Source organism: Bombina bombina, chromosome 9 (assembly GCF_027579735.1).
Source record: "Bombina bombina isolate aBomBom1 chromosome 9, aBomBom1.pri, whole genome shotgun sequence".
Taxonomy (NCBI): Eukaryota; Metazoa; Chordata; class Amphibia; order Anura; family Bombinatoridae; genus Bombina; species Bombina bombina.
The window spans coordinates 39838093-39979115 of NC_069507.1; the positions used below are offsets into that span (position 1 = coordinate 39838093).

Consider the following 141023-nt stretch of genomic DNA (forward strand, 5'->3'; position numbering starts at 1 on the left):
TCTGTAAGTCTTATGGATAAACTGTGATCCTGACATTTCTGCTTATGACCTACAGTTGTATTTTAGTCAAACAGCTATGTGTTGCATCTATTCGCAGAGTATTAGAAACAATACTGGAATCTATAGATAATACACTCTTTACAAATGATATTGTGCTAAAAATCTATACAAAATGATAAAAAAAAGGTGTCTAATTATCTGGTAATAAAAAGCAGGAACATAATAGGCATTTTCTATGTTGTTAAATTTAATTTGCAGCTCTGAATAATTGGACCTCTCACAAACTGTTGGACTTGGTTACATTTATTATGCTTGTCAGTGTGCATAGTGTACATCGCATATCAGCAGAAAAGCATAGTATTTACAAATGATTTACATAGAAAATAAATGGTTTAAACACATTAAAATGTTAAATTTGCATTACTTTGCAGTCCAGAGACAAACCCCTTTAAAAAGCATGTTTATTTTATCTTTTCTGCTGTGGTCAATTAAGTTCTGATATAAATTAGTTTCTGGGGCAATCATTCAATTCCTGTGTAGCATGTTTCAGGGTCATTGCTCTGAAGTATATATTATGCAGCCCAGCCCCAGATAAATGACTATAAAAAAGACAAAATTATTAATGAAAGTACACTCCAAAATGTTTTACACATATCAGCATATTATGGGAAATTACTCATTAAGATTCTGTGTTCATGTTAGGAACATCCATTCACATAAATACTGCTTCTGTCTCCCACTAGGCGTTTTACTGTATATGTTTTGTATCACAGTAAAAATTACAATATATTTCTCTTCTTTCCTCCATTACAGGTTATAGCCAACACTCTTGCCAAGTTAGTATAATGCTGAGTGCTTGTTGTGCATATGTGTTGTGTTCTGTGTTAATGTAGCATGTGTATAATGTGTTATATAGTCCCCGCATGTTACAGGGTTATGATATTTGTGTATGGACTTCTGAATTGTGATTGCCCTCTAGTGGTTATGTTGTGAATTTAATTGAAATACAATATAAAAACTGCTTTCAGTTCTCTTAAACTATCTTTGGTTTTGAGGGATAATTGCAGTTCTGACCAGTGAATATGCATGAGGGTGCCAGGTACCATATTATTTTTATGTGAAGGGACATACAATTGCAAAGGAAATGCTCTAATGTGTTAGAACATCTTAATATTGTATAATATTGCTTGCATAAAACTGTAGATAAAGTCAGCTCCACCTCAGCAATTCACTACTGGTCTGTAGCTGAATGCATCTGGCGAGTCAATGACAAGAGGCCTATGTGTGTAGCCAACAATCACTAGCTATCTCCCAGAAATCTATTATCTCTCTGAGCTGAGCTTTGCAAGGGTTAAACACCCACAGTCAAATGAAAGCAATAGTACAATATTAAAATGCTCTAACACACTAGAGCACTGTCTTTTTGCACTTGCACAATACTCACTTTTGGCCATAATTAAAAATATGTGTAAAAATGTATAATGAAAATGATGTGTCAACATCTTGATCAAATGATAATTCTGAAATGTTTAATGTAGTCACTTGTATAAAAGAAAGGCATTTTTGTAATTGAGATTTAATTTTTTTCATTTATCAATTTCAGATGTTTTCCCTTAAACTACATTAAGTGTTTCAAAGATCATTCACCTAGATTACGGGTTTTGCGTTACGTTTTAACGCTGAAAAAATGGCAATTTTAGCGTAAAAACAGTAACGCAGCCATTACGAGTCGTGTCGGTATAGCTATAATGCAAATATTTTAGCCTGTAACGCAACATCAATCCTGCACTCAAAAAAATGACGTTTTTGTGTGGGATTTCCATAGCGCCGGTATTACAGGTTGTGCGTTGAGGCTTAAATGCTTGCATTACAGCCTATACTGACACGATCCATTCCGCCATCTGAGAGCAGTACTTATGGATTTTGTGTAATTAACCCCTAATCTGACGGCCACCCACATCTCCGCCACAACTAACTAAACCTATTAACCCCTAAACCGCCAGCCCCCCACATCGCCACTAGTAAATAACCCTATTAACCCCTAAACTGCCAGCCCCCCACATCGCCACTAACAAATTAAACTATTAACCCCTAACTTTAAATTAAAATTACAATATGCCTATCTTAAAATAAATAAAAACTTACCTGTGAAATTAATAAAAAAAAATAAGTTTAAACTAACAATTAACCTAACATAACTATTATGCTAAACTATTATACAAAAATTAAAATAACTACCAATTACACATTAAAGAGACACTGAACTCAATTTTTTTCTTTCGTGATTCAGATAGAGCATGACATGTTAAGCAACTTTCTAATTTACTCATATTATCAAATTTTCTTTATTCTCTTGGTATCTTTATTTGAAATGCAAGAATGTAAGTTTCGATGCTGGCCCATTTTTGGTGAACAACCTGGGTTGTCCTTGCTGATTGGTGGATAAATGTATCCACCAATAAAAAAGTGCTGTTCAGAGTCCTGAACCAAGAAAAAAGCTTAGATGCCTTCTTTTCAAATAAAGATAGCAAGAGAACAAAGAAAAATTGATAATAGAAGAAAATTAGAAAGTTGCTTAAAATTGAATGCTCTATCTGAATCACGAAAGAAAAATTTGGGTTCAGTGTTCCTTTAAGAAAAACCTAACAATACTAAAAAAATTAAGTCTAAAATTACAAAAAATAAAAAATACTAAATTTCGAAAAATAACAAACAAAATTATCAAAAAATAAACGTAGCCTACAATAAACTACCAATTGCCCTTAAAAGGGTCTTTAGTAGGGCATTGCCCTAAAGAAATCAGCTCTTTTACCTAGAAAAAAAATAAAAAGACCCCAACAGTAAAACCCACCACCCAACTAACCCCCCAAAATAAAAAACCTAACTCTAACAAAAATCTAAGCTACCCATTGCCCTGAAAAGGGCATTTGTATGGGCATTGCCCTTAAAAGGGCATTCCGGTCTTTTACATTGCCCTGAAAAGGGCATTCAGCTCTTTTACCTAAAGCCCAAAAGCCTAATCTAAAAAAAAACCCACCCAAAAAGATTTAAAAAAAAACCTAACACTAACCCCCGAAGATCCACTCACAGTTTCTGAAGTCTGGAGATCCATCCTTATCCAAGCGGCGAGAAGTCTTCATCCAGGCGGTGAGAAGTCTTCATCCAGGTGGCGAGAAGTCTTCATCCAGCGAAGAGTCTTCTATCTTTATCCCGGCGGCGCAGAGCAGATCCATCCTTGAAGACATCCGGTCCGGAGTGTCCTCTTCATACGGTCACCGCCGTGCACTGAATCTTCAATGCAAGGGAGCCTTTTCAAAATGGCGTCCCTTGCATTCCTATTGGCTGATTTGATTCTTGAAATTCAAATCAGCCAATAGAATGAGAGCTACTGAAATCCTATTGGCTGTTCAAATCAGCCAATAGAATTTCAATAGCTCTCATCCTATTTGCTGATTTGAACTTCAAGAATCAAATCAGCCAATAGGAATGCAAGAGATGCCATTTTGAAAACGCTCCCTTGCATTGAAGATCTAGTGTACGGGGGTTACCCCATGAAGAGGCCGCTCCGCGCTGGATGTCTTCAATGATGGATCCGCTCCACGCCGCCGGGATGAAGATAGAAGACGCCGCCTGGATGAAGACTTCTTGCCGCCTGGATGAAGACTTCTCGCCGCCTGGATGAAGACTTCTTGCCGCCTGGATAAGGATGGATGTCCGGACTTCAGAAACTGTGAGTGGCGATCGTCATTTTGCACTTCAGGTGTTAGTTTTTTTCTAACACTCTCTCCCCATTGATGTTTATGGGGGAAAGTGTGCACGAGCACGTCAAAGCAGCCCTTGGATTTTGTGCAGTATGGTGCTTAACGTCACCATATCGCACACACAAGGAGGCTTTTCAGGAACTCGTAATGGCAGCGCTATGGAGGGTGAAATAATGCAACTTTTGTTGCGTTTGTTTCGCACCCTCTATAGCGCAAAACTTGTAATTTAGGTGATTGTTTCTAATAAAATTCTATGATATTCAAAGTTTGAATGTTATTGAAATAAATGTAACAGTGTAAGTATATAAGATATAATATTTGAAATAAATAAATGTAATATTTGAATGCAAAGCCTCATACAGCTTTTGATATATATCTTTGAGGCATTATTCAAATTAAGAAATTAATTAATTTCATTTATGATCATGTGCACGATCATGTGCATGTCAATGATCTCTGAAAACCGTGTGACTGCATCCAAAACCTCAAAAGAAATTCAAACTATATATCAATCAGTATGTGAGCTTTAAAGGAACATCTTTAATATATAATGCATCCAAAGCATGCAGAACAGTGTACTAAAACAATGGTACTGATCAGCTTCTTTTTTGAGCATTGCATATAAACGTTTAAGTTGCTTAGCTCTAGTAGAAAAATTCTACAAAGTTATTCTATTAATATATATGTTAAATAATGTCATACTTATAACTGTTCAAACAAACAATCCAACATAAACCATAATACAGCTATTTTACTTTATGTTTAGTTTGCAAAAATATGTCATCAATAAAACTATGAATAGGAATGGTAATAAAAAAAACAGTGGTTTTGTTCTAAATAAAAGAGTGTTTTTTTATTTATAATGTAAAACATTCAGGACAATCTTCAGTTGTTTATATGCCTTAATCTTTTATATTATATATCTTTCAATGGGTTAATGAATTTAATTAATTTTTTTTTTGCAAGAATAGAGGAGAAGCGTAGTGCTGAATTTATCTGTTAGATTGTTACATTTTCATCTGGAATATAATATACCGCATTAATAGTAAAGACTATACTTGCTTGTATGGAGTTCAAGTTTCTCTTTGATGTATTAATGTCAGTTTAAAAAATTCTTCAAGTTGGTAAAACATTGACTCATAGTTCCACTCCTATAACACCCCTATTCTTTTGTAATTAAGAAAATGCCCAGTGATTGGAGCATACACATGTATGCCTCCTTCTTATTTGCTCACTAGTTGTATCCATAGCTAGAGAAGCACAGGAGTACAACTTTGTCTGTGTATCTAGCCCTTTGAAAAGGAATTTGTCTAAAAATAAAATGCTCTAATGAATGGATCATTTTATTTTTAATTTCAAATGCCCCTTTAATATTTAAATTAGGGTTGATTAACATTATTGGCAATTATCAGATATCTGCATAAATGCTGTATGGTGAATGTATACACAATAAAAAATAACATTTTAAAACAAAAAACAAAAATTTTGTTCAAACGTATCTTCTCTTTCTTTCAAATACCTTATTGCAGTTGTCCCATTAACAGCTCAATAAATTAAACTGAACCATTTAAAAACTGGGAAAGATAGACTTAAAGTTCCATGAAACATGTTGAGATCTGTGCATATCCTAAAGGGGCTAATTAAGTATAATTAGTTTGCATAAGAAAAATTGTTTAAGAATTGCTGGCAAGTATTTTAAAATAATTTTCAAAAATAAGCAAAACTACTTAAATAGCCATGCTGTCTGGAGCAGTCTACTCCCCCCCCTTACCCCCCCCCCCCCCCTCTTTAGACACAGGCATTGTATTTCAACTGATTTCACAGCTTCTAGGCAGCTCCATCAGATAATCCCTGTTGACGTTTGCTTTCTACCAAAACAACAATAGATATAGATACAGCCATAGAAGGAAATGTGTGGGAGGAGTTAGAGCTTTACAATTCATAAACTTAAAAGAAAGGGTTAATGGCGAGGCACTGCTGTATAAATGTGCAGGTAAAGTAATTAAAGTACATATTATTATATTGTGTCTCTATCCCAACTTGTTTTATGTCCCTTTAAGTTCTAGTTGGTTAGGGTGTACTGAAAACAAGTCTATATAAACAAAGCAGATAATGTGATTATATAGCCCCATTGTCAGTACACCCTTTCTTTTTCAGTTTTTAAATGGTTCAGTTAAATGTATTGAGCTGTTGGTGGGACAACTGCAATAAGATTTAATCAGCTCCAATCCTGTTCACATAGAAAGGTTTGAAAACCAGTTTTTGAAAGAAAGAGAAGATTACATTTCAAGAAAATGTTGTTTTTTTATTTTGTTTTTTATTTTGTTTTAAACTTTTATTTTTGATTGGGTATACATCCAACATACAGCATTTACACAGATATCTGATAATTGCAATCTCCAACATCATATGGTTATTCTGAATAGCAAAACATTGATGACTGTAAACTAAGGCAATAAGCAATAAATGAAAAAATATTATAAAGATCTACTCTAGCGAATTAGCATCATGCAAATAGAATAAAACAAATCTAGCCTACAAAAATTAGAATATGTCATTAAAATACCTAATGCTTCAAACGTAAAAAGTATCACATAGGATATTAAATAATAAATGATGCAGCATATTTATAAAAGTTAAACAGTATATAAATGATTAGTCTTTAGCCCACCAAGAGTAATGCAGATGCACACAAAATGTTATTTTGATCTACAAATTTTTAATAAATAAATTAGTGGTATAAATTGGAGGTATTCTAATTCTGTAAAATAAATGTGGAACTTGTTGCATGTGTGTCCCACGGATGATGTGACTCATTCATCATCACCAGGAAGAGGTCTGCAATACATGTGCATGCTTAATAATGTGTATTGTAACTGCATGGGTTATTTTTTTCTGGTATTGTAATTTTATTTAAACCGTAGCATCAAATGACATCCCCAAATAACACACGGGCTCCACAAACTAATTCTAGATCTTTTTTTTACTTTTCAATTCACTATCACTATTTCCTCTGTTTTTCTTCTCTTCTGCACCATTCACAACTTCATTCACTACCTGTCAGCCCTGAGTATGTGGAACGATTCAACCCTAATGTTTTGAAAGACTCTGCCCTCTCCACCCACAAGCCTATTGAGGTGAAGGGTCCTGGGGGGAAGGCTACTATTGTTCACGCTCAGTATAACACCCCAATCAGCATGTATTCTCAAGATGCGATTATGGACGCTATTGCTGGCCAAGCACAAGCCAGAGGCAGCGATCTCACCGGGTAAGGCACCTCTTTCATGCATGAGCGTTAAATCTAGACTATATTTATTCACACCTATCCCAACATACTGATTTCTGTATTTCTTTGTGAATATATTCCAAATTATTTTAGAAGAATAAGACATTTTAATTATACATTCCAGCGGGTCTTGATAAATCAGTGTTGTGCAAATGTTGTCGCTCTACAAATAAAAGATAATAATAATGATAATAATCCTGAGAGTCGAGACTCACTGTTTATAACATTTTAGTTTTGGCTCCAAACATTTTGAATGATATTTATTTTAATGTACAGATTGCTTCCATAGCTCTTACAGCTCCTCAGAACTCTGGTTGGCTCCTCATATATATATACGTGTTAACCCCTGCATTAAAGGGAATCAACATAAAAAATTGTTTATAATAAACTCTTTCATTATATAAATTTGATGTAATCCTTGACTTTAGTGAAAATATAATTTTTCTGTTTGGTTTGTCTTTATTTACCAGCTTGTAATAATTATTATAACTATATATTAGTCACAGAATATAAGAGTGTTAGCATGTTTTGTTTTTTTAACTGAAACTTGTATGAAAATGAGCAAAATAAAAAAGTTCTAAGGTCCAAAAGTAGCCAAAATAAAATGTCAAAATTAGAGCAATAATAGTGTTAAATTTAACTGGTTATATCTGATGAGTCTTGCAGAAAAAGGGGACAAGTTATTTTTTTATATATATTAATACTTGTCATCTCTAGTCTTATGTGATAGTTACATATCTTGCACTACCGCTGCAGCCAGAGACATAATTTAAATTGTTTTTTGCAAGGAACCGAACATTAGAGAAATAAATTATACTACCTTATTAGAGTAAAAACAAGTATATATTCCTAGTGTGACTCAAACTATTTTTTAAAAAAAAGGTGAACTCACTAGACCAATAGTGAATGGTAATGGGCTTTTTACATATTGAAAAAACAGAATACTTTGTTAAATTCTTATAAACAGCCTTGGATAACAGAATTCATAGTAACTACTATCCTTCTGAATTAGTGATATAAAAAAACAAAATAATACTTTATTTATTTTATCGTTCTCATGATCTTCTTATCCTTAAGATATGACTCCCATTTATTTATTTATTGTATTAAAAGGTGACCTTATCTTTATTGTGTTTTTTAACTCAGACTCGGTTTTCTGTTTCTTTGGGGCCTATCTATCAAGCTCCTAATGGAGTGTCACAAAGACCGCTGCTCCATAACCTGTCCGCCTGCTCTGAGCAAGCAGACAGACATCGCAGGAAATCAACCCAATCCAGTACGATCGGGTTGATTGACACCCCCTGCTAGCGGCTGATTGGCCGTGAGTCTGCAGGGGGCGGCGTTACACCAGCAGCTCTTGTGAACTGCTGGTGCAATGCTGAATACGGAAAGCGTATTGCTCTCCGTATTCAGCGAGGTCTGGCGGACCTGATCCGCACTGTCGGATCAGGTCCGCCAGACTTTGTCAAATAGAGGCCTTTGTGTTTATTTAATAAAAATTTTGCTCTGTGAGATGAAGGGTTACATTTACATTTTCAGAAACTAAGTTCTGTTGTTTTGGGGTATTTTTTACTTCCTTTTCCATAGCATTTCAATCAGTTAGAAGTACTGTCATTATTTGGGGTTTAAATACATCTATACAGAAGCAAAACTCTGTTACAGATTTGAAGCCACAATCATAACAAGTGATAAATTAGGGTTAGCCTACATATTTATACAAGTAATTGCAATTGTAGCATAAATACGTATTCAATATTTTTATTGTGTAGAAGATTTTATTTTATGGTGTAATTATTTCTTTATCCAAATAAAATACCTTTTTTTTGCCATATTTATTAAAAAGTAGTAAAATAGTACCTTGTATCCTAAATAGTGAATTTATCTCGCAGGCATGTGAGTTAGAACAACAATGCACTGAAAGGGTTAACTGTAACATTTACATATTTTTATGAGTGGTATTTAAAGGTCAGAAACAGAACAAAACGTCTGGATCTCACATTATCTAATAGCAATGTTCTACTCTGTGGCTACAAATGAATGATATCACCATTTGAAAACGTAACTGAAATGCTCTAGAGTTCTTCCTTGTCTGCTTGTCCTCCCTCCTCTCACACGTTAGTACAATGTTACAAACACTACCCTAATAAAAAAATAAAAATGAAAAAAAAACAGAACTGGAAACTGATGCATTGATAGGATAAATCTTATTATAGCCACATATTATTTAGAAGAAAATTACAAGTAAAGTTTGAAAGGTCGTGGAAGTCAAAATTAAAATTAAACTTGCATGATTCAAATAGAAAGTACATTAAAAAAAAAGAAGCTTTTCAATATATTCTGTTCAAGAGCGTGTATGTGGTAATGGGCAACCTTTTTGGCAACACGCTGCATTCCTGACATGTACACACCTGAGCCTACCTCAGTATGCTTCTCATGGAAAAAAGATCATTTCCAACAAAGGCACATTTTATAATACAAAGTGTTTTAAATTGTACACGATACAAATCACGACAGTTTAACTTTTAATTCAACGTTGCACTAAAGCTTTATAAAATGTGTATCTTAAAATAACACCAGGGGGTAGATTTATTAGTTGTCAAGAGAATCATGTCCGCTTGACATCGCTAAATGCGTACAGAATATGCTGTCTGCATTTAACATTGCACAAGCATTTCTGGTGAAATGCTTGTGCAATGCCGCCCCCTGCTCACTAGCGGCCAATCCGACACTAGCAGGGGCTGTCAGTCAGGTGGTGGACTGGTTAAGGAGGTCTTAGCAGTTATATTACAATTCACCCTTCACAACATTTCTGATCTAATTATCTGTCCATACATCAGCCACACAACATATATAAAGACACATAATGCAACATTTTTATTTAACTGATAAATCATTTGCACATTATTTGTATCAAATCACATGACATTGGGCTAGACATATTTTATCTATGTCTGAAGTTTAATTATATTATATTAAACTGGTAGATATTTAAGGATTCTTAATCTTCTGTAAATATAGAGGCCCATTTATCAAGCTCCGTATGGCGCTTGATGCCCCGTGTTTCTGGCGAGTCTTCAGACTCGCCAGAAACAGCAGTTATGAAGCAGCGGTCTAAAGACCGCTGCTCCATAACCCTGTCCGCCTGCTCTGAGCAGACGGACAGAGATCGCCGGAATTCAACCCGATCGAGTACGATCGGGTTGATTGACACCTCCCTGCTGGCGGCCGATTGACCGCGAGTCTGCAGGGGGCGGCGTTGCATCAGCAGCTCTTGTGAGCTGCTGGTGCAATGCTGAATGCGGAGAGTGTATTGCTCTCCGCATTCAGCGAGGTATTGCGGACCTGATCCGCACTGTTGGATCAGTTCTGCAAGACCTTTGATAATTTGGCCTCATATTCATTACAAATTGTTCTAAATAATTTAAGGAGCATAATGATATTAAATACAATTCTAATTGCAGCACAGATATGTTTTTGCAGTGATATAAGGATATAGCGATATTGCTATTGAGTAGTACAGTACAGTAACCTACATAGTTTCACGAGCTAACTGATATCATGAGAGCTAAGAAAATGTGCAAGAGACGTAATGTGATAGTGAAGTAAATAGCTTAGATATAGTAAATGATTTCGCTGACTGCAATTGTATAAATAGCTGCAATTATCCTTGTGCCAGTAAAAGCTCCTGATGCTTGGTTAGTTGTGTAGTTCTAATAAAGATTCATTTAAAGGGACATGCAACCCATTTTTTTCATTCATGATTCAGATAGAGCATACATTTTTTAACAACTTTTCAATTTACTCCTCTTATCAATTTTGTTTCATTCTATTGGTATCCTTTGTTGAAGTAGTAGTAATGCACTACTGGGAGCAAGCTGAACACATTGGTAAGCCAATCACAAGAGGCATATATGCAGCCACCAATCAGCAACTAGCTCCCATCTTCTGAGCCTACCGAGGTATGCTTTTGAACAAAGGATTCCAAAAGAGCTAAGCAAATTAGATAATGGAAGTAAATTGGAAAGTTGTTTAAAATTGTATGCTCTATCTGAATTATGAAGGGAAAAAAATTGGGTTTCATGTCCCTTTAATTCCAGTATATATTTTTGTTATATGTTAAGGCAAGAGTTGTATTGCTCCTTTTTAATATGGTACAATGTTGGTTCTTGTATGTTGTATGGTTAAATTACTTAGGTGAGTTCTTTGAAATTAGTTCAATTACAGTTTTAATTAGACCTATAACCAGAACTTGAATATTGACTTCCAAATTAATAATTGTATTGCTTCATAATTTGTCAATAGGTGAAACTCTATGGTTCCCTATTACTCAAGCAGAGAATAAAAATTTTTCATGCACATTCTTTTGCAACATCCAAATATAAGAAAGCAGTTACTGGGGAAGAATAGAGGTCATGAATAAAACATGACAATGCCAAACTGGCAGATGACTTTTTATTAAAGGGATAGTAAAGTTTAAATTACAATTTCATGATTCAGGTAGAGTATGCAATTTTAAATAACGTTATAATTTACTTATTATCTAATTTGATTAATTCTCTCAGTATTGTTTGTTGAAAAGCATACCTCAGTAGGCTAAAGATAAGTAATGCACTAGGAGCTAGCTACTGATTGGTGTCTGTACATATATTTATTTATATTAGCTCACCCGATGTGTCCAGCTAGCTCACAGTAGTATATTTCTGCTCCTTCAACAAACTATACCAAAATAAGGAAGCAAATTTGATAATATAAGTAAATTGAATAGTTGTTTAAGATTGTATGCTCTATCTGATTTAAGAAATTTGGGTTTCATGTTTCCTTAATATAATTGTATATATGTTCCTATTCCCTTATTTACACATAATACTGTAAATCATATTTTTAGTTTAACTGACCATATAATTCACAGACTTACATGTTAAAAACATAAATATATGTATCACTTATAAATAAAATAGTCTGAATTAAATCTATATAAATGTTATTGACCTTAAGTATTCTTATCAAGCTAAAGAAAACAACACCAAGGATTTAATCATCAGGACACTAACTTTAGTGCCAATGTTTTTTTTATTGACGCCATTGTTTCTTCTAAAATTATGAAATGAAAAATAGGCAAGTTATATCCTTATCATAACATATTTACGGTAACTAAATCTGTGCGTTCTTGAAATAGAAATCTATGTTGAGGCAGTACTGTACCTTTAAGATCCAAATATACATTCAAGAGTAAATGATGCTGAAGCTATGTTAAGAAACTTTATTATATACTCACTTTTAAAAAATACTATCTTTATTTATTTATTTTTAAATTAAATCAGCACCTTTACATGTTCATGGTATTGATATTAGAACCTAGAAAAAGACTGGTTTATATGCACCATGTGTGCTTATGTGTGTCAATCAAGTGCATGCACAGTGCACATGCTTGGATGAGAATGTAAATGGTTTTGAACTTAAAAAAGTTCAAAGAAAATTTTATTGTGCATGTATATAACAAGGATTGTTACAATTGTATGTCAAGGAAATATCTCAGCATATTTTCCTCTAAAATGTCACTTTAATTATACTAAGAAAAATAAGTGTCAACATCCAAGAGGTTATATTATTCCTCTAACTACTTTAGCACAAAACATGGCGGCTTTGTTCATATACCGTATGCTAAAGCTACTTAAGTGTGCTCTGTAATCTTCATGTTTTCAGCTTTACGCTACATGGTTAGTACATGTGTAACAAGGGAAATTTCATCAACAAAATATTTGCTAATCTTTATTTAAATTACTGACTGCTTCTGTAGTTTTACCTAGATGTTCATAGCAGTTTAATGACCCTTTAAGAAGCTAAAACTGAACTGCTACCTACATTGGTCATACAACAGACCTACCGTATGCTGAGATGCTGAATTCCCTTGGTGGTGATCTAACTAATTTTTTTTATTTGCTTTCACCAAAATGTAAAGGGACATAACGTTAATATTGAAGTTTAGACTTTGCAATTTTGGAAAAACCTTCCAAATGATGTCTATTATCAAATGTGCTTAATTTTCTTTGTATCTTTTGAGTAAAATGATTTCCCTTCCAGGAGAGCATAATGAAATAGGCTTGTGAGCGTGCATGTGTTTTAAGCACTATACGGCTACTTCCCAATGCCATATAGTCTTAAGGACACATGTACCCTCCTGATACTACCTAGGTATTCTGTGAAGGAAAGGAGCAAATTATCCACAAGAGATACAAAGTAAAATACATGAAATTGACAATAGAAGAAAATTAGAGAGGTTTAAAACGGCACACTTTCTGTGAATTATAAAACGTTAAATTTGACTTTAATGCCCATATAATTAACAATCAAGCTATATCGGGGTTGTGGTTGATACCATACAATCAGGCTGGTATGTGTGTCGGTAATGTATTAGTCTGTATTAAACTAAGTTGGTAATGGGATACCTATTGTTCAGTAACAAATTGATGAACTTCCCTTCTCTGTGTCTTTGCACTTCCTTTAAAATCATAGAGATGATGTGTACCTTCCTTTTGCGCTCAAGAACTTTCTAAAAACCATCCATATTGATTTTTGTCTGAAAAGTGGCACCTGACAACTTGCTAATTTATTCTTGATGTTTTGTGTTTACTGCCAATGATCATGTTTTTTTTTTCTCTTCTTTTTTTTCTCTTTATTCATTCTTTTCTGATTAACGTATTTCTCATACTAACATCACATTGCTCTGTTCATCACATCTATTCAACATGGTGACAACCAAACTCAATGCATATTCTGCTGGGTTTGGTCGTATCAATCAAAGTGGTGCTGAAGCTTCAGAGGTGTAAGTAGTCCCATCTTTCTCACTAGATCAGGGTTACGTCAGTTTATTTCTTATAATCTGTGAACTCTTCTTTTAGGACTCACCACTGCATTAAATATGTTTTTTTATCCTTTACAGGATAAGGATCCAACCTTCAGTCATTCCAATTATTTATATATATAATGTAATATATTGTTTAGGTTAAACACATAAGCAATGTAAACACCCTTATAGCCTACAGAAACATTTATAGAACTCATTTGTAAATATTTTAGATATATTTATTATCTATATTTTTATGTAACTGCAGATAATGAATGTCTATAACTCTGACAATGAATGAATGATCATAAGTCTTGTTTCATCACAAGCACCAGGTGTCTATTTCTCCCTAAAGAAACAATGGACATCTAGTTATTTACCCTCTATTTAATTAGAATACAAAAAGGGGTTAAAGGCATATTAAGCTCTAAATACTTTAAGTTAAAGTGGGAACTGATTCTGAAACAATTGGGTGAATGTTTCTGCACAACCCATCTCTAAATACAGACTGACCACTGGATATTGGTGGACAGTGACATGTTCAAGAATTAAAAAAATATCATAGAAAAAAAACTGTGATACATTATAAAATGCGTGTTTTTATATGCAACAAAGAACAAGTTTTAATGTCCCTTTGTGGCCCTTCAATATATATAGAAGTGTCTCTTCTAATTATTTAGTGCTGAGCATTGACTGTAAATGTAAGCTGTGAAAAAAGGAGTAACTTTAACAATGTTCTCCTGAAGCATAACATTTTATCTTATTTATTTTTGTTAAAATTCAAACACATTCTTTTTACATAAACATCCTTATGTATGGGTGTTGAGCCTTTACTGCAGACACTTGCAGGTCTTGTGCACAAGTAACAGGGCTATTATATGTGCTTGCTATGCTGTACATTCATGTCATGTCGCATACTGTTATCTTTGGATGATGTCAAAGTCGCCATCCTTAAGTCCCTGATGTTTTGTGTGCTATATTATCAGTATACTGTATATCACAAGATGCACCTGTGTTTTCAACATATAAGCTGAAACTTAGGTTTCCTACTTTGTTCATTGAAGACTTGATTCAATGGGCAGTTTTAAGACCCAACAGAAGTAGTTTTATACAAGAATAATATACCTAAGAACACCTAATATACCTAAAAACAGTCATATTAATACCACAACTTTATGCAGTATAAAAAAATCTGATCATATGTGCCTATAACAAATTTGTATGTGGCTGTAAAATTATATGACCTATCACTGATACATTTGTTTTCAAGCATAAGGAATATTTAAATAGATTCAATCTGAATCTGCTTTTCATGAATGAGAATTCATATACATTTCTTTAAATTCATGTATATATCACTGGTTCTTAAGATTTAATATGCACCTTAGTTATTAGAGATGGTAAGTCCATGTTAAATATATTAAAGCAAGTCCTTATGTGGTTTTATTGTAGTGTTCCTTGATCAGATAGCTAATAGCTAATATATTTTATTGTTTTTAAATTACATTTTTGGCAAAATTTATATTTTACGAAAATAAATAATAAAACTTGTTTCACATTAATTTATATCACACTATATGTACATAAGTTTAACCAAAGAGCTAAGTGATCATAAATATTTTGGGTGGTGCCTCAACTCTATAGGACACATTTTGATTTTTTCATAGTAATTTACATTTAAAAAAAATCTTAAGATAAAAAGGTTAGAAGGTAAAGTGTAGTTTATATCCTCATGCCAGAATCAGGACAAACACACCTTCTACGAGTAAATTTCTTTCTCTTTTCTATTGATTTTCATTGTTAAAATATATACCAAGAACCAAGAGTTATTTCTTATATTTATAATATGTCTTGTTCGGAATGTGTTACAATTAAACCTCTTTATTAAAAAAAAACCCCAAAAAAACCCTTTAAACATATAAATGAATAAATAAATAAAATTGAACCAGTTTATCTGGTATTTTGTAAATTTTGAGATACATTAAAATTATTTAAATTTGGACATTATTTATTCTGAGTGCATTTTGTACAATCAAAATGTATAAACATTTTAAAATAAATAAGTTATCTTAAAAAAAAGAGGTTAAACTGTACTATAACATGTTTTTTAATGATAAATGATTTTAATTAATGTTCATATGTATCTCAAGTGAGATTAAACCAGTAAAGTCCTAATATATATTTTGAAATGTTTTAGCTTAATTTAGACCGTGTGATAAATAATCATTTTTACAGTAGTTCCCAAAAAAAATTTGCTTTGTGACTTTTAAAATTCATGTGCTAAATTTTTATATGAATTGAGCAGATAAATAAAATAGAAAATAATAATAAAAATAATAAAAAAATTGAATATTGTCCAGTGGATATCACAAAAATGTTATTCATAAGCCTTATATCTGAATGTAGCCATGTCATAGAATTACCACTGTATAGAAGCTGACCATAAGCCTCACTTATTATACATATGAACATTGTTTGAATCTACATGAGTATGTGTGTTTTATGTTGATGTAAATATAGTTTGTAAAAGATAATGGCATTGGGAAACCAAGATATCGCCTTTTTAAATATTATTAAGTATATTTTTGAAGATAGCAATAGCAAGTACATTTTTACTTTCCGATAAATATGGATAACTGAATAAAAAATAAAATGCCTGATCCAATTAATTGGCATCAATTTACATCCTTCAATTAGAATTGAAACAATAATGTCAATGGATGTTGTGTTCATTGACAGCTTTACAGGCAAGCTCTGTATTTATACATAAGTAGCACTGAAAAATCTTAGAATTTTTTCACATAACAGGGTTTGGTTCTCTTAAAAATGCTTAAAAGAATCCAAAAGCGAGAAAGGCACATAGTTAATAGATTTCTGTATGATAAATGTGTGTGGGAATATCAATGAATTAAAAATGGTACAATTAATATCTCACAACCAACTAATTCCTCCCAAAATAAACTAATTTGTTAGCGGAAGAGATAACCACAAATATGCACATTACTACCAGTTCATATTACTTTTTTTCTGTCATAAATTTTATTTTTTAAGAAAAGAATAACAAAATAATAATTTAATTAATATGTTCCAAATAATTATGGCCAATCATTTCAGTGAATAAAATGTTACCTATATCATTTTGTGGTAACTTGTACGAAATGCATACAATCATATTCTTATTATAATACTTATTATAATAAACTATACAATTAACCTTCATAGAAGGGCATATTCATTGTACCAGTATGATTTATATGTTTCACTGTGATATTAAATGTAATTTTTAGTAATATTCAGACCCATGTCTGTAATTAAGGGAAACAGAAAGCAAAACAAAATCTACCATGAACATTAAAAACCAGCAATTAAAAATATATTTTTTTAAGAAAAATGACACATAAAAGTTCTTTAAATTCATAAACGGTTTATTAATTTTTACGCAGAACACCATATCCATGCAGTTTGCACTTACACAGGTCTGAAAATAAACTACAAAGGTATGTTCAGAAAATGGTAACTTTGTTTAGCAAAAAGGTGACACTGTCAAAAATGTACCTTAGCCTCATATTAAATTGTCCCTTTAATGTATTAAGTCCTTAGACTTTAAATTATTTAAATAAAGATAAATAAAATTAGACAGTAGATTTCCTTGATATGTTATCTGACAGGTGATGGTGTCATCCAGCTGTGACTCACAGTTCATCTGATCTAAAATGGAAAACAAAAATTTGGTTTGGTTATTAAACAAAATGGCCTGTTATTACTGATACAATAACAATTAATTTGGACTAGATTATGTGAAGCAGCTGATTAAATCAAACTTGGTAACTAATGGCCTAGGCATAATTTTATAGTGAGTTTTCTACATTTAAAAAAAAAGTCCTCTTTAGTGATAGATCTTCCAAACTAGCGGAAAAGGCAGATACAAACACACCTCATAATAACACCTATATTAGATACAGGGCTTGCCTTCCTCCTTAATTGCTGTGACTGCCTATAAAAAAAATTCTGATTACACCATGTTTTAAGAATATCCCATCTTAAGCACAGGTGAGAGTAACTTGACCATTTTGAATTACCAGCTTTTGCTCAAACAAACATACCTCTAGTATATGAAGTTAGAAAAACAATAAACAATAAAGCCATGTAACAATGATGTCAAGATTGTGACTTCTTTTAAAGATCTTCAACTAATGATGAAGGTACTTAAATCCCATGTTTTGAAAATGTGTGTGTTGTTGACAAGATATCAGCATGAAATGATGAGTGAATGCCTTTTAAAAGCAATTTCCAACTCACCTCTTTCTGCATTGCAGTAACATGCCAGTTAAAGATCCTCTCATAGACATTGCTTCTCCAGTATATCAGGCTGTGGTTAAAAATCAGGGTAAAAATGAGAATGAGATTGAAGACTGGACACGTCGTGCAGCCAACCTCCAGTCTAAGTCTTTCCGTGTCCTTGCACAGCTGACTGGAACAGAATACAGTAAGTATATCTAACTTTTAAGCCAATATGTGTAGACCATCAAATTCCTAAATATATTTAGAAAAAAAAATATTTTTGTCATGCAAAGTGAGAATATTTATGCAAGAATAAAGTTGTCATTAACCAAGACAAAATAAGAAATGACCTAGGTGCAACAAAGTGGGATAGATTCATAAAAAGTAGAAAGGAACATTATAAAGCCTGGCCTTGTCTAATAACTAAGTTTGAGGAGACCTGAACTTTCCAGTGGGAAAATTTGGAAATCAATTAATCAATCATTCGTTAAGTAAACAAATTAATTAATAAATAAAAAGATATAAATAAAGGTAACAGATTCAGACTCTGATCCCAGTTTAGGAAAACTTCACAAACTATGGGACAATTGAGATCTCTACTTAATTCTAATTTAACTATAAAAAATGTTTTGCTGGTCTTACCACGATCAAGTGAGGCTCCTCAACTTACTTCCAGCCATTGTCTTAAAACTAATTCACAAAGCTCAACCTCATATTTTAAAACTATTTTAGGTTTTTCTTTTTGGTTATTTTTCCTTTAAATTGCTAGACTCATTGCCATATTATCAACTTTATTATGTATATAGTCTTACACTTTCTAATTCCATTTTTTTTATTTTCCACAGTGCAAGATCCTGATGAAGATGCACTAAGGAGGTCAAGGTAGGCGACTAGCAGCAGATTATGTGGCCTTCCTAATAGATGCCTAAAGCTCTGAAGCCCAATTAATAAACACAAATTAAAACACAATTTAACATAATTTGCTTTTGGCTTTAAATTTGGCAACACACAAAAGACCTAAATATTCAATAATTGTGGTTATTTTTTTAAATTAATTAATTGTATAGCTCATATTCTACAAAAAAAAAATATTCTGTACATGATGTTGTGGTATTGTTAAAGTCAAAAAAGCAATTTATTTGGATGTTGTACCATAGACATTGTAAATTATCATTATTAAGTTTAAGTTTTAGTTAATTTAGTCTATGTCTTTGTCTTGTGGACAATTCTATACCTTGTATATATATTATAACAGTAGCTAGTTACTCTATTGCATATAATTCTAAAGACGTGCCACCAAAGTGTTGGTGGATATTCTTGAGGTCATAATATTGACCACAATAATATAACAGTAGCTAGTCAAACTATTGTATATAATTCTACAGATGTGTCACTAAAAGTGTCCACTGATATTGTGAAGGTTATAACATTGACCACAATAATATAATAGTTGCAATATCTTGGGCAAGGATCACAAGTATACTGAGATCCTGCCACACATGGCGTTGCAGCTTAAGAATATTACTGATCACCACTTCATGAATGGTGAGTGGCAACATTGTGCCTAGGTTTGGATTCAAGAAGGGAGATGTTATATGTAAGAAACATTCAAATATATTAAGAGGGACAATAGCATCCTAGTGGAAATACATTTTTTAGATGTAGACCATGTATTTATTGAAGCTGGTGGATAGAAAATTCAGAAGTAATTTGACAGAAAGGAAAGTTAATTAATGTAATCGTATTTCAGTGAATATGATTCTGTAAGGTTGACTTTACTAAGGTACATGTTAATATCTGCAGATTAAATCTAATTTCTATGACATTTATGGGTATTAAACATATTTTTATTGATAAATGTCTACTAGGCATTATTTCTGGTTAAGAACTGTATGATGAGAGAACAGTATACATAGATCTTGCTGCAAATTTAAGTTTAACATTATCAATTTAACCATTAATGATACGTTACGTTTTGATCATTTGATTCCATCTTGTTAGATTTATATGTAACTTTAATTTTTTTTTTTTAGCTAGAAGTTCAAGTCAAATGTTCAGATTACTCTGAGAGCAAAAAATAGGAGAAATCATATCTGATCTGAAAATACTGTGGCAGAGTAGAATATTAATTCCTTTTTATTTTAATCTGATTAGTGTTATTTTGAATTTGGATGAATTTTCCCACAGTAAGCAATATATTATTATTCATTATAATTCTAGATATTAGCCATTGTACTTGGTTGTACTAAATTGCTTGTCAGCTCACAAGATAAGGTACCTATATTTGTGCACATATAAATTTGGCTAGTATAGGATTGTCTATCAGAAGACAAACAGGGACTACAAAAAATTAACAGAGGAGAATTATTTTGATTGAGCCGTAACTAAGAACGCCATTTTGGCGAATTCTATAACTATCCAAATAAATTGTGGTCATTTTAGGCAGGGGTGTGGACATCATATTCCCTAACCCCTTTCTTTATCCTTCCTCCCTCTCCTCTTTCTCTCTTTCTCTTTGTTTCTCCATGCCACAGGGAAAAATTTGAAACGGAACGTAACAGCCCACGCTTTGCCAAATTACGCACCTGGCATCACGATCTTTCTGCACAAATCCTTAATGTTACAAGTTAAATGCCCACGTGTAACACAATATCTATTGACAAATAACAAAGAACATTAAAATGCAATACATACTAAGCAGTTATGATTAAAAAAGATCATATACATATATAAATATATAAATAGACAACAATGGGTGTGTTCTCTTAGCGCATGTTACTACTTTGCCTCTGATGTTAGCTTTGTAAACATTCGTTGTCAATAAAATATAAAACAAAAAATAGTGCTTGTAAAGAGATTATTTTCTTTTGCTTTGTGTTATAATTCAAATGTAAAAATAAAATACAATTTTGAGATTAAAAAGCTGCTAAATCTCTTTTATGTTAAAAAAAAAAGTTAGTTTTCTTTGATGTTTGTTTAAGCTGGTGTTGTGGGGATAGGAAAGTAGAAAATGGAACATTTGAATATGAGAAATGTCTGATACTTGCCTGCTATGTAGGTCAGTTATGAAAAAGGAAGGCTTTGAAGGTTTTTTGTATTAATATTCACTTTGGGCGGCTTTATGCTTTGTAGAGTTTATATATTAGGCAATAATATGTCTAAAACAAACGTAGCAGGAACACATCTTATTAACTTCTACAATATATAAGTTTAGCTTAGATATAATTTAAATGATTTCAAATGAATTATGAATATATATTTTTCTATCAATGAAAAAAATTGAAACCAAATTCCAGTAGGCAAATTAATATTGCCTTTAAATCACACTAAAGTCCTTATTACACTTAATAAGCACTTAAAGGAACATTTGTAACCTTAAAGGGAAATGAACCCCAATTTTTTTCTTTCATGATTAAGATAGAGCAGGCAATTTTAAGCGACTTTCTAATTTACTCCTATTATCTATTTCCTTTGTTCTCCTTGTATCTTTATTTGTAAAAGCAGAAATGTAAGCTTTGGAACCGGACCATTTTTGGTTCAGCACCTTTGGTCGGCTCTAAAGCTTAGATTTCTGCTTTTTCAAATAAAAATACCAAGAGAACGATGAAAAAATGATAATAGGAGTAAATTAGAAATTTGCCTAAAATTGCATGCTCTATCTGATTCATGAAATAAAAAATGTGGGTTTCCTATCCCTTTAAATAACATTTACCTTCACTGAAATCTCCTTTGCTTCTTCTGAAAAAGACAAAGCTGCCCCAATGCATATTGCTGTCTACTAAATTTGCGCTTCTGTGCAATACTCCTGTATCAGGTCATGATTGGCTGTGGAAATACAGCTTTTCCACATCCATTACAAGAGAAATCCACACCAAAAAAAAGCATTTTTGGACAGCAATGGAAAGAGATGCATTTAGTGGTGCTTTCTGCAATCTCAGCATAAGTGAAGAGGATTTTAGGGTAGCTAAATATTATACAACATATTTATTTATTTTTGGTTTTTGAATTAACTATGGATTTCTACGTTCCTTTAAAAGACAACATATGACATATTGTAAGAGCATTTATGAAATAAAAAAGGAGAAAAAAAACATACATTAACATTTTTACTGTTCTAGAGTTTGGTTCAGATACATTTGGCTTAGTTAATCTGTGTTTTTGAGAGTGAATTGAAGTTGCACTTTATTAGCAGCTTCCGAAAATATCTGTACATTTGTATTGGCTGCTGACAGAATAGACTTTAATGGCATTGCTGGCCAGTTAGATCGATTGATATTCTTTTTTGCTTTTGGTAGGTAGTTCAGAGAGACATTTGTAAATCATCTATTAATCATAACTGTTTAAATAGAGAGACAAACAATTGTGGTCAGTTAACATAAATGATTGATACAGAAATTGAAAATATTGTTAATGTCTCCTGAATTTTATAGTTTTTAAGGAATCAGATTTACCCATTGTGTGTATCAAGTCTTTCAATGACTTTAATTAATATAGTAGGTATTTGATTTCCTGTGCATTTTTTATTTACACACTGGCTGCATATAATAGGGTGCTTTAGTAAGGAGTTAAATAGTAACTATATACAATATTGATGTTCATATGAGATGTTTTATTCGCTGTAATGTTGTGTCGCTTTGGGTTAGAACTATTCTGTACTGCTTTTGCTTATGCTTCTGTATGAATAGTGGATTTTTTTTGTTTGTGAAAATAAAATAGTTCAAATCAAAATTAATTTTGTGACTTTATTTCAACATTTTGCTATAATTGAAAGGATAAATTATTAAATGGAAAACAGGGTATTATTAGAGAGAATGTGATTAGCAAAAACTACTTTCCTTTTGGCAACTGTAACAGGACTAGTTACTTTCATGAGATAACAACTCAATTAATATTTTGAGGATAGCTAAGCTCATCCATACCAGTTATGAATCCTTAGTCAGATTAAAGTAGTGTCTATTATAGGCAATAAAACTGAGCCAGTGGTATACTTTGTTTTTGCACAGTTATCTAAACCCCTTCCTGCCGAAACACACACAAAGCAGTGATTAAGCTCTTAAGAGCAATTAATCATTCTGTCTAGAACATTTAAAGAACTGATTCCTTAACCCCTTCTGTGATTTACACAAAGTGAAGATGTTAACTTCTACCATAAGCTAAATATAGAGTAATAAATTATCCTTTATTTGAGATGCATATACAGCAGTGATACACTCAGTTAGCCATATACAGAGCTGTGGCAGACACGTATAAAACCCCACTTACCTCCTCACATGAGCAGTGTCACAGATTATATCTGGAGGTCTAGTAGGGGACATTGGTTTCTCTATGAGTCCTTTTGGTCTTCAATAACCATTTCCTACTGCCCTCTCTTTGGCAAGTGACCTGTTAGTAAATCAATGATGTCCTTTGTATCATAGGTATTATGGTAATTTGGCATGTGATGTCATTTACCAAGTATGGAAATGCATTTGCAGAGTGGACGGATAAATACTTTTTAAGATGATCACTGTGTGATTAAAACAGTTTAGTATAAACATTACAAAGTAGTAATACTGAACTGAGCAGACATAGAGGGGCTCTAAAAAAAAGCAGCTTAGTTAATTGTTCATAACTTTGCATCACTTGATTGTCTGCACAGGGCAATCTCTAATTTAATGTGGGTGTCTTTGGATGCCTCATTTACATAAGTAAAATTAATTTATACCTCGAAGAATGGTAATTTTAAAAAAGCTATTTAAACCCACTCTACTTGTTTCGTTTTGATTTGTAAAAAAAAAAAAAAAAAAATATTTGTAACTTCTGTTTATGAATACATGAAGAACACTTATGAGAGACACTGCTTAAATAGAATCTAATAAGTCACTAACATAAAGTGATTTTACCAGCACCATGTATGGAGTGATAAATCACTACATTAAACTCAGATTTTTAATTCTTTACCATTTCCTATATGGCTAATTATTTAGCTATATTTTATGTACGAGCTCTACTCTGTTCCAGCAGATATGTCTTCTCTGAGAGATTTGCCTCTTCCCAAAGAAGAATATATATTAAACTTAAGTTAAACTTATATAATGCGTTTCAAGTTAGTGCACATATAATACAATATACTGACGTGATCTTACTATTATTTTTTAAGCCTACTGTCAATACAACGTCTTTTCTAGATAATTAGTTTTCATACTTTAAATGGACAGTATACATTAATTTTCATATAACTGCATGTAATAGACACTACTATAAAGAATAAGATGCACAGATACTGATATAAAAATCCAGTATGAAACTGTTTAAAAACTTACTTAGAAGCTCTCAGTTTAGCTCTGTTGAAAAGGTAGCTGGAAAGCCCACTGCAAGTGGGAAATAAGACACTCCCCCTCCCCCTTCTTTTGCATATGAAAAGACCCTTTACACAAACAGGAGCAAGCTGGAGAAGGTAGCTGACGGTATTCTCATAAAACTTTGGGGCTTGGTTAGGAGTCTAAAAAACAGAGCAATGTTATTTAAAAATAAGCAAAACTATACATTAAAAAACAAAACAAAAAAACCTTTATGGGCTATATAAATAGATCTTCTACAAAACATTTATGAAAAGAAAAAATGAGTGTACAATGTCCCTTTAACAGGAATTTAGCTTATTTCTTAATCTTAACAAGTTAGTTTTAGTGGGTACCCTTTATATGAACAATATTTATGTGTTCTGAAGCCCTTTATAAAAGATGCTGAATTAAGCCATCTAAACAAATATGTAAGAAAAAAAATAATTAAATGGTGTCCTACACAACCTTTCCCAATCAAAAACACTTAAAGATGTGAGATTACATATGTAGGAAACAAGTCATACATCTGTGGTTTGAACATGTATATGAAAGACATTAGGTTTCTGATAATTCCTGCTTGTCAGTGCTTGTATATTGGCAGAACTACACTAAAAATGTTATGCATTGAATGAAACCAATGAAAATGTTTTTTATGTACTAAGAATATTAGTGGCAAATGAATGAAACTATGAACTTTGATAATGTAGCCAAAGATTTTTATTCAAAATTGTGAGACAGATTCAGTAGATACATTGTAGCACGTGGGCAATCTATCCACCCCCGCAAACCCAAACTGAAACAATAACCTGCAAGCTGGTGCATCAGTGAAGATGCTGGCTATCAATATACATTAAAACAAATCAAAATCGACCTTCAAGGTAAAATTGCTTGATTGGTTATGATATACAGTAGATATCATGTGGCCTGTGCCTGTTTAGTTGTACTAACCTCTTCTATTCCCTCCTCCTGCTCACAACTCCTCTGTTCCTTCCACATTTCCTGATGCCATAACACATGCAGTGGTATGGTGGGGTGTATGCATGCGGTGCATGCATAGAGAGGTCATCTGCATGATTTATATGTTAGTTCTATGCATTTACCTCTGCCCTGCCTGCATTAAACATAATCTTTTATAATAGTTTACTCAGATAATTTCTTATATAGCACAAAATCTATTTCTCTGTCTACACTAAAGATCTTGCATTGAATGTTCATAAGCCTGAGGCATGGAGATACTGTATATATTGACTTGCCAAGATCATTCACAGTTGGCATTGGGTCTTACTCTTAAGTTGTGTTGTTCCATATTAATAACATTGTGAGCTATACGTCTTAATTTTCTCTGAGTTGGCAAACAAGGCATCACTATTTAGGATATGTCTGCAAAAATATGAAGCACATCTTATTTTTAACAATAAGAGATCTAATAGCTGTGAATGCTCTAACAATGTGATGAACATAATGTTTCCAATAGTGTGTTCTTTAGAATTCCCTACCATACTAGACTCAAGGGTTTGGAATTGGCAGCATTAGGCACTATACATCATGGCTAGTAGTTAAATAAGACAACAAGACTCAGCCCTAGATAATTACTTGCGGCCTCTTTAAATTTTAAACCATAGGCTTGAGCCTAGTGGCAGATATATAATTACACAATTGTGGCTACCATTTAAAATGGAAATCTCTAGGGCAGAAGAATATTGTAAATTCTGAAAAATACATGATATAGTCCATTCTACCATATGTATAAGAATGTTATTTGTGATCTTTTGTACGATAAACTTAAAGGGACACTAAACGCAAATTTTTTCTTTAATGATTCAGATAAAGCAGCAATTTTAAGCAACTTTCTAAATTACTCCTATTATTAATTTTGGGTCATGCTTGCTTATTGGTGGGTAAATGTCAGCCTCCAATACGCAAGCACTATCCATGGTGCTGAACCTAAAATGTGCTGGCTGCTAAGATTTACATTCATTATTTTCAAATAAAGATTGCAAGAGAACAAAGAAAAATTGATAATAGGAGCAAATTAGAAAGTTGCTTAAAATTGCACGCTCTATCTGAATTGTGAAAGGAAAAAAATGGGTTCAGTGTCCCTTTAATGAGTTAAGTGTTTTAGTGAAAGGTTTTTGTTATTTGTTAATAGACAGAATTCCTCCTGTATTTATAGATATTTCCCTATCTCGTCAGTTAAAATTACAAAAATGTTCCATTCCCATGGTAATCTCAGTCACAATTTGTATTCACTCTACCTTCGCGGACAATAGGACAATATGCTTTCCTGGGTAAAACTAGGCAAATGTTTATTTGTCAAATATTGAATGCTTATCAAATATTCAATTTAACTATAACAAATGTTCGACTAAGATTTTAATATAACATTCAATTAAAGAAACATTAGTAAGAGCCTTAAATCGTGATTTTCATAGACTTCAATTTTCAATGCTTGGAATATTGGGTCTGTTTGAAAGTTTGATATAAAAATGTGACCCTTATAACACACAATACACATCCAAATACACTAGTAACTGTAATGACTACATACAAATACACTAGTCACTGTAATGACTACATACAAATACACTAGTCACTGTAATGACTACATACAAATACACTAGTCACTGTAATGACTACATACAAATACACTAGTCACTGTAATGACTACATACAAATACACTAGTCACTGTAATGACTACATACAAATACACTAGTCACTGTAATGACTATATACAAATACACTAGTCACTGTAATGACTACATACAAATACACTAGTCACTGTAATGACTACATACAAATACACTAGTCACTGTAATGACTACATACAAATACACTAGTCATTGTAATGACTACATACAAATACACTAGTCACTGTAATGACTACATACAAATACACTAGTCACTGTAATGACTACATACAAATACACTAGTCACTGTAATGACTACATACAAATACACTAGTCACTGTAATGACTACATACAAATACACTAGTCACTGTAATGACTACATACACATTGGAAAAACTTGTTGCAACTGTAGTTTTACATTTTAAGATCCCTGTTACAAACAATATACAGTATATTGCTTTGCCTAAGCCATTTGGAGGTTTGTCTTCTAGCAATATGATCTGATTGTCAGAGGCCTTTGGCGTGGGCTGCTACGTCTTTGTTTGGTGGCTGAGAAAGAGAGATGAGCACAAACAAATCCAAGTCATGAACTAAATTGGCATCTGATAACTGAATACAATAAACAGTTTCATCCATTTTTCTCCCTGTATGTGTTCCCATTAATACTGTTGTTCTAAACCTTGTATATATAAGTGGTATTAGCTCTTGACCCTTCACTTTAGTATTTTTTAAAGTAACATACTAAATTACATCTCTTGGACATTTTTGAAGTGATAGTAAATCCTAGCGCTTGTGAAACGCTAGGATTTACCAGTGCAACAAATAAAGGGAACTTTCAGCATGAAGTATAAAATATTTCATGCTGAGAGTTCTTTTATTTGTCTGCAGCGTTCGCCGCGCTGAGGAAAGAAAAGCTGATGTTAGATAAACATCTGTAATGAAGATAGATCGTTTTAAATGGAATATCAGACATAAAATTCAGCATTTTACTTCAACTAAGTCTGTTGTGCTTATCATGTTTAAAATTTAAAATCAAATTATAATATCTGGAAATATTATTTGCACATAGACATTTTTGGTATTTTTGGATAGGCTTTAGGGAGAATAATAATGTTTTTGTCTGTATTTAAAGGGACACTGAACCCAAATTTTTTCTTTCGTGATTCAGATAGAGCATGTCATTTTAAGCAACTTTCTAATTTACTCCTATTATCAATTTTTCTTTGTTCTCTTGCTATCTTTATTGAAAAAGAAGGCATCAAAGCAAAGGAGCCAGCCAATTTTTGGTTGAGAACCCTAGACAGCACTTATTTATTGGTGGGTGAATTTATCCACCAATCAGCAAGAACAACCCAGGTTGTTCACCAAAAATGGGCCAGCATCTAAACTTACTTTCTTGCTTTTCAAATAAAGATACCAAGAGAATGAAGAAAATTTTGATAATATGAGTAAATTAGAAAGTTGCTTAAAAATGCCTGCTCTGTCTGAATCACAAAAGAAAAAATTTGGGTTCAGTGTCCCTTTAAGCTCCACAATTTTGTGATCAGAGATTTTCTACTTTTAGCGCTCACTGATACACAGTAAAACTTATGTTGTGCTTTAAATTCTTGTTTTCTTGAACAATTATAAAAAAGATATCAGATGGATGCAAAATTAGAACTGGAGAATACCGTTTTTGTATATCCCTCGTGTTGGTTATTTATCAAGCCCATACTGGTTATGACAAGCCCATACTGTTTATGACAAGCCCATACTGGTTATGACAAGCCCATACAGGTTATGACAAGCCCATACTGGTTATGACAAGCCCATACTGGTTATGACAAGCCCAGGCGGACAGCTTTACAAGTTGAAAGTAAACGCGTTCGCTTGAGCACAATTGAATTTAACAGACGTCGGGTTAGGGTGACTTAAGAGCTCTGGTTAACTGTTACGTTTGACAAAAAAGTTGCACAAAATACATTGTACGTACAGTTACACTCATAATAACACTGTCTAATTAAATTATTTTAAACATATTGCATAAAAAGGTGTTAGAAAAAAGACATGCAAAGGGCTTTAACATAGAGATCCATACATACACATGTCTAAATATGTATATGTATGTATATATGTTTATATGTGTGTAGATATGTATTTATATGTTTATATGTATATATGTTTATATGTGTGTAGATATGTATTTATATGTTTATATGTATGTAGATATGTATTTATATGTGTATATATGTATTTACAGACATATATACATATAAACATATAAATACATATGTATTTACAGACATATATACACATATAAACACATAAATACATATGTATTTACAGACATATATACACATATAAACATATAAATACATACAGTATGTATTTACAGACATATATACATATAAACATATAAATACATACAGTATGTATTTACAGAAATATATACATGTAAACATATAAATACATACGGTATGTATACATATATAGACACATATAAGTGTATGGAAGCCCTTTGCAGTCAAGTAGCTGCAAACATGAAAAAAAAACATTTTTTATGCAATATTCCTATTTAATAAAGTGTTTTACTGTATATTTACTGTAAATATTGCACTTTCCAATGTTCTTCACATAGGGAATATGTTGTATGTAAATAGATATCCATATATATATATATATCTGTACCTATATATAATAATATATATATATAGAAAAGTACAAACAATTGTATGAATTAATGGTAAGAACAAATGAGCTTACTTCTTTTGCCTTTTAACCTGCTCTTTAAAAAGATGGAAACGCGTAGAGCTTAATAAACCTATGTTTTTATAAAGACAATAAGGTTTGTTTCTTGTCATATTGTGGAGTTGCTGATACTGGATTTTTGATTCAGTGACTACACTGCACTTATTTTTATTAAGTCTATACAAACACAAAATTGGAGTCCTTTCCTTTCCAAAGTCTTCTAGACTGATATTGAGTTGGTGGATTTCACATTGGAGCAAGCGCCCCCTTAAAGAAACCAAACCATATACAGTATATAGGTATAGATATATATTTTACCAAAAAAAAAGTCATATATATATATATATATATATTTATTTAAATGGATAATCTAGTTAAAATTAAGCTTTCATTATTCAGATAGAGCAGGCAATTTTAAGCAACCTTCTAATTTACTCCTATTATCAATTTTTCTTCTTTCTCATGGTATCTTTATTTGAGAAAGCAAGAATGTAAGCATAGAAGCCAGACCATTTTTGGTTCAGCACCCGGGTAGCACTTCCTGATTTGTGTCTAAATGTAGCCACCAATCAGCAAGCGCTACCCAGGTGATGAACCAAAAATGGGCCGGCTTCTAAGCTTATATTCAAACAAAGATAGCAAAAGAACAAAGAAAAATTGATAAAAGGACTAAATTAGAAAGTTGCTTAAAATTGCATGCTCTATCTGAAACATGCAAATTTAATTTTCACTAGACTATTCCTTTAAGAATAAAAAGAACATATTCTGCTATGTGAGGAACATTGGAATCTGAAATATGATTAAATGCGATCATGTTTGTGCGTGAGTATGGGTATTGTTTCCCCCACACACACACACACACTTCTCATGCTCCTTTGAAGTCTATAGGGGAATACAATAACATGTTTGCAGTGTTCAAAGTTCGGCTTCTTGCGCACATCAGGTTACCGCTTGTGCACAAACATTTTACTTTTAACTTGTAACGTGCAAAAAGCCTCTTGTGAATTTACCAACCTAAGGGCGATACAAAAACTGTATTCTACTGATCTATTTAATTTTCCAACCATTTGATATTGATTCATAATTGTTGAAGAGAATACAAATTTATAGCACAACATAAGAGTTATCAATCCCTTCCCTCTTGATCCCACATTTTGGAGAATTTAAAATGCAAGAATTTTTTTTTTACTTCACTCAATGAATTATTAACAGCCATTTGGCTTATGATTGCTATAACCATGTACAATGACTTGCTGGACCCTATAATGTTGAATGGGCTTTAAAAATAATGGCAGCAAATCAGTAATCTCCCACAGGAAGTCCAAATATAGTGAATGTGCTCTAGTAATTTAATACCCAGGTGTCCAGGGTGTAACAGAGATGTTATTAGCAGGCACCAGGGGGTTTAATTTTGTTGGTACAAATTGCAGGTCTGTCAGACATTCAGGTGGTTAATGAAAACCCTCTATTCTGCTCTTGCTTTTATGTTGGATGTTTTGTTCCCTTTTCCCCTATTCCCATCTCTCTCTCTCTCTCACTCTTGCCTCGATCAGTCACATGATTTAACAGTACCCAAACATCTGTAGGTGAATTATAAACTATAGCTGCCTAAATATCTAGAATGGTCTGGTGTGAAAACCAGATACTTAGAGGCCTAAAGCTGCTAGAAGCCTGACCCACCTGCTTATCCCTAAGCTGCTGGACACGCTAATTACTTTCTTGCTTTGAGAGTGATCTTTAACTGTTATTGCACGGTTTGTTGGTTCTTGGCATATATTTGCTTAACTATGTCTCTCACTTTTTTTTCTTCAATCCACTTCAGCTTTATCACAAACAGCAATGCAATCCATGACTCACTGTTGGCCGAGGTGGAAAATGATTATGTAACGTGCAAAAACCTTTTACGTGAAACAAATTCTGGTTGATACATTTTACTATAATTGTCTCTTATTTAGAATATAGTAGGGAATATTTAAGGAAAACATAGTAACCTTAAAGGGACATGAAACCCAATGTTTTTGCTTTAGAAAGAGCGTGTCATTTTATACAACCTTACAATTTGCTGCTTTTATCTGATTTGCTTCATTCTCTTGATATCCTTTGCTGAAAATCATATCTAAATGGGCTTAGCAGCTGCTGATTGGTAGCTGAACATACATGCCTTGTGTGATTGGCTCACCCATGTGCATTGCTATTTATTCAACAAAGAATGAAGCAAATTAAATAATAGAAGTAAATTGGAATGTTTAAAATTGTATTCTCTGGATCATTATCTGAATCATAAAGGAACATTTTCGGTTTCATGTCCCTTTAAACTAGTGTAATTATTAAGTGTTATAGGTTGTCGAGGAAGATAACATTATGTATGTGTTCTGTCTTAAAGGGACATTTAAAGTCGCTTTTTAGATATGTATTGTATATATGAGCATTTACACGCTTTTGCATGATAAACTGCTTTAAAAGGCTCTTGAATATGGTTATCTTATATTCTTTTTTCAACTACAGTAAAGAAAAAACTGGCAAAATGAATAATAAAAGTGCATTAAAAATTATTTTTACCATAAATAACAAAGTTTTATGGGGGGGTCTGAGTTTTAGATCCCTTCTAAAGGTGTGGAAACATAATTAGGTAATTATATAAGATTGCACATTCATCGTTGTCCACTCCAGCACGCCTCTGGCAGGCAACAATTCACTGCCGGAATTTAAGATTGCATGCGAGCACTTTTTTTAACTCGTGTGCAATCCTGCCCCTGCCTGTACACAGCCAATCACGCGTGGGCAGGAGCTGTCAATCTCCCTGGCTGGATGAGACAGGGGAGATTGAATTTCTCCAACTAAGAGGTGGAGAAGAGTCTAGGAAGCAGCGGTCTGATGACCGCTGCTTGATAAATACTGACTGCAGGTTCTCTAGTGTCTGATGACTGCTGCTTGATAAATACTGACTGCAGGTTCTCTTGTGTCTGATGACTGCTGCTTGATAAATACTGACTGCAGGTTCTCTAGTGTCTGATGACTGCTGCTTGATAAATACTGACTGCAGTTTCTCTAGTGTCTGATGACCGCTGCTTGATAAATACTGACTGCAGTTTCTCTTGTGTCTGATGACCGCTGCTTGATAAATACTGACTGCAGGTTCTCTTGTGTCTGATGAACGCTGCTTGATAAATACTGACTGCAGGTTCTCTTGTGTCTGATGAACGCTGCTTGATAAATACTGACTGCAGGTTCTCTTGTGTCTGATGACCGCTGCTTGATAAATACTGACTGCAGGTTCTCTTGTGTCTGATGACCGCTGCTTGATAAATACTGACTGCAGGTTCTCTTGTGTCTGATGAACGCTGCTTGATAAATACTGACTGCAGGTTCTCTTGTGTCTGATGACCGCTGCTTGACAAATACTGACTGCAGGTTCTCTTGAGTCTGATGACTGCTGCTTGATAAATACTGACTGTGGGTTCTCTTGTGTCTGATGACCGCTGCTTGATAAATACTGACTACAGGTTCTCTTGTGTCTGATGACCGCTGCTTGATAAATACTGACTACAGGTTCTCTTGTGTGTGATGACTGCTGCTTGATAAATACTGACTGCAGGTTCTCTTGTGTCTGATGAACGCTGCTTGATAAATACTGACTGCAGGTTCTCTTGTGTCTGATGACCGCTGCTTGACAAATACTGACTGCAGGTTCTCTTGAGTCTGATGACTGCTGCTTGATAAATACTGACTGCGGGTTCTCTTGTGTCTGATGACCGCTGCTTGATAAATACTGACTGCAGGTTCTCTTGTGTCTGATGACCGCTGCTTGATAAATACTGACTGCAGGTTCTCTTGTGTCTGATGACCGCTGCTTGATAAATACTGACTGCAGGTTCTCTTGTGTCTGATGACCGCTGCTTGATAAATACTGACTGCAGGTTCTCTTGTGTCTGATGACCGCTGCTTGATAAATACTGACTGCAGGTTCTCTTGTGTCTGATGACCGCTGCTTGATAAATACTGACTGCAGGTTCTCTTGTGTCTGATGACCGGCGCTTGTTAAATACTGACTGCAGGTTCTCTTGTGTCTGATGACCGCTGCTTGATAAATACTGACTGCGGGTTCTCTTGTGTCTGATGACCTCTGCCTGATAAATATTGACTGCAGGTTCTCTTGTGTCTGATGACCGCTGCTTGATAAATACTGACTGCAGGTTCTCTTGTATCTGATGACCGCTGCTTGATAAATACTGACTGCAGGTTCTCTTGTGTCTGATGACCGCTGCTTGATAAATACTGACTGCAGGTTCTCTTGTATCTGATGACCGCTGCTTGATAAATACTGACTGCAGGTTCTCTTGTGTCTGATGACCGCTGCTTGATAAATACTGACTGCAGGTTCTCTTGTGTCTGATGACCGCTGCTTGATAAATAATGACTGCAGGTTCTCTTGTGTCTGATGACCACTGCTTGATAAATAATGACTGCAGGTTCTCTTGTAAGAACCTGCAGTTGTAGGCAGGTGAAGGGGTTGATAAATCGAGCTCTAAATATAACTTATTGTAAAGAAAGGATGTATGTACGATGGAGACTACAGCACATGGGAGGTGGAGCAAACTGACAGATTAAAACCGAAAATAAAGAATGAGTGGCACTGTGCATTAGGATGGTAAGCGCATGTGAGCATCACACCTCTAAAGCTTAATAGATAGGCGCATAATAAGCACAAACATTGTCAAGTTCTTCTGCTTTTGGAGAATCTTTTCCCGTGGTTGCCAGAGTGAGTCACGGTCTCTCTTCTTATTCACAATCTTTTTTAACTCTTTTTTGGCTCAAGGACGTTCATTAACAACTCATCCTGGCTTTAGTCCCCTCCTGTAATTCATTCACAATGTTCCCTTCTTCCACAGTGGGAAGGAAAATGTTGCCAAATCTACTGAAGCCAGGTAACTTTTGTTGTATATTTCTTCTATACTTTTTTCTTTTCTGTTAATGAAAACTCGAGAAAATTGTAAGCATTAAGTCTCTTCTTCAATACTTCTGACTCCTAAAAAGTATAGATTTTGTTTGGAATCAGGCGCCTACTTAGGTTTGCTTTTAGCTGAAGGGGGCCTCTGTCTGGCTAAGTGAGTTAAAGGGACATACACGTGTAAAACAGAAATGCTGTATTTTTAGTAAACTATTTTATTTTTAAACAAATTATTTTATTTTGTTTTCTGTTTAAAGGGGCACTAATACTTTTTCAGGAGAATCACTTTAACTACAAGTTTAAGTTAAAGGGGCACTAAACCCACATTTTTTCTTTTATGATTCTGATAGAGCAGGCAGTTTTAAGCAAGTTTCTAATTTACTTCTATTATTAAGTTTTCTTTGTTCTCTTGGTATCTTTATTTGAAAAAGCAGGAATAAAAGCTTAGGAGCCGGACCATTATTGGTTCAGCACCATGGATAGCGCTTGCTTATTGATGGCTGCTGAACCAAAAATGGGCCGGCTCCTAAACTTTCATTCCTGCTTTTCAAATAAAGATACCATGAGAACAAATAAAAAATTATAATAGGAGTAAATTAGAAAGTTGCTTAAAATTGCATGTTCTATCTGATTCATGAAAGAAATTTTTTTAGTGCCCCTTTAGCTTAAACTTGTAGTTTAAGTGATTCTCCTGCAGATGAAATACAGCCAGTGATTGGAGCATACACATGTATGCTGGTTTCTTATTGGTTTACCAGCTATAACCTCACCTAGAGCATACCTATTTATATAAATTAAATATTGTACCCATTTTCAGGGATTGAACAGTAAACATTTTAAAAAAAGGAATTTGTTTCGCTATAATCTTCTCTAATAGATCCTTTCATTTTTACACTATCTGGTGATTTGTGGGTATGCCTCTTGTCTTTGGCTCACCAGTTGTGTTTAGCTAGCTCCCAGTAGTGGATTTCTCCTCTTGAGCTTTAACATCTTTCCAGGAGTTAGATAGCTATATGCAAACTACAGTGCAATAGTAAAATATCCTAACACAGATTATTTGATTTAGCCATTTTTGGCCCTTAAAAAATATCCTGTGCTTATGGACCAAAAGTGTAATTCCCGCTACACAGAGCATCAGCACATACACTTATTATAATGTGAACAAAACATAGTTATTATATGCAGACAACGAGCAGACAGTATGTAACGGGTCCGTTCTTTCTCAGCAAATTGCAGATTCACAGTGTGATGAATTGTGTTTTGTCCTGGGTCTGATCCTTACTTATTAACAATTTAACTACAAATGCTGTAGGCACCTATAGCAAGCAGTTGTGTTTAATATAGAATAATACATCTTAAACAGTTTTCATGGTAGGTTGTTAGATTGTATCACTGAAATTATATCATATAGAGTTATAAATAAAATATGCTACTAGACAAGCTTGCCAGTTAAAGGGACAGTCTACTTAAAAATGTTTTTTGTTTAAAAAGATAGATAATCCCTTTATTACCCATTCCCAGTTTGTCATAACCAACACGGTTATATAAATATACTTTTTACCTCTGTGATTACCTTGTGTCTAAGCTTCTGCAGGCTGCCCCTTAACTCAGTTCTTTTGGTAAACTTGCATTTTAGCCAATCAGTGCTGACTTATAAATAACTCCACGGAGTGAGCACAATGTTATGTATATGACACACATGAACTAGCAGTGTCTGGCTGTGAAAATCTAATAAAATGCACTGGATGCAGCCTGCAGGGGCTTAAAAGAATTGTGCTCCGGTTCCATATGTTGGCAGATGCCTGGAGCTGCCTCCGTAACTCTAGTTTATCTTAACAGTCCAGACCGCTGGAGCTTCCTGAAGCTCAGACGTATATATACGTTGTGCGGTATAATAGCCAAAGTACTGCGCAATGTACATATACGTCCAAATGGGTGAACTGGTTAAAAAGCTTTTGCTTTCACATTTTCATTGTAAACCGATACATGTTAAAGGGATATGAAACCAAAAAAATTATTTTGTGATTCAGACAGCGCATATCATGTTACAAAAAGTTTCCATTTACTTCTATTGTCAAATTTGCTTCGTTCCCATGATATTCTGTGTTGAAGAGATACCTAGGTAGGCATCTGGAACACTTCATAGCAGGAAATAGCGCTGCCCTCTAGTGATCTTGTAAATGGATAACATTCTTGCAAAACTGCTGCCATATAGTGCTCACGAAATGGGCCGGCTCCTAAGCATACGCACCTGCTTTTCAAAAAAAGATACCAAGAGAACAAAGAAAAACTGATAATAGAAGTAAATTAGAAAGTTGTTTAAAATCGAATGCTCTATCTGAATCATGAAAACATTTTGGCTTCATATCCCTTTAAGATGCTGCTCTTTCTAACAGCTGATAAAACACTTCTGAATAAAATGTTCCATTAGTATTGCAATACGCTGTTAGTAAATGAAACTGTTGCATTCTGGGATTTAGGGATTTATCTTCTAGAGGTGCAGTATCAGATAGTTAAATAATAAATATACTTGTGTAACTTGCAGATCTTGTATATCTCCTATTGAGATTTAATTCTTTGAATGTATTAAATGAGCGTTCTGCGGATCAGCTGTAAGCAAAGCATACTATCATTTCTGTTACTCAGCACTGCAGGTGTTACAGCGCCACAGTGTGGCAGTTCTACTGTATGGCAGCCATCTAAATCAGCTCCAGTAGAGGACAACGTTACCCCAAACAAACCAGTGACCTCCAGGGGTTATTCTGTGAGATTTGGGGCTGAAACAAGTCCAAGACAGGCCACTTACACCAACCTTGGTCAGAAAGTGCATAAACCCTCACCCCCTGTTACATCCGGTTATAAAAGGTATCATGTAGCACACATTAACCTCTTAACTGCTTCACTGTTTTAAGTCTGTTATGATATAATATTTCTAACATTTTAGGATACTTTGATGGATATTATTACATATATATTCCAAGTGTTTATTCCTGAAACATACATATGTAAATCATTTTATTGAGAACAAAGAGTGAATATTGATATATTTACTTCAAATTGACTATTTTTAAAGGGAAATTAACGTCTTGATTTTGCCTTTATAGGTATTGTTTTTATAATTTAGTGCTTAAGGGGACATTATAATGTAAAAATACATTTACACGTGTTTCAGTCCTTTTAAAGGGTTAAAAATTGTAGTCAAAGTTGTACACCTGGAACACCCCATCTTACTCCAGATAAAGAGAGAAGGTCAGTGATTGGACCATACACATGTATGCCTGCTTCTTATTGGTTAACCAGCTGTATAGTCATCTGGAGTGACAAAGGAGCGCAACATTGACTATATATTTAACCCTTTTGCAAAAGATTAAAGGGAATAAATCTGTCTAAATATAAAATGCTCTAACAAAACTGGATATTTATGGCTACACTAGAATCATGTCAGTTTAAACACAGGCTGTTATCTTGTTCAAAAACTTCCCCAACCTCTTTTTCTTTCAATGTGTATCTTAATCTATCCAATCCTCCAGTTATCAACAAATGTAAATACTGTTCCTAAACTTTATTTAAAAAATAAATAAGTAAAAGAGTACATTTAGGTTGCATTTAAAGATGGTCAACTTTTATAACAATTGGTTATATATAACATTTGTTTTATTATTTATACTGCAATTAATTATTTTCAAGTAAATCAATATGATACCTGTTCTACATGATTCTATAATACATATCACATTATACATATTTATTCTTTAGGAAATTTAAGACCATATTCTTTAATCAGTTCTTTAATAATTTAAGTTCTATACTTTGTATAGTATAAAGTATATTGTGTACTATATAGTATTTATATACTATATAGTATATATACATATAGTATATTCTATATTTTGTATAATCTAAGCTCTATACTAAAATTGTTTCCAATTTTATGAGAATCTTTTTGTATATGTGTCTGTTCTTTATCTAAACTAAAATTCTTATGCAATAATAAAATGTGCTAATATATTAGAACAGTTCATTATTCCACAAAAGTTCCTTGGTAACTGTGTTTAACCCTGTACGGTTGTACATCTAAGCTGATGTTTTAAATAGACCCCATAATCTTCAGAAACTCTTATATTTCTGCTGCTGCCTGTGCTAATTGTGCTTCCAACTTCCAAGTACCCCAACAATATCATTCAAATGATGTGGGAACTATATATCAGCATCTTCCTTTGGCATCTAATGTAACAAGCTTGCAAATATGAAACCAAGCAAGCACAAATAAAACAAGAGGAAAGTTGTATTTGTAACAAATTATTTATTTTTTAAATGTGGGATATTTGGAAGGGCTATGTGCTGAATCTAAGCTTGATACTGTATGACAATAGGTCTTGCAAGATTATATTTCATCCCCTTGTCATCAGGAAAGGATTCAGAGCAATTTCTGGTGGTCAAGGGTTTAAATAACACTTTATATTCCTAGCCACACAATTTAGTCCACTATTCTGGACTCTGTTTACATTAGCCCCATTTCGGGATATTTGAATTATAGATGTGCTTTAGACTGGACATAAAAATAGTTTAGTTTAACTTTGATTTATTTTAAGATTTTTTTTAAAGGCCAACAAAGGTCAAAAATACAGAGTAACACAAAACCCTTCTTTTACAGCCCAGTGCACCCTTCACATTTTAATTTACTATATCGTTTTCTAAGGACCCAATGGGAAACATATAATGGGCAGTTAAACTCCACTCTTCTGTGATCTGTTGGCCTAGACCAGCTGCTAAATCCTTTCTGTGGCTCTCTGTTCTTTCTTGACCACATTCTAACCTATTGTCACATGACCCTCTCTCATTGCTGATTTATGACGCTCAAGACTTTACTTAAAAAAAAAAAACTGCCACTAATTCTCTGTTACACAAACTTCTCATTTTGTAATACTCTATTTTCTGTTTTCTTTGTATATTTTCTTCATGTCCTCATTTTCTTTTCTCTCCGGTTCCTGAAGCTTCTAGGAATGGACCCTTCAGTGTGTGTGGAAATGTATAAGATCATATATAACTGAAGTTTACCTTCCTGATTTTGCTTACCTTTAATTTATTCAGTTCTCTCTCATTACCAATCTAGTTATCTGTATCATTTTCAGTCTTTCTTTCTATCTTATCTATCCGCATCTATTTATCTGCATCTATCTTTCCATCTATATCTATATATCTCTTATCTATCTATCTATCTATCTATCTATCTATCTTCATCTATCTATTCACATCTATATTTCCGCATCTATTTATCTATCTATCTCTTATCTATCCGCATCTATCTATCTATATATCTATTATCTATCTACAGTATCTATCTATCTATCTATCTATCTATCTATCTATCTATCTTCATCTATCTATTCACATCTATCTTTCCGCATCTATCTATCTATATATCTATTATCTATATATCTATCATCTATCTATCTATCTATCTATCTATCTACAGTATCTATCTATCTATCTTTCTTCATAACTTTTGTTCTCCCTTAATCACTTTCTCTATCTTTTTCTCTTTCTCATTCTGGACTTCTCCCTCTAACTCGTTCTCTCTTTGTCTTCTTCTGCTTCTCTTTCCCATTCTCAATATTTCTCTATCATTCTCTTTCCCCTGCTGTGTTCTCTCATAGACCTTCTCAGAGCTCTAGCAAGGAGAATATTTGGTTATCACATATTGAGAGCAGATGGGCATCATTATTTAATGAAATGTAATTTATGGAGTTGGTTATCTTCTGGTATTAAATAGAGGCCGTCCTTGGTCTATGCTGGGATTCAATTCTTGCAAAAAAAGAAAAATGCCATAAATAATATATTATTATAGTTATAAAATCGCTATTTAAATGTGCAGACTTTAAACAAAATTAAAATATAAAATACAGTCTCCCAAAATACTAAGGGCCAGTTTAAAAGTGGCGCACTAAATAACTTTTTCGTTCATAGTAAATATTTCTGGCGGCCCAGTTGTCATGCGTTTTACAAGTTAAAAGTAAAAAGTTAGTGTGCGAGCGAAAGTCTGCTGCACGCTAACTAAACAGAACTTCGGATACCATGATTACCGTGAACTTCTTCTTCCCATAGATTTCTATCGTTTGCGCACTAACCCAACTCTGTGTTAAATGAACTGCGCTAAACCCAAAGTGGGTTACAAATATTTTACATTCCAAAGTTCTTCACATAGAAGAGATACAGATATATATTGTATATATAGATATATAAAGACATTTTTAATTTAAAATAAAGAGAACATTTTTTTCTATGTTAAGAACATTGGAATGTAAAGTCTTGATAATTAAAACACATGCACATATTTAGACATTCTAGTCAAACACATTTACCATATCCATTTTCATTTTTTAAAACCTTTTTATTAACCCCTTAGCAATGGCTAATATACAGAGTATGTTGGCCGTTGTTAACTTGCCCTCTGATTAGTGAGGTTGCAATTTCCATTGAAAATAATGGTTGCTCTCAAGTTGGCCGTGTTAACCCTTCTTTGGTTAATGCGCTTTACCATGTAATTATATTATAGTGAGCTTCAAAATTGGTTATCGCACACACACTATCATTAGTGCACCACTTCTAATCTGGCCCTATATTTCTAAATACTGTTCCTCTAAGTGCAAAGTCTCATCAGTGCCCCTCCAAAAAATGTCTAAATATTCAGTTTCAGATAATTGCATATTGCTGGTAATTTATCCTTTTCAAAGTTAGTTCACATAAAGTGCAATATATAGTTATCTTGTATCTCTTTTATCTTATACTTTGTTGCTGCTGTGAATTGGTGCAAGCAAACTAGTGTAAAATGAGGGCTAACTGTATTTGGTGGATTGTTTTGCTAGAAGATTTGAGTACCATGTTGTCTCATTTGGTTTAACTTTACTCAGTAGCCCTGTTGAACATGCACCGACACCCACCAGCCTAGGATATGCTGCCACACCAGCTGCTTCAGCAAATCAAACCGCTACCGCTGATCAATACACAGCACAAAATTCTGCATCACCGCTTCCTACAGCTTCTCCAGCCTTTGCATCTACAGCTTCTCCAGCTTTTGCATCTACAGCTTCTCCAGCCTTTGCATCTACAGCTTCTCCAGCCTTTGCATCTACAGCTTCTCCAGCCTTTGCATCTACAGCTTCTCCAGCCTTCGCTTCTACAGCTTCCCCGGCCTTCGCTTCTACAGCTTCCCCGGCCTTCGCTTCTACAGCTTCTCCAGCCTTTGCACCTGTAGCTTCACCAGCCTTTGCACCTGAAGCTTCTCCAGCCTTTGTTCATACTGCTACAGCTCCTGTAGACTCATATTTCTCTACTCATGCTGCTTTTCAACCTTCCAGCAACAGGTAATGGCCATTTTATTTATATATATATATATATATATATATATATATATAAAGCTAAAGAAACTTTACCATGTACTTAAGGCTGTAATGTACAATGCCTTATAATGGTGCAATCTGTTATGCTTAATGCATTCACTTGCCTAGATTTAGAGTTCTGCGTTAGCCATCAAAACCAGTGTTAGGGGGTCCTAACGCTGGTTTTGGCCACCCGCTGGTATTTAGAGTCAGTCAGGAAAGGGTCTAACACTCACTTTCCAGCCGCGACTTTCCATACCGCAGATCCCCTTACGTCAATTGCGTATCCTATCTTTTCAATGGGATCTTTCTAACGCTGGTATTTAGAGTCTTGGCTGAAGTGAGCGTTAGAAATCTAACAACAAGACTCCAGCTGCAGAGAAAAGCCAGGAGTTAAGAACTTTCTGGGCTAACACTCTTAACTACTGTGCTCTAAAGTACACTAAGACCCATAAACTACCTATGTACCCCTAAACCGAGGCCCCCCCCACATTGCCGCCACTCTCTTAAATTTATTTAACCCCTAATCTGCCAACCGCACACCGCCGCAACCTACATTATCCCTATGTACCCCTAATCTGCTGCCCCTAACACCGCCGACACCTACATAATATTTATTAAACCCTAATCTGCCCCCCCCCAACGTCGCCGCTACCTACCTACACTTATTAACCCCTAATCTGCCGACCGGACCTCACCGCTACTCTAATAAATGTATTAACCCCTAAAGCTAAGTCTAACCCTAACCCTAACACCCCCCTAAGTTAAATATAATTTTTATCTAACGAAATAAAATAAATCTTATTAAATAAATTATTCCTATTTAAATCTAAATACTTACCTGTAAAATGAACCCTAATATAGTTACAATATAAATAATAATTATATTGTAGCTATTTTAGGATTAATATTTATTTTACAGGCAACTTTGTATTTATTTTAACCAGGTACAATAGCTATTAAATAGTTAATAACTATTTAATAGCTACCTAGTTAAAATAATTACAAAAGTACCTGTAATAAATCCTAACCTAAGTTACAATTAAACCTAACACTACACTATCAATAAATTAATTAAATAAACTACCTACAATCATCTACAATTAAACCTAACACTACACTATCAATAAATAAATTAAATTCAAATACCTAAAAATAAATACACTAACTAAAGTACAAAAAATAAAAAAAGATCTAAGTTACAAAAAATAAAAAAAGAACTAAGTTACAAAAAATAAAAAAATAATTTACAAACATTATAAAAATATTACAACAATTTTAAGCTAATTACACCTACTCTAAGCCCCCTAATAAAATAACAAAGCCCCCCAAAATAAAAAAATGCCCTACCCTATTCTAAAATAAAAATTGAAAAGCTCTTTTACCTTACCAGCCCTTAAAAGGGCCTTTTGCGGGGCATGCCCCAAATAATTCTACTCTTTTGCCTGTAAAAAAAACATACAATACCCCCCCAACATTACAACCCACCACCCACATACCCCTAATCTAACCCAAACCCACTTTAAATAAACCTAACACTAAGCCCCTGAAGATCTTCCTACCTTGTCTTCACCACGCGGGTATCACCGATCCGTCCAGAAGAGGGTCCGAAGTCTTCCTCCTATCCGGGGCTGAAGAGGTCCATCATCCGGCTGAAGTCTTCATCCAGGCGGGGGCTGAAGAGGTCCATCATCCGGCTGAAGTCTTCATCCAAGCAGGGCTGAAGAGGTCCATCATCCAGCTGAAGTCTTCTATCAAGCGGCATCTTCAATCTTCATTCTTCCGGCTCCATCTTCATCCCGCCGACGCGGAACATCCATCCTGGCCGACGACTTCCCGACGAATGACGGTTCCTTTAAGATTCAAGTTCAATCAGATTGAACTTGAATCTGAATGGCTGATTCCATCAGCCAATCAGATTATTCCTACCTTAATTCCGATTGGCTGATAGAATCCTATCAGCCAATCGTAATTCGAGGGATGCCATCTTGGATGACGTCCCTTAAAGGAACCGTCATTCGTCGGGAAGTCGTCGGCCAGGATGGATGTTCCGCGTCGGCAGGATGAAGATGGAGCCGGAAGAAAGTAGATTGAAGATGCCGCTTGATAGAAGAGTTCAGCCGGATGATGGACCTCTCCAGCCCCCGCTTGGATGAAGACTTCAGCCCGATGATGGACCTCTTCAGCCCCCACTTGGATGAAGACTTCAGCCGGATGATGGACCTCTTCAGCCCCGGATAGGAGGAAGACTTCGGACCCTCTTCTGGACAGATCGGTGATACCCGGCGTGGTGAAGACAAGGTCGGAAGATCTTCAGGGGCTTAGTGTTAGGTTTATTTAAGGGGGGTTTGGGTTAGATTAGGGGTGGGTTGTAATGTTGGGGGGGTATTGTATGTTTTTTTACAGGCAAAAGAGCAGAATTCTTTGGGGCATGCCCCGCAAAAGGCCCTTTTAAGGGCTGGTAAGGTAAAAGAGCTTTTCAATTTTTATTTTAGAATAGGGTAGGGCATTTTTTTATTTTGGGGGGCTTTGTTATTTTATTAGGGGCTTAAAGTAGGTGTAATTAGCTTAAAATTGTAATATTTTTATAATGTTTGTAAATTATTTTTTATTTTTTGTAACTTAGTTCTTTTTTTATTTTTTGTACTTTAGTTAGTGTATTTATTTGTAGGTATTTGTATTTAATGTATTTATTGATAGTGTAGTGTTAGGTTTAATTGTAGATAATTGTAGGTAGTTTATTTAATTAATTTATTGATAGTGTAGTGTTAGGTTTAATTGTAACTTAGGTTTGGATTTATTTTACAGGTACTTTGTAATTATTTTAACTAGGTAGCTATTAAATAGCTATTGTACCTGGTTAAGATTAATACAAAGTTGCCTGTAAAATACATATTAATCCTAAAATAGCTACAATATAATTATTATTTATATTGTAGCTATATTTGGGTTTATTTTACATGTAAGTATTTAGATTTAAATAGGAATAATTTATTTAATAAGATTTATTTTATTTCGTTAGATAAAAATTATATTTAACTTAGGGGGGTGTTAGGGTTAGGGTTAGACTTAGCTTTAGGGGTTAATACATTTATTAGGGTAGCGGCAGATTAGGGGTTAATAAGTGTAGGTAGGTAGCGGCGACGTTGGGGGGGCAGATTAGGGGTTAATATATATAATATAGGGGTCGGCGGGGGTTAGGGGCAGCAGATTAGGGGTTCATAGGGATAACGTAGGTTGCAGCGGTGTGCGGTTGGCAGATTAGGGGTTAATAAGTGTAGGTAGCGGCGACGTTGGGGGGGCAGATTAGGGGGTAATAAATATAATATAGGGGTCGGCGGTGTTAGGGGCAGCAGATTAGGGGTTCATAGGGATAACGTAGGTTGCGGTGGTGTAAGGAGCGGCAGATTAGGGGTTAATAATAATAATATGCAGGGGTCAGCGATAGCGGGGGTAGCAGATTAGGGGTTAATAAGTGTAAGGTTAGGGGTGTTTAGACTCGGGGTACATGTTAGGGTGTTAGGTGCAGACTTAGAAGCTGTTTCCCCATAGGAAACAATGGGGCTGCGTTAGGAGCTGAACGCTGCTTTTTTGCAGGTGTTAGGTTTTTTTTCAGCTCAAACTGCCCCATTGTTTCCTATGGGGGAATCGTGCACGAGCACGTTTTTGAAGCTGGCCGCGTCCGTAAGCACCGCTGGTATTTAGAGTTGCAGTGGCGGTAAATTATGCTCTACGCTCCCTTTTTGGAGCCTAAAGCAGCCCTTCTGTGAACTCTAAATACCAGCGGTATTTAAAAGGTGCGGGGGGGGGGAAAGCACGCGTAGCTAACGCACCCCTTTGGCCGCAGAACTCTAAATCTAGGCGACTTTTAATAGGTCTATAATAATATAATAATAAGAATACAATTTGCCATCCCCATAGAGATTAATAGCTACTTATGTGAAATAAAAATCTGGGCAATGCAAGCCAAGGGGTGAAAAATGGCAAAATCTGCCTCCATTATGTTAGTAAATTAAAAAAGTTAAAGTCTTAATATTATACAAATGTTAATTTATAGGGTTGAAATTATATTTTAGGAACTTATAGGTCTTATTATTTCCTTGACAGAAAAAGGGTGTCCAAGTTTTCAGGCAAAGCATTAAAGAGCATTCTTTTTGCTTGTCCACTTTTTTCTAAAACACATTTAATCGGAATTTATTTAAAATTATTTTCAGATGCACAATAGAGGACCTCAAATGTGTGCAACAATATACATTCTCTTTACAATAACATAATTATTATTAAAAGGAATATTCTATTGTGAAAATGACATAGTCAGTGAGCACCAGTCACCGGTAGTGTTCTGTTTAGGACTTTACCTATGGGTTTATCCCCTTTGGGGAATCAAACACAAAGGGCCTAATTACATAAAATATGTTAGTTGGAACGTGAAAGATTTTGCTGATACTAATGACAATTTGCAAGATGCCTACAATAGAAAGTTATGGAGACTGCCAGAAAAGGGAACTTCACTGGGAATAAGAAAGTTAGCTGGAAGCCAGGAGCACACTTACAATAGACATCAGATTGTCCTGTTTTCAGCATACAGTATTTTACATCCTCTGTTTTTTATACAGGTTTTTTTCTATTAGGGTAGTAAGTGTATTGCACATTTTGACACAAACTCTATACCTTTCAGTCTGTGATATAAAACAGCGAGAACTTCAGGTGAAAAATGTTTACAGAATACACAAGACCTGCCAGAGAATAAATGCAAATTTTAATTATTTCAATTAAATTTATTAATATTGTTTTCTATTTATTAATTTCATAGGATTTTAAATTACATTTTTATTGAGCCCTATTATAAAATATACATATTCTCCCCATATTTAAATTAAAACCCCTTTGCTAGACACTGTTCTAAAAGTAAAAATTGCCTTCAGAGAATTCCTGCAAAGTACTGGTGAGTTTTCTTAGAGAATCCTGCAAGCTTAGATTATCTAAAGAATAAGTATATGTCTTTTTCACATTAGAATGTCCTATTATTATTACATTATTATTGGTAAGATTGTTTTCCCTCCTTACATGAAAGGTAACCATGAGACATATAAACTTGTATGCTAAAGTATTTTAAAGGGACGTGAAAGCCTATTTTTTCTTTCATGAATCAGATAGAACATACAATTTTAAGCAACTTTTCAATTTACTTCTGTAATGTAATTTGATGTGTTCTGTTGGTATCCTTTGTTGAAAAGCATACCTAGGTAGGCTCCTGAGCAACAATTGGGAGATGGCTTCTGGGAGCTAGCTGCTGATTGGTAGCTGTATATATATGCCACCTGTCAATGGCTTACACAAAGAGGCATATTTATGAAATGCCTTGCGGACCTGATCCGACAGTGCGGATCAGGTCCGCAAGACATCGCTGAATGCGGAGAGCAATACGCTCTCCGCATTTAACATTGCACCAGCAGCTCACAAGAGCTGCTGGTGGAACGCCGCCCCCTGCAGACTCGCGGCCAATAGGCCGCCAACAGGGGGTGTCAATCAACCCGATCGTACTCGATCGGGTTGAATTGTTGCAATTCCTGTCTGCCTGCTCGGAGCAGGCGGACAGGGTTATGGAACAGCGGTCTTTGTGACCACTGCTTCATAACTGCTGTTTCTGGCGAGTCTGAAGACTCGCCAGAAAGACGGGCCGTCAAGCTCCTTACGGAGCTTGATAGATAGGCCCCAAAGTGTTCAGCTAGCTCCCAGTAGTGTATTGCTGCTCCTTAAACAAAGGATACAAGAAGAATATAGCACATGTGATAATAGAGGTATATTTTATGTTCTTTTCAGGTATCAAGAGTGGCTGAGATTTAAATATTGTGTAAAGTTACTATTTGAGTACCTTGTCTAATCAGTTATAGTTTAAATCAAATAGTAGTGCATAGGCATAAAGGATAGTTTTATTCAATGCAAATCCACCCCTAGAGCAGGGTGGGGTAAAGAGAAATGCCTCTGAGCACAATATAAGGAGAGCGTAGAAATTATAATAACAATATTATTAAAATGTAACCTTTATTGTAGCTTTTAAGATGACAGCAAAAAAGTGCACTGTTTGCTGCCCAACAAATATTAAAAACACTGCACTACTGGTATTGATTATCGGACTGATTTATATTATAATAAAAAGTGAAGGTGACTAACGTTGTGTAGAGCATTGGCAAAAGTTACTCGCTATCCAGGCTTTTTCCAGGAATATAGCGATTGTATTATGGTAAGTAATATATTAGGTCTAGCTCACGTTATGACCAACAGTGAGGAAGCTATATTGAAACGCGTTAGGGGTCTTTTTGTTGGTTTTAAAATTAGCTCACTACTGGTTATAACAAAAACAGGGACTCTTTATTTATACCTTCTTAAATTTAATTGTTACATTCCTGGCTAAAAGCCAGGGTAGAGAGTAACATTTATAACAATCTAACGGCTAGATTACGAGTTTTGTGTTATGAGCGGTGCGGTACTAACTTGCAAGTTATTTGCACCGCTCACTTATCTACAGTGCTGGTATTACAGGATTACAAAAACCCGGCGTTAGCAGGCAAGAGGTAAGCATAGAGCAAAATTGAGCTCCATACCGAACTCCAATACCAGCGCTGCGGTGAGCTGCGGTAAGATGGTTTTACGTGCTCGTGCACGATTTTCCCATAGACATTAATGGGGAGAGCCGGCTGAAAAAAAGCCTAACACCTGCAATAAAGAAGCATAAAGCTCTGTAACGCAGCCCCATTGATTCCTATGGGGAAATAAAATTTATGTTTACACCTAACATGAACCCCGAGTCTAAACACCCCTAATCTGCCACCCCCGACATCGCCGACACCTACATTATACTTATTAACCCCTAATCTGCTGCCCCCAACATCGCCGACACCTACATAATGTTATTAACCCCTAATCTCCCGCCCCCAATGTCGCCGCTACCTACCTACACTTATTAACCCCTAATCTCCCGCCCCCAACGTCGCCGCCACTATACTAAATTTATTACCCTCTAAACCTAACCCTAAGTCTAACCCTAATCCTAACACCCACTAACTTTAATGTTATTAAAATAAATCTAAATAAAAACTACTATTAATAACTAAATAATTCCTGTTTAAAACTAAATACTTACCTATAAAATAAACCATAAACTAGCTACAATATAACTAATAGTTACATTGTATCTATCTTAGGTTTTATTTTTATTTCACAGCTAAGTTTGTTTTTATTTTAACTAGGTAGAATAGTTACTAAATAGTTATTAACTGTTTACTAACTACCTAGCTAAAATAAATACAAATTTACCTGTAAAATAAAACCTAACCTGTCTTACACTAACACCTAAAATTACACTACAATTAAATCAATTACATACATTAAATACAATTAACTAAATTACAAAAAAATACAAACACTAAATTACACAAAATAAAAAAATAAATTCTCAGATATTTCAACTAATTACACCTAATCTAATAGCCCTATCAAAATAAAAAAAGCCCCCCAAAATAAAAAAAAAACTAACCTACACTAAACTACCAATAGCCCTTAAAAGGGCCTTTTGCAGGGCATTGCCCCAAAGAAATCAGCTCTTTAACCTGTAAAAAAAAATACAAACACCCCCCCACTAGTAAAACCCACCACCCACACAACCAACCCCCCAAATAAATCCTAACTAAAAAATCCTAAGCTCTTCATTGTCCTGAAAAGGGCATTTATATGGGCATTGCCCTTAATAGGGCATTTAGCTCTTTTTCCGCCCAAACCCTAATCTAAAAATAAAACCCACCCAATAAACCCTTTAAAAAGCCTAACACTAACCCCCGAAGATCCACTTACAGTTTTTGAAGACCCGAAATCCATCCTCAACGAAGCCGGCAAAATTCCTCAACGAAGCAGCAGAAGTCTTCATCCAACCGGGCAGAAGTCTTTATCCAACCGGGCAGAAGTCTTCATCCAACCGGGCAGAAGTCTTCATCCAGACAGCATCTTCTATCTTCATCCATCCGGCGCTGAGCGGGTCCATCTTCAAGACATCCGGCGTAGAGCATCCTCTTCAATCAACGTCTTCTTGAACAATGAATTCTCCTTTAAATTACGTCATCCAAGATGGCGTCGCTTGAATTCCGATTGGCTGATAGGATTTTTTCACCTTGAATTCTATTGGCTGATGCAATCAGCAAATAGGAATGAGCTTCAATCCTATTGGCTGATCCAATCAGCCAATAGGATTGAGCTTGCATTCTATTGGCTGTTCCAATCAGCCAATAGAATGCGGGCTGATTGCATCAGCCAATAGGATTTTTTCACCTTTAATTCCGATTGACTGATAGAATTCTATCAGCCAATCGGAATTCAAGGGACGCCATCTTGGATGACATAATTTAAAGGAGAATTAATTGTTCAAGAAGACGTTGATTGAAGAGGATGCTCCACGCCGGATGTCTTGAAGATGGACCCGCTCCGCACCGGATGGATGAAGATAGAAGATGCTGTCTGGATGAAGACTTCTGCCCGGTTGGATGAAGACTTCTGCCCAGTTGGATGAAGACTTCTGCTGCTTCGTTGAGGACTTTTGCCGGCTTCGTTGAGGATGGATTTCGGGTCTTCAAAAACTGTAAGTGGATCTTCGGGGGTTAGTGTTAGGCTTTTTAAAGGGTTTATTGGGTGGGTTTTATTTTTAGATTAGGGTTTGGGCGGAAAAAGAGCTAAATGCCATCCAAATGCCCTTTTCAGGGCAATGGGGAGCTTAGGTTTTTTTAGTTAGGATTTTATTTGGGGTGTTGGATGTGTGGGTGGTGGGTTTTACTATTGGGGGGTGTTTGTATTTTTTTTTTTACAGGTAAAAGAGCTCATTTCTTTGGGGCAATGCCCCGCAAAAGGCCCTTTTAAGGGCTATTGGTAGTTTAGTGTAGGCTAGGGTTTTTTATTTTGGGGGGGCTTTTTATTTTGATAGGGCTATTAGATTAGGTGTAATTAGTTTAAATAGCTGATAATTTCTTTTTTTATTTTGTGTAATTTAGTGTTTGTATTTTTTTGTAATTTAGTTAATTGTATTTAATTTATGTAATTGATTTAATTGTAGTGTAAGGTTAGGTGTTAGTGTAAGACAGGTTAGGTTTTATTTTACAGGTAAATTTGTATTTATTTTAGCTAGGTAGTTAGTAAATAGTTAATAACTATTTACTAACTAGTCTACCTAGTTAAAATAAATACAAACTTGCCTGTGAAATAAAAATAAAACCTAAAATAGATACAATGTAACTATTAGTTATATTGTAGCAAGCTTAGGTTTTATTTCACAGGTATTTAGTTTTAAATAGGAATTATTTAGGTATTAATAGAAGGTTTTATTTAGATTTATTGTAATTATGTTAAAGTTAGTGGGTGTTAGGGTTAGGGTTAGACTTAGACTTAGGGTTAGGGGTTAATAACTTCAGTATAGTGGCGGCGACATTGGGGGCAGAAGATTAGGGGTTAATAAAAGTAGGTAGGTGGCGGCGATGTTAGGGGCGGCAGATTAATGGTTAATAAGTGTAATGTAGGTGTCAGCGGTGTCAGGGGCGGCAGATTAGGGGTTAATAACTGTAATGTAGGTGGCGGCGACATTGGGGCGGCAGATTAGGGGTTTATTATTTTAGTGTTTGCGATGCAGGAGGGCCTCGGTTTAGAGGTTAATAGGTAGTTTATGGGTGTTAGTTTACTTTTTAGCACTTTAGTTATGAGTTTTATGTTACAGCTTTGTAGCGTAAAACTCATAACTACTGACTTTCAGTTTACGGTATGGATCTTGTAATTTTAGGGCGTACCACTCACTTTTTGGCCTCCCAGGCAGACTCGTAATACCAGTGCTATGGAAGTCCCATTGAAAAAGGAATTTTTTAAAGCTGCGGTAGTTACGTTGCGTAAAGTGTGCGGTGCCCCTAAACCTGCAAGACTCGTAATACCAGTGGTAGTGAAAAATTGTCTTAACGCTGCTTTTTCACTCATACCGCAAAACTTGTAATCTAGCCGTATGTTAATGAATATTATATATAGCAGCTCTACTTATTAGTAGATATTAATTTTGCTCACTGTTGGTCATAATGTGAACTATACCTAATATATATTTACCATAATACTATCGCTATATTCCTGGAAAAAGCCTGGATAGCGAGTCAATTTTGCCAATGCTCCATGCTAATGAATATTATACACAGTAACGCTACTCATGAGTAGATATTTATTTTAGTCACTCATTATTTGTGGCATAATCTTGTTCTATCTAGTCATTGAATTTTTGTGAAAATAATATACAAGTGTGAACAGCACCAATACTTTCAGACACTATCCTTATATTGATTAACATTTAAGTATTTATCTCTGCTATAATATTAGAATACTTCTGTACAAATTACAACTTACAAGCAGATTTAATTCCTTCATATTGTTTACAATAGTGGATAAGTATTAGCAGCTTTAATTAAGGCACAACTTGGTTAATTATATTAAGCTGATCACCTCTTTGTCCAATACACATAACCAAGAACCGGTGTACTGAGTCCGCAGTTGAGTGCAGCGCTACACACAGTCTTCTTTAAACAACGTTATTCATCTTCACTTTTTATTATAATATAAATCAGTCCGATAATCAATACCAGTAGTGCAGTGTTTTTAATATTTGTTGGGCGGCAAACAGTGCACTTTTTTGCTGTCATCCTAATAGCTACAATAAAGGTTACATTTTAATAATATTGTTATTATAATTTCTACGCTCTCCTTATATTGTGCTCAGAGGCATTTCTCTTTACCCCACCCTGCTCTAAGGGTGGATTTGCATTGAATATTGTATGTTCTATCTGAGTTATAAAAGAAAAAGCTTGGGTTTTATGTCCCTTTAATAATCTGTAAAGTACTGTACTTTAGATGAAGCAATTTAATATCACATTATTTTGCGTTGCATATGTAACAAATCTGTGTTGAACCTGTAACCTTACAAATCAGAATACAATTATAAAAATTCAGTTTTTATTAATTTATAGTGTGAATTTAATAACATCTCTGATATAGCTTTCTATAAAAAAAACATACATATTTGACCCAATTTTTAAAACGTTGAAATATTCCAATAACTGTAATTTGAGTATGAATGAGACAGTGTAAAATGTTACTTAGTGTCTGCCCTTTCTTTATTCTAATGCTGATCTCTTAAGAATATCTGATAGGAATGATACATCTTGTATGTTATGGGACCAATAAAGTGACATAGAAGTGACCTTTTTTATCTGCTACCAGGTTATCAGCCGGTGGAGATGTAAACTTTGTATTTTATTTTACAAAAAACTAAACACAAAGCTAAAATAAATACTGTGTATAATTTACTATTTGTTATAGAACTGATACATTCTTGTTATTGTTTCACTTCTATGTTGCTTTAATAATGTTTGTTACATGTCAATTTGTTATTGTTTCTTTGTAACATATTACAATATGTATGCTGTGCTTTTATTAAAGGGACATGAAACCCAATTTTGTGTTATTTTATAACTTAGACAGATCAGAACATTTTAAACAACTTTTCAATTTACTTCTATTATCAATGTTACTTCATTCTCTTGGTATCCTTTGTTGGAGGAGCAATGTACAACTGGGAACTAGCTGAACACATCAGTAAACCAATGACAAGAGGCATATATGTGCAGTCACCAATAAGCAGCTAGCTCCCAGCTCCTGAGCCTACCTAGGGATGCTGTCAATAATCGATACCAAGAGAACTAAGCAAATTAGAGTATAGAATTAAACTGAATTTTTTTTCAAATTGTATGTTCTATCTGAATAATGAAGGGAAAAAATGTGTTTCACGTTCCATTAACTAGTGTGCCACTAATTTGTTGTTAATTAAAGATGCAATTCCAGTTACTCATGTATAAAACGGTGATGTTAAAGGACCAGTATTCTGTGACAATTTAGATTAAAATCAATTGGCGAACAAATACATATTCTGACACATATTTAAGGGCATGCAATGCAGTTTTGCTGGCATTAATAATAGGTTAGCTACCTCCTCAATGAAATTATGAGAGTAATCTGTAGATTATTCAGACCTCTGTTTATCTTTTATATAGAAAGTTCAAAAGGAGAAAATTGAGTTGTGTGAATCATTAGATTAGATTTTTTTAGTAATTTACTTTCACTCGACTTTAGCCTATTTTTATGACTGGGAAACTAAAGTGACATTTTTTCACAACACATACATATACATACATACATACATACACACACATACTCTCACACATACATATACATATACACATACGCACACATACATATACATACACACACATACTCTCACACATACATATACAGGGAGTGCAGAATTATTAGGCAAGTTGTATTTTTGAGGATTAATTTTATTATTGAACAACAACCATGTTCTCAATGAACCCAAAAAACTCATTAATATCAAAGCTGAATAGTTTTGGAAGTAGTTTTTAGTTTGTTTTTAGTTATAGCTATTTTAGGGGGATATCTGTGTGTGCAGGTGACTATTACTGTGCATAATTATTAGGCAACTTAACAAAAAACAAATATATACCCATTTCAATTATTTATTTTTACCAGTGAAACCAATATAACATCTCAACATTCACAAATATACATTTCTGACATTCAAAAACAAAACAAAAACAAATCAGTGACCAATATAGCCACCTTTCTTTGCAAGGACACTCAAAAGCCTGCCATCCATGGATTCTGTCAGTGTTTTGATCTGTTCACCATCAACATTGCGTGCAGCAGCAACCACAGCCTGCCAGACACTGTTCAGAGAGGTGTACTGTTTGCCCTCCTTGTAAATCTCACATTTGATGATGGACCACAGGTTCTCAATGGGGTTCAGATCAGGTGAACAAGGAGGCCATGTCATTAGATATTCTTCTTTTATACCCTTTCTTGCCAGCCATGCTGTGGAGTACTTGGACGCGTGTGATGGAGCATTGTCCTGCATGAAAATTATGTTTTTCTTGAAGGATGCAGACTTCTTCCTGTACCACTGCTTGAAGAAGGTGTCTTCCAGAAACTGGCAGTAGGACTGGGAGTTGAGCTTGACTCCATCCTCAACCTGAAAAGGCCCCACAAGCTCATCTTTGATGATACCAGCCCAAACCAGTACTCCACCTCCACCTTGCTGGCGTCTGAGTCGGACTGGAGCTCTCTGCCCTTTACCAATCCAGCCACGGGCCCATCCATCTGGCCCATCAAGACTCACTATCATTTCATCAGTCCATAAAACCTTAGAAAAATCAGTCTTGAGATATTTCTTGGCCCAGTCTTGACGTTTCAGCTTGTGTGTCTTGTTCAGTGGTGGTCGTCTTTCAGCCTTTCTTACCTTGGCCATGTCTCTGAGTATTGCACACCTTGTGCTTTTGGGCACTCCAGTGATGTTGCAGCTCTGAAATATGGCCAAACTGGTGGCAAGTGGCATCTTGGCAGCTGCACGCTTGACTTTTCTCAGTTCATGGGCAGTTATTTTGCGCCTTGGTTTTTCCACACGCTTCTTGCGACCCTGTTGACTATTTTGAATGAAACGCTTGATTGTTCGATGATCACGCTTCAGAAGCTTTGCATTTTTAAGAGTGCTGCATCCCTCTGCAAGATATCTCACTATTTTTGACTTTTCTGAGCCTGTCAAGTCCTTCTTTTGACCCATTTTGCCAAAGGAAAGGAAGTTGCCTAATAATTATGCACACCTGATATAGGGTGTTGATGTCTTTAGACCACACCCCTTCTCATTACAGAGATGCACATCACCTAATATGCTTAATTGGTAGTAGGCTTTCGAGCCTATACAGCTTGGAGTAAGACAACATGCATAAAGAGGATGATGTGGTCAAAATACTCATTTGCCTAATAATTCTGCACTCCCTGTACATACACACACACATACTCACACACATATACACATACGCACACATACATATACATACATACATACATACACACACATACACACACATACTCTCACACATATACACATACGCACACATACATATACATACACACACATACTCACACACATATACACATACGCACACATACACACACATACACACACATACTCTCACACATACATTTACATACATTCATACATACACCATACATATACATACATACATACACACACATACTCTCACACATACATATACATACACACACATATACACATACGCACACATACATATACATACACACACACTCACACACACACACATATATACACACACACATACACATATATACACACGCATACACATATATACATACACACATATATACACACATACACATATAAACACACACACATATACATACACATGCACACATATATACACACACACATATACACACACATACATACACACACACACACACACATACACATATATACATACACATACACATATATACATACACACATATATACACACATACACATATAAACACACACACATATACATACACATGCACACATATATACACACACACATATACACACACATATATACACATACACACCCAAACCATAGACACACATACATAAATACATAGAATAATTTAGTTTTTCCAGAAGCAACAAGAAATACAACAATGCATTCTATCAGTTTTCATATAAACTTACATATATAAATCTCTTATCACAAATACATCTCTAGATAATAGAATTTTCCTGACCAAGAAATGCTCTTGATTGATATAACCTGTTCAATAAACAATTAAATGAAAGAATCAATAAGTCCTAGCATATTCTTCTCTTATACAAGTTATAGAGTGATAGTCGTCTAATAATGGTCTGTTTCTAAGGATAGAATGAGGGAAGTCTGTTTCTGCCAGTCTACCACGGTTGGCACTACAACCTTTTCCCATAAATTTGGCACTAATTGTTTTGCACAGTCTATCATGATGTTTATAATCCCACACACATTTATAGTTAGAAGTGGGTTGCATCTTTAAATCTTTAAATATCAATGTTGTCTGTATTGCCTAAAGTCCTGCGTAACATTGCTGTGATCCATCTGCTTGTTCCATGTCTCATGCTGACGCTGTGTCATTTGCAGAGCTCCAACAGTAGCGAACGTCTCTCATCCACAGACCAAACCATTCCCTGGAGCTAAGAACGTGACTCTCGCAGCATCCACTATATCTTCTGCCATTTCTGCACAGTCTAGGTACATTTGCTGTTGTCCCTGTGTGCTGTGTTTTTTGTTCTGCCTAGTGCCGCTCATCTCCATTTATCACCCGCTGATTGTGTAACACACTCATATAATAAGAATCATTTTATTTTAGACTTTACATTTAAAATGGCATTGTTATAGCTATATTCATTTAAAATTACTTTTTGGACTTTTATCCATATGAAAGAGTAATTTTTAAACTTATTTTTATTTCCTGAATAAATATGAAGTAAAGGCTGCTTAAATTTCAACTTAACAGACCAGTATCAGTTGCTCATTAACATATAGGTACTTTCTACTAATTCTCAATGAGATTTAGTAGGAAGTATCTATTAACCAATGAGCATTAATGAGAAGTAGCTATCAGCAAATGAGCATTAGTAGAAAGTGTCTATCAGCCAATGCGCACTAATGAAAAGTGCCATCAGCAAATGAGCATAAATAGAAAGTCTCAATCAGCCAATGAGCATCAGCAGAGAGTGCTTATCAGCAAATGAAGAGTCTATTAACAAATGAGTATTAGTAGAAAGTGCTTATCAGCCGATAAGTATTAGCAGAAAGTAACTATCAACCAATTAGCATTAGTAGAAAATGTCTGTCAGCCAATGAGCATTATCAGGAAGTGCCTATGAGCCAATGAGCATTATCAGGAAGTGCCTATGAGCCAATGAGCATTAGAATCAAGTGTTTAGCAGCCAATGAGCATTAGCAGGAAGTACTTATTAGCCAAATAGTATTAGTAGGAAGTGTATATCAGCCAATAAGTATTAGCAGGAAGTGCTTATAAGCCAATTAGTATTAGTAGGAAGTACCTATCAGCTAATAAGCATTAGTAGGAAGTGCCTATCGACCAATTAGCATTAGTAGGAAGTACTTATCAGTCAATTAGAATTAATAGGAAGTGTCTATCAGCCAATCAGCATTAGCAGGAAGTGCCTATCAGCAAATTAGCATTAGTAGGAAGTACTTATCAGCCAATTAGCATAAGTAGGAAGTGCCTTTAAGCCAATTAGCATTAGAAGTGTCTATCAGCCAATGAGTATTAGTAGGAAGTGTCTTTCAACCAAATAGCATTAGTAGGAAGTGTCTATCAGCCAATTAGTATTAGTAGGAAGTGTCTATCAGCCAATTAGTATTAGTAGGAAGTACACAATTTATACAGCTGAATAAGTTAAATTTAAACAGCATTTACATCACATTTAATCATGTAAAAAAACATAAAATAGTCCCTTTAACCTTTTTTCATACAAACATAGTTAACACGATTAGTAACTGCTCTTTTATTAAGTTCAAAGCCCATTTAATTTAGACGGTACACTTCCTTATCATTGTATAAATATCCTTCATCTGTGAGACACTTATTTAATTTACCTTATAATTTGTCATTAACTGAACACAACAGAATCTTAATAATAATGCTGATTACAAAATGGACACATTTTGGGCTTATTCCTCCATCTGGTAAATGCAAAATAATATCATAACACTGTTTTTGTACATAACTATGCTGAAGTCCCTTTAATTCCTAAAGGATTTTGTAGGCTTAATACTTTTACAGGTTTCTCCAGATGCAGAGAAAGAAAAAAAACTCTGGCGGAAATTGGATAACAAGTTTCTTCTATTTTTTTATGCATTTCATCACATTATTTAACTCAAAGTTGATTTCCTTCTATTTTACAGGTTTAGTTTTCATAACACATATTTATTCATATTTGTTTGCCTTAACAGCTGTTCTATGGGATTAAATTGTATCCAGATAAGTAATATACCTGTTTTAATCATTAGTGTAAAAACAATTTAAAAGATGAAAGACTAATCACAAAAAAGAAAACCCGGTACTGTCTAGTGCCACTGCCACCCCTAGTATAGAGTATGTTCATATCAGCCAATCGGGTGGAACTTATATGTATGTTTTCCTTTGAGTTTGTTAAACCTTTAAGAAGACTTAAAGGGACACTGAACCTAAAATTTTTCTTTTGTGATTCAGATAGAGCATGCAATTTTAAGCAACTTTCTAATTTACTCCTATTATCAATGTTTCTTCGTTCTCTTGCTAGCTTTAAAAAAAAAAGAAGGCATCTAAGCTTTTTTCTTGGTTCAGAACTCTGGACAGCTGAATTTATCCACCAATCAGCAAGGACAACCTAGGTTGTTCACCAAAAATGGGCCGGCATCTAAATTTACATTCTTGCATTTCAAATAAAGATACCAAGAGAATAAGGAACATTTGATAATAGGAGTAAATTACAAAGTTGCTTAAAATTTCATGCTCTAACTGAATCACAAAAGAAAAAATTTGTGTACAGTGTCCCTTTAATAACAAAAGGCAGAAGGTGCACATTTTAATTTTTTTTTAATTTTTTTTTGTTATGACCATTTATATACTTTAAATATTATATCATTTCGTCACCACATTAATACAAAAAGTGAAGTTCATTCCAATTCTTTTTTTAAAGGAACATGAAACCCAAAATGTATCTTTCAAGCTTCAAATAGAAAATATAATTTTAAACAATTTTGCAATTTACATATTATCTCATTTGCTTCATTCTGTTAGTATCTTTTGTTGAAGGAGCAGCAATGCACTACTGGGAGCTAGCTGAATGCACTAGGGGAGCAAATAACATAAGGCATATATGTGGAACAGCTCCTGGTACTATCTAGGTATCACTTTTCAACAAATTAGATCATAGAAGTAAATTGTAAGGTTGTTTAAAATCACATGCTCTATCTGAATAATGAAAGAAAAAAAAGCTGGGTGTCATGTCCCTTTAAGTTACAATGAAATAAGATTCTCTTGTGAGAAGTGCAATTAGTGTTCTCCTGTTTACCGCTTTGTGACGGAATAATAGTGTTTACATCAGTACAAAGTTCTGATGTAAACACTATTTGTAAAAATTAAATCAAACAATCGTCAATTCGATCGTGGGATTTCAAGGCTGTGATTGGATCATGGAGGACTGTTTAAACTGCTAGACACGCCCCCAGGTTGATCCTTGCCTTCATCAATGGGGGCAGCTGCAGGACGCCGTATATGGTAGGACGTTACATTCCGCCCTAACGGCGTAAAGTGGTTAAGGCCGGTCATTACAACTTAAAAAAAAACATTTGGGTGGAAATAAGTTGATTATTAAGTTAACCAAACTGGATTAGCAGTCACTCTCCGGCAGCATATTGGTTAAGCAGAAGGGCGAGATTATAAATGGAGCGTTAGTTAATGCTCCCGCCCGTGCGCGAACTCCGCTAGAAGTAAGCTGTTAGCGCACCACTTGTAATCTGGCTCTAAGATTGTTATCTTTAGGTACTTCTCGATATTATATAATAAGATTAAAAATGTAATTAGATACAGTGTTTTGTTTCTTTTATCAACAGTTTCATCACAATTTTATTAACAATGGTAGACATTACTACACATACACTATAAACATTTATTGTACAACATACACATCTGCAGAGAAATTACAGTACAATAATCAAGCGCCAAATTTCAAATCTTGTTTGCACTTTTATAAATCAGAAATCAGTAAGTTGTGATCTTTGAAAAGGTGTTGGTATACTCTCAGCTATCCCAGTATGGCACATCACAAGTTGTAAATCATTTCTTTATATAATTTAATACAATTAGCTATGAGTATAGATTATGGTGAGTCTCAGTAGACAGTCATATTACTGAAGTGTTGCAGGAGATACATATTCAGCTCATGTGCAGGGATTAAACATATAGTCAGTAAAGGGAATTTGTTTAAAAAAATGTTCTACTGAAATAAGGCAGTCTATTTTTACCAGGGGCATATTTTGGCCTAGGCAAACAAGGCACTTGCCTAGGGTGGCAGATATGGAGGGGAAGCACTTTTTTGGTCTCACTACACACAATCACTGCACTACACATGCACACTGCACTACACACACATACTACACACACACTCGCCATATATACACACACTGAGTCACCATATACACACACTTCAACATGAACTTTTACTTTAGAAATGCCATGAAAAAAAAAGTCATGTTACACCCTCACCAAAAAATATTACAGCCAAAAAAGGCCTAAAACCTGGGGGGCGGAGCTTTCTAGAGCAGCATAAAACCTAATTACACCACTGATTTTTATCCTAGGATATTTCTTGCAGTTTTAATTATAGTGAATATGCTGGGCCCATACAAAATAGTGGAATAGAATATCACTGTCCGCCAAAGAGCTGCAATGCACTGCAATATGCTGCAACTCTCTTTAGCAGCGGCACGGTTGTCACAATTAAACGTTCATGATTCAGATAGAGAACAATTTAAAACAAAAGATTCCTGCTTTACTTATGTTGTCAAATGTAGTTAGTTCTTTTGGCCTTCTTTAATGGTCTCCTTTGATGAAATTTAGCTAATTTCCCTGAGAGCATACTGCGGTAGGCTCAGGTATGCACTCTTCTCTTGATCACAAGAACCTACCATTCAACAAAGGATATCAAGAACATTTTATTGCATGCTCTATATGAATCATGACAGTTGTATTTTTGACTTCTTTGTAATTCTATTTTGTTGTGGATTAATACAAATTCTTTAAAAAAATCCAGCTTGGTGATAATGAGAAGCTTCAAGAACCTTAGTTTGAGCTACAATCAAAATTAGGTCAAAAACAAAGAAACAATTGCTGACAATCTTTTTTTTTTTTCTTCTTCTCTAACTTTTTTTCCTTCAACAAGTAGACATAAATATAAATCAGCTATGCTGCCACCAGCTTTGGAAGCACTATATATTTCTCCTATATTCACTACATCACCTCTACTCAAGAAAAGAAACATACCCAAAAGAACTGGGCTCTCATTTCGTCCAAGAAACGTATTTCAGAGGTACCACTAGCAGCTGGCTAGACATTAACCATTCCTTTAGTGCTATTGGTTAAGAGCTTTGCAAAAACATTTAGCACTAAAGAGGTTGGAGTGAGATACATAGTCCCACACAGCTTGTGTGTTCCTGGTGCCATTTTTGGAAGTGACGTTGACTAAGCTTGCTTTATTGTTAGCTAACAAGAAGCTTCTGGTGTTGTTTTATCTATCAAATAATTTCCATCCCATTTTGTTCCAAACCACATTTCAAAAACTTAACACCACTATGAAACACTGGGCATTTTTCTTCATTGGCAGGAAAACTGTAGGACTATGGTGATTGACCAATGTAAATATTCCAAAACCCTCCACCGTAAGCTTTATATTATACAGCAATCATTAGTACCCTGATTAAACCTGATTTTATATTTATTTGACATAATACAGCTCAGAGTACAATACTTTAGTAGCTACTTGCAGTAGCAAAGTTATACAACTACTATAAAATCTAGATTCATGAACAGAGTACTGGGATACAGTGTTTTAAATGGCTGTTAAAATAAATCAAATTCAGATATTTTTATAATAACTTGAAATGGCTCTGATGTTCCAATGCACAGTATTTTCATTGTAAGAGAGGCAATAGAGGAGGAGATTCAGCAGCAGACAATGTGCGAAACACAAGAAATGTAAAGTATAAAAACTGAGAGTGTTTAGTTTACAAAGCTGTTACACCTTATATTAAAGGGATATTAGACAGTATGTGGGTAAGGTTGAAGTTTACTCTCATCTTCTGTTTTTCCCTTTAGATGGTTCTTTTGAGTTCTGGCCACCAAAACGCACATTTTTATTTACTGGGGCCACAAAAATTATGGCACACAGTTTTAGTTCTAATTTTTTCCAGGGGCCACAAAAACTAGTGCAGAGGGCTGCATGGGGCCCTTGGGTCGCCACTTGGCCATCCCTGGTTTAGATCATCCAACATGTTTCATGTTATAAACACACAACTGGACAGCAGGACTATTTTTCTCATGCAATATAAATGCATTGTATCTAATGTGTAAACAGATAACGTTCCAGTAAACAGACCTTTATCATGTTTAATGTGACAAGTATAAGGTCTGCTGACTGAAATGTTGTCCATTTGCACTTAGGGTGCAATAAAAAAAAATTTGAATGAGAAAGAGGATAGCTGCTGCGTATTTTAGTGTTTGCAGCTATTGGGCAATTGTGCAGGTCAGTGGCAGCTTTGCAGTCATCCTTACTACACAGGTGCCGGATATGTCAGCTATCTATGTTTCATGTTATACAAGCAAGTCTGCAGAGATAGATCATTTTGAGCTAATTCACCAATTTCATTGCCACTGGCAAGACTGGTCAAACTCTAAAACACATCTTAAAACAAAAACTAGTGAAATCACAAAACAATCAGATGATGTGAAATAATTGAGAATCTCAAAGGGACACTAAACACTAAATATATTTCATGCATCTCTCTCTAATCATAGGTGCTACCAATTTGGAACTTAGATTACACAGCAGGTATCTGAAGGAGAGTTACTGCACATGTACAAACACATCAGCACTGGAATGCAGTGAAAGTCAGTTTCCAATATGGCGGCATCCATGACTACAGAGAGACAGGAAATAACCTCAATACTAGGCTTATAAAATGTAGTTTGTGTTTAATGTCCAAGTGAATACCCTATTACTTTGCATTGGCTAAACAAGACCAAAAAATAACCTAATAGTTGGAAGAACCTTTTTTACTTTTGGATTTGTTAAAGGGACTTTGGACTATACAGGGAGTGCAGAATTATTAGGCAATTTGTATTTTTGAGGATTAATTTTATTATTGAACAACAACCATGTTCTCAATGAACCCAAAAAACTCATTAATATCAAACTGAATATTTTTGGAAGTAGTTTTTAGTTTGTTTTTAGTTTTAGCTATTTTAGGGGGATATCTGTGTGTGCAGGTGACTATTACTGTGCATAATTATTAGGCAACTTAACAAAAAACAAATATATACCCATTTCAATTATTTATTTTTACCAGTGAAACCAATATAACATCTCAACATTCACAAATATACATTTCTGACATTCAAAAACAAAACAAAAACAAATCAGTGACCAATATAGCCACCTTTCTTTGCAAGGACACTCAAAAGCCTGCCATCCATGGATTCTGTCAGTGTTTTGATCTGTTCACCATCAACATTGCGTGCAGCAGCAACCACAGCCTCCCAGACACTGTTCAGAGAGGTGTACTGTTTTCTCTCCTTGTAAATCTCACATTTGATGATGGACCACAGGTTCTCAATGGGGTTCAGATCAGGTGAACAAGGAGGCCATATCATTAGATTTTCTTCTTTTATACCCTTTCTTGCCAGCCACGCTGTGAAGTACTTGGACGCGTGTGATGGAGCATTGTCCTGCATGAAAATCATGTTTTTCTTGAAGGATGCAGACTTCTTCCTGTACCACTGCTTGAAGAAGGTGTCTTCCAGAAACTGGCAGTAGGACTGGGAGTTGAGCTTGACTCCATCCTCAACCCGAAAAGGCCCCACAAGCTCATCTTTGATGATACCAGCCCAAACCAGTACTCCACCTCCACCTTGCTGGCCTCTGAGTCGGACTGGAGCTCTCTGCCCTTTACCAATCCAGCCACGGGCCCATCCATCTGGCCCATCAAGACTCACTCTCATTTCATCAGTCCATAAAACCTTAGAAAAATCAGTCTTGAGATATTTCTTGGCCCAGTCTTGACGTTTCAGCTTGTGTGTCTTGTTCAGTGGTGGTCGTCTTTCAGCCTTTCTTACCTTGGCCATGTCTCTGAGTATTGCACACCTTGTGCTTTTGGGCACTCCAGTGATGTTGCAGCTCTGAAATATGGCCAAACTGGTGGCAAGTGGCATCTTGGTAGCTGCACGCTTGACTTTTCTCAGTTCATGGGCAGTTATTTTGCGCCTTGGTTTTTCCACACGCTTCTTGCGACCCTGTTGACTATTTTGAATGAAAGGCTTGATTGTTCGATGATCACGCTTCAGAAGCTTTGAAATTTTAAGAGTGCTGCATCCCTCTGCAAGATATCTCACTATTTTTGACTTTTCTGAGCCTGTCAAGTCCTTCTTTTGACCCATTTTGCCAAAGGAAAGGAAGTTGCCTAATAATTATGCACACCTGATATAGGGTGTTGATGTCCTTAGACCACACCCCTTCTCATTACAGAGATGCACATCACCTAATATGCTTAATTGGTAGTAGGCTTTCGAGCCTATACAGCTTGGAGTAAGACAACATGCATAAAGAGGATGATGTGGTCAAAATACTCATTTGCCTAATAATTCTGCACTCCCTGTAACTGTTTAATGTGGTTCTTTCACATGTTTTGTTGTTTTATCCTTAAATCATCTTGCCTTTTATATATTGCAAGATAGATAGAAGATAGAGTTAATGTAACATAAGAAGTAATTAATTGCTTTAAACAGAAGTGTTTTCATAGTAAGGGTACTAATATCTTCAGATTTGTTTAGTCTGCAAGGTATGCAATTCAGTAGGTTATTTGACATTATTTATGATTTATATTTTATATACTCAAGTAACTGTTCCACTATGTACCTTAACAGATAGTTTGGATAGTTTGGACTTTGTCCTGATCAAAAAGCAATATAAAGCCAAAAGTATTTTGGCTATTATCAAAAGAAAAATATGAGCCAAATATCAAAAAAACTCAATGGTATATTGTGACTTATAAACTATTTATAAAGAAATATGCACGTTACACTGGACATAAATTATTCTATCATATATTCAAAATAGTCTTTGATTTATATATGCAAAAATAAAACTGTAAAACAAATAAATATTATCTACAGTACATCAGTCAAAATTAATAGAAAAGATCTTAAGAATGGTAGACAATGGAACATATGTAAACAAGAATTATGTAGAAGAAGAAATAAAGCCAATATTAAAATTAAAATATCTGAAATATATGAAAGAATCTGACAGCAGTGTTGCAGTTTAGAGTGTAGCTTTATATTTTGAAATCTTTTGTAATGTTTAAAGGAATAGTCTAGTCAAAAATAACTTTCATGATTCAGATAGAGGGGCCTATTTATCAAAGGTCTTGCGGACCTGATCCGACAGTGTGGATCAGGTCCGCAAGACCTCGCTGAATGCGGAGAGCAATACGCTCTCCGTATTCAGCATTGCACCAGCAGCTCACAAGAGCTGCTGGTGCAATGCCGCCCCCTGCAGACTCGCAGCCAATGGGCCGCCAGCAGGGAGGTGTCAATCAACCCGATCGTACTCGATTGGGTTGAATTGTGGCGAAACCTGTCCGCCTGCTCAGAGCAGGCAGACAGGGTTATGGAGCAGCGGTCTTTAGACCGCTGCTTCATAACTGCTGTTTCTGGCGAGTCTGAAGACTCGCCAGAAACACGGGCCCTCAAGCTCCATACGGAGCTTGATAAATGGGCCTCAGAGCATGCAATTTTAAGCAACTCTCTAATTTACTCCTATTATCAATTGTTCTTCGTTATCTTGCTATCTTTATTTGAAAAAGCAGAAATGTACGCATAGGAGCCAGCCCATTTTTGGTTCAGCACCTGGGTAGCCCTTTCTGATTGGAATTTAAATGTAGCCACCAATCGGCAAGCGCTACCCAGGTGCTGAACAAAAAATGGGCTGGCTTGTAAGCTTACATTCAAATAAAGATAGCAAGAGAACAAAGAAAAATGTGTAATAGGGGTAAATTAGAAAGTTGCTTAAAATTGCATGCTCTATCTCAATCATGAAAGTTTAATTTTGACTAGACTATCCCTTTAAGGAGTTTGCAGCAAATTATGATATACCTGTAATTATATATTGTTTTCCATTAGTAAATACAGTGATGCACACAATCTCACTAGCTTACGAAATGTAGATTCCAACTTTATGATTTAGTTATGATTAAACTTTGGTCTTAACTGTAAATGCATTATGTTGTACCCTCATTATATTTAATTATATACTATAAACAAACATGCTTAAATTGCCAACACAATTGTTTGTTTGTATCTCCGTGAATTTGGGGGAAGGAAAACTGATACCTACATTGGCTTCATTGTTTGTATTTTTTGTGCACATAGTCATTTTTTCAGCTTTCTTTATTAGCCAAGGGACTTATTTGGTTTGGTTTTCAGTTTTATTACCATAAATAATTCATGAATAATGTTTTTTTTATTCTTCTCATTATCCAGATGAAAGTGGGAACAGAAAAAATGTTTTAACTGCAATAGGCTAAACACAACTTTCTACTATGGGTCCAATGATCTAAAAGTCTGTGGATTGGTGAGATTTATTAAAGAATGCTCGCCAGTCCTTCTCTATTTCCCTGGTAGAATGCTCTAAAGCCACTTTTTACTATGAAAACAGGGTGTTTCGCTAAGTGCACTATAAAATTTATATTTTAAGCACCCTACAAAACAAATCATTTAAATGATTTAAACAAAAATAAGCAGTGAACAATTGTATTGATAAGGTGCAACGAAAATTGTAACAAAATTATTCACCAGAAATCGTATTTTTTCCAAAATGTAACATTTGTAGGTAATTTACACAGGAATAAATCATATTAACTATGCACAGTGTAAATCATAATTTAAGTACACCGGATGCGCAAAATAAATCAATAAATTTGTACTTAACCGTACAAAATACAAAGCGTAATTGTTGTTGGTCTGAACATGGGCGTATATGAAATTGTCTCTCTGATCCCAGCATAATTCTGTGAAGATTTTTGCACTACAGATCTCACAGCTTTTCTCAAAACACTGAAAATACTTATAACCCTAATAGAAAAACAAATGGATATGAAAACATAGGCGATTTGTAAGATGCTGTATGCAGAAAGCAGCGTAATGTGATTTATATTGGCTGCAGGATTTAATTTTTAATGTGCGCCCCCTGCTCACTGCTAACTTAGCTCTACATCTCAATTCTCACTCCAGAAGCTATAGAGTTCAGGAGGAAATGGTTCACTTAAAGTGATGGTAAACTCTCCCCTTTTTAAAATCAGATCTGGAATGTAAGCGCTATTTTAGGAGTTTTATTCATCATGTGCAATGAAGATGCGCTATAACTTAGTTATTAATATAGATATGAAATTCAAATACCCCACGTTACACCACCCACTTCAAAAGTCAATTTTCCTGTCAGCTAAATGATTGAATTACTCTCCAATCAATGCTCTAGCTACAACAAAAGTGCCATATGGGGAGAGCGCTGATTGGACAACAATTCAATCTGTTAGCTCACAGAAAATGTTACTTTTGAAGTGGGCGGAGGAGCATGCAGTATTTGAATTTCATATCTATAATAAAAAGTAAGTTATAGCGCATCTTCATTACAGCTAATGAATTAAACTCCATCTAAAATAGCACTTACATTCCAGATCTGATTTTAAAAAGGGGAGAGTTTACCATCACTTTAAGCTTCACATAGACACAAAGGGTTTTTGTTTTTTACATTCGCTTCCAATTAGAATTTAGTACTTTACCTTTAGGCACTCAGCCTTGTAATATCTATTTTATCTTGGAGTAGAAGAATGTCAGCTTGTGAACTTGTTTCCTAAACTATTCTAAAAAACAATAAAGGGCAAATGTTAAGAAAACATTATGGTTCAATGATACATTTAAACTTTTAGATTTTGTCAAGAATTCCAGCTGTATTTAACATTTAACTGTGTGTTTTTGGTGATGTTTGTATGATTTTACACTATATTATCTACAACCAACTGTGGGTAGCTGTATCCCAAACCCATTGTAACAACACTTGTAACACAGACAACATTTCTTTTCCATTTTCTAGCCATCAGCAACAAGCTTCATTTTCTTCCAGCTACCAGTCAAAACTGAGGTACTGATGACCACCTGAGTATGTGTAATTAGTACAAGAAAATCTAACAGATCTGTCACTAAGAGAGTCTGATTCTGTATGGTATAAACCCAAAACTCAACTCATGATGACTTGCTGGATAATGCTGTATGTTTACTGATGTACAGATGTAGCCAACATCATCACACATCTGGCTTGTGCACTGCTGTGTGCTGATCAAGCTACAAAGCAAATCTGCAACTGCTTTACACAGTGTCAATGTAAGTAGCAAGTAGAATGATCTGTCATAAAGGTGAAGACATTGCCATTGAGATCTGATGTGATGGCCAACAAAGTCCAAATCGTTTAGATAGGATTGAGCAGAATTTAAAGGGACAGTCAACACCCAAATTGTTATTGTTTAAAAATATAGATAATGTCTTTACTACCCATTCCCCAACTTTGCACAACCAACATTGTTATATTAATAGACTTTATAACATTTAAACCTCTAAATCTCTGCCTGTTTCTAAGCCACTACAGACAGCCTCTTATCACATGCTTTTTATTAGCTTTTCACAAGAGACTGCTAGTTCATGTGGGCCATATAGATAATATTGTGCTCACTCCCGAGATGTTTTTATAGTCCCTTAGCTCACATAACTTCACATTTGCTAATGGTGTAAAAGCAGTGCCCTGATGAGTATAGACATAGGAAGGCAGAAAACAGAATAAGGGTTTTAACTGTAAGTCTGAAGGAATGAGTAGAGAAGGAACTGGTGGACAAAGAATGGACAATGATATGGTAAGCAGAGAAATAAATGGATAACAAAAGATAAATGGATAAAGTTAAAAAAATGATTATAAGACATCAGGAGAAATGAACAAAAAAATCAGAAAGGAAAGAGAAAAAACAAGACAGAAGTGTATTTAGCTAGAATAAAAATGTGGTGCGTGACACCTCATTGTGATAATATTGGCAGCATCTGTATACTCAAGTGCATGGGAATGAACGCATTGTTACCCAAACATTATCTATGGAAAAGATCTGAATAATGGTTGTCTGTTTACCAGGTTAGTTAATGTCCTACACTAACAATGTCAAGAAGAACTTTATTTTAATTATCAAGATAGACAAAATGTAAACATATAGGGCTAGATTACAAGTGGTGAGCTAATGTATGTGCATGAGCGCAACAGAAAGAGCGCTCGTCTTACAAGTTGAAAGTAAATATGATTGCAAAAAGGGTAGTGCGTAAAAAACGTTGCACTAAACACAACATAGATAAAGTTACACTCATATAGACACTAGCTGATAAAAAATTATTTATAAAAATATTTAAATAGATAAATTATAATTGCCCAAAGGTATTTGGTATATGACAAGGTGTTTGACTGCAAAGGGCTATATTGTATATATACATACATATACATGTCTAAATATGTGTATGTATGCATTTATATATATATTATATATAAGTTTATATATATATATAAGTAACAAAATCTTGCACTCGCTGGTCTTATTTCAAAACACACTTTACTGTAACGTTTCGGAGACAGAGTATCCTGGTCTGAGGAAGGGGATACTCTGTCTCCGAAACGTTACAGTAAAGTGTGTTTTGAAATAAGACCAGCAAGTGCAAGCTTTTGTTACTTGTATTCAATTTGTTACTAGTACCCTGGCTACCTGGCTTTTGCAAGTGAGAGTGCTCTCCTGTGTGTTTATATATATATATATATATATATATATATATATGTATGTGTTTAACTGTATATTTACAGTTTATATTTAACATTTCAATGCTCTTCACATACAAGAATATGTTATTTTTATTGTAATTACATATTTATTTATACCTATATATCTATTCCTATAGATATATTGGTATATATATATATTACGCTAACATAATAATATATATATATTTAATAATAAAAATTAAAACATTTTCTATATAAAGAACATAGGAATGTAAAATATGTGCAACGTGCTTCGGGTTTTTTGCTTTAGGTCTAACACAGTGTTGTACTAGTGCAATTGAAGAATTGGTAATATTAAAGCTCTTTCTTCAAATATTAAATATTAAAAAATATTAATAATTATTAAAAATTATTATAGACACTGTAAAACAATCTAAATAATTCATAGAATATATATATATTACAGTATCTATAAATTCTTCATGTGCACTAACCCAACACCATATTAGACCTAAAGTGTGAAACACAAATCATGTTACACATATTTTACATTCCTATGTTCTTCACATAGATTTTTTTTTTTATTATTATTAAATATAAATTTCTATATACATATGTAAATAATGTTAATGTAAAATATATATCTATAGGAATAGATACATAGGTATAGGTGATGATGTATGTGAAGAACATTGGAATGTGAAATATTAATAACTCCTGATGGATTTGCGTTCAAGTGATGTGTTAGGTTTTTTCTTCTGCTCTCTCCATTGAAGTCTATGAGGAGAATAAGTTAACACGTCATAAAATGCAAAGTCCGTTGGTTAGGACGTTTTGCTCATGCACAAACTTTTTCATCACAACTTGTAATATGCGTACAAAAATATTACTTCGAACAGGAGCGCTAAATAGTACTCGACTTGTAATCTAACCCATAGTATTACTTTTTGTATTAATTATTATTTATTCATCTTTTTAATTAAAAATAAAATGATAAAAACATTTTCACCACAATGTCCCTTTGATTATTAGATTTTTAAACATACAGTACATATTTGTATACACATTATCAATAATAATTATTGTAGCCTGTTTGTTGTGTTACTTTACCTAGTGGTATAGGTTAATATTCACTTAAATTCAATCATTCACATTAAGAAACATCTTAAAAGCTATAGACTGATGTTTCTAAAAAGATACAAACAGATGGATTAAACAGTCATTTAGTTAAAGAATCAGGATATGGTCACTTTTATGTGTGTAATCCGTATGAGATGACAGGTAAAGTTATATTTTTACCTTACTTATTTTTTATTATCAGCAATAACAAAATAATCTGCGCTGTTTCACATGAGATTAAAGTGTGTAATCTAATGCTTCACTTTATCGTGTCAGCATATTTTCAAAACAGCACAATAATACAACAAATTCTCTAGAGTAAATTCCTGATTCTAATAATTTTCTTCTTATGTCACCTATATCAGAAAAAAACATTGATTTTGTATATATACTCTAAAATGAAAAGTAGAGCTTAAAGATACAGTCTACACCTTAGTCATCTTAAAGTCTTACCTTAGATTAAGCTGCAATTAGCCTCCTGCACCTGTTATATATCATGCAGCAGGAACAGTAAAAAAGTTATTTTAAAATGAATATTGTTTCTGGTCACTTTGAAATGGCTGCCAAGCTCCGCCCACTGATGACATCACAATCTGGGCTGCATTAAAGGTTTCACTAGTTACAAAAGACTCACTAATTGGATACAACAGACTGTCAATGCTATTCAGCAGAGTGCTTAGATGCAGCCCAGATCATGATGTCATCAGTGGGCGGAGCTTGGCAGCCATTTCAAAGTGACCAGAAACAATATTCATTTTAAAATAACATTTTTACTGCTCCTGCTGCATGATATAGAAAGGGAGCAGGAGGATATTTGCAGCTTAACTTAAGGTAAGACTTTAAGATGACTAAGGTGTAGACTGTCCCTTTAAAACTGATATATATACTCTGGGGGCCCTCCACTTAAACAAAATTAGATTTGGAAGCAAACCTTGAGTACATTTTAAAGCATTAAAGGGACAGTAAAGTCAAAATTAAATTTTCACAATTAAGATTTCAAACTTCTAAAATCAAAATTGCTTTTTTTACTTGGTATCCATTGTTGAAGTGTAAACCTTTGAAGGCTGAAGAGTGGAAACATGTATTTAGCATTCTATAGCAGCAGTGTTTGCAACAATGTATAACATTCCTACAAACATTGTTGCAAAAACAGTTGCAAAATACACATTCTCTGAAGCTATCTAGATATGCATTTTAACAAAAGAAACAAGAAAACAAAGAAAATTTGAAAACAGAAGTAAATGGAAAGTGTTTTAAAATTGCATGTTTTATCTGAATTGTGAACGTTTTTAATATATATATATATATATATATATATATATATATATATATATGAATTGGTTTTCATATAAGCTAGGAAACAAAGATAAAGGCACAATTTACATAAAATTCAGCATTACAAATAAAATAAGAAAAAAATAGAACTAAATCTTTACCATAGTTTCCTTCATTTGCATAGTATTACACTCTCTGTCATATCTATCTATATTATATAGTGCCAATTAGATTTAGTTTTTGTCTCTATTACCTTCTATAAACTGTAATCTCAGTTGTCATTGAACACAGAAATGTCTCTGTCTTAAACCACAAAGAATAAATATATAATTTCTATGATCTTTAAATGAGAAAGTTTAGTTTTGACTATGCTGTCCCTTAAGTGCTGGAATTTCTGTTAATATACATCATTTTTAAAAAGACAAAACAAGCACATAAATCATGTTACAATGAATTCTAAAACTAAATCACTGTTGTACTCCATCTCTTTGTGCTCGTACTGTAGTAAGGCACTTAGTTAATTCTTCTAAACAATGCTACCCATAAAATTTGAATTTCAAATCTGTGTTATAAATATTGAAGTATTTTACAAAGTATATTTGTATTTTTCCAGCCCAGCGTCATTTTAGTAACTACAATATAGTGTATAGATATACAGTAATAACATTGTGCACACAAATAATTAGACTGGGATGTATTTTATGTTATTTCTTCACAAAGGTTTGAACATTTTTAGTCCTACATTTTTTTGCAACAAAACAATCATTTTGACATGATTAACTTGCTGTATAAAAAGCATGATTTTCCGCCTCTGTTTACTTCTAATGATCAGGGCTTGTGTTTCCCAGAATTCAATGTTGTGTTATTTGCTGTGCTATATTTTGATACAAGGCTATAAGAGCATGGTATTTGCATGTCAGTACCCAGAATGCCCTGCTGCTATGAAAGCAAACATATTGGCTTATGTCAATATAGAAGATATTGGTTGTGACGCGTTATTTGCTTATGCTAACAATGGTGACATAGTCTTTTATAGTTTATAATCACATTACAACATTATTTGTGTACACTTTCGGGAACACTGACAGGTAATGATAATAAATGACATGTATAGAATGACAATTTTTTACTATCAAAATACGCTTGTGAATTTTGCACCTAAAAGGTTAGTTGGTTTATTGTTTTATAGCCTATGCTTAGTTTTCCATTGTATAATATCAAGAAAGTATTTTTCGGGCATCTATGATTGCCTCTCAAATCTGCATATTTTTGAGGAAGTAGATACAGCCAGTCAGAAGGTGCATCGCCTAAAACACGGCAGGTTTCTTTTTTTTCCCTGTACCCATTAAAGCAGTACTGACATTTTCAGTATAGGCAGTGGTTTCTACAGGCAAAATTGGCTGTTTTAAATGACAAAATAAAGGTAACGTATCTGTAAACAATTTAATACACCCCAGCAGGTAAAAGTAATCTTTGGGAATACATTTAAAAGGGATAAATTCATGTAGCTAAATTGTGCTTGTGCTACTCCAGATGGGGCTATGGATAGGGACTGTGATGCGATAATATGCAATAGGATCATATGCAATATGCTGTTCTTGATTGGATGACTGGCTGTATCTTCTTCTGAGAGTGCTCTGAGTGTGCAACTTTATTTGTAACCCTCTTCTTCAAACTGATGTTCTGCTGTAAATATTGATAACAGTAAAACTTAAAACGTTACTAATGTTTGTGCCTCTTTATCTGGTTAAATAATTTGCTTTTGATTTTAGTGCCTCTAGCCAATCCTTTTCCTCAATGACAGTCAGCAAAGGTCCAACTCCTTATGGAGGCCAGAGTGAAACTCCTGCTGCTAAGCCTCGTGTTGTTACCACTGCCAGCATCAAACCTTCAGTTTACCAACCCAGCCAAGGTAAGACATAGATAAGATGGTGATGATCAGACAGATCTCTCTTTCTGACACTCTCTCTTTCAATCTCCTTTGTTCTTGCTCTCTCTTTCTCTCTCTACGTTTCCATCTCTCCTACTTTCTCTTTCTCTATCTCCCATATTTTATCTCTTTTCTTTCTCTCTTTCTCCAATTCTGTATCTCTCTCAGATTATGATTTGTTGAGAAAATAAAGTATTATTAACATCCATTAAAGTCCCCAAAAAATTATACAACTATCCCAGATAAGTATGAACCTTTAATGGTGCCCTCTCATATTTTTATTCTTTTTTGCTCCTATTATAAAAGCTAAGTGACTTTGGGTCACTAAGGATACATCCTCAGAAAGTGCTAATGTTTAATACAGTGCCTAAGTATTCTCACTGAGGATCTCAAATGTGATATATGTAGTGTCTTCACTGACTGAATCCAAATTTGTCTGGAACTAAAAAGGAAAGATATGTAAAATCATCAAATTTCAATGTATTAATTAACAAAAAAAAATTCACAGAGTATCTTTCAGCAAATAATATGCTATATACGAGGTACTATTTAGTTATATGACTGTGAAGTAAGCTACTATAGGCTGGTGATGGTCACTAAGGTACTTTAGGTTGGTGATGGTCAGTAAGGCACTTTAGACAGGTGATGGTCAGTAAGGTACTTCAGACAGGTGATGATCAGTAAGGAACTTTAGACAGGTGATGATCAGTAAGCTACTTTAGGCTGGTAATGGTCAGTAAGGCACTTTAGACAGGTGATGGTCAGTAAGTTACCTTAGGCTGGTGATGGTCAGTAAGGTACTTTAGGATGTTGATGGTCAGTAAGGTACTTTAGAAAGGTAATGGACAGTAAGGAACTTTAGACAGGTGATGGTCAGTAAGGTACTTTAGGCTGGTGATGGCCAGTAAGACACTTTAGACAGGTGATGATCAGTAAGGTACTTTAGACTGCTGATGGTCAGTAAGGCACTTTAGACAGGTGATGATCAGTAAGGTACTTTAGACTGCTGATGGTCAGTAAGGCACTTTAGACAGGTGATGGTCAATAAGGTACTCTAGACACTGCAGGTAATGTTCAGTAAGCTACCTTAGGTTGGTGATGGTCAGTAAGTTACTTTAGTATGTTGATGGTCAGTAAGGCACTCTAGACAGATAATGGTTAGTAAGCTACTTTAGCATGGTGATGGTCAGTAAGGTACTTTAGGCTGGTGATGATCAGTAAGATACTTTAGACTGGTGCTGGTCAGTAAGGCACTTTAGACAAGTGCTGGTCAGTAAGGCACTTTAGACAGGTGATGGTCAGTAAGCTACTTTAGGCAGGTGATGGTCAGTAAGGTACTTTAGGCAGGTGATGGGCAGTAAGGTACTTTAGACAGGTGATGGTCAGTAAGGCATTTTAGACTGGTGATGGTCAGTAAGGTAGTTTAGGCTGGTGATGGTCAGTAAGCTACTTTAGACAAGTGATGGTCAGTAAGGCACTTTAGACAGGTGATTGTTAGTAAGGTACTTTAGGCAGGTGATGGTCAGTAAGGTACTTTAGGAGGTGATGATCAGTAAGCTACTTTAGGCAGGTGATGGTCAGTAAGGTACTTTAAGCAGGTGATGGTCAGTAAGCTACTTTAGGCAGGCAATGGTTAGTAAGTTACTTTAGGCAGGTGATGGTCAGTAAGGTACTTTAGGCTGGTGATGGTCAGTAAGGTACTTTAGGCAGGTGATGGTCAGTAAGCTACTTTAGGCAGTTGATGGTCAGTAAGCTACTTTAGGCTGGTGATGGTCAGTAAGGTACTTTAGGCAGGTGATGGTCAGTAAGCTACTTTAGGCAGGTGATGGTCAGTAAGGTACTTAAGACAGGTGATGTTCAGTAAGCTATTTTAGGCTGGTGATGGACAGTTAAGTACTTTAGGCAGGTGATGGTCAGTAAGGTACTTTAGGAAGGTGATGGTCAGTAAGCTACTTTAGGCAGGTGATGATTAGTAAGGCACTTTAGGCTTTTGATGGTCAGTAAAGTACTTTAGGCAGGTGATGATTAGTAAGGCACTTTAGGCTGGTGATGGTCAGTAAAGTACTTTAGGCAGGTGATGATTAGTAAGGCACTTTAGGCTGGTGATGGTCAGTAACGTACTTTAGGCAGGTGATGATTAGTAAGGCACTTTAGGCTGGTGATGGTCAGTAAAGTACTTTAGGCAGGTGATGATTAGTAAGGCACTTTAGGCTGGTGATGGTCAGTAAGGTACTTTAGGCAGGTGATGGTCAGTAAGGTACTTTAGACAGGTGATGGTCAGTAAGCTATTTTAGGCTGGTGATGGTCAGTAAGCTACTTTAGGCTAGTGATGGTCAGTAAAGTACTTTAGGCAGGTGATGATCAGTAAGGTACTTTAGGCAGGTGATGGTCAGTAAGGTACTTTAGGCAGGTGATGGTCAGTAGGCTACTTTAGGCAGGTGATGATCAGTAAAGTACTTTAGGCAGGTGATGGTCAGTAAGGTACTTTAGGCAAGTGATGGTCAGTAAAGTACTTTAGGCAGGTGATGGTCAGTAAGGTACTTTAGGCAGGTGATGGTCAGTAAGGTACTTCAGGAAGGTAATTCCAGGACTGTACAATAAACAGGTAAGGGCCAGGAAGATACAGGAAAGAAATGACACAAGTAGTTTAACAGGACATTTTCAAGCTGATACAATAGGCAGGTACAGAAAGTGCAGTTAGGATAGCAAGGAGTGTTTACAGTCAGATAACACAGATACCTTACAGTTATCAAGGAGATGCTGATATTCTCAATACAATGATGTGGCCCTAGACATAATATTGTATTCAAAGCAAAGATTAATAAGCAGATGTTTTTATTATTATTTTTACGGTATACCTTTTTAAGAAATACATTTAAATGTTCGTTTTCATTTTAGTAATGGAAGCTGTCATGTTGCAACAATCTTATCCTAGATTTTAAAAAGCCTCTTTTTTTAATTTCCTGATCTCTCTTGCTAAGGCCATTTGGGGACAGTTATAGATGAACTACAATGAAACAGAGGGCTTAGCATCCATTCTTATATGTAGAAGTACTAAATAGCTGTGATTTTTATTTTCCAAGCGCAACTTCAGTCATATTCCACTAGGTGGCATAAAGGTGCTTATTTCTCTTTTGCTCATAAGAAATGCAAGTAAAGGCATTACTATTCACTTCTATAAGAGGTTAGAACACTAAATGCACCAACTGCCTTGTTTGTGTTATCTCCATAATACCATTATCATATTATAGCAATAGGAGGACTGAGCACACTGTATGACACCATTTTTTGTACCTGACCTACAACTCCAGAATTGCAGTGGATTCATATTGCAAATTTTGCTTTGGACTTGGAGCCTGTATCAGGTTTTCCTACCAGTTTCAGACAGCATGGATGCCCTTAGAGATGGCACTAAATCAAATAATGGGCTTTAATGTAAGTCTTTAAAAGAGCTTCTCAAATTCACCATTAAAGTATAGGGGATTTTTAACGATAAAAGATTAAATGACTTTAACACTTAAAGGGACAGTCTACTTGAAAATTGTTATTGTTTAAAAAGATAGATAATCCCTTTATTACCCATTCCCCAGTTTTCTATAACAAACACTGTTTCTCTACAGACTGCCCGCTTATCTCAGTTCTTTTGACAGACTTGCATTTTAGCCACGGGAGCGAGCACAATGTTATCTATATGACACACCTGAACTAATTCCCTCTAGCTGTGAAAAACTGTCAAATGCATTCATATAAGAGGCGGCCTTCAGGGGCTTAGAAATTAGCACATGAGCCTACCTAGGTTTAGCTTTCAACTAAGAATACCAAGAGAACAAAGCAAATTTGATGATAAAAGTAAATAAGAAAGTTTTTTAAAATTACATGTCCTATCTGAATCATGAAAGTTCAATTTTGTTTAATTTTGACTAGATTGTCCATTTATAGGAAAAAGAAAACTGGCATAATTCAGATACAGCATGCAATTAAAAAAAATACAATTTACTTCCATTATTAAATTATGCTCTGTCTTTTTCTATGCACACTTTCTGAGACACCAGCTCCTACTGAGCATGTGCAAAAGTTCACAGTGTGTACACATATGAGTTGGTGATTTTTAAAATCCTTGTACTTATCATTTAAAATTCAGAGTAATTGCTAATGAATTGTGTTTTTTAATATACATTAGTTGATTATGCAATTCAACTGTAATTGATGGCCCTTTAACTAAGGGATAAGAATATCCAACAATGTGTTTATTTACTTCCACATACAGCCACTCTTCCCTACAGTCACTGTTCTGCAGTTGAGCCTTCCGCATCATAATATATTATAACTTTCAACATTTCCCCCTTCTAATTTGGGACTAAGGTGCTTAGACTGACTCTGGGAGCCTCTTTGCTGTCCGCTAGGTAAAGTCATGATGGGCAGGGTAGGAGGTGTTATGTGGTTAAGTAGGATGTAACATGGGCAGGATGACTGGTTGATCTGGTATATTTTATTACAGACAATTTATTTTCTGAGCTGTTACATAGAGCATTGTTTTTCAACTGCAATCCTCAAGTACCCCCAACAGGTCAGGTTTTTTATTATAGCTGAACTAGTGCACAGATGAAATTATCATTTGATGGGTGAGATCAGGTTAGTAACCATGGTTACTGACCAGCTGATTATTTCACCTGTGCACTGGCTCAGCTATAATGCAAATCTGGCATGTTGGGGGTACTTGAGGACCACGGTTGAGAAACACTGACCTAGAGGGTAGTCAAAGAGTGTGAACTCTAGTTAGGGGCGGTTTGGGCAACACCAGTTGATGGAAGTAACAGTAGATGCAACCCTATTTTACTATTTGAAAAAATGTTGTAGTTCACTTTCACTTTATTTCCATAAATAAAATAAAAAACTTTCTGGCATTCCTGATTTGCTTATCAGGCTTCCATTACTTCCTGAATTATTTATCAAGCCATTCATTGTTTCCTGATTAATATATAAGATAGCAGACGCTGAAAATCTATATTTTACTGTGTTAAATTATTCATTGGGATTTGCTGATGATTTAATCATAATAACCATATTGTGCATATACTTAGTTGCCTTAGTCCCTAACTAATATAATAAGAATATAATTACAGCTTTCTAAATTACACTAAGATGTGAAGCTATTAAAGAGACATCTAATGTCAAAATAAATGTGAAAATTAATTATTGAACATTTATTTTAACACTGGTGTCCCTAGAAAACTATAGCCAGGTTACAAGTCAAAGGGACAGTCTACACCTTGGTCATTTTAAAGTCTTACCTTAGATTAAGCTGCAAATAGTCTTCTGCACCTTTTCTATATCGTGCAGCAGGAATGATAAAAAAGGTATTTTAAAATGAATATTGTTTGTGGCCAGTTTGAAATGGATGCCAAACTCAGCCCGCTTATGACATTATGATCTGGGCTGCATATGGCGTCCAGTCACAAAAGGCTCACTAGTTGGATTCAACAGACTGTCAATGCTATTCAGCAGAGTGCTTAGATGTAGCCCAGATTGTGATGTGATCAGTGGGCGGAGCTTGGCAGCCCTTTCAAAGTTGCCAGAAACAATAGTAATTTTAAAATAACTTCTCTACTGTTCCTGCAGCGTGATATAGACAGGGGCGCAGGAAGCTATTTGTAGCTTCATCTAAGGTAAAACTTCAAGATCACTAAAGTGTAGACTGTCCCTTTAAGCACAAAAATGCGGTATGCGGTGCTAGCATTGCCGAAGAGAACTCTATAACGCTTTCATTTGCGCACTTAGATTACAAGAAAAGGATTAATATGTATTTGTTCACTGTGGAATAGTACACGCTATAGTATTTGCATCACGGATACGTAATTTCCCTCAGATAACAGATTTTTATTCTCCCATTACACTTGAGCACAAAGCCAATTGAGTGAAACAATTCTGCTCAAACAGTGGCGTTCTTTATTTAGTTCTTCGCTATACATTTTCAATGGCAATTTTCCATATGCATTCACGTACGTACATGTACACATACACATATAGCTTTAGACACAGCACCATCCATAACCTAAAAAGGAGATGGTTGTGTTTTTGCAAATTTGACTGAAGTAAATTGGATATTTGTTTTAATTGTATGCTCTGTCTGAATCATGAACGTTTAATTTTGACTTTACTGTTGCTTTAAATAGTTTATAGCTCACTAAAACAATAACAAGCTGTATATTGTACCACATATCGTAAAAAAAACTACAACCCCCATTATGACATTAATTTTGAGTAATTTATTAAACAAATGTTCCTCCTCTTTACATATATTCTAAATTCAGTGTATAGTAGAAAGATTTGATTGATTTCAGTTATGGAACAGTCAACAGTGGAACTGTGTTTTCCATATAAAATTTTAGGGAAAGCTCAACCATAGGGTTAAGCAGGTTACCAATTAGGTATTCACTTGTTTAAGGGCCTCTCAAAACCATATTTAACATCCACCTATTGATCTAATCTGACTAACCACACCCAATCCCATCAAATTCCACCCTATTTTTATCGTAACTCCTCCCAAAAGTTCACTGAACTCCCCCCCCCTGATCTCCCTGATTGAGTCACAAACCTCTCCATCCCAGAATAGTCTAATAACATAAGTCAATGATAAGTAACTTAAAGCTTACATTTGCAGACATGCATCCCTATTTAATTGACATTCAGACAATTCAATAAATCAAACAACTTCAAATTATTTTAGCCAGTAAGAACTTAGTGATGCACAAGTGCAGTTTGTGTTAAAGGGACAGTAAACCTAAAAAATAATGTTATATAATTCTGCACATAGTGCATAATTATATAACATTATTTTAGTGCTATCATTATTAAACCTTTTTTTCCATTTTAATTTTTTAAAAATATTCCTGTTTTACTAGGCTGACCATATTGCCGCTTTAAAAAGGGACACATATGAAAAATACATATGTCAGGGTACTTATACAAAACATTTCTTTAAACAGCCCTGAAAACAGCCCTGACATATGTATTTTTCATATGTGTCCCTTTTTAAAGCGGCAATATGGTCAGCCTATGTTTTACAGACCCGCTCTCTGCTGAGCGGGTCTGTTTTTTTTACACAGCGCATCGGGCCAGCTGTATAGTCACAGCCCGGCCCGACCGCGCTATAAGACTAAGTGCAGCTCGCTCCTGCTCTGTCTGACAGCAGGAGCGAGCTGCACTTAATGTTATGGCGCAGTCGGGCCGGGCTGTGACTATACAGCTGGCCCGATGCGCTGTGTAAAAAAAACAGACCCGCTCAGCAGAGAGCAGAGAGCGGGTCTGTAAAACAGGCATATTTTAAAAAAATTAAAATGGAAAAAAAAGGTTTAATAATGATAGCACTAAAATAATGCTATATAATTATGCACTATGTGCAGAATTATATAACATTATTTTTTAGGTTTACTGACACTTTAACTCCTTTTTTTTTTTGTGCCAGCAACAAGTTAACCAAATCTAAATAAACAGCTGGCACATTACTGAATTTGGTCTGCAGCTTTGTAATCTCTAGAGCTGCATCTGAATATTTGTATAGGGCTGAAAATTCTAGTAAGTATTAAATTAAAGGGATAGTAAAGTCTAAATTAAACGTTCATGATTCAGATAGGGCATGTCATTTTAAACAACTTTCAAATTTACTTTTATCATCAAATTTGCTTTGTTCTCTTGGTATTCTAAGTTGAAAGCTAAACCTTAGTAGGCTCATATGCTAATTTCTAAGCCCCTGAAGGCCGCCTCTTTTCTGAATGCATTTGACGGTTTTTCACAGCTAGAGGGAGTTAGGTTATGTGTTTCATATAAATAACATTGTGCTTATGCACGTGGAGTTACCTAAGAGTCAGTACTTATTACCTAAAATGCAAGTCTGTCAAAAGAGCTGAGATAAGGGGGCAGTCTGCAGAAGCTTAGATACAAGGTAATCACAGAGGTAAAAGGTATATTAATGTAACTGAGATAAGGAGCAGTCTGCAGAGGCTTAGATACAAGGTAATCACAGTAAAACGTGTATTAATATAACTGTGTTAGTTATGCAAAACTGGTGAATGGGTAATAAAGGGATTATCTAGCTTTTTAAACAATAACATTTTTGGTGTTTTCTATCCCTTTAAACTTGTTCCTGTTATACACACACATACACTGTATATACTGTATATATATAGCTTGGTAGTCTTACTTACTGATTCTATTACGTCTGTGCCCATAATACGGCTTGCTACATATCGCTAAAAAAGGTAATTATCTAAGTGCTAAAATCAATTGCTTCATCCCAAGAAAATGCTGTGACTAATGCATTAGACACAAATACCATCAACAAACACATCATGGTATTAGTTTTCAGTTTGACACATGCGTTTTTATAGAAGGACATTTGGGATTATCTTTACATCATTCATCACTAAACTGAGAAAAACTGGTTAGCAAAAACTATAAATAGATAGATAGATAGATAGATAGATAGATAGATAGTAATAAAGAATAGATGATAGATAGATGATAGATAGATAGATAGATAGATAGATAGATAGATAGAGTCATGGCTAAAAATATTGTCCCCTTGCATTTCTGTCAGATAATGCACCACTTCACCAAGAAAATTGTTGCAATTACAAATGTTTAGGCATTCTCGTGTTTATTTCTTTTGTTTGTTTGTTGCTCTATGGGATTGAGATCTGGACTCATTGCTGGCCAGTTCAGTACTCTCCAGCGCTTTGTCTTAAACCATTTCTTTTTTACGCGTGCTTTGGGTCACACACAACTTAAAAGTTGAGTTAACTGGTTGCCTTGTGATTTCTATATTGTCAGCACCTGTTAATTAATACAGGTGAGTTTAATTACAAATTACAGGAGCATCACAAACTTGGAATGCAATTATTTCTTACAATTTTGAGAAGGTGCCAATAATTTTGTCCATTCCATTTTTGGAGTTTTGCGTGGAATGTGTCAGAATTGGAGTTTTTTTCTCCACTTTTTTGTGTCATACCAATACAAACAAAAGAAATAAACACGAGAATGCCTAAACATTTGTAATTGCAACAATTTTCTGGATGAAGTGGTGCATTATCTGACAGAAATGCAGGGGGCAAATATTTTTGAGGATGACTGTAGATAGATAGATAGATAGATAGATAGATAGATAGATAGATAAATAGATAGATAGATAGATGATTGATAGATAGATTGATTGATTGATTGATTGATTGATTGATTGATTGATTGATTGATTGATAGAAAGATAGATAGATAGTAATAAAAAAGTCAGTTTTAAAGGATTTTAAAAAGTTGCTTTGCATGCAGTGTTTGACTGCTGTGTGTAAGTTTCCTCTGACCTCTCTTCTGTGGCCCGTTCAGCAGGTATATGATTACAGCATTAATAATACACCCGTCCCGGTATTTGTATCATGTTATAACTTCACTTTCACTTTATACAGTAAATCACAGACTGCCGCTTTTTCTTTTGTCGGTATAAAATACAGACTTGTGTCGTGGCCCAGGAATACCCAGGCTCTAATGGAGGTGCCCAGAGACCACTGGCTTTAAGGGACAGTCTACTCCAGAATTCTTATTGTTTAAAAAGATAGATAATCCCTTTATAACCCATTCTCCAGTTTTGCATAACCAGCACGGTTATATTAACCCCTTAACGACAAGCGCCGTACCCTGTACGACGCTGCTGTCCCGGGCCTCTCTCTGCTGCGATCTCGCTAAAAGTAGTGAGATCACGCTATTTCTGCATGCCCCACGAGTGGGGAAGTGCAGAAATAGACAGGCAGAGTTACCGATGCAGAGAGAGCTTCTCTTTGGCTCTCTTTGTATTGAACAGCGGTGGTGACGATCGTTGGTGGTGTGGGAGGCAATGCTTGTGTAATGATAAATGCTGACAGCGTATGCTGTCTGCATTTATCGATGTGCGGCTGACATGATACGCTACATCGTATGATGTCCACTCGCACTTTCATAAATTGACCCCTCAAGCTAAAATTAACCTTACAAACTACCTGATTAACCCCTTCACTTCTGTGAATAATAAAAGTGTGGTGCGCAGCTGTAACTAGCTGCCTTCTAAGTACCAAAAAGCAATGTCAAAGCCATATAAGTCTGCTATTTCTGAACAAAGGGGATCCCAGAGAAACTTTTACAACCATGTGTGCCATAATTGCATAAGTTGTTTGTAAATAATTTCAGTGAGAAACCTAAAGTTTGTGAAAAAGTTAACCATTGTTTTTATTTGATTGCATTTGCCGTGAAATGGTGGCATGAAATATACCAAAATCAGCCTAGATCAATACTTTGGGTTGTCTACTAAATAAAATATATATAGTTTTGATAACTAAATATAAAAAAAGGCTCTATTTCTGTTTAAATGTAGTAATGGCAAAAATGCTCTGGTCTTTTGGGGAAATTTTAGTCTGAAATGCCCAGTCCTTAAGGGGTTAGTACACATTTTACCTCTGTGATAACCTTGTATCTAAGCCTCTGCAGACTTCCCCTTATCTCAGTTCTTTTGACAAACTTGCATTTTAGCCAATCAGGGCCCTCTCATAAGTAACTCCACGTGCGAGAGCACAATGTTATCTATATGGCACACATGAACTAACTCCCTCTAGATGTGAAACACTGTCAAATGCATTCAGATAAGAGGCTGCCTTCAAGGGCTTAGAAATTAGCATATGAGCCTACTTAGGTTTAGATTTCAACTAAGAATACCAAGAGAACAAAGTAAATTTGCTGATAAAAATAAATTGGAAAGTTATTTAAAATTATATAACCTATCTGAATCATGAAAGTTTCATTTTGACTAGACTGTCCCTTTAAATGTTGGTCTGGTCACAATGGTTTCTAGCTGTACCTGTGACTAGATATTCTATATTTACTTGTTGTACTTGTGCAATGCCGCCTCTTGCAGATTTGCGACCAATCGGCCGCTAGAAGGGGGTGTCAATCAAGCCGATCGTATAGGATCGAGCAGATAGAAGACCGCAGGCGGACAAGTTATGGAGCAGCGGTCTTTAGACTGCTGCTTCATAACTACTGTTTCCGGCGAGCCTGAAGGACCCTATATATGTTTTAAAGGTGTTAACCTTTTATCAGTCAGTAAAGTGAGAATCCATTCATGGCACAGAACAAAAGGGCTGTGAGTACAGAGTAGGAGGTTCTCAGCAATGATTTACAAATGGTCTGAAGATCCCTAGTACATACTTTGGAACTGTAGTAAAGTCTTAAGGGTTATTTGAGGACCAATAAAATAAGAGACAGTAAACACTTTGTGAGTACAAGACATTTCTGTTATCTTGCTATAGAATAACACTTTGTTCCCAGCTATTGTTTTGTGTGTGTTTTTTTTTTTTTTTAAGCCTTATTGGGAGGAGCCAATCTCTGTGCTTCAGTCGTCAGACAAAAAAAATGATAGCTAGGTCATTATTTTTGTATAACGTGCATTGTTTTGTTGTCTGCTATTCACTACAATGTTTAAAATGAATATTTCTATTAACCTCTCTCTCTCTTCTGCTGAGGACAGTTAGGGACAAATATAGGGTCAAAGGATATGTGGAAACTCTTAGATAATTACTTAAAAAATCCTACGTTCCCCACAGCCTTGTTTGCACAGTCTCTTTGATTGTATGTTTTATATCTGTCCCTAATCATTTGAAGGAGAGGTAAATAGAAAACATAAAGGGACAGTTTACACCAATTTTCATATAACGGCATGTAATAGACACTACTATAAAGAAGAATATGCACAGATACTGATATAAAAATCCAGTAAAAACTTTTTAAAAACTTACTTAGAAGATCCCAGTTTAGCACTGTAGATGAGGTTTGGCTGGGACACCCACTGAAAAGGGCTGGGTAACCAAAAAGAGCAGACACTCCCCTTTCCTGCATATGAAAAGACAGATTAGACAAACAGGAGCCAGCAGTGGTCTAGAAACGCATGTATACATCTGACACTGGGGGGCTTGGTTAGGAGTCTGAAAATCAGCACAATGTTATTAAAAAATAAGCAAACCTACACATTGTTAAAAATACACTCCCAGATGGGCTATATAAATAGATCATATACAAAACATTTATGCAAATCTAGTGTACAATATCCCTTTAAAATAATGGTAAATTCTCCACATTTAAAAATCAAATTCAAAATGTAAGTGATATTTTAGATGGATTTGAATTCATCAGTTGTAACGAAGATGCACTATAACTTAATTTTTAATATTCAATTTCATAAACATATTAAAAAAGTAAGTTATAGCGCATCTTCATTACAACTGATGAATTAAAATCCATCTAAAATATCACTAAAATTCCGGATCTGATTTAAAAAAAGGGAGAGTTTACCAACACTTAGAAACTCAGTGGAATTTAGAAAATCAACTATTTCAGAGTTAAATTACAGGAAAAGAGAACAAGTAAATAATGAAAGTATATTGCTACGTTTTTTTACTATACATAATTAAACAGTTTATATTACAATCTCGTACTGTTTAGTATCACCAGACAATAATCAGGCTACCTATTTCATTTCCAATGAATTTACAGCCTTGAATTTAAAAGACCAGCAGGATAGAGATAGAGTATATTAGAGCAAATTACACACGTTACCACCATGTTCTCTCTAAATCATGAGTTTTTCATTTTTAAATAGTGATTAAAATCGATTTGATTTAAAACAAATCCAACCTGTTTACCACCCAACATTTCCTGGAAGTATTTATGGGTGTGGTCATGATAGGAGGGGCAGGGCCATGGGTGTGATCATATGTTACATGGGAGGGGGGCATAATCAGAACCAGAGATCACCCCAGCTTCACTTCTCAAAGGCTGACTTAACAGGGTACCGCCCATGTGACAGCCAGCCCCACATGCAGCACATCTGTGGCCCTCCCCCTACCTTTGTGGCACCGCCCATGAGAAACCAGTGGGTCATCGCCTGCTGTTTTACTGATGCATCAACAAAATCACTTTATGTAGGCTAGTGATTCCTCTTTCTATTTTCTATTATTTTCCTAACCCCCCCTGGAAGTATACTTTCTTCTGCTGGCTATATTTACATAGATTTTCTATAGCTGATAATTAAAGGGACAGCCTAGTATAAATTAAACTTTCATTATTCAGATAGGACTTTTAATTTTAATCAACTTTCCAATTTACTTTTATCATCAAATTTGCTTTTTTTCTCTTGGTATTCTTAGTTTAAACTAAACCTAGGTAGGCTCATATGCTAATTTCTAAGCCTTTGAGGGCTGCCTCTTATTGCATGCTTTTTAAATCTCTTTTCAACACAAAGAGACAGAAAGTACATGTGGGCCATATAGATAACACTGTGTTGAGGCACAGGGGGTTATTTAAGATCTAGCACAAAACAATGCTAAATTTAAGACAATAGATAATAAACAGTCACAGTCATGTGATCAGGGGGCTGGAAGAAGGTTCCTAGATACAAGGTAATCACAGAGGTAAAAAGTACATTAATATAACTGTGTTGGTTATGTAAAACTGGGGAATGGGTAATAAAGGGATTATCTATATTTTAAAACAATAACAATTCTATTGTAGACTGTCCCTTTAAATATTTAAATTGCAGTATAGGTGGGAATACCACAGGCAAAATAGCTATTTTAAATATCAAAATAAAAGTAAAGACTGTAAACAATTGTAGACTCGAGGAGGCAATTGAATCATTGGAAACAAATTAAAGAGGAAAGATTTTTACAGTACACTGTCCCTTTAAGCTTGTTCATCAAGCACACTGTAGAATTGGTTCTGTAGAAGCTAACTGGTAGATTGGTACGCGCATATGGCACTCCCTGTTCAGGAGTAATAACACAATGTGCATCTTTAAACCCTAATCTGCCTTATTTAAACCACTAGCTGTCACAAAAATGGCTTCAGCTCATTGGTTTTCAATACATTAAACCCCTATGAGTTAAAGGGGCTCTCTTGCTATACAGAGGTCTTTGTTTGAAGTAGTTTATATGTTTTAAGCCTGATGGCGGTTCTCCTCTGAACCAGAGCAGGATATCATATCCCTGTAAGGTTTAGAGGAGTTCACACCAAGGTAAACATTAGCAGGCCCATTTATCAAAGGGCTTGCGGACCTGATCCGACACTGCGGATCAGGTCCGCAAGACCTCGCTAAATGCGGAGAGCAATACGCTCTCCGCATTTAACATTGCACCAGCAGCTCACAAGAGCTGCTGGTGCAACGCCGCCCCCTGCTGACTCGCGGCCAATCGGCCGCCAGCAGGGAGCTGTCAATCAACCCGATCGTATTCGATCGGGTTGATGTCCGGCGATTCCTGTCCGCCTGTTCAGAGCAGGCGGACAGGGTTATGGAGCAGCGGTCTTTAGACCGCTGCTTCATAAGTTGTGTTTCTGGCGAGTCTGAAGACTCGCCAGAAACACGGCCCTTCAAGCTCCGTACGGAGCTTGATAAATGGGCCTGTAGGCTGTGATGTTGGGATAGAAAATGGGAACCAGGAAACAGAATGTCTGAGGGGCTGAATAATTTCCATTAAAGCTTAGCAACCTCCTGAAGACTCAGTGTGCTGCCGTATGCTGCTTTGTCTTGGCTTAGTGAAGCAATATGCCTTGACTTGCTGATAAAAAGAAAAACTGGCTTTGCCTTAGGGAAAAAAATGTTTTTTTATCTAAAAAAGAGAAAGCACCTTAATAGTAAAGCATATACTAGGGTTACCAACCCTCCCTTGTTTCCAGGGATCTCCCTTATTTGCCCAAACTATTTTACAGTCTCCCACAATTATATTTCCCACAATTATTAGCTATTAACTCTTTCTGTCAGTGATACAAACACACAGCACAATTAAAACTGTTCTTACAGTAATACATCCCTGAGCAGAACACGTATTATTCCCAGAAACACATGCAGTACAATAATTTAGCCAATCTCTTACTGCCAGCCTTTTTATAGACAATACTTAAGTACATAAACTTTCAGTATAGGTAGGGATACTATGGGTAATATAAGCTATTTCAAATGCAAAATAAAGGTAAAGAAGCTACTTGTAGACAATTTAATACACTCTAGCAGGTTAAATGGATCATTGAGAACAAATTAAACGGAAAAAACAAGATAGGGTGAACTGTCCCTTTAATGTGACACATTTTTTTAAAAAAAATTTTGTTTAAAGAAGTGTTCACACTATAGCCAATCATATTGTTATATTGTTGTTTTTCCTCAGCTCCTGCCCCAGTGCAGTCACAGCCACAGCCACAGCCAATGACATATGCACCTCCCCAACAGGAGCCATCCAGTCGCCCCCCATGGGTAACAGATGATTCATTTTCTCAGAAATTTGCACCAGGCAAAACTACCTCCACTGTGACTAAACACATCCTGCCAAAAGCTGCCCCTCCTCCTCTTGCTCCAATATCCACTCAACCCTACCACCCTCAGCCTGCGGCACCGTCACCAGCTCAGGCTCCCAGGGGTCTAATACAGCGTGCGGAAAAGTTCCCTGCAAGCAGCAGGACTCCCCTGTGCGGACACTGCAACAGCATCATCCGGTAACCAATAGCAACGTATAATAGCAGATCTTACACATTATCTATCATCTTTGAATAATGTGCATGTAATTAAAAAAAAAAAAACAATTGATATGAATTCTAATAAAATTAAATATTATTGTTGGCAATTATCCTTATTAACTAGTGACAATTTGGAGGACCAAAGGACCAATAGGATAACAAGCTTTTAAAGGACTTGATTTAGAAATCATCTGATAATCCAATTAGTATCGCTAGTTACACAGCTGAGTAGGATCATCAACAGTTTTCGCTCAGGACCAGTAGTACTCTGCAGCACTTCTACTGTGTGTTTAACCCCTTTGCATTTAACCTCTTTGTGTTTCACCTTTTTAAATTTTTTGAGGTTTAAAACATACAGTTTTAAACACATGAAAGAGTACTTTAGTTTTAGAGGGGTGCTGGAGGGTACTAAGCGGCCCCAGACAGTATTGCAGAGTCTCCAATGGTGTCAGTACTAGTGTTCCCTCTAAGGCCAGTTTTGTGTGTGGCCCAGCAGTGAAACAGTTAATAAGGGAACCACACCTTGCAGTCTGCATTGGGTAGTGATTGCTAATTTCTCTAATTAACTGTTTCAATGCTGGGCTGCTAACAAAACTGGCCTTAGAGGGAACACTTGTCAGTACTAGGATCTTCCTTTTTTTCTACATCTTTTGCTCTACCCAGGACAAACAGAGGGTTAATGGTTGTAGAAGATTTAAATAAAAAAAATAAAAAATAAGTTGATGATGACTTTTACCAGTATCATCCGCCACACTTGATATGTAGGTTTGAGGCTCACATCTGGCACTGTGCCACTTTATACTGTCCCTTTAAATGTTTTTTTTTAACTGCATGTAATAGATACTGCTATAAAGAATTATATGCACAGATACCAATATAAAAATCCAGTGTACTTACTTAGAAGCTCCCAGTTTAACACTGTTGATGAGATTAAGCTGGGACACCCACTGAAAGGGGCTGAGAGCAGACCTCCCCCCTCCCCCCGGTACATGAAAAGACCCTTTATACAAACCGGAGCAATGTGAAGTTTGTATACATCAATCTACATCTAAATCTTTAGGGCTTGGTTAGGAGTCTGAAAATCAGCACAATGTTATTTAAAAATAAGCAAAACTATACACTGTTTCAAAAACACACCTAGGTGGGCTATATAAATGGATCATCTACAAAAGTACAATGTCCCTTTAATATTAATGTATGGTGCATTTTGTGAGCTTCACTAACCTCTGCTTTGTGCACAGTGGACCTTTTATTGTGGCTATGGGCCGGTCATGGCATCCAGAGGAGTTTAACTGTGCCTACTGCAAGACATCCTTGGCTGATGTGAGCTTTGTGGAGGAGCAGAAGAGTGTTTATTGTGAACATTGCTATGAGCAGTTCTTTGCTCCAACATGCGCCCGTTGTAATACGAAAATCATGGGGGTAAGTCCAGCTATTTACCAAGAATATCTCTTTCTAATCACTTCTAGGTGCCACCTGTATATATATATATATATATATATATACTGTATATAGCCGTGTGTGTGATAGAATCATAATAACAAGCACAACATGAAACCAAATTGTTAATAGCTTCCCAATGTACTTCTATTTAAATTTGCTTTATTCCCTTTGTATCCTTTGTTGAAGGTGCAGCAATGCATTACTGGGCGCTGACTACATAGGTGAGCCAATGACAAGAAACATATATGTGCAGCCACCGATCTCCAGCTAGCTCCCAGTAGTGCATTGCTGATACTAAGTCTACCTAGGTATACTTTTCAACAAATAATACCAAGAGAGCAAAGCATTTTAGATAATTGAAGAAAGTTGGAAAGTTATTTAAAATGACATTCACTATCTGACTGGCCCTTTAAGACTTAATAGTTTCCATTCACATTAAAAGGGACAGTCTCGCTCTATTTTGTTGATATACATATACTACCTGTGAGTCAACTCTGAAATGTCTGTTAATTATTTGCTGTTCAAAAATGATCACACTGTCATAATTACATGTCAATGTTGAATACAGATGCTATTTCCCTATTATGTTGAAGGACACTATATTTCGCTGAGAACTTTGAGAGCTCAGTTCTCTTATTATATATTGTGGACTACGCTTCGTGCGTCTTACCATCATGCACAACTTGCTGGATATGACTATTGCTCCTGTAACTTTAACAACTGATGTTCTTAATTATGACTGTATTGTGAATGTTTCAATAAAGCATTTAAAATTTAAAAAAAAAAAGAAAAAAAAAAAGGGACAGTCTAATGCAAAAAATGAAATACTCTACGTTTTATCATTACTAATCCTAGGTATGCATTTAACCCCCTCATGCAAACAAGTTCAACACATAGGTAAAGACATGATTGGGAGCCATATGTGTTTCCCTAAAAAACACAGTTGACAAGTCACTCAGGATCAACAGTTGTCATGGCCACCAATCACCCCTTTTTGACAATAAGAGGGACATATATATATATACACACACACACAAATACATATTATAGAAGTGAATATATATATATATATATGTATATATATATGTTTCATGTCCCTATAACACAGTATCCAATGTACTTCCATAATCAAATTTAAAATAATGTAAATAGCAGTGCACTGTTCTTTTTACACACAACTAAGTGGAATTGCATCTTTAAAATAATGTACTGAAGAAATTGTGACACATATGATAACAGCAGCAGAGCATGCATATTTTATATATGTTACACAGAAACAAAGACAACATTAGAACCCAGCCAACAACTTAAAACAAATGGTTAAAGGGACATGGAAGTGTTTTAATAACTGTAATGCATCAGTTCCACTACACCTAGTAAATTATACAAAATTCATGTTTAAACTGCATGTGAATTTTATGCAAAATGAAATAAAAAGCTTAGACTTTTCAACTTATTCCTAAGAGATGGAAAGAAACAACAAGATATTTCTTCTATAAAAGATTCTCTTTCAAAAGGTATCACTAGTTACCCAATTACCAATTAGATACTTATGACTATCTATCTATCTATCTATCTATCTATCTATCTATCTATCTATTGGGTACTTATAGAGCGCAAACAAATCACCCGTGAGCAGGGATAGGCACAGACCAAGGCTGTGGCGGACATTAGTGCAGACGTTAGTGAAGGGCACCAAGGTACATTTCAAATTAAAAATATCAAGGGTAGTGAAGGCTCGCCAGAAACAAGGGACTTCAAGCTCCATACAGAGCTTGATAAATATGCCCCAGTGGATTAAAGTCTTAGTTGTGTCTTGTGTGGGGAAGTGGAAAATTTTGGAGATGTTTTAAAGTTGGAAACGGCAGGAATTGGCAAAAGACTGAATGTGAGGCGTGAAATAAAGACCCAAGACATCGGGTATGAGGGGTTGGGGTAATGATGTTATTAGCAACAGTTATATAAATGGTTATAGTCTCTGTGACTATGCGCTAATAATCTAAAGCTCTCTGCTCTGGCAAGATTATCTAAAAAGTCTTATCATCTAAAAAGTCTCATCATCTAAAAAGTCTCATAATCTAAAAAGTCTCATCATCTAAAAAGTCTCATCATCTAAAAAGTCACATCACCTAAAAAGTCACATCATCTAAAAAGTCACATCACCTAAAAAGTCTCATAATCTAAAAAGTCTCATCATCTAAAAAGTTTCATCATCTAAAAAGTCTCATAATCTAAAAAGTTTCATCATCTAAAAAGTCACATCATCTAAAAAGTTTCATCATCTAAAAAGTCACATCATCTAAAAAGTCTCATCATCTAAAAAGTCTCATCATCTAAAAAGTTTCATCATCTAAAAAGTCTCATCATCTAAAAAGTCTCATCATCTAAAAAGTCACATCATCTAAAAAGTCACATCATCTAAAAAGTCTCATCATCTAAAAAGTCTCATCATCTAAAAAGTCTCATAATCTAAAAAGTCTCATCATCTAAAAAGTCACATCACCTAAAAAGTCACATCATCTAAAAAGTCTCATAATCTAAAAAGTCTCATCATCTAAAAAGTCTCATCATCTAAAAAGTCTCATCATCTAAAAAGTCTCATCATCTAAAAAGTCTCATCATCTAAAAAGTCTCATCATCTAAAAAGTCACATCATCTAAAAAGTCTCATCATCTAAAAAGTCTCATCATCTAAAAAGTCTCATAATCTAAAAAGTCTCATCATCTAAAAAGTCACATCACTTAAAAAGTCACATCATCTAAAAAGTCTCATAATCTAAAAAATCTCATCATCTAAAAAGTTTCATCATCTAAAAATTCTCATCATCTAAAAAGTCTCATCATCTAAAAAGTCTCATCATCTAAAAAGTCACATCATCTAAAAAGTCTCATAATCTAAAAAGTCTCATCATCTAAAAAGTTTCATCATCTAAAAATTCTCATCATCTAAAAAGTCTCATCATCTAAAAAGTCTCATCATCTAAAAAGTCACATCATCTAAAAAGTCTCATCATCTAAAAAGTCACATCATCTAAAAAGTTTCATCATCTAAAAAGTTTCATCATCTAAAAAGTCTAATCATCTAAAAAGTCACATCATCTAAAAAGTCACATCATCTAAAAAGTTTCATCATCTAAAAAGTCTCATCATCTAAAAAGTCACATCATCTAAAAAGTTTCATCATCTAAAAAGTCTCATCATCTAAAAAGTCACATCATCTAAAAAGTTTCATCATCTAAAAAGTATCATCATCTAAAAAGTTTCATCAAAGAATGTTAGAAAGGCAAATTCTGCTTATCTCTCTATACAGGGTTCTGAATGTAAAAGAGAGACACATATATTATAATATAATGCTAAAAAAAGATTTGTTTGATTACTTTCCATGTCAGCTACCTTTTAATTATAGGGCCCTATGAGTTATCCTTCCCTTAGTAAGTTTACGCTAGATAGAGGATATACACTTGCCCAGTCCAAATATGGTGGGAGGTTTTTCTGTACAGTAGCAATGTGACTGCCATCTTGGAAACTGCAACAATGTTCTAAAGGCAAACAGATATGATTTCCTTAAACTGTGGATCTTTTTTCACATAAGGGGGCACACAGAGGTAGCAGACATTATGTAGGTGGTGCCCAGGCCTCGCCAGGACTTCTGTACTGATGCACTACTGATTGCAGGGCCAGATGTGCCCTCTAGAGGCATGACCCAATCTCTTAAGGCATATTAGACCCCTGTAATTATGCCCCTGGAGTATAAAGGCAATGCTAATACCTGCAATTGCAAAGCTCCCTCAATCAATATAGTAGCAATCAAACTGAAGGCAATGACATTTCTGGTTATCAAACCCAAAGTCAGAGTACTAGATAAAAATAGCTGAAATACTCTCCTTTATGGGACTTTATCTATGTGTTTAACCCCATTTGCAGGAATAAGTAACTCAAAACAAATATAATTCTTGCATTAGAATTCCCCTATAATAATATAGTTTATCATGCCTTGAGTCTGTTTTTTGGGAGAAGCGTTTTGGAATCAGTGGTTCAGCATTGTCACTAATTCAAAACCATTGCACAGACAGACGTTAAAATATTAGCTAAATCTTTTACTGAATAACTGTAATCTATGTGCAAGTTCTTCCGTTATTACACTTTCTTAATAAGACTGTTGCTCCTGGGAAAATGACGTTTGGCATAAGTTACAGTACCTTTTATGAAAACAGTAAAGAACTTGCAAGTACAGGTAGTGTTGGAAACAATACAGGGAAATGTATCCAACTTTTTGTGAAAATGTGTCTGCTGTAACCTCTGTCTACATCCAAATATTACTTCAACTGCTAAGAATTGTAAAGCCTAATTATACTTAGTCAGCCAAAATAGATGACTGTTTAGTGATAAAAGGTCTCTGCCAATTAGTCTGTTGCCTGCTTTTCCTTCTGACCTGAAGACTTTACTAATTACATTTTTTTATGATTACACATATTTTTTACTCATGATCATCAGTTTATTTATTAAAAGATTTGTATTTTTGGAGAGTCAGTCTCACATATTTATTATCACAACAAACAGTAGATTATTAAAGGGACATGAAACTAAAAAAAAGATTTTGCTACAGTCCTTTGTTGAAGCAATGCACTACTGGGAGGTAGCTGAACACATAAGGCTCCATTTAAGAAGCTGTGAATTTGAGCCTGCAGTCGCTTCTTCTTAACCTACTACGCTAACTCTAAAGTGGCATCCCTCGATCCCCCTGGAATTATCCAACCAAGGTGATTGACAGCCCCTGCTCATGCGCAATTGGCGGTGCGAGCAAGGGACAGCAATGCACAAGCAGGGTGGAGATGTCCGCCCTTGTCCATTCGGCCATTAGTAAATGGAGCCCATAGGATAATATGAGGCATATGCCCATATGTACAGCCACCAAACAACAGCTATCTCCTAGTAGTGCATTCCTGCTCCTGAGCCTACCTAGGTATGATTTTCAACAAAGGACACTAAGATAATGATACAAGTTAAATAATAGAAGTTAATTGGAATGGAAAGTTCTTTAACATTGCATGCTCTATTGGGGTCATGAAAAAAAAGATTTAACTGTCCCCTTAAGGGATGTCACGTTATTATTTAAATATAAAGAGTATATCAAGGTAGGCTCAAGAATGTGCACCTTTCCTTAGCCCTATAAGGCAGCAGTGCTTATAACAATGTTGTACATTGTAGAGCACTATTAGGCATCAGTGTTTGCAAAGCACGTGCACTATCCTGAGCCTACCATAAATTAAACTGAAAAGTTTTTTTTTAAAATTGCATGTGCAATCTAAATCAAAAAAAGTTTAAAGGAACAGTTAACTCCAAAATGTTTATTGTTTAAAAAGATAGATAATCCCTTTTTTACCCATTCCCCAGTTTTGCATAAACAACACTGTTATATTAATACACCTTTTATCTCTGTGATTACCTTGTATCTAAGCCTCTGCAGACTGCCCCCTGATCACATGGCTATTTATTTATTATTTATTGACTTGAATTTTATCCAGTTAGTGCTGTGTCCTGCACAACTCCACAGGTGAGAGCACAATATTATCTATATGGCTCACATGAACTAGCAGTCTCCTGTTGTGAAAATCAAATACAAAAGCATGTGATAAGAGGCTGTCTGTAGTGTCTTAGAAACAGGCAGACATTTAAAGGTTATAGAGTATATTAATATAACAATGTTGGTTGTGCAAAGCTGGGGAATGGGTAATAAAGGGATTTTATATCTTTTTATACAATAACTATTTTGGTGTTGACTGTCCCTTTAATTTTGTCTGTCATGTCACTTTACCATCCTTCCCAGCATCTATTAACTGATAGCCGTAGGTCAGATTCTGGGAAATTTGAGGTGGGGGTTGGGTGGTCTTGAGGCAGAGTTGGATGGTCCAGGGTTGGCTATGTGTATTTGGGAATTTCTGAGTAAGCACAGTTGTAGATTTCTTCCATAGGAGGCGGCCAGCAGGGTAAAGCCCTTGACAGTCCAACAGCTGGAAGCTCTGCCCAGTGGTTTATTCACTATAATGATAGCAATATGCTCAAATTGTTGAGGAATGATGGACTGGTAACCATGAAACTTAAAGGGATAATAAATCTTTTTTTTTTTTTTTCTTTAATGATTCAGGTAGAGCAGGTAATTTTAAGCAACTTTCTGATTTACACCTATTATCAATTTTGCTTCGTTCTCTTGCTATCTTTATTTAAAAATCAGGAATGTAAAGGTTAGGAGACGGCCCATTTTTTGGTTCAGAACCTGGGTTATGCTTGCTTATTGGTGACTAAATCTATAAACCAATCAGCAAGCGCTATCCTAAAATGGGCTAGCTCCTAACCTTACATTCCTGATTTTTCAAATAAAGATAACAATAGAACGAAGAAAAATTGATAAAAGGAGTAAATTAGAAAGTTGCTTAAAATTGCATGCTCTATCTGAATCAAGGATTTAGTGTCCCTTTAATAAATCTTTGAACTGATGAGTTCTACTTTATAAAGATGAGAGCTGACTCCCCCAGTAAACGTAGGAAAAAGCTGAATGTCATTTGCTAGGTCATGTAGCTCAGACAGACTCTGCTGATATCAAGCTGTGAACAGATCAAGCAGTGCATTACAAGGTCACAATGCACTACCCTGGCTAGATTAGAACATGGCTGGCAGAACAACAAATAATCACAGTGCCCTTATCTTGTTTAATTCATGTTTTAGCTGAGGAATGATGAGCACTTGGGAATAATTTCTTGGAAGTAATGCACTTACGGTCACCTCTCTATCTGTAAGATTAGCTGGAGATTGCAAACGAGGAGCAAATAATGATTTGCAGAGTGTCACATGTATTAAACTGGCACCAAGCTTGGCAAATGCACAGCTGCCACCTGATTCCTGTCTGCTGTAATTGCTAATGAGACTCTTGACTGTGTATGTTGCACATACAGGAGCTTCAGTTTGGGATATTTCCAAAATAGTATTTTTGGGGAATAAAAATATGTCATAGAAAATCTTGAATGCTATTAAATTCATTAAAGCGACATTCAAGTATAAAAATATAATGTTCTTTTTAGTTAGAGAAATGTATTTTTAAAGGGACATAAAAGTGCAAAAAGAAAATAATCTAATGTAAAGGAATGCAGTAGGGGAAACTAGCTGACTACATCTTATGAGTCAATGATAAGATGCATATGTGGGTAGCCACCAATCACCCTATAGCAGTGATGGCTAAATTTGGCACCCCTGATGTTTCAGAACTACATTTCCCATGATGCTCAACTAGACTGCAGCTTGACTAAGCATCATGGGAAATGTAGTTCCAAAACATCTGGGGTGCTAAGGTTAGCCATCACTGCCCAATAGCTACCAATAATGCATTGCTGCTCATGTACCTACCTAGTAGATATGCTTTTTCAACATAGGATACCAAGAGTAAATGTGTTAATAGAAGTAAAATGAACGTTTAAAGTGACATGAAACAGAATTGTTTTCTTTCATCATTTAGGTAGAACATGCGATACTAAACAACGTTCTATTTTACGTTTATTATCATTTTTGTTCTCTTTGTGTCTTTTGCTGAAAAGCAGGGAAATAAGGTTAGGCGCGTGTCTCTGGAGCACTATATGGCAGCAGTTTTGCAAGAATGTACCCATTTGTAAGAACACTAGCGGGCAGCGCTATTTCCTGCAATGCAGTGCTCCAGACGCCTACCTGGGTATCTCTTCAACAAAGAATATCATGGGAACGGAGCAAATTTGATAACAGAAGCAAATTGGAAACTTTTTTTAAATTGTATTCTTTTTTAGTTTCAGATCCTTTTAATTTAGACATCATTTATTTCCATCCCTAGAACACAGCATTTCTAATATTCACAAGGTGTTTTAATTGTTATTCCCCTCCCCTGCAAAACTATACAAAATGTTACTAATAAAATAGCAGTTTAGGTCTTTTAACCCTTTGAGTGCTAAGCACTTTCCCACCTGGGTGCTAAGCTGTTTAAGGGATCCTCAATACTTACACTGTTAGAAAGATTAGGCGATTACCTTTCCAATGGTGGGTCTTGGGGGTCTGTAGCTGCTTAGATGCCTAAGATACAGGCTTCTAAGCAGCATGCTCCCTGCTCCTATACGTAACATTGTTCATTTTAAATAAAGTTGCACGGTGACGTCATCACGTTATTGCACCTGACATCACCGCGCATAATGTGAAGCCCCGGCGATGCCTGTCACTATGCAGGCCTGATCGCCGGGGTAGGAGCGGGTGGGAGCCCCCAGAACTCCTTCAAGGTGAGAGAGTGCTAGTGATGGCTCTGAGCCGTCGTTAGCACCAGTGTGGAAAACTCTGTGACGGCTTAGAGCCGTCGTCAGCACTCAAGGGGTTAAAGCATTTATTGTGTATGCAGATCTTTTATAAAACAGTGTTTAATTGCTAAAATATATTATATAGATTTTAACAAAATATGTTAATGTCCTTAAGGGGACAGTGAAGTCATAATCAGACATTCTTGATTCAGATAGAGGATACAATTTTTAACAACTCTCCAATTTACTTCTATTATTTAATTTGCTTCCTTCTCTTGTTATCTTTTGCTGAAAGGTTTATCTAGGAAAGTTCAGAAGCAGCAAATAACCTAGGTTCTAGCTGCTGATTGGTGGCTGCATATATATACTGATCGTCATTGGCTCACCCATGTATTCAGTTAGAAACCAGTAGTGCATTGCTGCTCCTTCAGCAAATGATACCAAAGAGAATGAGGCGAATTTGATAGCAGAAGTAAAATGGAAAGTTGATTAAAATTGTATGTTCTACCTAAATCATGAAAGAACATTTTTTGGGTTTCATGTTCCTTTAAGAGTACCAAGGAGTTAGATATATAATTTACAGTAGCTTTTAAATATCTGATGTAAAAAGCTAGACGTAAATATGATACATGCGACTCTAGCAAATGGGATGTAAAGAGATTTTTCCTAAAATAAAATGGACATACCGCATCGTAATGTAGAAAACATTATGTTTTATTGTGCAAGAGTTGTTTCTTCTTTCTCATTACCAATATGGCTGCAAGAAATGGATTTAATATGAGCTCATTATGATGTGGTTCCTGTAAGATGCCATTACTGAGGTTTCCTGTACTCCGGGTAATGGTCACATCGAGTATCAGAGCAGATTTTATATTTATCAGGCGCTGTCGTATCAGGCAATGCTGCAGAGGAAATAATACAAATCCTGACACATTTCCCAGAATACTCACATCTTTAGCTGAAAATAATGCAAAGAGAACCTGCGAATAGTCTGATGTATGTAGAGCACTGCAGCTATGATCTGAAAGGGGTTGTGAGCTAATGTAGCATTTTACTTACAGGGATTCTTACGGAAAAGCAAATCTCATAGGAGCAGTAAACTTCTGCACAACATTTGACCAGTACTTAAAGGGACATTCCGGTCAAAGCTAAAATACACATGGATGAATTGCATCTTTGAATAGAAACATTTTTGCAATATACATGTATTAGCATAATTGCATGTAGTAAAAGTTAGCAATGTTTTTTCTCTGCATGTGAAGCATAGCTAGATATTCTCAATGCACTAACATTTTAATTACTGCAGCTACTCATAGTGCAAGTGGGGCTTGTATTATGTCAGCAATTAACAAATTGAGCCATTACCAGATAGTACAGGCACCATAGGCTTTCCGAGCAAATGCTGTGCTTAAAATGCTGGTGCACGGTGCATATTTAAATACACTTTTTAAACAGCTACAACATTTCTTAGAAGCATTTTTGCTAATGCTTGTATATTACAAAGATGATTCCATTCAAAACTCAAATGCTTTTGTGTGGATTCCAATTTTGGCTGGAATGGAGCATAAATATTTTCTTATTTCTTTCCTTTATTAAGGCAAACGTTAGCTTGATAGCTGTTTACCTCGCTATACAGGGTTCTGGACAAGAAGGATATTACAATATAAGGTCTAAAAACTTAAATATTTTGCGTGATTTCTCTCCATGGCTGTATGTTTTTGATCATTGAGATCCCCTACAGAGCTTACCGTCTAAATTATTTTATCCAATGTGAGTGCACGCATAGAAGGCTGATGCAGCATTATGGCAGCAAAAAAATGTAAACTATAAATGACAAAATAACAATTTGGGGTTTTATGTCCCTTTAAAGCGATACTAAACCCAATTTTTTTTTCTTTACTGAATCAGACAGAGCATGTCATTTTAAGTAACTTTCTAATTTACTCCTATTATCAATTTGTATTTGTTCTCTTGGTATCTTTATTTAAAAAGCAGGAATGTGAAGCTTAGTAGCCGGCCCATTTTTGGTTCAGAACCTCGGTTATGCTTGCTTATTGGTGGTTAAATGTAGCCACCAATAAGCAAGCGCTATCCAGGGTGCTGAACCTAAAATGGGCCGGCTACTAAACTTAAAATTGCATGCTGAATCTGAATCATGAACGAAGAAATTTGGGTTTAGTATCCTTTCAAATAAATACTTAGGGCCAGATTACAAGTTAAATGGTATTTAACACTCCCACTAAAGAACTAACTTTACTAGAATGAAGCAAGAAAAGTGGAAAAAAACACCCTACTCATGCTCAAACCCAATCGTATATTCTCAAGTGCGCTAACCTGACATTAAAATATGAATATTTTGATCGATTTTAGGGGTAAATTGATAGTTTACACTACTTACCAGGTGCCCTGCTAAAGACCCCAATAAGATATATCCCTCATAGATGCTATTGATTAAAAATAATAGCCTTAGCAGAGTATATACTCTGGATTCCAGCTTTTAAAGATAGCAACGATTACAGACCACGGGGTGGGAAAATGGCGGCTGTAGATGACTGGAAACAAAGGGTTCTATCTATCCTAGAGACTTCACTTCAGCGTATGGAGTTACAACTGCTGAACGCTATAGCAGAGATGTTGCCAAGCCGAAAATCAACTACATGGTCTATGCATGGGGAAGGAATAACAAGCACTGGGGTTAATTTGCTAGATACGACCACGGACATCCGGAACCCTACAATTAAGGACCCGACCCACTTCATGGAGGAGTGCCTGCAGAAACGGGAACAAAGATCACTGGGAATGAGTCTTCAGAACCCCGGTCTGCTTCATGCTCTGCCATTGGTCTGTCACAGAGCTATTATGCCGGTAGCAATGCTTGATTTGCAGAGAGACCTACCGCAGGATACTTCGTACACCCTAGAAAGGGATTCATACATGCTTGAAGACACTTGCGATAGCAAGATAACCCTATACCCAGCTATAGGCTGTGATGTGATCCTGTCGGCATTAATCCTGGAGCAGCCCTCACCTGGCCTGTGGCGGGAGAAAGAGATAAAGGTTAGAAATCCTTATGCTTCAGATCGGATAAACTCTGAGCGAGCCTTAATGCTACTGGAGAGTTCTAGAACTGGCATTGGATGAATTTTAAAATGACATGATATGCCCCTAAACATTACTCTGAAGATGGGGGACATACTTCCTTCTTGGTAACTTTGATCTGGTTGTTACATTCTATTCGTATGATTGTTACTTTCCATATTAAGAACTCAGAGAATACATCCTGTAAATCCAAAATTGGTTAAAACCCTGCCTGAACTTTACCCCTCTTTCTGGTCCAATTATTTGAATAACCCTGTTGAGTACTTGATACTACCCTTTCATAAAATGGCGTAGCTTAGATCTTAACTCTAATTTTAGCGAGAAACCCCTATAATGTAGTAATTTCTACTTACCCTAGAATGCCTTTTTATATATTGACCATTATCATAGCTCCTATAATCCCTCTATGAGACCTTTGCGACTCCAGATGAGACTTGTCTTTGAGCAAACGGTTATGGTCTGAAACATTCCTATAAGTTAGCAAATTTTGACATAGTTATGTTATTTTTATATCATTTATACATTTGGTTACATGATATGTTTGGAAACTGCAATATATTGAATGTTTATATTTCTTCAACACATTAAGAAAAATTATATTAAAAGGGATGGGAAGGGTATCTTCACTCACCCTTTCCCACTCTGTGAGTCAGAGTGGGTCATACCCAGTACCCCTTCTCCGTCTTCGTCCAGTGGTGACAGCAATCCCTGAGGGGAGATACAACTCACATCCCTTTCCCATATTGGTTTAGTGGCGACAAAATCCTAGAGGGATATTACATCTAACTGAGTACCTTATGGGGTTACAACTTCATGCATAGCTCTTATTTCTCCTTACAATGTTATATATACTCTTTGCCAACCCAGCCTTAAAATGTTATCTTTCGGCTCCGCCCCCCACTCCCCTCTTTTCCCCCCCCCCTGACACCATCAGCATTTCTACTGAGCTTCAGTATTAAACATTCCCAGGAACTCCTACCCCACTTCCTTACACCTTTGAGCTTACCTCATAAGCAGAGGAAAAGAAATCCTGTGGAATTTTATTTTGGTTTTCATGTATGTCTAAATGTTTACTATCCAATGTTAAGAATAATACTACTTGAGATGTAATATGTACTTTTGCTTAACATTACCAAAGCCCGCGACTGAAGAAGCCTCTATTGTATATATTACCAAATCCCATTGATAATGTGACATACCTATAGTACTCGTTTAAAGTTTGGATACAGTACAAAGTAATACTGATTTTATGTTCACGATTTGATATTGTATATGCACCTGTATGCATCTATTTTTCTGTATATTGGCTTATGTTCATATTCATGTTTCATGATTATTTAACTACTTATGTAAAAACAAAACTTTTCAATAAAAATTATCTTGGAAAAAAATATATGAATATTTCACATTCCAATGTTCTTCACATAAAAGAATATATTCTATGTATTCATAGATACATATTTCTATAAATATCTGATGATATTTTGGTACAACATATATACAGATATATAGGAATATCTATTTATAAATGCATATAACATATTCCCTTATTTGTAGAACATTAGAATGTGAAATGTTTATAGTAATATGATTAAATATTAATATTGCATAAATATGTTTTTACATGTTTTCATCTACTTAATTGCAAAGGGCTCAAATGCACTTATATATATATATATATATATATATATATATATATATATATATATATATATATATGTATGTATTTATGTGTTTTTAAATACAAATATACAGACATATAAACATATATATATATATATATATATATATATATATATTTGTATGCATATATATTATATATATATATATATATATATATATACACATACAGACAAATACATATTTAGACATGTATATGTATGTATCTCTCTGTTAATACCCTTTGCCTGCCTTTTCTTTCTAATACCTGAGACCTCATATCTTTGAGCCCTTATAACTTTTTTGTGCAATATTTTATTTTAATCATTTTTATTAGATTAGTGTTATTATGAGTGTAACTGTACTTTGTAATGTATTTTGTGACACTTTTTTGTTTTGCAAAACAGTTAACCAGAGCTCTGATTATGCGGTATCCATTCTAGCGTAAATCTCTATTGTGCTCAAGCAATCGCGTTTACTTTTAACTTGTAAAACGAGCGGTAAACCCGATGCGCCCAAACACCCATGATAAACCCCATTTTGCTTGCGCACAACTGTTAAAGCAGCAATGATATAAGACTATCTTTATGTTTAAATCTTTTTATTGGTACAGCATTTAAAATAAACAGATACATCAAATATATATCAACAGAAATGCTAAACATTACAGTGTCTTTCCAACTTATATATTTCTGCCTTCCTTTTAATAAAAACTTGAGCGAGAAATTCCCACGGCTTCTAATTCGTGTTGAGAGGGTGTGTATCCCAAAACCTTGCATCTGGAAATTCCCATCCTCCCAAGTCTGTCTCCAACTTTATCCACACTGCCTCCTTTGAGAGTCTATGAATCAGAGAGTTTTGCGCTAGTCTGCAAGCTCTATAATAGTCTATTAGATTCAGTACTCCCAGTCCTCCTGCTGTTTTGTGTTTGGTCAGTATTGTGTTAGAAATTCTGGCTGTCTGTTTACCTCTTATAAAGGCAAGAATCTCTGATTGTATGATTGCTAGGTCCGCATTTATAATTTTAATAGGTAGAGCTCTAAACAAGTACAATATGCGAGGTAGAATATTCATTTTGACAGCTGAGAGTCTACCTAACCAGAAGAAACCATAGTTTTTCCATTTTTGCAGGTCTTTTCTTATAGCTTTAAAGAGTCGGACATAGTTATTTTGATATAAATCTTAAAATTGGGTGGCTAAATGAATTCCTAAATATTTTAGAGTGTGTTTGGCCCATTGCAGTTCAAAATGTATTTCTATTGTCTTTCTCGTATGTGGAGGGATTTTGATGGGTAAGGTTTCGCATTTATATAGCTTAATTCAGTATCCCGATATTAAGGAGAATTTATTTAGAACATTGTATAAATTTGGAAGGGATAAGAGTGGTTTAGTTACTGTAAGTAGTATGTTGTCCGCAAAAAGTCAATTTATAGTCAGTGTTTTGTATTTTGACCCCTGATATGCAAACAGGAGTGGAGACAGCGGACATCCTTGTCTAGTTCCGTTTAGTATAGGGAATTCTTTAGATTTGTATCCAGCTGAGGATACCTGAGCTGTTGGGGATGAGTATATTGCTTCAAGGGCTGTGATAAAAGTGTCGTCAAATTTCATATGGGATAGTATTGTGAACATATATTGCCAATCAATTATGTCAAACACCTTCTCTGCATCCAGCAAAAGAAGCAGATAATGCGTCTGTTTCTTTTAGGAAGTGTATAATATTTACCATATGCCTGATATTGTCAGGGACTTCCCTATCTTTGATGAAGCCCACCTGGTCCGGATGAATCAATTTGGGCAGAATCTGCTTAAGGCGGTTGGCTAAAATTTTCGTGAAATATTTTAAAATCCTGATTATTTAGGGAGATTGGGCGGTAGCTAGAACATAATTTTAAATTTTTGCCTGGTTTGGGATCACTACTATTTTAGCTTGGAGCAAATCTGGGGGAACTGGGTGATCCTCCTTGATATGGTTGCAAAATCTGGTTAAATGAGGAACGAAAGTCGTTTTGAATAATTTATAATATTCTCCTGGGAATCCATCTGGACCCGCCGATTTTCCCGGTTTAAGAGCTTTGATTGCTAGAGTTACTTCTAACTGTGATATATAGTTATCAGTTTCAGAAAGAATTTATAGCGGAGTGTCCTTCAGAAATTCCGTCGTTAAATTCTGAATCTCGGGTATGTGACTTACTTTTTGTCCGTCATGGAGCTTCCGTAATACTCTGCAAAGGTGTCTACTATTGTTTGTGGGTGAGATGATAAAGAGCCATTTACTGTCTCTATTTATGGAATTGCAGAGGCTCTACATTGTTCTCTGATTTGATGAGCTAAGAATTTGTCAGGTTTGTTAGCATAAATGTAGTATTGGGATTTTCATTTTTGTATAGCTATACTTGCTTGTAAGTTCATTACTTTGGCTAGTAAGTTCCTTTTAGATTGTAATGTGAGTAAGTTGATGACTGTTGTGTGAGTTTATGTTTTCGTTCCAAGTTTTCTATTTCCTTATGTAGTTGGGCCATATGGTTTTTGTATTGTCTTAACTTATTTGTCTTTTCTTGTATAAGGAGTCTTCTTATGACTGTCTTATGGGATATAAGACTATCTTTAAAAGAAAATGAAGCTAGCATAGGAAAAGAAGTACAGTCTTCTTGTAGTTTCTTTCTGTTAGAGATATCTGGATTTCTCACGTGACTTGGATTTAATTTAGAAACATAAAATGAAACAAAAATAAATAAATAGACAAATAAAATGAAAATAGTGACGTTGGGTTCTAGTAAATAAATACAAATACACTAACTGTTGCAATCCAGTCTTGCATATTAGATTAATTCTGATGGAAATGTTTTTACTTACTTTTGTTCATTTAATGGTAGGAAATAATTATAATACACAGTTTCCATTTCTTTACTTCTGGACTTAAAAAAATATAGAGGATGATGGTAAAACCCTCTACTTATAATAAGTAAACCATATTACTAGATGTGGTACTTGAATCTGTTTCTCTTAATAGCCAGTAGCCAGAAGATGTGCATTAAAATCAGATAGGGACGAACAGGACTTTAGATTTGGTTTGCATGAGGAAAGTTATATTTGTAACGCTGTGATTTTGCTTCTCTCCTCTCTAGGAAGTGATGCATGCTCTGAGGCAGACTTGGCATACCACCTGCTTCGTCTGCGCTGCTTGCAGGAAACCGTTTGGTAATAGCCTATTCCATATGGAGGATGGAGAGCCTTATTGTGAGAAAGGTAAGAACTAGTAAAAGTTATACAGTATACTGTCACCAGAGTTCCGCCATGTTTTACAAGCTTAGTTTCTAAACCTCTGACCTATAGGTATCGTCTTTACACTAACCTTAGATTAGCAGTTAATCGTGTGTATTACATTTTATATACCACTGACTGTATCACAGAAACAATGTTCAACATATAGGGGCTGATTATCTAAACGTTTCTGTTTCTGACGTAGTTTATCATGCCGACCTTCACAGGGGCTGCCCTGGTGGATTTATCTTTAAAAAATCCAAGGGTCTCCTATAGAAAGTAATAGAGATCCCGAAAAGAAAATCTTTCCTGTTAGCAGTGAGCAGGGGGCACACTTTAAAAATGTAATCCTGCATCAAAAATAAACACATTGCGCTGCCTTCTGCATACAGCATCTTACAATCGCCTCTATTTTCGTATACAAGTATTTTTCTATTGGGGTATTAAGTATTTTGCATATTTTGTCACAATCTCACACTTTTTAGTTTGCGAGAAAAAAGAGTGAGATCTGTGGGGCGGAAATGTTTAGATAATTACACATGGATTTGAGAGAAGATTTGAGAGAAAATTTCATAAACACCCATGTTCAGCCCATTTTATGACTAAACAATTTTGCTTTGTATTTTGTACTTATTAGAAATGTAGGTGTTTTTGCACATCCACTGTACTTAAATTACAATTTACACTGTGCATATTTAATACGGTTACTCTTGGGTAATTTACATACAAATTTTACGTTTTTTATTTTAATGCACCTTAACAAAACAATTTTTTCCCCTGTGTATTTATGTCTGAATGGTTCATTTTCTATGATTTTTAATTTACAGTTTTCATTGTGCACTTCTGTAAAGTCTGCATCTCCTTCCCATACAAAATGCAGTATACGCCCCTTACCGAGACACCCTGTTTTCGGGGTAAAAAGTTGCTTTAAATAATTCCAGTGGTCTTATGCACAACATGGTACTTCATTCAGGCATGTTTTCCATTCAGATACACACTACCATCGCTCATTTGTGCATAAACAATACATTTTCATTCATACACAAGTCAACCAAATTAATTAATTCACCCATAAACAGATCATGATTATTCATAGCATACACATCACACACTCATTCAGATATGCTCCATACACTTTATATACCCGTCATGTTCATTAATTATTCACACTAATTCATATACACAGAGGTAGAAAAGTGGATCTCAAAAAACAAACTCTTCCTAAACACTGACAAAACTGTCACAATGATCTTTGGAATGGGATCTAAATTACACAAATTACAAAATTCACATCTACGCATCAAAACAAAATCCAATTGCACACCGACCGCAGTCCACTATTTCAAATACTTGGGTATGTTGTTAGACCCCAATCTATATTTTGGCCTCCACATAGAAAAACTTGCATCTAAACTTTATCCAAAACTAGGTGCCCTGTACAGAAACAAATCCTGCCTCAGCTCTACAGTAAAGGAAAAGATTGTACAGCAAATGCTGATGCCTATCATGGATTATGGGGACGTAGTATATGCACCTGCACCACAAACTCACCTTAATAAACTTAATACATTGTATAACTCATTCTGCCGCTTTGTGCTACAATGTAACTACAGGACCCACCATTGTGACATGCTAAAAGAACTAAACTGGCTGACGCTGGAATCCAGACGCACCCTCCATCTGTCCTGCCTTGTGTTTAAGAGCTTTTCTGAGAAGCTCCCACCCTACCTGAGCAGAGTGCTCTCCCCGGCTGTTCCCACCTCCTATAACCTCCGATCCAGTACCAGCACATTATTTAGTTTGCCACAATACAAAAAGAAAGCAGCTCAATCCTCCTTTTCCTATAGAGCGCCACAATTATGGAACAACCTCCCGCACATTTTCAAACCTTCCCCAAGCCTAAAATCCTTTAAGAGATCCCGTTCTACATATCTCAAAACAGAATGCACCTGTCATGGTTGATTATATATTTCCTACCTGTTCTATGTAAAATGTTGCATATATTAGAAATTATTATTGTTTTTGTATTTTATTGTACCCTATTGTAACAATGCAATGTTTTGGGGACCCAGGACATACTTGAAAACGAGATAAATCTCAATGTATCCTTCCTGGTAAAATATTTTATAAATAAATAAATAAATAAATATACACATATCACACAAATATATAGCAAATACTCATATTTACATTTACATTCATATATTTACAGCTCACAGATTTATATAAACAACATATTTCTAATATACAAATTCTATTATATATAACACACACACCATATTCATATGTATGTCTCATGTACATATAAACAAGCCAAGTCAGTTTATTTAGCTAAAGACCAAACAAACCACTTCCATTAAAGGGATAGTCAAGTCAAAATTAAACTTTCATGGTTCAGATAGAGTAGCAATTTTAAGCAACTTTCTAATTTACTCCTATTATCAAATTTTCTTTGTGGTCTTGGTATCTTTATTTGAAAAAGCAGGAATGTAAGCATAGGAGTTGGCCCATTTTTGGTTCAGCACCTGTATAGCACTTGCTGATTGGTGTCTAAATGTAGCCACCAATCAGCAAGTGCTACCTAGGTGCTGAATCAAAAATGGTCCGGCTCCTAAGCTTACATTCAGATAAAGATACCAAGAGAACAAATAAAAATTGATAATAGGAGTAAAATAGAAAGTTGCTTAAAATTGCTGCTGTATCTGAATCATGGAAGTTTAATTTTGACCTGACTATTCCTTTAATTAATATATAGACACCAACACAGTTGTGCATATGTCGCTGCTGATTGTGTCTCCGGTATTGTAGTTCATGCGCTTAAGCATTTTGCAGGGGTTAAACACATATTTACGCGCAAGCAGTTTCACATTAGGGAATTGTATTATTGTATTATTATGTCCTCTTCTAAGGGAATGATACGTTATAAACACAATTTTAGAATATCTGTATTTGATTCCGTTTTTAACTAAAACATGTGTTTGTTTTTAGATTATATTGCTCTTTTTAGCACAAAATGCCATGGATGTGATTTCCCTGTGGAAGCTGGAGATAAGTTTATTGAGGCTCTTGGGCACACTTGGCATGATAGCTGCTTTATTTGTGCTGTAAGTATCACACCTGGTATTTTATACACCCATCCTACAGAAAATACAGTTACTATGGGATTTATTTTCCTCTAGTCTTTGATTCCATGAGTCGTCAATCCTCGTCCCCTTATAAATAATAATTTACCTTACACACATAACCACATAAATGGATACAATGACACTTGTTCCTTTGGTGAAATTCTGGCCACAGCCGTTTATTAAATAACAGTTTGAAACACTTAAATAAATAAAAAGCCGTTTATTAAATAACAGTTTGAAACACTTAAATAAATAAAACTTTTCAGAACCACAAATAGACTTTAATTAACTATACAACTATAATAAACCCAAAGATGCTAGCCCCAGTCTTACATCTTTTATTCTTCCTTCTCTTTTTGACCAGGCTGTAATTATTGATTACCTGGACTTAAATAAGTCAGTTACTTTTTTTTTACCCAAAGCTCCAAGGGACCCCATGTTCAAGGAGCTACTTGCTCTGCTCTCCCACCCAGTGGGGAGGTTATCCCAACCGCTTATGGCCGTAGTTCAGTTGCTGACATGAGGGGACTAGCACCTGCCAACTACTGTGACAAACAAAATCTTTGAAAACAAAATGGGAGGGAGGGCAAATTGCTGCCGTCTATCTATTTGGCGCTAAACTATTAGTCTCTGCCCTGCCTTAAAAACCCTTTCTCTCAGATCCAACCCTTAGAGCCTACGTAGGGCCTGTCTCCTCCCAGGGGTCAAAGGCCCCCTATGCTCCGCTGTGTCCTGGGGCTATCTTTCTGCAGTTGTATGGAAAAAATATAAATAAAATACACAGAGACAGTGATAGTATACTATAGATAGTCTCTTTTTACTATATCTTTTAGTAAACTAGGTCTTGTCTATTAAAGATACATAAACATGCAAAAACAAAATGCTGTAATCATTACAATATTGTTTGCATTAACACATAATTTAAGTCTGGGGGTTAGCTGAACACATCTGGTGAGCCAATGACAAGAGACATATGTGCATAGCCACCAGTCACCAGCTAGCTTCCAGTATTTCATTGCTGCTACTGAGCCTAAGTATGCTTTTCAACAAAGGATATCCAAAAAATTTTTTAGTACATTTGATAACAGAAGTAAACTAAAAGGTCTCTTAAAATTGTATGCTCTGTCTAAATGATGAACGTTTAATTTGGACTTTCATGTCTCTTTAAAGGGACAGTATACACCAATTTTCATATAACTGCATGTAATAGACACTACTATAAAGAATAATATGCACAGATACTGATATAAGAATTCAGTATAAAACTGTTTAAAAACTTACTTAGAAGCTCCCAATTTAGCACTGTTGATGAGATTAGCCTGAGACACCCACTGAAAGGGGCTGCTAGCAGACCCCCCCCCTCCTTTGCATATAAAAAGACCCATTACACAAACAGAAGCAGTCTGAAGTTTGTATACATCAGTATATATCTAAAACTTTGGGGCTTGGTTAGGAGTCTGAAAATCAGCACAATGTTATTTAAAAATAAGCAAAACTATACATTTTAACAAAAACACACCCGATGGGCTATATAAATTGATCATCTACAAAACATTTATGCAAAGAAAATCTAGTGTATAATGTCCCTTTAACTGTTAACCATATATACTTTCACTCTGCACTATACCACCATAAACAAATTCACTTACATTAAATTTCTATCAAAAGTGGTAAAAAAAAAATATTTTTTTATTATTAATAACAGGTTTGCCATGTGAATTTGGAAGGCCAACCCTTTTACTCCAAGAAAGATAAACCTCTCTGCAAGAAACATGCCCATGCCATCAATGTCTAAGGATGAATCATATGTATGGGAGACAAAGTGCGCAACAGAACAATGCGTATGTTCAGTACTAAATAAAATGGGTTGTATATCAATAACATCAGGAGGATACTTTCCATCACTCTATGCAAATGTATCAAAATATAAGATTTACAAATGCATTTCTTTTTTGTTTAAAAAAATGTCCTAAATGTGATGTTTTTGTTGGGTAAAATTCAGTACACTCATAATGAAAGCTAAGGAAATAACTGCAGCTGTAAAAAGCAGTGAGATTGTTGGATAAAGCTGTTTGCAACTGTGATAAATTATTATCTCCAATTGTTCCTAGCAACAATATACTTTCATACCGAACATATTATTTATTTTGTTGTCTATGGAGTTATGGGGAATTTATCATTTTGTTGATGATCATAAAATAATTTTAGGAATAAAATATAAATTATACAAAATAAATAAAAAAAAAAACATAGTAGAGAAGACAGATTATTGCAAAAAACACTATCAACATTATGTTGATATAATAAACAGTTCACTTAGTAATCTTTACAGAGAGGTCTGCATTTATCTGGTCTGTAAAATATTTGTAGCTGAAGGGGTGGAAATATTTATATAGCCATGAGGTGCAATTTTTTGGACACACAAGCTATTTGACATTTAATATCAGATATCTGTCATTTTAGTTATTTGTAATTTTGCCTCCCCCTCCCCCTCTTTTCAGCCATACATGTTCTGAGAAACTATGACCTTCCATTGCTTTTTTACGGCTGAATAAAATCTATAAATTGTAAAATCTGCAGGCACACAAATTTCTCATAGCTCAAAACGTATGCCCACATCAATGTGGCTTAGTTCTTTAATTTTAGTGGTGTTTTTTATTTTTACAATTGCTTTTTTTATATCACTTCCTCATGCCACAATTGTGAGGTTTTGCCAACTATTTCTTTTATCATTTTTTTTGCAGAGGTGCCTTACACTGTGTATTGCATCTGACACAACTGGGGTTAAAAACAGCTTTGTAGTAGCTGGATCTAAAAATGTTTTGATGAGATTGAGTGCATAGGCTCAGTTATAGCAAAAAGAAAAAAAAATAACAGAGTGCCAAGCAACCAGATGTACAGTATTTTTAGAGCTGTAGTCGATAGTGTTTTAAAATAAATGAAGTGCATCTTCGCCAAAAAAGGCAGTGCAAGCTGACTGTTTATTTCATGGATCTCCACAACCTCAGTAAGAACAGACAATTACACAATTTATAGTTCTTTGTGCCAAGATGGGATAGTTATTAACTAACACTTCACAATTCTTAAAATAACAAAATAAAATAAATATAAGAATCAGGTCAACTGTTTATAACTACAAGTTCATTTAAATACTGTGCTGTGCTTTATTACAGATAGGGGAGCAGGGACACACACACACACACAATCTTAAAACACAAATTAAAGCCTACTTTAAACACATATCAATAGGTAACAGACACATGTTTAATCCGTTTAATGTCACAGAGGGCTGACTTATATTACAAGTATTTCAACTTTCTTTGTTAGCCATGGACTTAAATGGAAATATAGCATGCAATACAATGGGCTTTATTTACTGTAGCATTAAAGGGACACTGTACTCTGTTATATGAAAAAGCAGCATGTAAACATATAGGGATTTTTTGCAAGAAAATGTATTTAAGTAAAAACTGTTTAAATTGATGTATATATCAGTGTTACTTGTATATTTGCAAATATTAAATAGCTTATATTAACAGTAGGTACTTCCTGTTTATAAAGAAAGTACCTATCAGCCAATCAGAATAAATAGGGAGTGCTTATCTGCCAATAAGCATTAGTATGAAGTACACAAGTGAGGCAGTTGTATTATTTTAAAATGAAATATCTTTTGCTTCCCCTTCTTTAATTGAAAAAAGTCCAGTCCACATTTAGATGCTACTCTTTTATATGAATAGAAGACAAATTTGAGTACAGTGTCATTTAATACTAATTTAGTTTACACGCTGTCATATTTTAGCATTGTGGTTTATTTAAAAAAAAAAAAAAAAAACATTCTTAGAAAAGCTTTGCTTTTTGAAACGAATCAGAAATATGTCACTTGTTATATATACTCCATAGACAGCAAACAAATGTTGTCTGTGTACTGCAAGAGGAAATAATTTTTCATGCTCTCAAGTCATTGAGATTTGCATACAGAAGATTCTCTGAAAATGTTACTGAAATGTTTACAAGTAGCTTATAGTCTGAAATGAATAATAGTTGTTTTGGGGTGATGGTGCCTGTAAGAATTAGGGTTAAAGAGATACTAAACCCAAATATTTTATTTCATGATTCAGAGAGAGCAGCAACTTTCTAATTTACTCCTATTATCAAATTTTCTTCTTTCTCTTGGTATCTTTATTTGAAAAGCATAAATGTAAGCTTAGGAGCCGGCCCATTTTTGGTTCACCACCTGGGTTCCGCTTGCTGATTGGTTTCTAAATGTAGCCACCAATCAGCAAGCGCTATCCAGGGTTCTGAACCAAAAATGGGCTGGGTGCTCAGCTTACATTCCTGCTTTTTCAAGTAAAGATACCAAGAGAACAAAGAAAAAAAAATCATAATAGGAGTAAATTAGAAAGTTTCTTCAAATTGCATGCTCTATCTGAATCATGGAAGAAAATATTTGGGTTTTTATATCCTTTTAAAACATTCATCTTTTAAAAAATATATATTTTCTTTTGTCCAGGTTTCTTTATCATTGTCCACAGACATTTTATTGGCTAGAAAAAAAAGTATTAAATACATATAGAAGTTCTGTCAGATTTAATACTAAAGCAACACTCAATCCAGCCTTGCAAAGGTATTGTTCTTCACTATAACTGGCAAAGATATTTAGATGGAAATCTAAACATAAACTCTCAGAGCCAAGATACATTTCTTAAAATGCTTTAAAAGGATAGCCACGTTTTTTCAAAATCCACTTGAAATTTTGATTGTAAATAATAGGATGGATGAAGGTTAACGCATGTTTAGGAAAGGCAAGAAAAGACATTGAATAACTTTAAAATAATGGAAAATTAATGTATTTTTACATTAATCACAGGAGAAAACTGATACACTTTATTGGTTTTTATATAAATTAACACTAGTAAGCGCTGGTAAAAATCAAGAAAAGGGACATTGAATGACGAATTGATGAACTGACGATGAACAGCCAATAAGGGGAGTTTCATATTTGAAAGAGATTGTCATGATGATTTACATATTGTTAAATGATGATTATTAATTATCAAAAAATATATTATTTTTGTCATAGCCTATGCTTAACAAAAACATCATATTTATGATTGTTCATGATAAATGTATTTGTACATGTATTATTAACCTACATGAATAATACACAACGATTCTGTGCAGTTTTACATTTATGATCTTGTTTGTTGAGTGCACAGCACCACTCATTGCTTAAGTTGTTTTAAATTTAATGGTACATTTTAGTGTATGAGGTGACCTTCCTGCACTGACATTGGAATCTCAGGATCTCAGAAGACATTAAATTCTTAGGGTTTGCCAGAAATTTCCAGCACCCAGTCAATCATATTGATTGGTCATTGGTTCCCTGTGGTTTTACTCTGGGAGATGTAGTCCTGCTATCTATCTATCTATCTATCTATCTATCTATCTATCTATCTATCTATCTATCTACATTTTAACCAAAAAAACACATATGTTATTTAGTGTGTCAGAAGCTCAAACTTGACACAGTAAACGCTACAGAACCACCAGCCTCAGGAAATATGACCCTCATTTATATTTCCATACTAAAGATAAACTGCAAATATGTATAATTGTTTTAATGTGAATACAGTGGGAAGTTCCAATAAGGGTTGATAATTAATGTTTTCATTTTGTTCCTCTTTTACTTCATACAGAGTCTATTCCGTTCCAAAAAAACAAATAGCCAATATATATATATATATATATATATATATATATATAATTTCAGCTGCATTATTGCAAAAAAACCCTATATATATTAAATATTTTTAAGCAAACAACCAATTTATAAAAAGATCTAATAGGCAACAGATGGATAGAAGAAGACAAGTAGATAGATAGATAGATAGATATATGAAAGATAGATTGATTCATTATGAAAAGTATAGTTTAAATAAATAAATTAGCTAACACAATTTATAGTTGATACCTTGAATGTCTAACAGAGAACACAACTGCCTGATAACTTATAAACAAACAATAGATAACTTGTAAATCACAATAAGCAATATAAGTGAACAAAAAATGTGATATAGTGCACTATCAAAGGATATATATTTTGTGTTAAAAGTCCCAAAAGTATTTAAAAAGTCCCAAATTGGATGAAAATGTTGTTTAAAAGAAAAAGGAAAACCATCCGCTTACAAAGACCGTGGTAACACACACAGAGGTGGGGATTTGTAAAATTGGAGCTTGTAAACCTCTAAAATAATAGACGTGTGTTACCGCGGTCTTTGTAAGTTGATGGTTCTCATGTTTTTAACAATACCCTATGGGGAAAAAACAGTGGCTGTTAGAACAACTTTGAATAAAAACATACATAATAACCCATTGGTGCATGTAGGCCCTCATAAATTATCTTTTTAGAGGTGGTTTTTAAATTAAATGTTAATGAAAAAATATATATAATGAAGCTTATAACATAATATACTGTATATTATAGTAATATACAGAGAACAATTTAAAATAAATATTTTTGTTTGAAGTTTAACTTGGACTAAAACCCTAAATTCTAAAACAAAACTCCTTGGTAGGGGAAAAATTAATCATAGACAGAAATGCTGGTTGACGTTTTTTTATTTTATTTATTAATTATAAAAAGTATCATGGGCACAGCTTTTGCATTTTTTTTTCTTGTGATTATTTACTAAAAATAAATAGTATTTTTAATTGAGGTTTTGCAAACCTACATGTAAAAAAATCAATAGTTTTAGAGAACTTTGTATCACTGTGATTGAAATTGAATTTAAATATATATTATGAAGTGAAATATAAAAATATATAGAAAAAAAATAATTTGTTGCTAAAAAAAGACTGATATTACATGACGTGCAAATTTTTCTAACATTTTCTAATAATATTTCATGTTTAAGTAATGTCTTGTTAAATTAACAGTTTTTAAGAGTTAAGAGTTTTCAGCTGAATAAGTCAATTTTTATTTAAACACAGCTTCTAAAGTAGATTTTTTGTTGCCTTATTGCTGTACCTAACATACTAAAAGTGTTGACAATTTAATATTATGACATTTAAGTTATAGATAGATAGAAACTTATGAAAAAAAATGAATATTGTAATAGCTGTGATACATCTGTGTTTTATTTATTATAGAGTGTGTGTGAAAATAGTTTATTATAAATGCTATATTTTAATTAATTTTGACAAGCCTTTATTGTACTCAACTAATTTAAGATAATTAGAATATATTTACATATTTAGATTTCTAGGACATGTCATCTACCAGTGATCTGAAATCTACTTTTAGATAGGATTTTATTATTATTATTTTTTTCACAATGGTTGTCGATTTTTATTAGTAAGGAGCATTCTTTAAAAAGGGATATTGTATTAAAAATTTTAGTAAAAATTGTAACAGGTTTAAGAAACATTTGTTAAAATTTAAACTAGCAGAAAATACAAATTTGTGTACAAATTATACTGCTGTATTAATGGTCACTGGCTGATGGAGACAATTAAAGCAGCTCTGTTTAAAGAGGTAAATGTGTCTCCATAAGTAAAATCTGATTTAAATAGCACAGCAACATACATATTTTAAAGCAAAACAACGTAATGTAATGTAAAATTAAACAAATAAATAATGTGTACAATATCTCTTTAAGTGGGACAGATTTTAACCCTTGCTTTGTGATGTGCCTTGCATCTATTGTACTGTAAGAATGCACTGGGTATTTTTCAAAAGTAACACTGCTAATAGTTTGTATTTTTGGCTATAATTTTATATTTTTTATAGTTGACACTTAAAAATAATGTTGAAACAGAGTAAAGGCATACTGTTTTGAACACATATCAAAGTTCACCTCAAGACATCCAAAATGTTTTGGTAAACTCCAAAGCTGAATGCCTAAATATACATGCGAAAGCCAATAAAAGTCACAATAGCTGGATATAAATAAATAATTAAATAAATAAATACATAAATAAGAAAAAGACAACAAATAAAGTGCCATTATAGCCCTCACTTAATTCTATAAAAATATCTATATTTGTATTTTATTAATTTAAAGCTAGCTAGAAACTGTAATTAAAAAGTCAGTTAAATGGACAGTCAACACTAAAATTGTTATTGTTTAAAAAGATAGATAACGCCTTTGTAATCCATTCCCCAGCTTTGCACAACCAATATTGTTATATTAATATACTTTATAATCTTTAAACTTCTAAATCTCTGCCTGTTTCTAAGTCACTACATACAGCCTCTTATCACATGTTTTTTTATTTGCTTTTCACAACAGGGGAGTACTAGTTCATGTGAGCCATATACAGTAGATAACATTGTACTCACACCTGTGGGTTGTGGCAGACACTGCACTAATTGGCTAAAATGCAACTCAATAGATAATAAATAGTCAGTCATGTGATCAGGGGTCTGTCAGAAGATGCTTAGATACAAGTTAATCACAGAGGTAAAAAGTATATTAATATAACTGTGTTGGTTGTGCAAAACTGGGGAATGGGTAATAAAGGCATTATCTATCTTTTTAAAAAAAACAAAAAACATTTTTTTAGTTGACTGTCCCTTTAAAACTGAGATAACATAAAAAATATGTAAAGGTGTGTTCACCTCTGCTTGCAGGTGCATTATAATTCTTCACATGACTTGTTTGTTTTCACACCCAAGTTCTTGGCAGCAGGAAGCCTTAAATATGAGTTCCAAAGCATAAAGTCTGAGGTCTTTTGAGTGTCACAATTCCTTTATATTCATTTTTATACGCGTTTGATATTTTATATATGGGTATGTAACTGTAAAACTCATACTTGTCTACATCAACGATGGTTGTGCCACATGTGTGGTCAGTAGAAAGGTCTTTTTGTATTGCTATACAAATTGTTCCAGATCACTGCTTCTAATTTAAATCAAACCATAACCAGCTGATTTTATTTTTTGGGTGATATGGATTGTGGAAGACATTTCTTTCATACAGGCCCCATAGATGTATTAAAATTATATGCAATATTCTGAATTAAATTGTCTTTCAAATGTTGATGACTATACCAAATACAGTAGTAGACCAATGCTGTTTGTAACACAATCACACCATGATTCTAGTTGTGTGTTTGGAGACTTAGAATATTGATTTATGTTATTAATAAAGTTTTACAAAATGGAGTGTTGTTTTTGCATGAAAATAGTGTGCTTGGAAGTTGGTTTATAGTCTTGTGATTAATTTAAAGTGAAAGTAAATTTTCACCAACATACTTAATGCCATGGATTCCTCTTATAACACTATGTAGTCGCTGTTTTTTTTTTTAATTCCTTGTTATTTTTTTTATATCTTATCGATATTATCGATTTTTTTACCATCTCTGATGTTCCTCTGCCCCGCTCATTTCCTGGTTTGGCTATTTTAGAAGTAAGAGAAGCAACATGTATTGCGCATGCGTTATCAGTGAAAGATTCCAAATGATAAACTATTACATACTCAGATTCCTTTATAAATGTATAAGTGTTTGTATTTAAAATATTAATCTGATCGCTTTGTGCAGATGCTGGTACGTCAATCACAAAGTTTCCCTATTGAGGACAATGCGCATGCGTGTCTCATGAATGCACTTCTATACAGGGAGTGAATTCAATGAGACACGCATGAGTAGTTGAAGTTGGGGGCGTATATTCATGATTTTCAGATGCCACTGGGGGACCAATAAGAATCTTTAAGACAATATTTGTTATATACAAATATTTTTTTTTATCCAGGCAGAGGAACGGCGATATACATAAGCAGATTCAAAGGTACAATTATGACCTAATTAGATTATATATAAAAAAATCATGAATTAAACTCAACATAATTTTATATGTATTTTATGTTCCGGCATAGAGGTGATTGATAGTTTACTTTCACTTTAAACACTGCCATAACTCCACCATGTGCTCTTATTTTAATTATTATTATTAGTATAATTATTTGAATTAGAAAATACAATGCTGCAGACTGACAGTGTGAATGTATCATGTATGTACTAAGAGCCTAAAACATTCATTTTCAGCATTTGTAACAATGTATAGCCATACACTGAATAAAGTTAAAACAAAACCTGTCGTTTTCGAGCATGTGATGGTCTCAGTTGTATTCATACCTAAGTTCTAGTATTACATTTATATAGTAAAGTTATTAAAGTTAGTAAACTCTACAAATAACACAAAATATTTTGTGTAACTTTTAAAGGGATATTAAATACACAATACATATAATGATGTATTCAAAGCAAATATTAGCCTGAGAATAATATGTAAAAAAATTTAAAATATTAGTTTCTAAAAAGTGCTTTTATTTCTATAAAGTAATGGGTGCAAACACGTTAAAACCTAGGTCTCCCCTTATTTATCTGTCCTGTTGAGAACAAGTAAGGACAAATATAAAACATGCAATTAAAGAGAATGTGCAAACAATGGTATTAGAGTTTCCACACAGCCATTGTTTTCACACTCTCTTTTACAGCTTGTTTTATATCAGTCCTTAGTTGCCATCACTAGAAGACAGATAAGGCGAAAACCTAGATTTCAACATGGTGGTACCCATTACTTTATAGTGTAATTGGGAAAAAAAAAAAAGTTAAATTACAGGAAAGGACAACAAATAAATAATGAAAGTATATTGTAAAGTCGCTGGAGGGGGGCGGGAGGGGCGGGTGGGACCGCTGCAGTTCTTTTAACATTTTGGCCTGTGTATACAGACTTTAACACTAGTAAATAAATATGTATTAAAAATAAAAATAACATATTCCTGTATGTGTAGAAAATTTGAACGTGAAATATTAATACTATCAGGTAAGTGTGCAAGCGAGAAGTGTTATTTTTTTACTTTTACACTCTCCATTGAAGATTATGGGGAGAATAAGTTAGCACGTTCGCAATATCCGAAATTCAAGTTAGCACGCAAAAATATAACTTCTAGCAAAGTTTACGCCACTTTTACTCTAGCCGTTAGAGTTCAGGTATTCTTGTTGTATCAAAGTATCTGACAACATCGTGTGCTAATGTTATCAAGCATGATGATACAGAGTGGTAGCTTTACATTTTTTCTAACATGTGTTGAATGCAATTTACAGTATTTGGGACTCACGATGAGCGAAGTGAGATCACGCAAAAAAGAGCATTTGTCCAGTATTAATACATCACTTTACCAAAGGGTAATCACACCTAATCATAAAGGTGATAGACGCAAACTAGTGGTCAGAAAGAAGTATTCTGGATTTTTAAACTACACACAAGAATTCTAAAGGATTTAAATTCGGAATACAGTCATATTACATTTTGGCACTAAGAGTGGATTGAGGAAGGAACTTGAAAGGTAGGAAAGTAATAAAATAAAAAATATATATTATATATATATATATTTATTTTTTTCATACGAAGAGAGAAGCGCTCTACCAGGAACGAACAACAGCTCATCAGCTAGTTCTATGGCAATTTACCACCCGGAAGCAGCCTCTTTTAGACTAGTGTGCTTTTCACAGAGGAAAACTTTCTTGAAGTATATCAGTCTGATCCCGCCGAGTAAGGTCAGTCCAGCCCTGAAATACCAGGCAATTCTCCTCTGAACAAGGAACATGACAACCCCAGATAATCATTTCGGCCTTCTATGGGCCTCATCCGTGAGGTGCAGCCACATTCCTCTAAGCACACTCATAGTTGCCAACATTTGAAAAATAATTTCAGGGACACTTTCAGCTATCAATTACCTGCATGAAAATTTTTACCACACCCCCTGCCTTAATGTTCTGCCCACTTTGCCAAAACCACATAATTAGCATAATTTAACCACGCCTATTTATTATGGTACAGATTATATATATATATATATATATATATATATATATACACACACACACACACATAAATATACATACACGTTTATACAAACACACAGAAATTAGTGACCTATTTGGTACCAAAAACTATTGCCTTTTAATAGGAAAAGAAAAGTTAATTATTGACACTTGACAGATGTAAACCCTTTCAGTGCCAGGAATTACAGTCCATATTTGCTGTCAACCCATTCAATAATAGGACCCAGGATAATTTATAACCCCTCAAATGCTATAACACAGTTAGCTGAAAAACTTTAGCTAAACTAAATAAAGTAAGAAATGTAAACAACTGTATTACGTTTTTATCTAGATATCCAACTACTACTTTGGAAGCATACTTTTTTATAATGTTAAATATACTCCCAATATAAATAAAAGTCCTATATATTGAAGCGTGCCAAAAAGGTCACAACATGTAAAGGTATGGTTACCAAGGTTACTTTTCATTCCCAAAATTGGAAAACCAAAGCACAGGCAAGAACCTGCATTATCAGCATGAGATGATTTCTACCTAGGACTCTTTAGGGGGAGCAAGTCTGGGCAGTCAAGACTTCAGGTTACTAGCTTCTAGATATCCAGCTCCTGGTTAAAGGGCCATCTTCACTGTTGTGTACAACTAGGGAAAGCCACAATATTATACTAGTTATTGTATGAACTCATTTTATATAGAAAATACATTATTATAAAACCTCATCTTTTCAAAATAAATTAAGAATGTGTGTTACAATTTTAAGAGGTAGCCATGGCACAACCTAAAAATTGTATCTGCCAAAGATTACCAATCCAAGAAAGCAACTTCAAGAGAGAGAAGCATACTTCTGTGCAATTGGTGATTACTTTGGTATTCACTTATATAAGGGTATGAATCAAATTAAAATAGCATCACCCTTTCAATGCTCTTGACCCATCACATTTATGGAATATAAAGCCATAGAAGTGGCAGAGAAACAGAACACCAAGGAACAACCTCACAGTGAATAAAGACCACGGCAGTTAGTCATTCTAAACATTAAATAATTGGACTTATTTGTAAGTTTGAAAATCTTATTTTTCTTCTCTATCATTATGACACCACATAAAGAAATCTGTACATCTGGGTGCATGTAAAAGGTTTTCCCTCACTTAAAAGGGACAACTAACTAGGATTAAACATGGAAAGGGCAAGAAAAACACACACACACACACACACAGACAGACAGACACTGAAGCAGAAAAAAACAGACAGAATAAAAAAAAACATAATTTATGCTTACCTGATAAATTCCTTTCTTCTGTTGTGTGATCAGTCCACGGGTCATCATTACTTCTGGGATATAACTCCTCCCCAACAGGAAATGCAAGAGGATTCACCCAGCAGAGCTGCATATAGCTCCTCCCCTCTACGTCACTCCCAGTCATTCGACCAAGAATCAACGAGAAAGGAGAAACGAAGGGTGAAGTGGTGACTGGAGTATAATTTAAAAGATATTTACCTGCCTTAAAAAACAGGGCGGGCCGTGGACTGATCACACAACAGAAGAAAGGAATTTATCAGGTAAGCATAAATTATGTTTTCTTCTGTTATGTGTGATCAGTCCACGGGTCATCATTACTTCTGGGATACCAATACCAAAGCAAAAGTACACGGATGACGGGAGGGATAGGCAGGCTCATTATACAGAAGGAACCACTGCCTGAAGAACCTTTCTCCCAAAAATAGCCTCCGAAGAAGCAAAAGTGTCAAATTTGGAAAAAGTATGAAGCGAAGACCAAGTTGCAGCCTTGCAAATCTGTTCAACAGAGGCCTCATTCTTAAAGGCCCAAGTGGAAGCCACAGCTCTAGTAGAATGAGCTGTAATTCTTTCAGGAGGCTGCTGTCCAGCAGTCTCATAGGCTAAACGAATTATGCTACGAAGCCAGAAGGAGAGAGAGGTAGCCGAAGCCTTATGACCTCTCCTCTGACCAGAGTACACGACAAACAGGGAAGACGTTTGTCGAAAATCCTTAGTTGCCTGCAAGTAGAACTTGAGGGCACGAACTACATCCAGATTGTGTAGAAGACGTTCCTTCTTTGAAGAAGGATTCGGGCACAGGGAAGGCACCACGATCTCTTGATTGATGTTCCTGTTAGTGACTACCTTAGGTAAGAACCCAGGTTTTGTACGCAGAACTACCTTATCTGAATGAAAAATCAAATAAGGAGAATCACAATGTAAAGCTGATAACTCAGAGACTCTCCGAGCCGAAGAAATAGCCATTAAAAATAACACTTTCCAAGATAACAACTTTATATCAATGGAATGAAGGGGTTCAAACGGAACTCCTTGTAGAACGTTAAGAACAAGGTTTAAACTCCATGGCGGAGCAACAGTTTTAAACACAGGCTTGATCCTAGCTAAAGCCTGACAAAAGGCCTGGACGTCTGGATTTTCTGACAGACGCCTGTGTAACAAGATGGACAGAGCTGAGATCTGTCCCTTTAATGAGCTAGCCGATAAACCCTTTTCTAAACCTTCTTGTAGAAAGGACAATATCCTAGGAATCCTAACCTTACTCCAGGAGTAACCTTTGGATTCGCACCAGTATAGGTATTTACGCCATATCTTATGGTAAATCCTTCTGGTAACAGGCTTCCTAGCTTGTATCAGGGTATCAATAACCGACTCAGAAAACCCACGTTTTGATAAAATCAAGCGTTCAATTTCCAAGCAGTCAGCTTCAGAGAAGTTAGATTTTGATGTTTGAATGGACCCTGGATCAGAAGGTCCTGTCTTAGAGGTAGAGACCAAGGCGGACAGGATGACATGTCCACTAGATCTGCATACCAAGTCCTGCGTGGCCATGCAGGCGCTATTAGAATCACTGATGCTCTCTCCTGTTTGATTTTGGCAATCAATCGAGGAAGCAGCGGGAAGGGTGGAAACACATAAGCCATCCCGAAGTTCCAAGGTGCTGTCAAAGCATCTATCAGAACCGCTCCCGGATCCCTGGATCTGGACCCGTAGCGAGGAAGTTTGGCGTTCTGGCGAGACGCCATGAGATCTATCTCTGGTTTGCCCCAACGTCGAAGTATTTGGGCAAAGACCTCCGGATGAAGTTCCCACTCCCCCGGATGAAAGGTCTGGCGACTCAAGAAATCCGCCTCCCAGTTCTCCACTCCCGGGATGTGGATTGCTGACAGGTGGCAAGAGTGAGACTCTGCCCAGCGAATTATCTTTGATACTTCCATCATTGCTAGGGAGCTTCTTGTCCCTCCCTGATGGTTGATGTAAGCTACAGTCGTGATGTTGTCCGACTGAAACCTGATGAACCCCCGAGTTTTTAACTGGGGCCAAGCCAGAAGGGCATTGAGAACTGCTCTCAATTCCAGAATGTTTATTGGCAGGAGACTTTCCTCCTGACTCCATTGTCCCTGAGCCTTCAGAGAATTCCAGACAGCGCCCCAACCTAGTAGGCTGGCGTCTGTTGTTACAATTGTCCAGTCCGGCCTGCTGAATGGCATCCCCCTGGACAGATGTGGCCGAGAAAGCCACCATAGAAGAGAGTTTCTGGTCTCTTGATCCAGATTCAGAGTAGGGGACAAGTCTGAGTAATCCCCATTCCACTGACTCAGCATGCACAATTGCAGCGGTCTGAGATGTAGACGTGCAAAGGGTACTATGTCCATTGCTGCTACCATTAAGCCGATCACCTCCATGCATTGAGCTACTGACGGGAGTTGAATGGAATGAAGGACACGGCATGCATTTAGAAGCTTTGTTAATCTGTCTTCTGTCAGATAAATCTTCATTTCTACAGAATCTATAAGAGTCCCCAAGAATGGAACTCTTGTGAGAGGAAAGAGAGAACTCTTCTTTTCGTTCACTTTCCATCCATGCGACCTTAGAAATGCCAGAACTAACTCTGTATGAGATTTGGCAGTTTGAAAGCTTGAAGCTTGTATCAGAATGTCGTCTAGGTACGGAGCTACCGAAATTCCTCGCGGTCTTAGTACCGCCAGAAGGGCACCCAGAACCTTTGTGAAGATTCTTGGAGCCGTAGCCAATCCGAATGGAAGAGCTACAAACTGGTAATGCCTGTCTAAGAAGGCAAACCTTAGATACCGGTAATGATCTTTGTGAATCGGTATGTGAAGGTAAGCATCCTTTAAATCCACTGTGGTCATGTACTGACCCTTTTGGATCATGGGTAAGATTGTCCGAATAGTTTCCATTTTGAACGATGGAACTCTTAGGAATTTGTTTAGGATCTTTAAATCCAAGATTGGCCTGAAAGTTCCCTCTTTTTTGGGAACCACAAACAGGTTTGAGTAAAACCCTTGTCCTTGTTCCGACCGCGGAACCGGATGGATCACTCCCATTAATAACAGATCTTGTACACAGCGTAGAAACGCTTCTTTCTTTATCTGGTTTGTTGACAACCTTGACAGATGAAATCTCCCTCTTGGGGGAGAGAATTTGAAGTCTAGAAGGTATCCCTGAGATATGATCTCTAGCGCCCAGGGATCCTGAACATCTCTTGCCCAAGCCTGGGCGAAGAGAGAGAGTCTGCCCCCCACTAGATCCGGTCCCGGATCGGGGGCCCTCGGTTCATGCTGTCTTTGGGGCAGCAGCAGGTTTCCTGGCCTGCTTGCCCTTGTTCCAGGACTGGTTAGGTTTCAAGCCTTGTCTGTAACGAGCAACAGCTCCTTCCTGTTTTGGTGCAGTGGAAGTTGGTGCTGCTCCTGCTTTGAAATTCCGAAAGGGACGAAAATTAGACTGTCTAGCCTTAGCTTTGGCTTTGTCTTGAGGCAGGGCGTGGCCCTTACCTCCTGTAATGTCAGCGATAATTTCTTTCAAACCGGGCCCAAATAAAGTTTGCCCCTTGAAAGGTATATTAAGTAATTTGGACTTAGAAGTTACATCAGCTGACCAGGATTTTAGCCACAGCGCCCTACGTGCCTGAATGGCGAATCCTGAGTTCTTAGCCGTAAGTTTGGTTAAATGTACTACGGCCTCCGAAATGAATGAATTAGCTAGTTTAAGGACTCTAAGCCTGTCCGTAATGTCGTCCAGCGTAGCTGAACTAAGGTTCTCTTCCAGAGACTCAATCCAAAATGCTGCCGCAGCCGTAATCGGCGCGATGCATGCAAGGGGTTGCAATATAAAACCTTGTTGAACAAACATTTTCTTAAGGTAACCCTCTAATTTTTTATCCATTGGATCTGAAAAAGCACAGCTATCCTCCACCGGGATAGTGGTACGCTTAGCTAAAGTAGAAACTGCTCCCTCCACCTTAGGGACCGTTTGCCATAAGTCCCGTGTGGTGGCGTCTATTGGAAACATCTTTCTAAATATTGGAGGGGGTGAGAACGGCACACCGGGGTCTATCCCACTCCTTAGTAACAATTTCAGTTAGTCTCTTAGGTATAGGAAAAACGTCAGTACTCGCCGGTACCCGCAAAGTATTTATCCAACCTACACAATTTCTCTGGTATTGCAACAGTGTTACAATCATTAAGAGCCGCTAAAACCTCCCCTAGTAATACACGGAGGTTCTCCAATTTAAATTTAAAATTTGAAATATCTGAATCCAATCTGTTTGGATCAGAACCGTCACCCACAGAATGAAGCTCTCCGTCCTCATGCTCTGCAAGCTGTGACGCAGTATCAGACATGGCCCTAGTATTATCAGCGCACTCTGTTCTCACCCCAGAGTGATCACGCTTGCCTCTTAGTTCTGGTAATTTAGCCAAAACTTCGGTCATAACAGTAGCCATATCTTGTAATGTTATCTGTAATGGCCGCCCAGATGTACTAGGCGCCACAATATCACGCACCTCCCGGGCGGGAGATGCAGGTACTGACACGTGAGGCGAGTTAGTCGGCATAACTCTCCCCTCGCTGTTTGGTGAAATTTGTTCAATTTGTACAGATTGGCTTTTATTTAAAGTAGCATCAATACAGTTAGTACATAAATTTCTATTGGGCTCCACCTTGGCATTGGAACAAATGACACAGGTATCTTCCTCTGAATCAGACATGTTTAACACACTAGCAATAAACTTGCAACTTGGTTACAATCTTATTTAACAAAAACGTACTGTGCCTCAAAGAAGCACTAAACGATTAAATGACAGTTGAAATAATGAACTGAAAAAACAGTTATAGCATCAATCCTTAAAAACAACACAACTTTTAGCAAAGGTTTGTTCCATTAGTAAAGTAACAATAATTAAATTTGAAGCATAAAAATTACAGAGTAACGTTTTTAATCACAGTCAATATATAAGTCTCACAGCTCTGCTGAGAGAATCTACCTCCCTCCAAAGAAGTTTGAAGACCCCTGAGTTCTGTTAGAGATGAACCGGATCATGCAGGAAATACAAGAGTAACTGACTGGAAATTTTTGATGCGTAGCAAAGAGCGCCAAAAACGGCCCCTCCCCCTCACACACAGCAGTGAGAGAGAAACGAAACTGTCACAATTAAAACAAGCAACTGCCAAGTGGAAAAATAATGCCCAAACATTTATTCACTCAGTACCTCAGAAAATGCAAACGATTCTACATTCCAGCAAAAACGTTTAACATAATAAATACCTATTAAAAGGTTTAATGTACTTTTAACAGAGTAATTCCAGTGAAATACCATCCCCAGAATACTGAAGTGTAGAGTATACATACATGTCATTATAACGGTATGGCAGGATTTTCTCATCAATTCCATTCAGAAAATAAAAACTGCTACATACCTCAATGCAGATTCATCTGCCCGCTGTCCCCTGATCTGAAGCTTTTACCTCCCTCAGATGGCCGAGAAACAGCAATATGATCTTAACTACTCCGGTTAAAATCATAGTAAAAACTCTGGTAGATTCTTCTTCAAACTCTGCCAGAGAGGCAATAACACGCTCCGGTGCTATTGTAAAATAACAAACTTTTGATTGAAGTTATAAAAACTAAGTATAATCACCATAGTCCTCTCACACATCCTATCTAGTCGTTGGGTGCAAGAGAATGACTGGGAGTGACGTAGAGGGGAGGAGCTATATGCAGCTCTGCTGGGTGAATCCTCTTGCATTTCCTGTTGGGGAGGAGTTATATCCCAGAAGTAATGATGACCCGTGGACTGATCACACATAACAGAAGAAAGAAAGATATCAGACTTGTTACTGAGGAAAATAACAAAGCATCCTGATCCACACATGCCATGTACTCTTTGGGTAATACAAAATAAGGACACCATGATTATTTCTGCTGGGGACTACAGGCTCCTTTGATATTCTGAACTCAAAGAGCAGCTACTGACAGAACAGCTTAATAAAAGTCCCATAACCTGACATATCCCACATATCACTCACCACTGACCCAGCTACCTGACATGAGACAAGCTTGCATTTGCCAAGGGGTGGGGAGCCCTCTATTGCGGCACACACTGTCAGTTTTAGGAATACTTAGCAGCAGCCAATGTTGACTGTCCTGCACCCTGGCTGGACCACCCGCATCTCACCTCTCTAGTGCTCCGCTGTCGCAGACTGACATTTGGCAATGATCTGACTCAGACTGCAGAGTAACTCGGTGTGTCCTAGACTCCTGTCGCCGCGTGTGTGAAGGCTGGGGCTCCAGTATGAGCGGGCAAGCGGGATCACGTGACGGTGACGTCGCGTGCTGACATCACTGCCTGTCCTGACCGCACAGAGGATCGCAAGATTCAAAGGAGGAGACTGAGTCAGTGTCAGATCGCGCTATAATAAATCTGAAGCTAAAGCCTGCTACTGCTACTTGCCGGGATAGTCTGGGACATTTAAATGACTGGGACCCAAATTCTGGGACTGTCCCGGCAAAAACGGGACAGTTGGCAACTATGCACACTGGGCAAGGAGTACACGTCTGGTTTCCCCCATCACCCATAGGGAGACTTCCCCATGGTCATACTAATTTGCATACGAAGAGAGAAGCGCTCTACCAGGAACGAACAACAGCTCATCAGCTAGTTCTATGGCGATTTACCACCCGGAAGCAGCCTCTTTTAGACCAGTGTGTTTTTCACAGAGGAAAACTTTCCTGAAGTATATCCCTCTGATCCCGCCAAGTAAGGTCAGTCCAGCTTCGAAATACCAGGCAGTTCTCCTCTGAACAAGGAACATGACAACCCCAGACGATCATTTTGGCCTCCTATGGGCCTCGTCAGTGAGGTGCAGCGCTTCTCCCTTTGTATGCAAATGAATATGACCCTAGGGAGGTCTCCCTATGAGTGATGGGGGAAACCAGACGTGGACTCCTTGTCCGACGTGGACTCCTTGTCCAGTGTGCTTAGAGGAATGTGGCTGCACCTCACTGACAAGGCCTATAGGAGGCTGAAACGATCATCTGGGGTTGTCATGTTCCTTGTTCAGAGGATTATTGCCTGGTATTTCGGGGGTGGGACTGACCTTACTTTGCGGGATCAGACTGATATACTTCAGAAAAGTTTTTCTCTGTGAAAAGCACACTGGTCTAAAAGAGGCTGCTCCTGGGTGGTAAATCACCATAGAACTAGCTGATGAGCTGTTGTTCGTTCCTGGTAGAGCACTTCTCTCTTTGTATGCAAATAAATATGATCCTAGGGAAGTCTCCTTATGGGTGATGGGGGAAAACAGATGTGGACTTCTTGTCCAGTGTGCTTAGAGGAATGTGGCTGCACCTCACTGACGAGGCCCATAGGAGGCTGAAACGATCTTCTGGGATTGTCATGTTTCTTGCTCAGAGAATTGCCTGGTATTTTGGGGCTGGACTGACCTTACTTGGCGGGATCAGACTGATATACTTCAGGAAAGTTTTCCTCTGTGAAAAGCACACTGGTCTAAAAGAAGCTGCTCATGGGTGGCAAATTGCCATAGAACTAGCTGATGAGCTGTTGTTCGTTCCTGGTAGAGCGCTTCTCTCTGCGTATGCAAATATATATATATATCACACACAGAGAAAGTCTGGCACTATTTTGCAAGTACATAGCTAAATGGAAGCGATAGTTAACACATCTGGCCAAAAGGGTCAAGACCAGCAACCACGTCAAGATCTCTTCCCTACTGGGTCTCTATCCACAACCAAACAATGCAAGCTTTCAATCAAACAAACTGGAAACCACACAAGGGTGCACAGGTCTAATCTCCCTAGACACATACAAAACACGGCAATGGACTGCACTCTCAAACTAGACCGGGTACACTTCCTATGAGCCTGCAAAATGCACAGCCCTGGGTGCTCATTTCTGTGTTTTGTATGTGTCTAGGGAGATAACAAAAGGCCTGTGCATACTTGTGTGGCTTCCAGTTTGTTTGATTGAAAGCATTTGATTAACTGTCTCAATGTGGATATGCAATGAAAACTAGTATTAATATGACACCCTGAAGATCAGTTATTATATATACAACTGAAGTCTGGAATTAAATGTTGTTGTTTAAGATACAACAATGTATATGATTACCCATAAGTATTAATGGTTGTATTGTAAGTTATGATGTTCTCTTCAGCCACTTAAGGGGGTAAAGTTTGTGCGGCAATTTAGTGAGAGGCAATCTAGGGAATAAGAATTTAGAAAACAACGCACAAAATCTACAGAGAGCATGCTGATATATTAATACTACCATAATAATTGTAATAGACAGAGGGCGGTACTTAATACGTCATTTTCATTTATCCAGTGAGGTGTTTTTATATTTTTTAAATATTTTTGTAATGTGATGGGGACTGTGTTATCCAGCTATGAGTATAGCAGCAGCCGAAATGCATCAGCTGACACAGTGACGCTAGAATACTGTTAATTCGGATGATGTAGTATACTGTCCTACACTTGTTTTTATTTATTTAAATTTAAAACTTATAATGTATTATACCATGGCCTGTGCTCCTCACTTTGGACTATGAACAAGCTATTTATGTTAAAAACCATGAGGTCATATAACATACTATTATAAATTAAAGGGACACTGAACCTAATTTTTTTCTTTCATGATTCAGATAGAGCATGCAATTTTAAGCAACTTTCTAATTTACTTCATTTTTCTTCATTCTCTTGCTATCTTTATTTGAAAAAGAAGGCATCTAAGCTTTTTTTTGGCTCAGACTGTGGACAGCACTGTTTTTATTGGTGGATTAATTTATCCACTAATCAGCAAGAACAACCAAGGTTGTTCGAGAAAAATGGGCCGGCATCTAAACTTACATTCTTGCATTTCAAATAAAGATACCAAGAGAATAAAGAAAATGTGATATTAGGAGTAAATTAGAAAGTTGCTTAAAATTGCATGCTCTATCTGAATCACGAATGAAAAATTTGGGTTCAGTGTCCCTTTAACTAAAAAAAAGGGAATACATTTATTTTTTCACATTATAAAATTAACGTTCATATTTTTAAAATGTAGCTACTTTTTGTAAAGCTTTTTACTCATTTCATACATAGCCTCCCATCCTTATTGTTGTGTATATGACAACAGCCAGGTCCTGCATCTAACTAATGAGAATCTCTGGCCTTAAAGTGCCATAAAACATGTTGAAATCTATGCATATCCTAAAAGGGCTAATTAAGTAAAAATAGCTTGCATTAAAAAATTGTTTAAAAATTACTGCCAAGTATTTTAAAATAATTTTCAAAAATAAGCAAAATGACTTACATAGCTACACTGTCTGGAGTGTCTGATCCCCCCCCCCCCCCCCCCCCCCCCTTATCAGTGTTTAGCATCAGAAACACAGGCATTGTATTTCACGGCAGCTAATTTGCTTATAGGCAGCTCCAGCAGATAATCACTGTTACTTCTGCATTCTACCAAAACAATGGTAGATATAGATACAGCCATATAAGGAAATATGTGGGGGGAGTTAGAGCTGTACAATTTGGAAACTTAAAATAAAGGGTTAATGGCGAGGTACTGCAGTATAAATTTGCTGGTAAAGTAATTAAAGTTTGTGAAAACATGTTTGTGAAAACATGCTGAGGTACATCTTGGTAGCAAGATTTGTCCGCTTATAGTAAGGAAGCCTGGCTCTTTCATTACTATTTAACAATGCCCATTATACTTAGTGGAAGCCTGGTTCTTTCATTGGTGACTGAGCGGATACACAACGGAGACCTGTGGAGGCACTCCCACCAATTCTACCAATCAGAGAGATTTGACGATCTTACCGTCCGTCCTCCAGTGACGTCACACGCTGTGATAGCGTTACACGGACAGCACATGTGTTCTAGAAGCGCTTAGGAATTACACGCTTAAGATAAGTGCATATCCGTTTCTTAAATCACTACTTCTGACCCAGCTTGCAATCAGATTTGCTTACCCTTTGCTCCATATCTATTTTTGTGGACTTTATCTATACATATGCCTATTTTTGCTATATGGATATCTACTATTTCTGTAATATTTAAGCATGCTTTATTGTCATTTGTAACAAAGATTGTTATAGATATAATACCACAGTACACATCTTTTTGCTACACATTATTTCAATAGATCTTGGTAGCATACGTATGCTTTAGTTAGTTCATGTCCCATCATTTGCATTTTACCATACACATTGTGGTGTTTTTTCATATTGTATATATTGTTCACTTTATATGGTGTGGCTAAGCTCAAATAATGTTTCACTGACATGATATGGGAAACCTAATTAATTAATTGGAACTTTTTTCATATTTAGTTGTCTGTGTGCCTATATTTTACCCTTGCTTTTTTCAGAGTATTCATGTATGCTCTGAAATTCAGTCTCTCTATATAGATTCAAATGCATATATTTTTTAAGGGTGGCACCAGCATAATACATTTAGCAATATTATCTACTCTCACCTTCATCTATTTTTTATAATTAAAGTACATATTATTATATTTCGTCTCTATCCCAACTTGTTTTATGTCCCTTTAAAGCAGTGCTTTCCAAACTGTGTGTCGTGACACACTTAAAAATGCTTGATAAAGAAATGTGAGTGTCTTTATCTAATATTCCATTAAATATTCAGAAACTGTGTTCATCCCATCAACCTCAAACAGCCCATTAAAATAGTAAGAAGCTATTGGTGTTATTAAACTTTTTTTTCATTCTTGCACATATGTACTGTTACTTGTAAATACTATATAATTTATGTATGTGTCCATATCTCTTAAAACAAGTTAGTTTAACCTCCTGTTTGCTGGTACAACTGAATTTCTGTGTCACAAAGTGATGTAGGTCTAAAAAGTGTGTCACCAACATGAAAAGTTTGGAAAGCTCTGCTTTAAAGGGACAGGCAACCCACATTTTTTCTTTCAAGATTCAGATAGAGCATACAATTATACACAACTTTCCAGTTTACTTCCATTATCTAATTTGCTTCATTATTTAGGTATACTTTGTTGAAAAGTATAGCTTGATAGGCTTAGCAGCTAAGTGCTATTTGCTGATTGGTGGCTGACAATGTTATATGTGCAGCCACCAATCAGCAAATAGCACCCAGGTGCTGAGCCTATCTAGCTATGCTTTTCAACAAAGGACACCTAAAGAATTAAGCAAATCAGATAATAGAAGTAAATTGGAAAGTTGTTTAAAATTGTATTCTTTATCTGAATCAAGAAAAAAAATGGGTTTCCTGTTTGTTTAAGGAACAACTAACATTTAGCAAGGGTGTGGCGGGTTATGTGCACAACATTCCTTTTATCTTAACTTATTGGCTGTTGATTGTTCTTTTATGACTTCTCGGCATATCAAGCATGTTCTTATCATACTATCCCTTTATGTGTATATTATCTACCATTTGCAGAAACACAAACTGTAGCAACGCACAGATTGATATTTCCTTTCTTTTCCTCTTTCTGTATTTTTTTCAGCAAGACATTCAATATGCAACTGTGCAAAAAAAAAAGTAGAATTTTTATGTACCTCTGTACAAATTGATTTACACCTGTAAAAATTCTATCATCAAATATTTTTATTTTATTTATTAAATCAATCCTAAATGTTTAGTTCAGAAGAATTCTATATTATCCATACCATGATAGAAATGACAGAAAAAGCTGTTGTATACTTTATGGAGATATAAAGCCCTTTTCAAAATCATACATAGGGCTAGATTTATCAAGCCTTCTCCTCCCCTACGACTGCAGGTTTTCACAAGAGAACCTGCAGTCAGTATTTATCAGGCAGAGGTCATCAGACACAAGAGAACCTGCAGTCAGTATTTATCAGGCAGAGGTCATCAGACACAAGAGAACCTGCAGTCAGTATTTATCAAGCAGCAGTCATCAGACACAAGAGAACCTGCAGTCAGTATTTATCAGGCAGAGGTCATCAGACACAAGAGAACCTGCAGTCAGTATTTATCAAGCAGAGGTCATCAGACACAAGAGAACCTGCAGTCAGTATTTATAAAGCAGCAGTCATCAGACACAAGAGAACCTGCAGTCAGTATTTATCAGGCAGAGGTCATCAGACACAAGAGAACCTGCAGTCAGTATTTATCAAGCAGAGGTCATCAGACACAAGAGAACCTGCAGTCAGTATTTATCAGGCAGAGGTCATCAGACACAAGAGTACCTGCAGTCAGTATTTATCAGGCAGAGGTCATCAGACACAAGAGAACCTGCAGTCAGTATTTATCAAGCAGCGGTCATCAGACACAAGAGAACCTGCAGTCAGTATTTATCAGGCAGAGGTCATCAGACACAAGAGAACCTGCAGTCAGTATTTATCAAGCAGCGGTCATCAGACACAAGAGAACCTGCAGTCAGTATTTATAAAGCAGCAGTCATCAGACACAAGAGAACCTGCAGTCAGTATTTATCAAGCAGCGGTCATCAGACACAAGAGAACCTGCAGTCAGTATTTATAAAGCAGCAGTCATCAGACACAAGAGAACCTGCAGTCAGTATTTATCAGGCAGAGGTCATCAGACACAAGAGAACCTGCAGTCAGTATTTATCAAGCAGCGGTCATCAGACACAAGAGAACCTGCAGTCAGTATTTATCAAGCAGCGGTCATCAGACCCTCTTTTCCTACCCTCTTCATCCGCCTCTTAAGTGGAGAATTTCACTCTACCTGGTTTCGTCCGACCATGGAAATTAAAGCTCCTGCCCATGCGTGATTGGCTGTGAGTGGGCAGTGGGCTGTGTTGTACGCAAGCGCAAAATAGCACTTGTGTGCAATGCTAAATTCCACCAGCAGATTGCTACCCACAGATAGCTCAACATGCTAAGGCACTGTGGCTGAGCTCTGTAGCAAACCAAGGGTTGTAGGTTTGATCCCCTGCAAGGTCCACTCAGCCTTTCATCTTTCCAAGGTCGATAAAATGAGCAGCGCCTTGAGACCCTTACAGGTGATTAGCTGCGCTTTACAAGTACCCCATACATACAGGCGAGCTTAGGTGGACATGGGGCACATATGTATGCCCCTATCTGCCCTTGCTTGATAAATCAAGCCCATAAAGGCAAATATGCTTCAGAGTAGAGTGAAATAGGTCACCCACAAAGCAGCATATTGGGTGCTGTAACAGCAACACAAATCCATGACTAATCTCCAACTGCTTCCTGGAGAATTTCACAATAAGCAATGTGGCAAAAACAGCAAAGATATCGGCACACACAGGAACAAGTATCTGCATGATTCTTCAACAACCTGCAATAAGAAATATATATAATTGAAGCATAAAATGGAGAAATTTCACATATTTTCGTTAGAGTTCTGAATGAATGAAAAATTAACAAAACACAAACATTCATGTGGTTTACACGCATAATTACATACAAGAGGTGTATATGTGAATCCGCAGCTAGTACAACAAAGGACACTAAGAGAAAACAGCAAATTAGATTATGAAAGAAAACGTAACGTTGTTTACAATTGTGTGCTCCATCTGAATCATGAAACTTTAATTTTGACTTTACTGTCCCTTTTAATTGAGCTGCTAAATTTTTTATTTCCCCAGATAAATAACAATAATCTGACAAGATTATGGGTTTGGAAGTTTTTTAGCCGGACTCATATATAGTCTAATTTTGCTCCAGGGAAGCCCTTTGTCAAACAAATCCCTGGATAACCACCACTTAGCTTTTGTATTAAAATGTAGTCTTGTACTGTTTTGTGTTGTCCTGTATAAAAGAAAGACCTGGTTTCACCCCCCCACCACCTTATTGTGGTCAGTAAGTCATAAATTTGGCAACAGATGAAAAACAGGAACCTAGGGTGCGGCTAAATTTGCTAAAATACCCTATTTATACACCCTTGGTGTGATTAAGAGTTAGTAAAATGAATACAAAAATAAGTTAGTAAACATTGTAACGTAAACAACAAACATGTGGATCAAACTATTATGATGTTCGTCACTTGCTCATAAACTTAGTGCCACCTATACTTTTAAAGACAGTTACATTAAACTTGTTCCTGATAAACTAATGTGGTGTTTCCAGAAGCAAATAGTCACTTTTTAATATGATATGGTCAATTCTACACAATATTACACTGCTTTACAGACTTACAAAAAAAGTTGACAAAGAAAATTGGGTATCTTAAAGTGTCATAAAACCCCAGGTTTGACTTTCATGATTCAGATAAAGGATACAATTTTAAACAGCGTTCAAATTTACTTCAATTATCAAATTTGCTTCAGTTTCTTGCTATCCTTTATTGAAGGAGCAGCAATGCACTATTGGGTGAGCTAATGACAAGCGCATATGCGCAGCCACCAATCAACAGCTAGCTTCCAGTATCGAAATTACCTAGGTATCCAAAAAAGGATACTAAAAGAACAAAGAAACTTATATAATAGAAGTGAATTGGAAAGTTGTTAAAAATCGCATACTCTCTCAGACTCATGGACCATAATAATTTCACTTGAAAATACAGCAAATGTGAAATGGGCAGAAAATAGCTGTGTATTGTCTATTAAAATAAATAAACACATTAATATATAAATATATATATGTGTGTGAGTATGTAGTTCTATTTCATATAACTTATGACAATGCACTGACTGAAACATTCACTAATATGCTTTGGAACGGAAGGGACAAGCAGTGCAGGAAATCCTTCTCTCTTCCCTAAGTACCCAATACTTTATGTTTTATACACAGAGGAAATAATTAATTGTACAATAGAAGAACGCAGCTGTGATTCCTACTGTACTTAAAAACTGAAGTAGCACATAGCCTGAAATGAACAGAATATGTGTCACTGATTATGTCTCCTCTTATTTATTTTAACTTCTTTATTTCTTCAAACAGGACTAGGGGATCTCTTTGGAGACTGCCATTTGACTTTAAGTTGTACTGTGATATCAATAATTGTCTCATCAGAGCAAATATGGGCGCAATGAATATGAAAGCGCATTAAGACAGCAATACAAATCAGCCATATTGACAGCAATTCTTTTGGCAATTTCAAATGAAGGGAATATGCTTTCAAATGCATTTGTTATGCTTAAAAATAACTCTTATAGGTAGCATAAGTTCAATAAAGACTCATCTCTTTAAGGTTAGGATTAACTATGTTTTCCTAAAGCTAAAGAGAACTTTTAGATACCACTGGTTGTAGATTTTAAAGTGTGGGAGACCAAAAATGTAAATATCAATGCTACAGAGGTATTTGAGGGGGAACCTCATGTTCAATTACCTATCTCTAGTTTTGTATTTTCAATCCACCTACTCCCTCTCTATGGTAGCTTTCATATTTCTCTGTGTAGAGCAATTGGCAGCTGGCAACATTGGGGTTTGGGTGATATAGATACATTGTAACCCTTCAACACTCCCCTAGAAGCACTATTGGGCCACAGAGATACTTTACATCAGGCCTGCCCTCTGGGCAGGGTGAGAGGGGCACCTGCCCAGGGCCCTGCGCTTTGGGGTGCCCTGCACTTTCAGGGGTGAGTATATGAGAAGGTGCAATGAAAATCCTGCATTTTGTTTATGAAGAAGTGTTTATGGTATCCGGAGGTGTAATATATAGTTATTCTTTATATAGGTAACACTGAATGTTTGGACAGGGGTGGGCAATACAGGTGGCCCACACATTTGTCTTTCCCAGAGCCCTGCAAATGCTAAGGGCGTCCCTGCTTTACATAGGTGTACTTTAGATGTTTTAAAACATGTTGGCAAAAGAAGAGCAATTTAATAAGTCAAAGGTCCCTAACCTCTGTGAGTTTTCCCATTGTTGATCATTTAAAAAAAAAAAATATATATATCTTGTAGAAAGGTTCTTACTATATAAATATACCAATGGAAGGCATACATGAAAGTTGAAACAATGACATTAAATGGACAGTCTAGTCCAAAAATAACTTTCATGATTAAAATAGGGAATGTAATTTTTTTTTTTTCAATTTCTTTTTATTAAGAATCCAAGAGCATAATAAAGTTTTTAGTGCAATTACATAATCAATTCCACAAATATGAACATTAGATATTCTGTTTTACAATTAGGGATCCTTACTTTACATTTTCAAAAATAAACCTTTACAAAAACAGTAGTCTCTGTGGTATGGCAGTGTTACATATCAACTGATCTTCTGTGGTTACGTTTTCAATATGGTAATAGAATTGATTCTAACAGAATGAACAAACGTATTCTTTTTAACAGTTCGGATTCTTATCTTAACGTTTTCAAAAAATGAAATAAACTTTTGCAA

At 35.5% G+C, this 141023-nt stretch overlaps 2 protein-coding genes across 4 annotated transcripts in view; both read left to right on the forward strand.

The window, feature by feature from the left end:
• LDB3 (LIM domain binding 3) overlaps positions 1-22900 on the forward strand; it is a 129369-nt gene extending 106469 nt beyond the window's left edge. The window contains exons 5-10 of one of the 2 annotated variants that reach the window (XM_053692045.1): positions 814-836; positions 6826-7029; positions 13850-13870; positions 18208-18377; positions 19018-19054; positions 20707-22900. In XM_053692045.1, coding sequence (XP_053548020.1) covers positions 814-836; positions 6826-7029; positions 13850-13870; positions 18208-18377; positions 19018-19054; positions 20707-20803 — 552 coding nt within the window. In that variant the 3' untranslated portion in view covers positions 20804-22900. The remainder of the gene's footprint in view (positions 1-813; positions 837-6825; positions 7030-13849; positions 13871-18207; positions 18378-19017; positions 19055-20706) is intronic. The other variant, XM_053692046.1, reaches the window with a different exon arrangement.
• Positions 22901-37100: 14200 nt separating this feature from the next.
• LOC128639840 (LIM domain-binding protein 3-like) lies at positions 37101-121670 on the forward strand. 2 transcript variants are annotated; one of them, XM_053692044.1, is made up of 10 exons: positions 37101-37661; positions 41711-42160; positions 57280-57390; positions 69078-69125; positions 74954-75093; positions 90339-90663; positions 91926-92106; positions 108316-108436; positions 111440-111555; positions 113282-121670. In XM_053692044.1, exons 1-10 carry the CDS (start codon positions 37387-37389, stop codon positions 113369-113371), a joined length of 1857 nt encoding a protein of 618 aa, XP_053548019.1. In that variant the 5' UTR covers positions 37101-37386; the 3' UTR covers positions 113372-121670. The 2 variants fall into 2 exon arrangements, with proteins under 2 accessions (XP_053548019.1, XP_053548018.1); XM_053692043.1 differs by having other exon boundaries at positions 37102-37661; positions 41708-42160.
• The last annotated feature ends 19353 nt before the right edge of the window (positions 121671-141023 follow it).

Coding starts and splice junctions, on each gene's coding strand:
- LOC128639840 (XM_053692043.1), top strand. CDS start 37,387: ATGAGCGTTCTGCGGATCAGCTGTAAGCAAAGCATACTATCATTTCTG. Junction 92,107..108,315: donor GTAATACGAAAATCATGGGG/GTAAGTCCAGCT, acceptor TCTCCTCTCTAG/GAAGTGATGCATGCTCTGAG. Junction 111,556..113,281: donor ATAGCTGCTTTATTTGTGCT/GTAAGTATCACA, acceptor TATTAATAACAG/GTTTGCCATGTGAATTTGGA.